This window comes from Canis lupus, chromosome 27 (genome assembly GCF_003254725.2).
Source record: "Canis lupus dingo isolate Sandy chromosome 27, ASM325472v2, whole genome shotgun sequence".
Classification (NCBI taxonomy): Eukaryota; Metazoa; Chordata; class Mammalia; order Carnivora; family Canidae; genus Canis; species Canis lupus.
This window is the reverse complement of record NC_064269.1, coordinates 21,656,163-21,800,341: the sequence shown is the minus strand read 5'-3', so window position 1 is coordinate 21,800,341 and position 144,179 is coordinate 21,656,163. Positions and strand designations below refer to the sequence as shown.

The 144,179-nt window shown below is 37.7% G+C and overlaps 1 protein-coding gene and 1 pseudogene across 1 annotated transcript; one reads left to right on the top strand and one right to left on the bottom strand.

The window, feature by feature from the left end:
* The first annotated feature begins 70,220 nt into the window (after nucleotides 1–70,220).
* On the top strand, nucleotides 70,221–136,341 carry LOC125753873 (translation initiation factor IF-2-like). The gene is made up of 4 exons (XM_049102890.1): nucleotides 70,221–71,070; nucleotides 110,325–110,424; nucleotides 112,331–112,368; nucleotides 136,223–136,341. The coding sequence occupies exons 1-3, from the start codon at nucleotides 70,221–70,223 to the stop codon at nucleotides 112,350–112,352; spliced, it is 972 nt and encodes a 323-aa protein (XP_048958847.1). The 3' UTR covers nucleotides 112,353–112,368; nucleotides 136,223–136,341.
* On the bottom strand, nucleotides 122,158–122,925 carry LOC112665470 (60S ribosomal protein L10a-like; annotated as a pseudogene).
* Nucleotides 136,342–144,179: the final 7,838 nt, after the last annotated feature.

The window sequence follows — 144,179 nt, the reverse complement described above, 5'->3', positions numbered from 1 at the left end:
TTGATTGTGGTAGTGGTTTTTCAACAGTGAATATACTAAAAACCACTGAATTGTCTACTTTAAATGGGCAAATTGTATGATATGTCAACTATAGTGCAACAAAATTGTTAAAAATGTCAATAGAGATTAAGAACAAAAATTTTTAATGATATAGGCAAATTATGTGATAACATTAAGGGAAAAAGCTGAAAGCAAAATAATTTATCCATATATGTCCAACTATATGTAAAGTATATAGCATTTATTTCCTAATTTTCTTATTTTCACTTAGTCTATTAAAGTATTCATTTGCACATTTTCTTCTATTTTTCTGTGTATTTATCTTATATCTCCTTAACTTGGCAATAGGAGCCTGTGACCAAAACTCAATATTGTATTTCTTTCTCGTTTCTCACACAGAACCTGCTAAGGTCATTTATACCTAGTGAATAATAAAAAGCATTGCTAACTTATTAGACAGCTGATTCTAGTATATTAAAATTTTAGACATATGACTCAATACATACATTTAAGAAAAGCATTTCCATCTTCATGATGTGGAGTTTGGAATAAAAATATATTTGCTCTATTGTATTTATTTATTTATTATTATTATTTTTTTTGCTCTATTGTATTTAATTCCAAATGTTTTCATTTATACAATTTGCACCCAGTGTTAGATTGAAAGAAAAGAAATTATTTCGAAGTATCTTTCAACCAATTTCATTCTTTATATTAAAGATGTAGTTGAGGCAATTAGATATCAAAGTAATCTGAGAAAAGGAAAAATTAGATTGAAAATAATCATACTGGTAACAATAACTACATTATAGAGCATTTATTCACATTCCATAATTTATTATTTCATTAAATTATCCCCCAAATCCTGAGATAAGTATTATTCCTATCCCCTTTTTGCAGATAATAAAATAGAAGTTTGCAGAGTTTCAGTAACTTGCCCAAGTTCATAAAGCTTATAAATAACAAAGATTCAAACTGAGGTTTAGTTGATTCCAGAAACTGAGCTTTAAACCACAAAGCCATATATCTTCAATTTGCCAAGAACATGTTGTTTTTGAAAATCACACATTTCAATCACTTCTCTCCTTTTTGGAATTAAGTTTATTAAAGATTTAAAGAAGTTGACAAGTTACACTGAGTATAAAACCAGGAATATTGTCTCTCCCTTTTTTTGCAAATAAAAAAATGAGGTATTTTGGAAAGATGTTTTTCCTAAGCTTCATAACTTTGGTGATTTTGGACTAGAAAAGGTAATTCCACCGCATTTCAATCCCTTAAATAAACTTAGCCACCTTGCTGAGTCACACTAGTCCCTCCTGAAGAGTACTCTCAATATCTGCATTAAAGTTTCAGAACTTCTCAAGCCCTGCTCTTTTGACACCACCTTCCCCCCTTATTTTTTATTCTTATCAAACTCTTTTTCTTTATGAAGACTTTTGCTTGGTAACTCAGTTTTGACTCTAGCACCAACAGAATCTGTTCCCTGGCCCAATGTGCTAACATTTTTGATAAATGATACCTCACTCCCCTCCTACCTCTGAGCTACCTGGACCTCACTTTCATCAAACCATACACACACACACACACACACACACACACACACACACATCTGACAAAAGTAGGCAGGCTATGCTAATGGAAGCAGGCAACACACACTTCTCTCCAGCAATACCTCTCCAGGTCACATTTATAGAGACTTAAGCATTATTTAGGAAGCATAATCTTAGATAGAAGAACCTGAGAGCATTTTCTGACCTCTGGGGAGGGAGTACAGGGAAAATATGGAACAGAAAAGATTCTTAAAAAATCCAGTAAAATTCTGCATATTCATCTTAGAAAAAGCCTCTAGGGAAGAAATCCTTCAACAATTCTGTGTCGTTCAGTTCAAGGTCCAATAATATTTTGTGGAAGGAATAGTTCACAAGAAGGCAATTTCATTTTTTTTAAAGATTTATTTATTTATTTATGATAGACATAGAGAGAGAGAGAGAGAGAGAGAGAGGCAGAGACACAGGCAGAGGGAGAAGCAGGCTCCATGCCAGGAGCCCGACGTGGGACTCGATCCCGGGACTCCAGGATCGCACCCTAGGCCAAAGGCAGGCACTAAACCGCTGAGCCACCCAGGCAATTTCAAGTCAACAAAATCAAACTAAGACACCAGGGAGTGGGACAATGTGAAATAAATGAAACCAGAGGGAATAAAATTTAGGATTTGTTGGCAGCCTCTGTTGAAGAAGAAAGAAGAGAAAGAGGAGAGGGAAAGAAGGAAGGACGGAAGGAATAAAAAGAGGGAAAGGAGGAAAAGGAGGAAGGAGAGGGACGGATAGAAAGAACTGGGGAGGAAAAGAAGGCAGGCAGGGAAGGGAGGGAAGGAAGAGGTGGGGGGAAGGAACTATTCAGTCTGGTGAGAAAGACATGAACTTTTTATTAAAAAATATGTCAGAAACTGAAATTCCATTACTGTTTCTAGCAAACTAGAATGTTCTGTCATTCTCTTTTTGCTCATTTTCTCCTAACTCTTAATCTAACCTCTTCCTTCAGAGTTCATGATAAGTATTTTTCTTTACTATGATATTTGTCATGCATATGTACAGCCTTTGATTCTTCTTGCATAAACGTAAGCAGTTGCATACTGCCTGGTCCATCTCCCTAACCTCTACTATTCACTCTCTACCTCCCAAGTGCTTGGGCTTTCTCTAGCACAGCTACAATCACATCTTCTGCTCTCAATAATCATAAAGTACAAATCTGTCTGGCAGAGAAGGCCAAACATGACTTGGCTTCAACTCATACTTCCAACTGATCTTATTTCTCAGCTCTTGGCTTCTTATTAATAAACTTCAAGGTTTTGATGGCACACAAGCAATAATGCCCTCTGAGTCCCAATCATGGGCACCTATCTAGTTGTCTTTCTATCAGGAGAGTGGTAAAGGAAACAGCAGAAGCAGCTCCTCCCCCAGAGAAACTCACAGCCTAATGAAGGCAAAATTAACCTCAGCAATGAACTTAGAGTTATACTGAAGATGCACTTGCACTTACTCAGATGCTTTCTAAAGAAGATTTGAAGAAGGGCAGAAACTATAATATATAAAGCACTTATGAGGCAACATTAGAATCATATAATGTGTGAGGACTAAGTATAGGTAATACTGCTCATTAAGCTTTGTACTAAAACTGATGGGAAAATCTTCCAAATACATTTGTGTTCATTTACAACCCTCTTTTATCCTGATCTATGCAAGGTGAGACAAATTTACCCTCTTCTTTAAGGAATAGTTGTGAATAGACAAGAAGATGTTGAGAGACAAGATGAGATTCTAATCATGCTAGACTAGGTCATTGCTACTATGAAGTTAGCCTACAATTTCCAAATAGGCTTTCAAAATAATGGAGGGGGGGTGGCAGTGAGGGACCCATCAAGCCAACATCTCTTGATCCTTGAAAGAACTCACTCACCAAAAGCCTTATTACAAGTTACTCAACTAGTGGGTCAAGGAAATTTACTTTGATGAATACAAACAGGCATTTTTTTACAACCACCATTATTTATACATGCAAATACTGTGCAAAATATAGTGCCTAAACTCAGCTGTGATTTAATACAACCTATTTCCATAATGAGTGTTGAAAGGATGGATTAATAGAGCCTTCAATTAGACATGTAGTAATAATCTGGGGGCTTCTTTTTTATGAGTTTTTCTTTTTTTTTAAGATTTTATTTATTTATTCATGAGAGACAGAGAGATAGAGAGGCAGAGACACAGGCAGAGGGAGAAGCAGGTTCCATGCAGAGAGCCCGATATGGGACTCGATCCCGGGTCTCCAGGATCAGGCCCTGGGCCAAAGGCAGACACTTAACCGCCGAGCCACCCAGGCGTCCAATCTGTGGGCTTCTTCAATTATTTGAATTAAAATAAAAATTGAGGATTAAAAATTATAGGGCTCTCCATAGAGTTAACAGTAAACCACCAAAAAAATGTATATATAGCAAACAAATTTTCACTGGTTTGTGTAAACATGGCATTATATTATACATAAAACATAGTAACTCAAGAAAGAAAATATATTAATTTGTTCAGCATTCAAATGTAGATATATGCTTGTAACATAAAGAAATTGATTACTGGTTGGACTTGTTTTGAACTAATAATGAAATAGGAAACCCTCGTGCCAATATAACTTACCCTATCCCCTAAACATTAGGGGGATAGATTTTTCCATTTTGGAGCTAAACCAAGCAAGAAAAATGTTTGCTTTTTGTTTGTTTGCATTTTACATAACTCTAAATCACTTCAAAAGACTTTAATATTAAAAATATGTTTAAATATTTTAAATTGTCATATATATTTAAAAATAATTGTTTGAACTAAAGTCAAACTCATTTGTGTGTGTAAACATTGTCATATCTCACCACATGATTTTTAATTTCTTTTTTAAAAGCAGGCATTTTCTACCTTAGTAATATGAATATAGTTAACAAGCTACCAAAGAAAACTTATAGCTCAAATAGATGGCAATAGAACTGACTGAATTTCATCCCTCTAAATTCTTCTGACAGAGAATGTGCAAGCATGTGGTTTTATTTACAGTTTCTCCTTCCTTATTTACGTTTCCCTATAGATCACTATGACTTAAAAGTATGAGTTCATGTTTTTTTCTGGAAGTTTCTAAGCATAATTACAAAGAGTAGCAGAGAAATCACAGCAATAACAGTGCCGTGGTTTTAGTGACCATTTTTTGAGCCAATGATCACATTCTGCTTGATGTTACTATTATTATGTTTAAACCCCCTCAGGATGTATTTTCTTCATCATTCTATCCTCCATAGCACCTAGCTATGCACTCTATAGATGTTCATTATTTGTTAAGTGACTGATCAAATAAATGAAGATCTAATAACTGGAGTCATACTTCTATTCAGAAGAGAAGAGTGGAACAAACTTACCTGTATGCCTTTCCCAAATGAAATGAAAAACTGGATTGCAATAGAAGTAGTTTGGATTTCATTATGACTAGTCAAGGTCCTTCTCAGTTCACTTTACTCTCAAAATCACAAATTGAAAAGAGACAAAAGTATGAATGTGCCTCTTAAATTTCTTAGAAGCTTTTTATTATTCTGATGAAGAATAAATGACTTACACAATTTAAGGGGTTTTCAGAGTTGACAGTCTTACGGAGGATATTTTTGTTTTATCATTAAAGTACATTCTCTAATCCCTTCTTTACACACACATACACACACAAGTACACACAAATAAGACATTACATCTGAAGAAATTTTGGAGTACCTCCTAATGTAAGCCTGACTCGTTATAGATTGGTGCTTCCTAGGGTTTTGTCTTTGGCCACCTCTCTACTTACTCTGGGATGGAAACCCACTGTGGCACAATATCCATGTGGGCCCACCTTCCTTTTGCCCCCATGAAAAAAAAATCCAATGTGAATTTGAACCTCCTGCCTATTGTGCCATGAGTAACAAAATCCTTTGTCTCTGACCCAGGAGTATTGTGTCCAAGCATTTATGAAACTCTAGCAGCCTAACTTGTTAGCTTGCAAAGTGATTAAAATCTCAGACTCTTCACAGTTTGTGCCACTTAGTCCTTTTCTATTTCCTTCCATCACCTATACACTGAAGTCCAAGTGCTATAGGGCTCAATGATCTGAGTGGACCTGTCCCTCTCATCTCATTATCTACCAATCCCATCTTCATAATAGTTACTCATGATCCACAGCTGATCATAGCTCTCCAGTTAGCATATCCTATTCCGTGTCTTCCCATCTTTCTCATCTTCTCTCTTCTGCCTTCTAATCTAATTAAAATTGCCTTCTAATCTCCCCAACCCACTTCTTCTTTTTCCCCTTTCCCACCTCAAACTTTCTTAGCCTGCCACCTTCTTTTCATAGCATAAACACAGTTTAGGTGTCCATCTGAGAGCATCCATCTGAGAGCGTCCACCCATCTATCCCAACACTAAATTCAGATCCCTTCTCAGAGCACCCTGAGAATAACTCAATCATAGTCCTTGCCATATTTTTGCAAGTGTCCATTTGTGTGCCTGTCTCATGCATCAGACCCTGAGTTGCATGAATAAAGGGACAGTATCTTCTTCATCTTGGTATCCCCAGCACCTCATTTGATGCTGGCACCTGTCGATGCTCAGTAAATACTTGCTGAACTGGTAAGAACTGAAATAAACCAAACCGATTTTATTAACTCTAATGTCCTTAATTCTTACTCAGAGAAGAAAATAATCCTTTTCATTTGTATTTTTAACCTAGGAAAATTGCTTTCCTGCTTCCTTTTTAAATACTATTTTCCCTTTTAGAATATGACTCATTAAGATTTAAGTCTTTCCAGAGGAGGTAAGAATTTAATAAAATGCTCTATAGAGATTTTATATTTCTCCAAATCTAGTTTTATTCTCTAAACTGTATTGGATTAGTCATGTGATTCCTGATATTAGTAACTGAAAAGAAAGTAGCCCAATTCTTTAACACTAAGCATTTAAGGATTATACTGAATAATGCCAGAGAATATGGGTCATGTGAATAGAGTCAGCATTGCCTGAGTGCTCTGACTCCTGGAGAATCCCCCCACTCCCACCCCCAGTTAGGGTATTGCATTATCAGCTCTAGAGCAAATATTTTCTAGTCTTTAGTTAATTGTGTGGGACAATGTGTCAGTCACACTGATTCAAGAGGTGGGGGAGAATGTCATCATTAGATTTTTCAGGACCATCTCATATAAATGTGTCGTGAGTAATCGATCTTTAGAAAGCACACAGAGAGCTCTACCACCAGGCCTTCTGGAACATCCCAAATCCATTGTTAGTAGCATTTAAGTAGTTAATAAATGGTGGAGACCTCTTACCATTCCCTTGAGTACCTTAGGGAAGGATTTATCCTTTTAAAAAATGAGGAAGAAAGTTAAAGAAAAAGAAGGGTGCGGAGGAGAACAGACCATTGTTAGCATACTTGGTTTTCAAAAGTTCCTTTATGTTGTTTCACTGACACACATAAAATAATTACAGGCAACACAGTGCAGTTTCTTTCTTTTTTTTTTTTTTTTTTTGGCAACACAGTTTCTTATCTAGAAGCTAGCACTGGTATGTTGAGGCTTCCAGATAATCCCTGCAAGCTCAAACAAACCCATCCACAATGCAGTACATAGATCAAACACTGTGCCATACACCCAACCAAGGAAAGCTATGTCTAATGAAACTTGGTTAAAATATCCTTGAATATTTTATTGAGTATAATATTTATAAACTCTAGGGAAAAAAGAATTCTCTCACAGCTTCCCATTGAACTTTCCAGATAATATAATCTGTGGTCCCTCTGAACCTAGATTAAGAATTCATTCAATCAGTCAATCTTAGAATTCAATCAATCTTAGAATTGCTGCCATCAAAATACTGTTATTTTTTAAATGGGGTGGTAGAAAAGGGATATGTTCTATCTTCACCTCAATCAATGTTACAAAACCAAAAATATGCCCCCTCCCTAACTCAAAGGCAGAGCCCTAGACTAAGTACAAATCCATATTGCAACAGGACAACTCTTCAAAAAAACTAGCTTGTCTTTTTCTGAATCCTCTGCTTACTACCAGTGGAAAGTGTAATGCATCAAACTACCTAAATATAATCTGCCAATGTGTTAATGAATTAATGACTTGAGAACTACATATTTGGACTTCACATAAGTGGGAGTGACTCCAGGATTTGAAATATCTCGTTGAAACATTTGGTTATGAAAAATAACAGATGATACATACTATAAGAACATATTTCTTATCATCTTACTAATACCGTAGTATTGGACAGAAAGTCTAGAAATGCCTAATCTCTTTTGCTTTCTTATAAAATCTTATGGTTAGTATATCTTTTTTAAGACAGCAGGAAAAAATCTTTAGGTAAGCTTATGGAAAAAATAATTTTATTGTCTATTTCAGAAGATATTGGTAGTGACATATAGATATGCAAAATGTTTTTGTCCATTTCCTAAAATAAAAATTTTATAAAAGTAAAAGTTCAAGATCTTGAAAACTAGTCAATGCACTTAAGATTCTATGCATACAGATGCTCAGTAGGGAAATATGTTCAAAATAGCTAGAAAGTAGCTCTCCAATAATGTTGACAATGCAAGATTATTGCAATATTTGCAAAAGAGAATTGCAACAAAAGAAGACTTGCATATTTAATTCATTAGTTTTAATTTCTTCCTGAATATCAAGGGGATTAAATTCATTTGCATCAGACTTTGGTGCTAATCCTAAGAATTTATTAGCCCCTCTCCAGCATTGTTTCATAAATACTTACTTTTTTCTTTCTAGAAGTTCTGAGATTTTAACCTTATTGGTGCCAGAATATCAGTGTAGAATCACTATATTTTCAGGCTTGGATTCCTGGAGCAGGTACAACCAGGTTTGTTGTGAGTTGTCCCAGGTAGCAGCTGTGCTGACACTTACAATAGGAATGTTCTCCATTTAACTTGGCATGGTCTACTGCCTTAGATATATGAGTAAATAACAGGCAAGGGAGAACAGCCACTCATTCAAATCATCTATTGTATGAAAGTTTGTGCTTGACTGGCTCAAGTATGCTTATTATAATAGATTTTTAGATATTCAGATGGCATCTGGTTACACAAGCATGGTGGTAATTATAAAATCTATAGCCTATCGTGCAGATCACAACCTATTTCCCTGACTACCATCTTCTTTGTTCTAAGAAGGATGACCATTTTAAGATAAAAATTCTGGGTCTGTAGGATGCATGATATAAAAAGTTGTTTTCATGGTTGTTTATCAATTCTACTATCTTAGAGACACTAATTTTCTGACTCATCACAGCTTTTTATTTTTCCCTTTAAAAGAGTTCTACCATATTGTACATTAAGTTTTTGGTATGTTGATGTTTTTCACGGTTTTACTTTACAGCTCCATTTTACATTTAAATTCCTATGATGGTTGCATCCTTGAGTTGTAGCTTTGCATGACAACATTTACCCCAGTGCAGATAAGAAGCACACGCATTTCAGCACTTCTGAGGAAGTCCTGAGAAGCAAGGTTCCACTCATTCCAAAGGTGGGGTTTTAATGACAATGCTAATCCCAAAGCAAGGATTTCAATTGCAAATGACCTTATAGAGACCTAGAAAAATATTCTATTTATAGTCCATGCTGCAGATAAAACAATTTAGTGTTTATTTGTATTTCTTATGACAAGGAAATACAAATCTAAATTAGCTCCTTATTATAAGAAAAACAGTAGCTGTCTATAATCAAGGAAGGACCATATGTCTTAATTCAAACCCGAAAAATTGAAATTGATAACTCTTAAATAAAAAATTCCAGCTGCTGGGGATCCCTGGGTGGCTCAGCGGTTTAGCGCCTGCCTTCAGCCCGGGGCATGATCCTGGAATCCCGGAATCAAGTCCCACATCAGGCTCTCTGCATGGAGCCTGCTTCTCTCTCTCTGCCTGTGTCTCCACCTCTCTCTCTGTCTCTGTCTCTCATGAATAAATAAATTAAATCTTAAAAAAAAAAAAAAAAAAAAAAGGAAGGCAGGAAGTCAGTATCCTGAACTTTACAAAAAAAAAAAATTCCAGCTGCTGCCCATCCTTTTTAAAATGTCTTCACATAACTGGTATGATTTAAGATTGGCTCACTTCTTTCCAGTTTGCCAGAAATGTTCAAAAGTAGCAATAATATTTGCTTTCTTAATGCAAAGGACTCCATCCAGGTCTTGTCAGCAAATCATCAAATCTATTTATCCAGATTTATCTGCCTAGATCCTTGCTTCTAAATGCATTTAAGGCTAAGCCACTGATAGTTTTGACATATTTTATGTTTGCATATTAGATTATCCTGCTGTGCTGTTAAAAATCCATCTTCAGGGGTGACTGGGTGGCTCAGTTCATTGAGCAACAGACTCTTGATTTTGGCTCAGGTCATAAGATCAAAGCCCAGTTTTGGGCTCCCCACTTAGTTGGGAGTCGGCTTGAGGTTTCTCTCTCTCACCCTCTGTCCTTGCCCCACTCCCACTCTCTCTTTCTCAAAAATAAATAAATAAATATTTTTAAAAATCCATCTTCAGTGAAATGAGATTAGATGATTTCTAATCTTTTATGTTCAAACTTTCTATGTTGTTGAATTCTCCAAGGAAATGGGTACCGTTTATAATGGCAGTATATTTTATGGTTTACAAGCCTTGAAATCTGAACTTCTTTCTTAATCATGTCTATAGTAATGGCTAAGGCCTTTTACTTTCATTTACATAGGAAACATAGTTGGCATTGCGACCCGACAAAGGACAAGTTCAGATGGGAACAAACAAATTAAAAGAGAATACTAGCAACATCCTATGAAGTAGAAACGTACTAATTCCCTGTTGTCATTAAATTGAAGGTGATATGAACTAATGAAAGCAGCAAATCTAGGTGTGACATGAATATGGAGATTCAAAACATACAAAGGGGAAAATAAGAAGTTCTTCAGCCAAGGTTGCAATCTGATGAGATATCACCATTTTTAAAAGAAGCTGAACTTCCAAAGAAACACACAATCTCACTGGTGTTTTCACGAAAAGTTGTATTGGGAAAAAAGGAAAGACAGCTGTCAATATCCTAGCAATAACAGAGGTGCCTGTGTTATATACACAGGAGATTTGACTGAAGAGAAGCATGAGTAAGAGAATAGAGGTTTGAATGTCTCTCTGTATTAGTAAGAAATTTAACTGATTCACTAACCAGGGTTTTTTTTTTTTTAATTATTTTCAGTTTTATTATAAATTTAAATATATATGAGATATATTCTCCTAGATATACACCAAATTCTTCATGGTGACTATTTCTAGGAAGTGACATTTTGGGGATATACTGTATTGTTTATTTTTTATGTGCATGTATTTTATGCAATAAAATGTATGCCTCTTTTCTTTGAAATTCATACATAGAAACTATGATATACCCTGTAGTTTAAAAAGACAAAAACAAAGACAAACCTATCCTGGCCATCCATAATAAGAATTCATTTATCCTGAGCTAAAACCCTTTGACAAGTTTAATAACTAAAACTTATTAGCTTTAGTTATTTTGTGGATTTTTTTTCTCTAAACAAATTATTTTAAAGTAAAATTCTAACATAATATGGGCAGGCAATACATTGTTTCTAATGTTGCTGCCCCTTTTTATCAATAAAAATGCAGCCCAGTACTAAACTCAATCACAGTCTGCCAGGGGATACACCATCATAATACAGGATTTACCAATTTTCCCAAAAGCTTGCTATAGGCAGGAACCTCAGGGATTTCTTTCACTTTCCATATTTGCATTTCCCAGTAGGACACAAGTGACAGAAAATATATGTATATGGACAGAGTCCAAAGGACCCACAATTCACAATATTTGGGGTACAGGGTAAGCCAGAAATTAAAGTTGCTGTAAGCAATAGCTTCTATCTTGGCACTTCCTGTCACCCCTCAAAAATAATCATTCTATTTTGGTGCCAATCTTACCCCTGGTCATTTCATATACACCTCATATAAACTGTATCTAAAATGTAATTCACTTGATTCTCACTCTTTGTGAAATGTTGCAGGTAGGATTATCCAGGAAATATTCTAAAAGTGAAGTTTGCACACAGGATGTTATAAGGTGTGTTCTTGGGGGTCGACATCTATACAGATGTGAAGGAAGTAGGACTGGACAAAAGAAGCAATTGGGTTGCACTGAAGTTCTATCAGAGCTTCATCCATCCTGTGGCGACTTCTGCAGCTGGAATGGCCCTGCCAAATTGTCCCAAATTGGAGCAAGATCAAAAGGCAGTCCCCAGAGGGGACCAGTCTTTAGATGCAGGCAGGGGTAGCACATTGGGAAAAATGGCTCTTTCTAGCCCAGCAGAGTCATCAGTTATAAGAAGTCTGCCATTTTACTCCCAGCAGCTAGAGGAGTTAGTGCTTCTATCCTGAAGGGTGGATCTGAGCAGTGCTCCACAGGGTCCAGAACATCAACTATACTAACCTCTTTTTATAACAGCAGTTATCAGAGTAAGTCATTTAACTGAGACTCTTCTGTTTGGTTCATTTGTACACTCTTAATGTGATACCATGCATAAATATTCTCTAGCTCATTCATTAATTCTTTCAACTTGTTTCAATCCAACAATGATGTGTTGAGTACCTACAATACGTAAAGTACTGCTTAGCTCTGGTGATACAGAAATGGATAAAGCATACTGTAGAAGAACGATAATCATGTTATAAAATATTTATTGAGCTTTTACTATGTGCTAGATTCTATTAATCTCATTTAAATCTCTAACAACTTTATAAACTAAATTCTATTTTTCTCCCCATTTTTCAGTTGAAAGGACTTATGAATTGAGGGGTTTAGTAACTTTTCTAAGGCCACTAGGCTAAAATGGTTTGGAACAGGGTGTAGACCCCAACAAAATGGCTCCAGAACCAGAGCCCTTAACCCCCAGGCCTGGAGAGTTGGAGAAAACATCTTGAAGGATGTGATATGGAGAACAATTTGGGTGATGATTAGGATTATGGAGTTGAATGAGGCTTAAATAGCACTCTAGGCAGAGATCTACTACTGACAAAGAAGTGAGGTGGAACCACAAGTAACACAAGTTTACTAGAGTATAAAAGTGCAAAGCAGGGAGTGGCAGAAAATAAACTAGAGATGGAGGTGGGGCCAGGTTGCAGTGAGCCTATATGCCATGCTAAAGAATGTTCACTTAATCCTGGTCAATGGAAAGCCATTTGATAGCTTAAATAAGGAAGAAGAAACTGAGATTTGAGCTTCAAAAGATCTCTCTACCTGGTGGAGGATTTAGGGTACAATGCCATGCTGAGGATAGGTAAATTAGTTGTGGAGGAAGGAGAGGAGACACTAGCATGGCTGGCAGCTGACTGGGTCCTTGGTGTTGTTGCTAACACAAGAAATTCAGAAGGAAACTTTAAAAAAAAAAAAAAGATTTTGTTTATTTATTCATGAAGAGACACAGATAGAGAGGCAGAGGCCAAGGGAGAGGGAGAAACAGGATTGCTGCAGGGAACCCAATGTGGGACTTGATCCCAGAGCTCCAGGATCACACCCTGAGCAGGAAGCAGACATGCAACTGCTGAGCCACCCAGGAGTCCCCAGAAGACAACTTTAGAGGATAAGGCAGACTGTGATAAGGAAAGGCCAGAGGGTAAATGTTTAATTCAGGTTTACACTGTGTTTAAAGAGATTACAGAACATATATGTCCTCTGGGCAGTTGTATATTTCAATCTGAAGTGCAGATGAGAGGTGAGGGCTGGATATAATTTGGAGACTGATTAGAATGTGAGTGATAGTTAAAATCATAGGGTTAAGATGCCATTATAGAAGTTTTCTACATTAAGTGTTGAAAATAAGAGCAATAGACTGAGTACCAAACCTTAGGAAAGGATAAGCAAAGAAGAGTTTACAAAGGAAGACAACGGGCTAGAGAGAGAAGTACCCAGTAACAGAGAGAGAGAGAGAAGAGAGAGCATCTTACGAGAGCTTTACAATGAAGAGTAGTCCCTAGTGTTAAAGGCATGGATAAATCAGATCATTCCAGTGCTGCAAAGTGTTATTGGGGTTTGGCAATATGCAAGTCATTGCTGACTTTGCCAAGAGCACCTCTTGGAAGTGAAGATGGTAGGAATCCTCTTACCCTGAGTTGGCGGGGTGAATGGGAAGAAAGTAAAAGGGTGGAGAAAATGGTGCTGAGAATTCATTCAATAAGACTGAAAGGAAATGAACACAAAATGCGGAGCCAGTATGAGAAGGACATTGCTTTAAAAAAAAAAAATTCTTAGACAGTTAATAAATGATACTAGGGAGACAGAAATGCTGAGATCTGGTCCCTACCTTAGAAACACAAAAAGCCAGAGTAAAATGTGATGAGAGTGGGAACAGCAGTATGAACAAAAAAAAAAATCACAGGAAAAGGAAAAAGGCCTGGACTCTGCTTAGAGTTCAAGGCAAGGGAATAAGTGAATTGGCAGAAGATCAACAGATGATCAACAGAAAATTGAACAGCTGTGGAACAGCATGGAGAAATATAAAAGACAAGACAGGCACCTTGGCTGAAATGAATGTTCAGCGGGGCTGAGTGCAAGAGACTGGGGGAGGTGAGATAATGCTAGAAAGGTAAGACTGAGTTCAAATCACAAAGGGCTTTGTTTACCACATTAAGAGTTAAGCTTTTTCTGCTAAGTGATGGAGGAGCTTACTGAAGAGCTTTAAGCTAAGTAATAGGAAAAATTGTGTTTTATACACTGGTAAGAGAGAAGGTAGCGTGGAGGGAGCAAATCAGGAGTTAGGGAGACAAGTTATGAGACCACTGTCATTTATGACAAGGGGGTGGTTAACACAGCAATGATGGGAATGAAGAGGAGAGACAGATCTGAAAGAAAATTAGAGACAGAATTCATAGAATATGATTATACTGAAGGGGGGTGGGAAGGAAAGGAATAGTAAAAGATCATTCCAGAATTCTGAATTAGTGGCTGGATAAATACCATTAGAATGAACTGAAACATAGAACCTATAGCAGTATTGTAAAGTTTAGGGATTCATGAGTGGCTCATTCAGTTAAAGTGTCTGCCCTCAGCTCAGGTCATAATCCCAGGGTCCTGGGATCAAGCCCCATGTTGGGCTCCCTGCTCAGTAGGGAGCCTGTTATTCCCTCTGCCTCTGCTGTTCCTCCTGCTTGTGCTCTCTCTCTGGCTCGCTGTCTCCCAAATAAATAAATAAAGTTTTTGAAAAAAAAATAGTTTACAAAATATAATGACTTTGATCCTGAGAAGCCCATGTGGCATCCAAGAGTGCAAACATCCAAGTACCCAGTATAATATGCATGTGTGGAGTCAGAGAATGGATAGGATTTGGGGGTAGAAATTCAATAGATGGTAGATAGAAGAATGAACACACAGAGAGGAGAAGCACCTGAGGACAACATCCTGGAAAATATACATAAAAGAGGCAACAGAAAAAGTGGTAAATGTTTGGACCAGCCATTGTGGGAAATAGGAGGGAGAAAAGGCCAGGGAAAAGTATAGGGATTATTACGTGGCATTGAGCTTGACCTACAATGGGAAATTTACTTTTGTAGGGGTTCTATCTACAGGGCTTGTATGAATTTATATAGCAATGTTAGGTGACCCTAAAAGAATAGGTGATTTGAACTTGGTAGGAAGTTTTCTAGGTATATATATAAGTCAGAAGGAAGCAATGTCAAAAAATTTGAAGGTACAAATCTTTTGTTGTTAAAAATTATAAAAGTAGAAGATGGAGGGAAGATGGCAGAAGAATGGGGACCTGTGTTTCATCTGGTCCCTTGGATTCAGCTACATAACTATCAAATCATTCTGAACACCTGTGAATTCAACCTGCACTCTAAGAATGGAATTGCTGCGATTCTACCAAAAGAAAAGTGAACACTTTCTGCAAGGTAGGAGGTGCAGAGAAGTGAATCCGAGTTGATATATGGACAGATCAACTGCAAGGGAATGGGGGGGGGGGGGCGCTCCATAACCTGGCTACCAGAAAGTGATATAGCAGTGGAGATCAAAATCAGAACTTTTAGAAGTCTGCTCCTGTGAGAGAAGTCCCTACCTGAAAGGTGTTCAGGTGGCAAAGCAGAGCAGAATCCTAGGTGGGACAGTATGGTTGCAGGATCCCCAGGGACACAGAAAGAATGGGGGTGGCCGAGTGTAACAGAGTTCCCAAGCATTAGAGAGGGGAAGCTGGCCGCAATTAGTGAGCCCTGGAGTGGCCTCTCAGCTAAGTGTTGCCATAAACCTTGAATTCTAGCACAACTGGGCAACCACTCTCCAAGCAGGGACCTAGCAAGTGACAATGGCTGTGGGATTCAGCTCCTTCCCCCAGGAGGAGTGGAGAGGATGTGCCCATGGTCAGGGAAAAGCTCCCCAAGCAAGGGCCCAGCAACTAATGGGCCACGTGAGACCCCCACACACAGGTATGGGTTTGCACCACAGAAGCCTGTGAATTTGGCACAGGCTTTGACTGCCTTTCCCTCAGGGTGTACTGAAGAGTGGGGACCTCAGTTGTTCAGCTCTGGGGCTGGTGTTGCCATTTTTTTACTTTTTTTCACCTTCTAACACAGTGCAAAAAGCCCCCAGGGAACAAAAGCCACATAAAGCAACGCAAAGCTGGAACCCTGGCAAGGGCAGGGCAAGTCCACCCAGGCAAAGAAACCTGAGAATCAGTGTAACAGACCTCTCCTTGAGAAGACCAGCAGGATCCTCAGGGAATACCAAGTTTACAGATCACTCAGAACCAAAAAACTCCTATACTAGGGGAAAATAGTATATAGAATTAGAGTTTTTTTCCCATAAGTCTTCAGCCTTTCTGTTTAAAATTTTCTTTTTTGGGGATCCCTGGGTGGCTCAGCGGTTTAGTGCCTGCCTTCAGTCCAGGGTGTAATCCTGGAGTCCCAGGACCGAGTCCCATGTCAGGCTCCTTGCATGGAGCCTGCTTCTCCCTCTGCCTGTGTCTCTGCCTCTCTCTCTCTCTCTATCTCTCTCTCTGTGTCTCTTATGAATAAATAAAATCTTTAAAAAATTTTTTCTTTTTCTTCTTTTATTCCCTTTTCTTATTTTATCAACTCTTTTTTTTTTAAAAAAAAGATTTATTTATTTATTTATTCAGAAAGAGAGAGAGAGAGAGGCAGAGACACATGCAGAGGGGGAGAAGCAGGCTCCATGCTGGAAGCCTGATGCGGGACTCGATCCCGGGTCCCCAGGATCACACCCCGGGCTGCAGGCGGTGCTAAACTGCTGCGCCACCGGGGCTGCCCTTATCAACTCTTTTTAAGTCTTTTTTAAAATTTTCATTTCATAGATCTATTCTTCCTTTTTTGTTTCCTTTCACTGTATTCAATTTTATTTTTGTATATATATATAACTTATGCTTTCTGCAATTTTGGTATTTAGTGTCTTCTAACTAACAGACTAAATACACTCAGGACCAAGTGGATCACCTGTCTTGTCCATTTGTGTGATTATATTCTCTCTTTCTTCCCTTTTTCCCCCCTTTTTCTTTACTTTTCTGGTTTCTGACTTCTTCAGCTTTGTCTAGGGTGTATTTGGCTTGGGTTGCAGTTGATATTTTTTATTTTGTTCTCTTGTTCATTCTTCTCTGTGCAAATGATGAGAAAGAGGAATTCACAACAAAAGAAAGAAGCAGAGATATGGATATAAGTAAAATGTCAGAACTGGAATTCAGCATAACAATTATAAAATTACTAGCTGGGCTTGAAAAAAGCATAAAAGACACTATAGAATCTCTTAGTGTAGAAATAAAGTCTAATCAGGCCAAAATTAAAAATGCTTTAACTGAGATGCAGTCTAAAATGGATGCACCAACAGATAGGGTAAATGAGGCAGAAGAGAGTCAGTAACATAGAAGATCAGATGATGGAAAGGAAGAAAGCTGAGGAAAAGAGAGAAAAACAATTAAGAGACCATGAGGGGAGGCTTTGAGAAATCAGTGACACCATAAAGCAAAACAACATTAGAATCATTTGGGTTCCAGAGGAAGAAAAGAGAGAGAAAGAGAGGGATGAAAGGTATTTTGAGCAAATCATACCTGAGAACTTCCCTAATCTTGGGAAAGAAACAGGCATTCAATTCCAGGAGGTAGACAGGACCCCCCCCCCCCATATCGATAAAAACAGATCAGCACCCCAAAATATAGTAGTGAAGCTTGCAAATTTCAGAGATAAAGAAAAATCCTGAAAGCAGCTCAAGATAAAGACTCCTTAACCTACAAGGGTAGGAACATTAGACTGGCAATAGATCTATCCACAGACACTTGGCAGGTGGGAAAGAGCTGGCATGATATATTCAGGATACTAAATGAGAAAAAATATGCAGCCAAGAATAATTTATCCACCAAGGCTATCATTCAGAATAGAAGGAAAGGTAAAGAGCTTCCAGGACAACAAAACTAAAAGAATATGTGATCACTAATCCAACCCTGCAAAAAATATTAAAGGGAGAAGTCCCCTGGAAGGAGAGTCCAAAAGTAATGTAGACCAGAAAGAAACAGACAATCTACAGAAACAGGGACTTTACAGGTAATACAATGACACTAAATTCATATCTTTCAATAGTTACTCTGAATATAAATGGGCTAAATGCTCCAATCAAAAGACACAGGGTATCAAATTAGGTAAAGAAGCAAGAGCCATGCTGTCTACAAAAGACTCATTTTAGACCCAAAGACACCTCCATTTTGAAAGTGAGGGGTGGAGAACCATTTATTATGCTAATGGACATCAAAAGAAAGCTGGGGTAGCAATCTTTATTTCAGACAAATTAGATTTTAAACCAGACTACAGTAAGGGATGAAGAGTGACACTGTATCATACTTAAAGGGTCCATCCAACAAGATCTAACAATTATAAATATTTATGCTTCTAATTTGGCAGCAGTCGAATATATAAATCAATTAATAACAAAAATTAAAGAAACACATTTATAATAATACAATAATAGTAGGGGACTTCAGCATACCACTCACAGCAATGGACAGATCATCTAAGTAGAAGATCAACAAAGAAACCAGGGCTTTGAATGACACACTGGATCAGATAGATTTCACAGATCTATAGAGAGCATTCCATCCTAAGCAACAGAATGCAAATCTTCTCAAGTCCACATGGAACATTATCCAGAATAGATCACATACTGGGTCACAAATCAGATCTCAACAAGTACCAAAAGACTGGGATTATTCCTTGCATATTTTCAGAACACAATACTTTAAAACTTGAACTCAATCATAAGAGGAAGTTTGGAAGGAACTCAAATACTTGGAGATTAAAAAGCATCCTACTGAAGAATGAATGGGTCACCAGGAAATTAAAGAAGAAGTAAAAAAAATTCATGGAAACAAATGAAAACACAACAGTTCAAAACCTTTGGGACAGCAAAGGTAGCTGTAAGAGGGAAATACCTTGTAATACAAGCCTTTCTCAAAAAAAAAAAAAAAATAGAAAAGTCTCAAATAAACAAGGTAACCTTAATCCTAAAGGAGCTGGAGAAAGAACAGAAAATAAAGCCTAAACTAAGCAGGAGAAGAGAAATTATAAAGACTAGAGCAGAAATCAATGAAATAAAAACCAAAAATCAGAACAGATCAATGGAACTAAAAGTTAGTTTTTTGAAAGAATTAACAAGATTCATAAATCCCTAGCCAGATTTATTAAGAAGAAAAGAGAAAGGACCCAAATTAATAAAATCATGAATAAAAGGGGAAAGATCATGACCAATACCAAGGAAAAATACAATTTTAACCAACTATATGTCAACAAATTTAGGGAATCTGGAAAAAATGGATGCATTCCTAGAAATGTATCAACTACCAAAACCGAAACAGGAAGAAATAGAAAACCTGAACAGATCCATAACCAGCAAGGAAATTGAAGCAGTAATAAAAAATCTCCCAACAAACAAGAGTCCAGGGCTGGATGAAATCCAGGAGGGATTCTACCAAACATTTAAGATGAATTAAGACCTATTCTTCTGAAGCTGTTTCAAAAATAGAAATGGAAAGAAAATTTCCAAACTCATTCCATAAGGCCAGCATGACCTTGATCTCAAAACCAGACAAAGACCCCACCTAAAAGGAGAATTATAGACCAATATCCCTGATGAACATGAATGCCAAAATTCTCACCAAAATACTAACCAATGGTATCCAATAGTACATTAGATGGATTACTCACCACGACCAAGTGGGATTTATTCCTGGGCTGCAAGAGTGGTTCAACATCCCTAAATCAATCAGTGTGACACACTACATTAATAAAATAAAGGATAAGAACCATATGATCCTTTCAATAGATGCAGAAAAAGCATTTAACAAAGTACAGCATCCTTCCTTAATTAAAATATTCATAGTGTAGGCAGAGAGGGAACATACCTCAATATCATAAAAGCCATATACAAAAAGCCCACAGTGAATATCATTCTCAATGGGGAAAAATTGAAAGCTTTCCCCCTGAGGTCAGGAACACGGCAGGGATGTCCACTCTCACCACTGTTGTTCAACACAGTACTAGAAGTCCTAGCCTCAACAATCAGAAAACAGGAAGAAATAAAAGTGATTCAAATTGGCAAAGAAGAAGTCAAACTCTCATTCTTTGCAGATGACATGATACTCTATATGGAAAACCCAAAAGACTCCACCTCAAAATTGCTAGAACTCATACATGAGTTCAGCAAAGTGGCAGGATATCAAATCAGTGCACAGAAATCAGTTGCATTTCTATATACTAACAATGAGACAGAAGAAAGAAATTAAAGAGTCGATCCCATTTACAATTGTACCAAAACCCATTAAATCTCTAGGAATAAATAAGAGGAAAAGGATCTGTACTCTCAAGATTACAGAACAGCTCTGAACAAAATTGGGGAAGACACCAAAAAAAAAAAAAAAAAGGAAAAATATTCCATGCTCACGGATTGGAAGAACAAATATTGTTAAAATGTCTATGCTACCCAGAGCAATCTACACATTCACACAACCCTTATCAAAATACCATCAACATTTTTCACAGAGCTGTAATAAACAATCCTAAAATTTGTATGGAACCAGAAAAGGCCCCAAATAGCCAGAAGAATGTTGAAAAAGAAAACCAAAGCTGGTGGCTTCACAATGCCAGACTTCAAACTATATTACAAAGCTGTAATCATCAAGACAGGATGGCACCAACACAAAAACAGACATATGGATCAATGGAACAGAAAAGAGAACCCAGAAACAGACCCTCAACTGTATGGTTAACTAATCTCAACAAAGCAGGAAAGAATATCCAAGGAAAAAGGACAGTCTCTTCAACAAATAGTGCTGGGAAAATTGAACAGCCACAGGCAGAAGAACAAAACTGGACCACTTCCTTATACCATACACAACATGGATGAAAGACCTAAATGTGAGAAAGGAATCCATTAAAATCCTAAAACACAGGCAGCAACCTCTTTGACCTCAGCCGCAGCTACCTCTTTGACCTCAGCCACAGCAACTTCTTGCTACACATGTCTCCAAAGGCAAGGGAAACAGAATCAAAAATGAACTACTGGAACTTCCCCAAGATAAAACACTTTTGCACAGCATATGAAACAGTCAATAAAACTAAAAAGCAACCTGCAAAATAGGAGAAGATATTTCAGATAAAGGTCTACTATCCAAGATCTATAAAGAATGTATCAAATTCAACATTCAAAAAACAAAGAATCCAGTCAAGAAATGGACCAAAGATATGAACAGACATTTGTCCTAAGAAGACATACAAATGGCCAACAGACACATGAAAAAAATGCTCCATATCCCTTGGCATCAGGGAAATACAAATCAAAACCACAATGAAATACCACTTCACACAAGTCAGAATGGCTAAAGTTAACAAGACAGTAAATAACAGATGTTAGCAAGGATGCAGAGAAAGGGGAATCCTTGGGCAGCCCGGGTGGCTCAGTGGTTTAGCGCCGCCTTGGGTCCAGGGCCTGATCCTGGAGACCCGGGATTGAGTCCCACGTCAGGCTCCCTGCACAGAGCCTACTTTTCCCTCTGCCTGTGTCTGTGCCTTCTCTCTCTCTCTCTCGCTCTCTCTCTCTCTCTGTGTCTCTCATGAATAAATAAATAAAATTTAAAAAAAAGCGGGGGGGAACCCTCTTAGGCTTTTTGTAGGAATGCAAGCTGGTGCAGCCACTCTGGAAAAAAATATGGAGGTTCCTCAAGCAGTTAAAAATAGAGCTACTTATGACCCAGCAAGTGCATTACTAGGTATTTACCTCAAAAATACAAATGTATTGCTTTGAAGCGGCATCTGAACCCCAATGTTTAGCAGTAATGTCCACAATAGCCAAACTGTGGAAAGAGCTGAGATGTCCATCGACAGATAAATGGATAAAGAAGATGTGTATACACATACACACACAATGGAACATTAGCCATTAGAAATGATGAATACTTATCATTTAATTGATGTGGATGGAACTGGAGGATATTATGCTGAAAGAAATAAGTCAATCAGAGAAAGACAATTATCATATGGTTTTACTCATTTATGGAATATAATAAACAGAGCAGAGGATCATAAGGGAAGGGAGGGAAAACTGAACGAGAAGTCATTAGAGAGGGAGAAAAACCATGAAAAAATCTTAACTATAGGAAACAAACTGAGGGTTGCTGGAGGGAGGGGGTAATTGGGTGATGGGCATCAAGGAGGGCACAAGGTGTGATGCACACTGGGTGCTATATGCAACTGATGAATTATTGAACACTACATCTAAAACTAATGATGTACTATATGTTGGCTAATTGAATTTAAATATAAAAATGATAAAAGTACATTTTGGAAAATAGGAAAAAATCTTCACATTTCCATCATCTACATAGCTAATATCTTGATCGGTTTATCAACTTTTACATAATATACATAATTACAACCATAGTCATCTATCCTTTTATTTTAAATAAACATTATAGGGGATCCCTGGGTGGCTCAGCGGTTTAGCTCCTGCCTTTGGCCCAGGGTGCGATCCTGGAGTCCCGGGATCCAGTCCCACGTCGGGCTCCCAGCATGGAGCCTGCTTCTCCCTCCTCCTGTGTCTCTGCTTCTCTCTCTCTCTCTCTCTCTCTATGTCTATTATGAATAAATAAATAAGTAAATCTTTAAAAAATAAATAAATAAACATTATAATGTAGGCATTTTCCATGTTGCAGCATCGCTATTATAATTAATCAGTGGATTGTTAATAAGTGTTTCAAATTCCAGTTTTGGGATACTCCAAATCACAGATCAAGATCTTCATTTCTGTGAAATGAAGAAGAGGATCATAAAACATCCACTAAATTACCAGGAATAAAAAGGAACATGACTCACTTTTAGTCTTACCATTAGAGACCCATGGTATTCTGATGTATATCTCTTACATATACATCTCTTATTTTGATGTAGCAAACATTACTCCTCCCCTTGATCAACTGTGTTCCTCAACCATTTGAAATTAGGGATACTAACATAAATTTGTTTAGAGTACCGGTCAAGGTCTGTATCTAGTAAGTGCAAGAATTACATTAGATGGGTCTTCAGCCACCCCCAGAAACCAGGGCTTCCCTTTAGAAGTATACTAAAAAGATATTCTATATATTCTTACCCTAGATACATGATAAGAAAGTTATAAAATTTCATGGGTTCTCATTTTTCTACTCTTTTGTATTCTCCTAGGTTAGAAAAGATTTTTTTAGGTCTGCTGAAAGACTGGATGATTTAGTGGAGTGAGAATTTATTTTACTTTTTTGCAGAACCCCTGAAGTCTTCTCTGGCAAGAATGGATCCAAAGACACATGAAGAAAAATTCTCATTGTTCAAGTTAGAATTAAAGATGTACTAAAATTGGCAAAAATCAAAATATACACTCAGAATCTTGAGCCTGTGTTTATGATGGTGAGTGCTGTGTTAATGAGTCTTTAAAAACATGGTCTTGATCTGTGATCTGGAGTATCCAAAAATTAAAGTTAATTATAATTGTAATTATATAAAAATTATATCATATAAAAGCTATGTTACATAATTGAAAATGCTTCCATTATAATATTGAACTGTAATGTTAAATTAAAATAATAAATGATTATATGTAAACTATGGTTGTAATTATGTATATCACATGGAAAGCAATACACCAATCCAGACATGAGTTGTGTAGATGGTGGGAATGTGAGGATTCTCCCCCTCTATCTTCCAAAATATAGTTATACTGTTCTTACAAAAAGAAAATCCATCTATGCTTGACCCAGCTAGGAAATAGGTAAAGTAGCATATTCAATAGATATGATTCTATATCATGGGAGCTTTTAAATTTTTTCCACTAATGACCTTCATTCAGCTCTGCTCTACTTTGAAAAACCAAGCCCTAAAGCTTGCCTCTCACTATCTGGAACAGCTAAGTGCCTGAAACCTGAAATCTCGTATTCCATCCCTAGATGTCAGCAGCCTATCTTTCTAGCTTTTTCATGTCTTTACCGCGATACTTGCTTTTCAACTCATCAAGAGCTACTATTCTTTCAGTATCACTTTATTCTTAGAAGACCCCATTTCTCCTGCCTTGACATCTCCAGATCTTTGATTCATCAATTCCATCCCGGATGACTGATATTCTTCTCATATTTCTTTGTTTAAATTCCAAAGTATTGATTTCCCCTTACAGATGCATTATATTGGAAGAACACCTAATTCAGGAGACTGAACCCCACCCAGGAGGCAACTTTGACCACTACAGCAGACATTGGCGATGGCCTTCTCAATATCCTTCTTCTTTACTAAGAAGAAGATGCATAGTACTATGCATACTATATGCATAGCCAAAGATTACTCTCTTAAAAATAGAGGTAACTATTTTTAGAGGTAAATGAGATATACTCAGTAGTCATCTGGGTAGGTGTTCCAGAAAGCTCTTTAAAGGAAGTTGACTCTTGGAAGGTGTGCTCCTTTGGGCTTTTCTCCTTCCTTTCTTTTTCACACTTTTAGCTGAGATGTGATGGCTGAAGCTTCAGCAGAAATTTTACAACCATGAAGAAACATTAAAAATGTATCTGTACACTAAGGATAGTGAAACAGAAACCAAGAAGGAGCCTGGGGGCATTGACAATATTGTATAATTATGACATAGACTTTTTTATGTGAAAGAAAACAAACCTCTACTTTTAAAAAGTCACCATTATTGGATAATTGTTACTAATTTGACAATTCCTAATAAATACACCATTCATTCATGCACTACCATGTATTTGCTGGCTGGCTGTTTGAGTTCAACATTATTTTAGAAGTTTGGGTAAAAACAGGAAAAGTATAAGAATACCCTAAATACTCCAAAAAATTAGAGTAAAAATATATCCCTCTTTCTTCTATTTAAGGAAAGACAGACATATCTTAAACATTAAGATAACTTCACAGCAATATAGCATATTTTTCAAGTACATTAAAAAGTATAGGCTATAAGCACTGATGGTTATCAAAGATGACAGAGGTGATCCATGAGTTGTAGTGATTGAGAAAAAGGTGATGAGGCTTGAGTTGAACTTGAAAGAAAAAAAAAAAAAAGGATGGAGGGTAAGGTTAAAGCATTTCTCCTCATGCTGTGAGGAAAATCATGAGCAATGGATCAAAAAAGAAAATAAAAACATAAGGTCAGGAGGTACTAAGGACCAGTGTGGCTAGCTGGACTGATTTTGTTGTAAACCCCCTTAGGTAAGACAGTCAGCTTCTCTCTCTGTTCTGGAGCGTTCCCTTTTTCAAAAACACCACATGTTTATGGCATGCTCAGAGATTGCTGGTTGAACTCTATACAACACTATCAGTGGCACACGAGGTTTATGACTACAGAATATTGACCTTTCCTCACAAGGTTTGAATGACAAATTACGTGGGATTAATATTTCATAGCCCTTGGTTTCCATGTCTTAAATTGTTAGCCAATGGCCACAGTGTTTGTGCTAAATGAAGGCACTATTCATGTTATACTGTATGGGGCCCTCCCTGACGTGGTGGGAACTGCCTGCCCATGGCTTCCTTCTGTTCAGTCACTGTGACTTACTGGTTTTGTCCTATTGTGGTGCAGTAGCTAATGTATCACATTGTCAGTAAAGGCTTTGCTGTAATCTTTTACCAAACAATGTCATAACCAGAATACACTCCTCTTTCTATGATCACAGTTCAGACAGCTATACTGGCTATTCAGTCACTGAAGTTACCTGGAGACAATATTTAACCATCTTTGTACCACTGGTATGAGAAAGAAAATCACTGACTGCAGTAAAAACCAATACATTTCTATTTTCTTCCTTTTCTCTCCAGTACAGATTCTGACATGCCTCTAAGCCTCCAGTTAACTGACCCTTTTCCTCATTACTTTCTTTTCTCATGACTCAGTTCCTGTTTCTTTGAGTCCTTAATAATATTAAACGGTGTTTCTCAGATTTCTTCTACAGCCATTTAGGATTTCAGCATAAAGCTAATCTTTCAGTAACTCAATGCCTTGACTAATGGCCTTAACCTGCACAAACACTCTTAACCTGTTTTTATTTTGACAACCTGACTTCATTTTCTAAAGCCTGCTGCTGTTTAAGAAAAAATATCACAGACTGTCTTCTAGGCATGTCAGAAACCAAATTTATATAACCTGAGCGGGAAAGTCCCTTGGGAGGCTTTTGGGAGATGAGAGAGAACAGACCTTTATCCATTTCTGCTTCAAGATGAGGACTGATGCTCTCATACTTAATTTTGTTTCTGCTCCAGACCTGAAAGTGGGTGGCAAACATCAGGATCCTTCTTTAATTGGAAGGCACTAAAGCTAACCATTTTCACCAAGAGAACAATCATTTAAGCAATGGTGGTCTCTTCAGAAGGCCCCTAGTAAAAACATGAAGGGTCTTGGGCTGCCCGGGTGGCTCAGCGGTTTAGCGCCGCCTTCAGCCCAGGGCGCCTGATCCTGGAGACCCGGGATTTAGTCCCATGTTGGGCTCCTGCATGGAGCCTGCTTCTTGCTCTCTCTCTTCTCTCTCTCTCTCTGTATGTGTGTATGTCTCTCATTAATAAATAAACAAAATCTTAAAAAAAACATGAAGGGTCTTAAGTACCTAGATAAGTTTACCAGCTTCAATGTTAAGTATAAAGGAAAAATCCTATAAATGATATTTAAAGGCAAACCTTTTTGACTTTGGACTCTCACATTATGCAATTGTACACTGCATATTTCTATTCAAGATCTTAAAACAAATGAGAAGTTAACTATTCTGCTGCAGTTGAAACTCATACCAGCTGTGAGAGAAAATTCTCCACTTCCTACCAGGAAGATTAGAGGCTGTTTCTAAGAAGGCAAAAACTAGTTATTAATGTTTTCTAGTTAAATAAAGACTTTGCATTATTGGGGATGTGTAAGCAATTAGCTCCTGCCATTACACACAAGATACATAAAGTGGATTGTAGGAGAAGTGTAGAAGTGTGGGTAGGCGCATAAGTAGAGCTCTATTTAGCCACACCTAAACTCAGTTTCCTGCCTTTTAGGGAAACATCTATCCCAAGACATCCCAAATAAGATGCAAGATACTTTAAACCTCTTTTCACAGAGAGTCAGTGTGGATTGGAGATCTAGACAGAGTGCTTCAAATACTTGCTCTAGCACTTACTGACTGTAGATCATGAGCAATTCACGAAAACTCTTTGAGCAACAATTTCCCATTCTGTAAAACAGTATGAATAATACCTACTGTGCAGAGTTACTGGGATGTTTAGCAATAACATATATAAAGCAGCTAGCATATAGAAGGCTTTAAGTACCTGGTAAATATTGGTATAAACATAACAAATCTCCATGTTTCTCTCAAAACACACAAGTGCACACACATGCACAGTGGGGTTAAAGGGGTGGGGGTAGAAGAGAAGGGGGGTGATTCTACGTTGTTGAGAAAGAGGAGGCCTATAGAAGTATGCTTTAATTACTTTATCATTTCACCATCTAGGAATAATATAAAGCTCACCTGAGCTATATATAGGCTTTATATCAAGAGTCAGCTTCCACTCAGAGAAATATATTATTTTAATTTCCCAGAGAATGGGCAAGAAATTTTCTTGAAGGGAGAGGGAAAGGGAAAGGTTGCCCATCATATCCTCTCTGAGAGGTTGACCAGGTCTTATCTACCTGGATGAGCCACTCCTGCAAATTTTTGCAAGAACTTTGGTAATCCAGCCATGGAAAGGAGTAGGAAATGTGAAGGAGAAAAAGGGTGAACTTTTTCTCCCTCATTCCTGATTACCACTCCCAACTGTGTGTGCGTGTGTGTCTGTGTAAATAATGTCATTTTCCATAACAATATCTGCCTTTTCAAGGTAGAGAAACAAAGCAAGTACCTCCTTTTTTTTTTTGTTTAAAGATGGAGCTTGATTTTATTTTTTTAAAGATTTTATTTATTTATTTATTCATGAGAGACACACAGAGAGAGGTAGAGACACAGACAGAGGGAGAAGCAGGCTCCATGCAGGGAGCCCGACGTGGGACTCGATCCCGGGACTCCAGAATCACACCCTGGGCCAAAGGCAGGCGTTAAACTGCTGAGCCACCCAGGGATCCCCAAGTATCTCCTTTTTAAAAATACTATCTACAGCGCCTGCCATTTCACCATGACTCTCAGAGTAGATACAGGGTGAGCTGCCCAGATTCCCCAGCAGGCTAAGCCTCTTGTCCTCTCTGCTGCTGGGAGAATTGCCTGCTGACAACTCAGAGCTGACTCTTTCCCCAGGAATTGCCCTCAAAGGGAGCTGCCTTGTTCTTGTATGGCAGCTACTTGACATGGGGGTACAAACACCCTGAACCCTTGCCTCAGTTGAGGAAGGGCCATTCCAGCTCTGGAACTCTACAAGGGATCTGCTGAGACCTCTGTTGAAGCTGTATCATGATTCAAATCTCCTGTCTCCTCTGAGTAGATACTGGTTCTTCCCTATTTCCCTCACTCCCTTATGGTGTTCCTGAGAGCTCTCCCCAATTAACTTCCTACATGCAAATCTCTATCTCAGAGCCTATGTCAATGAAATTCAGCCTACAACAGTGGCCTTCAACAATAATGGGCAGAATCTGGTAAAAACATGCTGCTGGCAAAATTCATGGCAGTCTACTAATCATGTGCATAGCTTCCAGGGAGTGGGCATGCTGGGAGTATCTATTCACTAAAGGCTGACTGGAGACTGCATTTATCATAGAAGCAACCTAATGGAGGAATTAAACACCTGGGCTTTCAAGCCAACTGCTTAGCAGAAATCTCACCTTTGCCACTTGATGGTTATATAACCTTGGAAAAGGCTTTAATCTCTGTGTAACTTAGCATCTGTCTTCCTTTATAAATTGAATCTGTAATAGTACCTACCATATAGATAGTACCTACTTAATAAAAGTGTTGGGAGGATTAACTGCATCAACATTGTAAAGAGCTTAAATTAGTCCTGGCCCATAGTATACACTCAGTAAAACATAAAATTTAAAACATTTGGATAATCCATGTGTGTATCTGTATTTAGGAACATTCAGGTTATCAGAGCATTTGTATCCATTGCATACTTTTTTGTTTTATTTATTTAAGTAATCTCTACATCCAACATGGGGCTCAAACTCATGACCCCAAGATCAAGAGTTGCACGTTCTTCCAATTAAGTCAGCCAGGCACGCTTCCATTGCATATTTTTATTTCCATTCCTTAAGAGAGTAAATTCCTTGAGAGCAAAGATAATGTACTAAATTAAATAAATACTAATACACAACTCATTCATTTATACACATCTATGTATATGTAAATGCACATGTGTATACATAGAGTTTGAGTATGTGTCTAGCTGCCTCTCTAAAACTCTATTTGTGTAAGGATACCACATAGAATCAGAGATGTAATGACCCTGGGCAGAGGAGCTAAAAAGGACAGAGGCAGTGATCTCTCCATTGTGCCCTCCATTGATCTGCACTCTTCCCTTGTGTTCTGATCCCTTACTTTGAGAAGGCTTCCCTAGCAAACTAAGGAGCACATAGAGGACAGGACCTAGGTCTTGGCCTGAACAGCTCTGGCTCATATCTAAAGATGTACTATGGAGGGGCACCTGGGTGGCTCAGTCGGTTGAGCATCCAACTCTTGATTTTGGCTCAGGTCATGATCTCAGGGTACTAGATCAAGCCTGGAATTGGGCTCTAAGCTCAGTGGGGAGTCTGCTTGAGGATTTCTCTCCCTCTCTCTCTCTGCCCCTCCCCCTCACTTGCATTTTCTCTCTCTCTCTCACCCCCCCCCCCAAATAAATAAATCTTTAAAAAGAAAAAAAACGTATTATGGAGACAAAGGGTTAATCTGCATATTTGGTGCTTGCAATTGTGATGATTTGTAAGACAGTAACTTTGATATGTTATATTCATTAAATGATTGAAACAGATTGAAGACAGGACTATAGAGAATCCAAGGGGAACCTGAGCTTACATGAGTGCTTTAGGATGTGAAAGAGAAATTTGGACCCAGCTCTTGAAAAACTGATTGGATGTTTGCCAAGCATTTCTTCACTGTGTACTTCTAGACTACATGTGCATAGAAAGCAGAAGGGAATGATAAAATGCCAGTCATTGTCCACTTCAAACAATTCAAAATGCATCCCAAGGCAAGCCTGGGAAATAGCAATGGCATGAGCATTGTTATCAAATACAAGGAACAGTAATAATAATGAACATTAGGAGAGTGGTTTACAGATTACAAAGTATTTTCAAAAGCAGGATTTTCCATCTTCATGATGGAAAACCACCAGAGAAGCAGACATGTTGTTATTGTCGATATTACTACTATCTGCAAATGAAGGGACTTAAATTGGTTCGGAAAACTTCCCCAGGTTACACGTCTAAGCCAGGACTCACGTGCAGTGGTCACTCCAAGCCCTGGACACACTCTCCTACCCAAAGATGCTCATCTCAAATAGTACCTCAGTTTGATGCTCTTTGCTGAGCTATGTCATCATAGATCACTGAGTATGTAATATAAGAGGTGAAGTAAAAAGGATGAACCACTTACTTCACACAGATATATTATTTCTCCCATCCAAAACAAGGCCACTCACTCAGTATCATAGATTTTTTTATGGGTGTGTGTGAACAACCAAATCTGAGATTCTTTCGAGACCACCTGACTTAACTCACTGAACTGGAACGCATTTTAGTGTGTACCTGTAGAACATTCATGCTCTTATACTTAATAAATTCAGCCTTTGTTTCCTAAGAGACCAAAACCACTCTGAGACCAAGTTACTCCCTCAAGAACTTTTTAAGAAGTACACAGACCTCTTAGTGTATGAGGGTGAAGGAGTTTGAAGTAAGGCTAGGGCTATTGAATACTGACCCCTTATAATTCTGAGCAGAAAAAGAAGAATTTTATCACTTGTAATTGTCATCATGAATTCAATCTCCTTGTGTCCCACCGTATCCCATGAACATTCACTATCTTTACTATCTGACCTAAGCATGGTTCTATCTGAAGCAGCCATGACAACAATTTTCAAGTATATTTTTTAGGTAAAATCATAAATGCACAAGCTGCTGAAAAAAAAGATGAAAGGAAATCTAGAAAGGCTTGTTATGCTTACCTAAATGTTGCATTCAGGTGTATAAGGCCTCAACCAAAGAAAAATTATGGCTATCATATTCCATGAGGGAAATGTGGGTTAAATATTCTTTGTTTATTTAATATTCTACTTAGTTTTCTTGATCCTATAAAGCTATTTTCATTTCTTAAACTTATTACTAAAGCCCACAGAGAGGATCAAACCTGAATTTGTTATTAGAATATACTCAAAGCTTAGATGTGTGATATATGATTCGGGGAAGCATATATTTGACTGCTGCTATGTAGATCTCACATTTGTTCCAGTTTGATTTGTGAGAAGCTATTCTTAAGTTGTTCTACTTATTAGCTATTCTGATCTCTAGGGTGTTCATTTATGGCATGCCAGAGGGGAACATAATATTAGGAGCAGATTTTTCTTAGAGCAAAGTGGGAAATCTGCATGAACTTTTTAAACAGAACTTTGAATGTACTCCAATCTGGAACACATAATTATTTCATGCTGACTAAAATCAAGAAGTAAATATGTGACTATACTCACAGATGTAATTACAAATTACAACCTGTGCTTCATCACTGCCTTCTACTCAAAGATACTCTTTGTTGGATTTCTTAAAATGATGACTCCTTATTTCTGTAATTTAATGGAATCTTGAGAATAATGTAACTATGTCATTTCTAGACAATTTGTGGTGCTTGGTGACATTTGTTGGAACCTGAGGAACATTTCTAATGACATTAAAATACATTCACAAGCATACATAAAAATGTTTTTATCTTCTTTTTCTCTTTATTTAATATTCCTTTTAAAAACAGGAGAATAGGAATAGTCTATACTAACTCCTGATTTCCTTTTCAGAAGTGTTATTGAAACTCATCATTTTATGAATATAGTTTGAATTATTTTTACATAAATGTGTGATAACTTATGTTTGTCAGAAAGAAGCCCATTTGCCACTTTCCTGTCCATTAACTCTGCCTCTGAGATATTGCTTTAGATTTTCCCTATGTACCTGGCATCCTTCCATCTAGAAAAAATGTTGTATCATTTGTAAATTTGAAGTTTTGACTCATCTATAAAAATTTTAAGTAAACCCAATTCTAGTACTGATCCCAGGTAATCCTACTCTTTACACTTCTATATTATTTAATAATTTATTAAATAATTTAATAATTAAATTATTTAATTATTATTAATTTAATTTATTTATTATAAAATTATTATTTATTTAATTTAATTAAATAATTAAATTAATAATTTAATAAATAATTTATTTAATAAATCTTATTTAATAAATAAGAAAATACTTATTTATTCTTCTTTTGTTTGACATCTCCAAGCTAGTCTTTTATTCATGTAAGAATTTGTTCTTCAATCCCCTGATAACTTTTTAAAAATCTTCCTTAAAATCTTGCCCTGACCAAATGTTTATTTGTATCCTTAGAGGAAAATAAACCTTTCCTCCAATAAATTATGTTTCTTGGACATTTAATGAGTCTCTATTCAATCTTGGTTTCCAACAGTTTTTCAGGTATAGAAATGCACTCTAGGATGTAGTTTCCATTTCTGTGGCCCTTCCATTACGGAAGTCTGTCAAGAATGTTCTAGCATAGCACTACAAGTGCTCTACAACCTTTTCTCCTTATCCTTTAATATCCAAATCAAATTTTATCTCCTCTGTTAAGTTTTCTATGACTCACCTTATTCCTATCATCCTGCTTGCATGAACAAAACCAAGTCTGTTTGGGAATCAGTGACTAGGAATACTTCTCTTCAAAGTCCAGAGGGAGAAAACTGGTTGGATGAGTTCAAAGAGACATTTTAAGGCAAATAGGTAGAACAGTAGGAAAGTCTTTGTTAAGCAGCCTTAGCCATCTTATTGCACAGTGGCTTTGGATCCAGCTAAATGAATATAAAAGTAATTACTTTTATAGATATTGGGCTATTCATGTATTCCATTTCTTCTTCTTTCTTCTAAAGTGAGCTTTAGTGGTTTGAGTCTCAAGGAGTTCGTCAATTTCACATATGTTGTTCATTATATGCCTTTATCATTCTTTAAATGCTGGTGCTAATGGAAACCAAATTAAAGATAAGACTTATCAAATGTATAAGAAACATAATCTAATTTGTTGGATCTGTAGTGAAGTTCCCTTTTTCATTTGTAATATTGGTTCTAGTGTTCTCTCCCCTTTTTTTCCCCGCTCATCTGGATAAAGTTTTATCAGTATTATTATTCTTTTAAAAGAAACAGTTTTTAATTTCATTGATTTTTTTCTTTTGTTTTTCTCTTTACTCTTTCAGTCATTTCTGCTCTTATCATCATTATTTCCTCCTCTTGCTTATCTTGAACTAAATTTGCTCTTCAAGTTTTTTAAGATCATTGATTTGAGACCTTTCTTCTTGTCTAATATAACCATTTAATGTAATAAATTTGTTTCTGGGCATTGCTTTGGCTGCATCCCACACATTTTTATGTTGTATATTCATTTTCACTCAGTTCAAAATATTTTCTAAATTTTCTTGTGATTTCTTCTGTCATCCACAGATTATTTAGAATGTGTTCTTTAGATTCCAAATATCTGGGGATTTTCCAGATAATTTTTTATTGATTTTTTTTGTTCAATTCCTGCTCTCCATCTGGTCCTGAGTTTGAAGCTAGGACTCTGATCTCTGTCTGGGCTGTGATGATGGGTCCCTATTAGGATTTAATCCCTGAAATGTGCCCTCCAGCTTCATACCCTGAACCTCTTGCCCTTTGGTAGTCTTCATGGGACTCATCTGGATGTGTCTGATTCTCTGTCTTCTACCTGATGTGATAGAGGGATCATAAACAACAGTAAATCTGATAGGAAATCAAATGCAGATCAATCAAAAGTCTACCAAAGTGCATTAAAGGTTTCACAGAATTTAGATAAGTAATATAAACAGAGTGAACTCCAAAAATAGTAACTGAGGAATAGGGCACTGGATAAGGACCCTTGAAATATATGTAAATAACATATTTTTATAAAAATCTAAATGTAATTACTTCTTTATTGAAAAAGAATATACTAGAAAAAATTTCAATTAATCTCAAATGAAGAGTACGTGAAGAAAAACAGCTGAAATATATAGGATCCAATGTCTATCTACACTCCTTATAAAGTCTTCAGACAGACATCTTACATAATGAAGCACAAACAAACCAATTCATAAACACTTCTCTTAATTTGAAGAAAGTCATGATTGATATTCATGGAATCCAGGCCCTATTAAAATATATCCTCTTTACAGAATGGAGCAAATTACAACAATCAAGGGAGATGCTTAAAGAGGCAATTAAAACACGAGTATGTTACTTAATCTGATTACAGGCAAAGTTGGGGCTTACCCTAGGTTGGCCCCTTCTGCTTCCTAAATCATAATTCCCCTTCAAAGAAAGCCTGAACAAAGAAAATAGAACAGCTCTGCCTAATAAATTCGGTTATAGCTATAGGTACAAACAAAAAGAGTAGCTTCTGAGCTGAATTTTATCTACTCAGAAAGCACAGAATCTTTACTCATTTGTGAAAGTAACATTTATTTTTAATACTGTGCATTTATTAATATAGTTATAGTACTAACTGTGTTTATAGGGTTTAAGCTATCATAGTTCGTATCTGCAAAATTTGATGAAAAGTACTACAAAGATGCCAGATATTTTCATCAAGACTGTTACAGTCATTGATTTTTTAAATCAGCAAATTCATTTGTGATGCTGCCGAAGGCAACCAATCAATTTTCCTATTGTTTTAAGTTATTTGTCATTTTGGGAAATGAAAAATAATTTTCTGGTAAAAAATTAAAACATAGAATTTGTTTTTTTGGATAAATGTTGTGACGCTGTCTGGTATCATTAATTAAAAGAGGATTGACTAAATTTTGCTAAAAGTCTTTGGACATCAGATTTTAAAAATGTTTTATAATCATAAAATATATCCTAGACATAAAACCAGATTCTAATCTATAATCAACATGACATAGGAAACTTGGCTGAACCAGAAAAAAGAAAAGGCAAGCAGAAGGGGAAAAGAAAACAAATGGAAGGTTTGAGGGTGAGGTTTTAACTCTTAGAAAAGATAAAAACTAGTCGAATAATCAAAACTTGTGGTTATTTATTATAAGCATAGCAGAGAGATTGAATAAAAAAAAAAAAAATCTTGCCTCACTGGCCATCTGCCCACACTCTCTGTACTGCTGCTGCTCTGAGGAAAAATAAATACATCCTGGGTTCAACCCAGAAACACTGGATTTAGTATTATTAACATTCTCACTAATGTGCCTTAGTCAATCTTTCTGCAGTCTAGAAAAATATGATAAATAAAAGTCAGATGATAGCCTATAAATTGATCAGAAAGTTTGATGTCATATTTATCATTTTGGGGTTTTTGTTGTTGTTATTTGATTTGGTTTGGTCCCATTCTACAATCTTAACATCTAGAATTCCATTTCAATCTCAACACTATACTGTCCCAGCTTTTAAAATGAAGCCTGAAATGTCACTTAGAACAGTGGCTGGTGAAGAAAACAATAAGAAAGTTTGTTTTATTTGACAAGGACTTACAATGATATTATTGTCCACACATGTCTGTCTATAAATACTGTTGTACATTTTGCAGCTCTTTCCCCTCAAGTATAATCTAGGTTTGGAATTAGTTGATCAACTCGTTACCATGGATACTGAAAAATCTGGCAAAGTGACCTAAATGTAGATTGTGGGTAAAACTGCACAGTTATCTGTTGCTGTAGCTGATGCCAGTGCTCTGTCCTCATTAGGAAGAAGGCAAAGGGGCTCAATGTCCCCAAAGATCCTCACCCCCATCTGTCCTACTCTTACCTTTTACCTTGTTTAGCTCCTCAAGCTCTTTTGAGGTTCTGAACTCACAGGTTCTGCTGTCTACTTGCACAGGAATCTAATGATACTACCACTGGTCCCAACTATTTGTCTCTGGGATACTGATGTCTGATGTCTAGAGATTTACTCGTTTCTCTATCTAAAATAAGTTTGGAAAATGTTTTCTTTTGTTTAAGCTTTAAAAAATGCTTTATCCAGAAAAGTAGGAGGAAAACAGTGAATTTAAAAACAAAACTTCAAATTCTTGTTCTACCCTTAACTCACTATGGACCTTGAGTAAGTAACTTCACTTTTAATTACTCATTCAACCAACATTTGCTGAGGGACTACTATGTCAAACATGCTTAGGAAACAGGTATGCAAAAGACAAAGAGGAAATAATTCTTGTTCTCCAAGACTCATAATGGAAAAGAGAAGATGGACATCTATATCAATGCTCACAAAGCTGGGTGACACAAATCATGATAAAGGGAAATTAAGGAGTTCTTAGAGGTCATCTCACCCAGACTGGGAAGATCAGGGTGGTCTTCTAGGAGAAGAAGAATCTAAGGTTAGGCCTGAAGGATGAGTAGGAAACAACCAGTCCAAAAAGAAAGAAGGAGATAGAGGGAGTGCAAAAGGAGGAAAGAGTACAATGATAATGGCCCTAAAAAGAAAGAAATACTATCCTGGCATTCTACTTGACCCACCATGAAAAACTGTCATAATATAAATGCTACTAATTAGCTTTTAAAGTCAAACTGTATATAAAAGTATGTCAATGGTTTCAGCACAGAATAGTTAATATCATTAAATGTGAACATTATTTAAATATATAAAAGAAAATTATCTAGCCTATGACCTAGTAATCCCACTCACAGGCTTACACAAATGAAAATATATGTCCAACAGAAACTAGAACAAAGATGTCATTAGCAACTTTATTCATATTAGCTCAAGCTGGAAACAATCAAATGCCTATTAATAGTGAAATGAGTAAACAAATTGTTTATATTTATACAGTGCAATACTATTCAGTGATAAAAAGAAATAAACTATTGATACAGACAACATGGATGAATCTCAGACATTTTACTGAGAGAAAAAGTCAGACACATGCACAAAAGACAATACCATAATTACATTTATGTGAAGTTCTAGAAGAAAATCTACTCTGTGGTAAAAAAGACTGGATAAGTTTTTGCTTCTTGAAAAGGCAAGTGACTGGCTAGGAAGGAGCACAGGGGTGTTGAAAATAATAGAGATGTGGGTTACACAGGTATATGCACTGATTAAAACTCATTGAATTGCAGTTCCCTTTCTGTGAGGGGATGGCACCTGAATGTGAGGACCCTGTGCTTATCTTATTCCACAAAGGCGACCAACAGGTGTCAAATTGTACTAAGTGCCCCAGAAGTCAACCTGGAGACTGGTCCAACAGGCTCCACATCTGAAGGTTGAGAGGAGGCCACGGCCATCCGAACGTGGTTCGGGAGACAGACAGATCATGGACCCTGTGATGAACAAGGAGCCAAGGTCACAAAGGGAGCCAAGAGATGGGCTGGCACATGGCGAGTGCATGGGGAAGGCAGGTCCCCACAGCAATTGGCTTAGAAAGCAAGGGGGCTGAATTTTGTGAGTTCTTGCAATAAGCAGGGCTTAAAGCTTGGAGTTTTAAAGGTCAAAACGCTAGGCTGAGATAGAGCCCTGAGGGCATCATACTGTTCCTGGAGAGAAGGCAGGGCAAACAGCCCACAGACACACAGCATGGAAAGAGCAATCTGACTAGCACCTAGGGCACACAGTGGGGAGGTTATTTGCTCATCTCAGAGTGTGTCTCAGAGAGGCAACATTCACAGAGATCCCTCTGGGAACAAAAGAATTAGAAGGCACCATTTGCCTCACCTGCCCTCAGTGTAAGTACAGGGCCACCTGTGGCAACCAGCTCAGCGCTGACACTGGCTATCTAGCTTGCTTACACTAATCCCTACACCCCTTTCAATTCCAGCACAACTGCCCTTCCCAGTTACACTTGCCTCAGTCCAATTATGGTGACTGCCCACCCCCCAAAAGATCAGTACAGATCCCTGCCAGCATGGCATCTCCTGACCCAGGAATTTTGCAGGGCCTTGGTTCCAGCAGCAGCAGCAGCAGCAATGGGTCTCATTTCACAAGCAGACCAGAGCCACCTAGTTTTAGGCCAGGGACTAAACACCACCCACAACAGGCAAAGAGAGCCTCTGCGGATGACCAGCCTGAAGGATAAAGTGGCCCTTCGAAATAACAGAGCACATGCAGCACACATTGCAAACACTCCCTGAAGTGCTAGGCCCTGGGGAACAGGGGAAACTATAGGATCTCTTATTCATAGGCCATTAAGAGATGTAGTTGACTTTCCTAACACAGAGAAACAGGTACAGGGACTTAGGCAAAATGAGAAGACAGAGGAATTTGCCTCAAATGAAAAAAACAGGACAAGGCCACAGCCAGAGATCTAAGCAAAACAGTAACATGCCTGATGGAGTATTTAAAGTAATGATCAGAAGGATACTCACCGGACTTGAGAAAAAGAGTGGAAGACATTTGTGAGACCCTTACTAAAGAGGTAAAAAAGAACCAATTAGAGATGAAGAGTGCAATAAATAAGATTAAAAGCACATTTGATACAATGAACACCAGTCTGGAAGAAGCAGAGGCACGATTTAATGGCCTAGAAGACAGAGTAATGGAAAGTAATCAAGATGAATAAAAGAGAGAAAAAAAGAATTATGTAAAAAGAGAAAAGATCTAGGGAACTTGGCGACTCCATCAAATATAATAACATTCGTATTATAGGAATCCCAGGAGGAGAGAGAAAGGGAGAAAAGTAAAGAATGGGTTTGAACTTAAGTGACCATCAACTTAATATAGACATGCAGAAGATGTTATATATAAACCTAAAGGTAATTACAAATCAGAACCACTAATAAATATGCAAAAAAAATAAAGAGAAAGAAATCCAAATATATCAATAAAGCAAAATAGCTAACATGAAAGAGAGAAAGACAAGAAAATCAAAGAAAATCTTCAGAGACTACCACAAAACAGGTAATAAAATGTCAATAAATAGATAGCTATCAATAATTACTTTGAATGTAAATGGACTAAATGCTCTAATCAAAAGACATAGGGTGATAGAATGGATAAAAGAATAACACCTATTACACTGCCTACAAGAGACTCATTTTAGACCAAAAGACACCTGCAGATTGAAAGTGAGGGGATAGAGAAACACTTATCATACAAGTTGATGTAAAAAAAAAAAAAGCCAGAGTAGCAGTACTTATATCAGATAAAATAGACTTTAAAACAAAGACTGAAAAAAAAGGAAAAAATAAAAAACTAACTAGAGACAAAGAAGGACACTATATAATCATAAAGGGACCAGTCCAACAAAAGATATAACAATTATCAAATTTATGCACCCAGCATGGGAGCACTCAAATACAGTTAATAACAAAGATAAACAAACTAATCAGTAATAATATAATAATAGTAGGGAACTTTAACACTCCATGTACATCAATGGTCAGATCATCCTAACAGAAAACCAATAAGAAAACAGTGGCTTTGAATGATACTGGACTAGATGGATTTAACAGATACATTCAGAACACTTCATCCTAAAACAGCAGAATACACATTCTTTTCAAGTGCAGATAGGACATTCTCCAGAATAGATCACATATTAGGCTGCAAAACAAGCCTCAACAAATTCAAGAAGACAGAAGTCATACCACGCATCTTTTCTGACCAAAACACATGAAACTAGAAGTCAGTTAAAAGAAAGAATTCAGAAAGACCACAAATACATAGAAGTTAAATAGCATGCTACTAAAGATGGGTCAACCAAGAAACAGAAGTAATTTAAAAAATACATGGGAACAAATGAAAATGAAACCACAATGGTCCAAAACCTTTGGGATGCAGCCATAGCAGTTCTACAAGGGAAGTTTATAGCAATATAAGCCTATCTCAAGAAGCAAGAAATATATCAAATAAACAATCTAACCTTATATCTAAAGGAGCTAGAAAAAGACCAACAAAAGAAGCCTAAAGTCAGCAGAAGGAAGAAAATAATAAATATTAGAGCAGAAATAAGTGATATAGAAACTAAAAGGAAACGATAGAACAGATTAACGAAACCAGGAACTGGTTCTCTGAAAAGATCATTAAAATTGATATACCTCTAGCCAGATGTATCATATAAACAAAATCAGAAAGGAGAAATAATAACCAACATCACATAAATACAATTATGAAATTATGAAAAATTATATCCAAACAACCTGAACAACCTAAAAGAAATGGATAAATTCCTAGAAACATATAACTTACCAAGACTGAAAGAGGAAGAAATAGAAAATTTGAACAGACTAACTACCAGCAGAAATTGATTTAGTAATCAAAAAATCACAACAAACAAAAGCCCAGGACCAGATGGCTTCATAGGCAAATTCTACAAAACATTTAAAGAAGTGTTAATACCTCTTCTTGAACTACTCCAAATATAGAAAAGAAAGGAAAACATTCAAATTCATTCTATGAGGCCAGAATTATCCTAATACCAAGACTAGATAAAGATACCACAATAAAGATACCAATATTTCTGATGAACATAGATGCAAAAATCTAAACAATATACTAGAAAACCAAATCCAAGAATACATTAAAAAAAATCATTCCCATTACTCAGCCATTAGAAACGACAAATACCCACCATTTGCTTCAACGTGGATGGAACTGGAGGGTATTATGCTGAGTGAAGTAAGTCAATCGGAGAAGGACAAACATTATATGGTCTCATTCAATTGGGGGAATATAAATAATAGTGAAAGGGAATATAAGGGAAGGGAGAAGAAATGTGTGGGAAATATCAGAAAGGGAGACAGAACATAAAGACTCTTAACTCTGGGAAACAAACTAGGAGTGGTGGAAGGGGAGGAGGGTGGGGGGTGGGGGTGAATGGGTGACGGGCACTGATGGGGGGCACTTGACGGGATGAGCACTGGGTGTTATCTGTATGTTGGCAAATTGAACACCAATAAAAAATAAATTTATTATAAAAAAATAATTCCCCATAATCAAGTAGGATTTATTCCTGGGTTGAAAGTGTGGTTTGATATTTGCAAATCAATCAGCATGATACATCACATCAATAAGAGAAAGGATAAGAACCATATGATCATTTCAATAGACACAGAAAAAGCACGTGACAAAGTACAACATCCATTCATAATAAAATCTCTCAACCAAGTAGGTTTATTTATTTATTTATTTATTTATTTATTTATTTAACCAAGTAGGTTTAAAGGGAATATACCTCAACATAGTAAAGGCTACATATGAAAAAAATCACAGCTAACATCATCCTTAAAGGGGTAAAACTGAGAGATTTCCCCATAAAGTAAGAAACAAGACAAAGATGTTCAGTCTTACCACTTTTATTCAACATAATTCTGGAAGTCCTAGCCGCAGCATTCAGACAACAACAACAAAAAAAAAAGTAAGACATCCCAATTGGGAAGGAAGAAGTAAAACTTTCATTATTTGTAGATGACATGATACTCTAATATAGAAAACCCAAAAGAACTCCATCAAAAAAACTGCTAGAACTGATAAATGAATTCAGTGAAGTCAGAGGATACAAAATCAATGTGCAGAGATCTGTTGCATTTCTATACAATAATAATGAAGCAGCAGAAAGAGAAATTAAGAAAATGATCCCATTTACAATTGTACCAAAAATAATCAGATATCTAGGAATAAAGTTAAACCAAAGAAGTGAAAAACCTCTATTCTAAAAACTGTAAAAAAAAATAAAAAATAAAAAATAAATAAAAACTATAAAACACTGATGAAAAAAATTGAAGATGACACACAAAAAATGGAAAGACATTCCATTCTCATGGATTGGAAGAACATTATTGTTAAAATGTCTATATAGCCCAAAGCAATCTACACATTTAATGCAATCTCATCAAAATACCAACAGCATTTTCCACAGAACTAGTAGAACAATCTTAAAATTTGTATGGAACCACGAAAGACTCTGAATAGTTAAAGCAACCTTGAGAAAGAAAAGCAAAGCTGGAAACACCACAATCCTGGATGTCAAGTTACATTACAAAGCTGTAGTAGTCAAAACCATATGGTACTAGTATGAAAATAGACACATAGATCAATAGAACAGAATAGAAAACTCAGAAATAAACCCACAATTATACGGTCAATTAACCTTTGACAAAGCAGAAAAGAATATCCAATAGGAAAAAGTCTCTTCAACAAATGGCGTTGGGGGGATCCCTGGGTGGCGCAGCGGTTTAGCGCCTGCCTTTGGCCCAGGGCACGATCCTGGAGACCCCGGATTGAATCCCATGTCAGGCTTCCGGTGCATGGAGCCTGCTTCTCCCTCTGCCTATGTCTCTGCCTTTCTCTCTCTCTCTCTGTGTGACTATCATAAATAAATAAAAATTAAAAAAAAAAAAAAAAAAAAGACTTTACTGGCATTCCTTGGAAGGATGTGTCCTTTAAAAAAAAAAAAAAAAAAAAAAAACAAATGGCGTTGGGGAAAACTGGACAGCAACATGCAGAAGAAAGAAACTGGACATGTCTTACATATACACAAAAATAAACTCAAAATGGATTAAAGACCTAAATGTGAGACCTGAAACCATCAAAATCCTAGAAGAGAGCACAGGTGGTAACTTCTCGGACATGGGCCATACTAACTTTTTTCCAGATAGGTCCCAAGGCAAGGAAAACAAAAGCAAAAATAAACTATTGGGAGTATATCAAAATGAGAAGTTCTTGCATCATGAATGAAACAATCAATAGAACTAAAAGGCAACTTGTGGAATAGGTGAAGATATCTGCAAATGACATATCCAATAAAGATTTAGTATCCAAAATATATAAAGAACTTCTAAAATTCAATACCAGTAATAATAATAATAATCCAATTTAAAAATGGGCAGAAGATACCAACAAACAATTCTCCATAAAATAGATCTAGATGGCTAACAGACACATGAAAAAATGTTCATCATCACTTACCATTAGGGAAATGCAAATCAAAACTATAATGCCATTATTACCTCACATGTGTCAGAATGGCTAAAATCTATAATACAAGAAACAACAGATGTTGGTGAGGATGTGGAAAGAAAGGAACTTTGTGCACTATTGGTGGGAATGCAAACTGGTGAAGCCACTGTGGAAAATAGTATGGAGTTTCCTCAAAAAGTTAAAAATAGAACTACCCTAAGATCCAGCAATGGCATTATTGGGTATTTACCCAAAGGATACAAAAGCACTAATTCAAAGGGATACATGCACCCTGATGTTTATAGTAATATTATTTACAATAGCCAAGACATGGAAGCAGATCATGTGTCCCTCAATTAATGAATGGATAAAGAGATCACACACATACACACACACAGTGGAATATGACTTAGCCATAAAGAAGAATGAAATCTTGCTATTTGCAAGGATATGGTTGGAGCTAGAGAAATACATCAGAGAAAGACAAATATCATATGGTCTCACTCACATGTGAAATTTAAGAAACAAAACAAAAGAGCATAGGGGAAAAAAGAGAGAGAGAGAGAGAGACAAATCAAGAAACAGACTCTTAATTACAGAGAACAAACTAATGATTACAGAGGGAAGATGGGCAGGGAGATGGGTAAAATAGGTAATGAAGTGCATTAAGGAGTGCATTTTGTCATGGAGAGAGAGGTGATGTATGGAATTGTTGAATCACTATATTGTATATCTGAAACTAATATAAGATTATATATTAACTGGATTTAAAATAAAAACTTTTAAAAAGAACAAAGAACAAATGAAAACTTCTTGAATTGCACACTCAAGATTTGTGTTTTCATTCTATATTTTTAATCTAAAAACTGAAAACAAATATACACTTTATTTAGTAGGTTTGCTTTTTTTTCCCACCAGTATAAGTTAGCCATTCTGACGCTACCTCCTATGTTCTAGGCTTGAGCAAAATTCTAGGGTTTTGAAAATAATCGGAGCCAGTTTCTCACTGTTGAGGATTGGGTAACAAATACAGAAAGAAAGAAAACTAAAACTATGTCATTCAATGAAAGAAAACTGCTGTCCGATATGGTAGATATTAGTCACATGTGACTTTTGAACCCTTAAAATATGGCTAGCCCAAATTAAGGATGTGCTGTCAACATCAAATACACACTAGATTAGAAAGTCTTAGTACAAAAAAATGTAAAATATCTTACTAATAACTTCTTATGTTGAGTATAATGTTGAAATGGTAAAATGTGTTGATATAATGGGTTAAACAGTACATTATTAATATCAATTTCAATTGTTTCTTTTTATTTTTATAACATGGCAACTAGAAAGTTTATGGTTACATATGTGGTTCATATTTGTATAAACTGGACAGTACTGAAATATACTGTAGCTTGTGTGCTGGACTGGAATTGAAGCTATCATATTCTAATATGTGACCTCAGAATTCTATCATCTATCTATCTATCTATCTATCTATCTATCTATCTATCATCTATCTATTTTTTCTTCTCTGAAAGGGCCTGGAAACAATGATATACCAGTAGCAATAAGCATACCTAGCACCCAAATCTTGGTACCATCATTCTCCATTAAAAGGAAATATAGGGGCAGCCGGGGTAGCTCAGCAATTTAGCGCCGCCTTCGGCCCAGGGTGTGATCCTGGAGACCAGGGATGGAATCCCAGGTCGGGCTCCCTGCATGGATCCTGCTTCTCCCTCTGCCTGTGTCTCTGCTTCTCTTTCTCTCTGTGTGTCTCTCATGAATAAACAAATAAAATCTTTAAAATCAATCAATCAATCAATCAATAAATGGAAATACAGTTGCTTGGAGAAGTGGCTGATCTCAGAGCTGGGGGAGAGAAAGTACAGGTTAAGCCTGGAACATCTTATTACACAATAAAGTAAAGAATTGGTATAAAAATGATAGGGTATATAAAAATGACACAACAGAATCACTGGGGATCCCACTAGCCAAATCTAAGATAATCTGAGCATCAATATAAATGATGATAGCAATGGATAATCTATTGAATAAGAATCCATGAGTCCATGTTCATTATAAATACATACATAAATACATATATAAATAATTCCTTTTACTATATGTCACCTAATAAATATAGAAAAAATAGAGGTAGAAAATTATCAATGGATAATAAAACCAGTGGGTAAAAGTTTGATGAGAAACAGCATTATTTACCTATTTCAAAGTATCTTCCCACATATTAATTATAAAGGGGTAGACTTCTTTAGTTTAGAAGAATAATTTAAGAACTTTGCAATTGAAAAAATTATCACAACAAACTAGAAACGAATTATGTTACCTTGGTGTTTTTAAATAGCCCTAAGAAGGGACGCTTGGGTGGCTCAGTGGTTGAGCATCTGTCTTTGAGTCAGGACATGATCCCAAGGTCCAGGATCGAATTCCACATCAGGCTCCTGCAGAGAGCCTGCTTCTCCCTCTGCCTATGTCTCTGCGCCCCCCGCCCCCGGTCTCTCATGAATAAATAAATAAAATCTTTTTAATAAAATAAAAATAAATAGCCCTGAGAAGATTCAACTTTCCCTTCCTAATCCCAATTTGATGAGTGAAAATTAACCTAATCTAAATTTGGTTTTTGAATGAACATTAGAGTCATTTGAGTTTTCTTTTTTAAGATTTTATTTATTCATTCATGAGTGATACAGAGAGAGAGAGGCAGAGACAGAGGCAGAGGGAGACGCAGGCTCCACGCAGGGAGCCCGATGTGGAACTCGATCCTAGGACTCCAAGATCACGCCCTGGGCCAAAGGCAGATGCTCAACCACTGAGCCACCCAGGCGTTTCCATTTGAATTTTTTTTTAATGAAATCTTTGTAAGATATAGAGGCAGGAAGCCTTCACATCCAGAGGAACATGGCACTAGTGGACACAATTAAAAATATCATTTACAAAACTAATTAGCAAATTTGGGCAGGAAGCAAATAAAAAAGAACAATAGAGGAAGTTACATAGTCATTTTTCACAGTTACACTTGTTATTGTCATGCCTTACATTGATATAATTTTAGTAGTGTCAAAAATCTTTTGTAAACCTTGCACTGATACTTCCTAAAATACTTCATGTAATTTTAGAAGCCATAATACGTCATGTAGGTAAAGAGTTTTATAAGAATGGGCAAAAGTAGGAAATTATCTATAAAATTAAGTATTCTATTCTTAAATAAACTCAACAACAGAAAAGTATAGCTTATTGCCTAAACAGCTTACACACTAAAGAAGCAATAATACTATTACCCACACACATTGGAATCAGAACAATTTAAAGCAAGAGAAAAGAAGTCAGTAACTTTATGGTACGGAGCCCCAAAATTTAAAATCCAATTATATGCCACTTGCTGTACAATTAAAAACAAGAGGATCGATCAAGTGAATTTACTTTCCTATTTGTTTTAAGATAACCTCTTTTCAAAAGATTTGAGTTGCTTTCAACAGAGGGCATACAGAATATGTTACTCAAAATGGAATTTAAAAACTTTCCATGTTAGATCCCTAGCAGGTTTGGATATGAGAGGAAGTTGCCTGTTTTCCAGAGCTTTCTGAAAAAGCAAAAGAATGTTCATGGAAATGAAAACCAAAAATCTAGTAGTTGACTCCAAGGGAGCTTAAAAATACAAAAGCTTCTTAATGAAAGGGTTAAGTGCTATCATAAGGACTGTAGGTAGGAGTAAAATTAAATAAATAAGTTGGAAAGAAAAACTGGCAGACACTAGGAATCTTTGAAATTCAATAAACATTTATCTTTAGGATCAAAAGAATCCCAAATCCTTCATTGTCCAAAACTTGTTGGCCTTCACTGAAACACTTCATAAGGACTATGAAGTAAGGTATTTCACAGATTCCCTAAACTTCAGAAGACCAAGAAACAAGTCATTCTGATCTTTTGGTAAACATAGTATCGTCTGCCACAAAAACATAATCATCAGATTTATTTGATTATCAAAGCTTTGAGAGCTGCAAATAATTTGCTGTGTTGTTTTAGTGTATTTGCTAAATGTATTGAAAGAGATGCTACTACATTTTGTGGGGAGGGAGCAAATGTGAATGTTTGAATAGACTGGTCCTGTTTTTTAGTTTCTTTTTTCCTTTCTGAAGGTGTCCAAATTTTAACTTGAGCCATTTACCAACAGAATAACTAATGGAGAGACACCTGGGTGGCTCAGCGGTTGAGTGGCTGCCTTTGGCTCAAGGCATGATCCCAGAGTCCCAGGATCGAGTCCCACACCAGGCTCCTTGCGTGGAGCCTGCTTCTCTCTCTTCCTGTCTCTGTCTCTGTCTCTGTCTCTCTCATGAATAAATAAATAAAATCTTTAAAAAAGAATAACTAATGGGCATAGGTATACAGAAAATGTGTGTGGAAAGTAGCAATACTGGCTACAGAAACAACAGCATGAAAGTGTTTTCAATAAAATCAACTGAAGGTATCTACAGTGACTATTTTAAAAATACCATTATCTTTTTAAAAAATTTTTAACACAATTTAAAACGTTATAAAAGAAAAAGAAAATTCAGACCAACTTGGAGATAGTGTAAACATGCCAACTCTGAGCATTGTCAGAGTTGCCATGATAGTTTCAAATGTGTTGAGCATCCTGGCAGCCAGGACAATGAGCGCACAAAATTATAAAGCTGTATTATTGGAATAAGAAAATATCCTAGTTTCTCAAAAAAGTAAAGGCTTTTCTTGATTTAAAATTCAAAAACTATTTCTCATGTGAAGAAATGAATAATACTATAATACAGCATGTACAAACTTCAATTGGATTTCTATTACTAATATCAAAAGATTGTCTATGGCTTATGACACTAAAGTATTGCTCAATGAAAGCAGTCCTAGGAGGGTTAAGGAAAGGTTACTAAGCATATAGCCTCCCTGTGCTCTAGGAAGAATGCATTAAGTTCTCTAAAGTACATCTAAGCGAATATGTTTTTCCACTTGATTATATCATATCATATAAACATAGTCAATGGGAAGAAAATTTATTGATTAGTTTGTTGCATGAACATAGAAACAAAGTCTCTGAAAATTGGAGAGCTTTTAAAGATCTCTTAGTCCAATAATAAATTAAAGCAGCTAATGTCATAAAAGGCATCTCTGATAATCAGTATAGGAACTTGGCTGGCACACCATGATGGACACTTGGATTACTCTCTCAAAAGTCCATCTGCTCTACTGCTGTAGACAGCTCTTTTTTACATAATGCTGAAAACTCCTGGACTGTAATATCTACCATATTTTACAGTCTGCCCTCCAGATCAACAGAGCAATCTTTCAAATGTCAGAAGATACTTATGATTTGCTACTTCTGCCTCACCTTCCCTAAGCTAAACATCTTCAGTTTATGCTATTTGTTCATTCAAAATGATAACAATATTACTTAAAAGTCATGTAACACTTTTTTTCAGTGCTTCCTATACATGATCTCATTTTACCTTTATAATACATCTCTGAATGCTGTATATCAGGTATATCACACATGAGAAAACCAGCTTGCCCAAAGATCGTATTACCAGTTTATGCCAGAATATAGACTAGAAGCTTCATCTCTTCACTCTCTTCCTAGATCTGAATTTAAATGAGCATTTATATAAACATTCACTAACCACAGTAAATATTTAGGATAAAAAATTTTTTGAATCCATTTTCCTAATATTAAGAAAATAATTAGGAAGATACATTTATGGTAAACAATGCCTAAAAAGTCACAAATTTTTTCAAGTGGCAAGAATTTTAATGGGTGTTTAGAACTTCAAGTAGATTAAGTGTTTCTCTTCTGTTTCCAGCTAAAAAAATTTGAACAACTATAGGCTTGAGTTCAGGTTAAACTTTCTGATCATATTTCAAATATAAGATAATATACCAATATAAACCCTCTGGTCTGCCAAAGAAAAAGTAGAATCCTTAGAGTAATTTTAAAAACGTGTGGAAGTTCTAGGATTTTTTTTATACTTCAGTCATCTCAGATACTGTTTCCCTGCTGGTTTCCCAATAGTCATCTTCATCCACTCAAATCTGTTGAGTTCCTGAGCATCTGCTGATTCCTCCTCTGTGTTCACAGCAAGGAATGTCAGAATTCAAACATTTTTCCTTTAAACAGCAACAATAAAAACTCATTGCATACATAAAATTTCACCTGTTGGGATAAAATCCATTAGGCCTTAGAACTGAATAGAAGGCACTCGATTTAAATACACAGAAGCAGCAGTCGTTAACAGTATATAATTAAAGCAACAGCTTTAAAATGTGCCTTCAAGGGCATTTCAACAAAGTCTGATTTAAAGAACTTTACTGTGCTAGGGAGGTGCTCTACTAAGCCCAAGTACATTGAAAAGTCAAGTGTTGAGGGCTCTCCATGAGGGACACCCTGCCCATTATCTGTGGTATGGAAGTGTGTACCTATGACAGAACTCTTGAGTGCGATCTAGTATTGTTGTGACGGGGCAGAAGCAGAGCCAGAAAGGCTATCAATCTCTGTGGGAACTAGAGCCCAAGCCTCTGATGATGTGATGAGCTGGGGACTTGTGGCAGGTAGGACTACTGAAAGTAGAAGCCTGACTACACAGTCTGTTTGAGTAGAATAATCCTGCTTTTTTAGTTTCTTATTTCCTTTCCGAATGTCAATTTGAGCCATTTACCCAAGGGACAAACTAATGGACATAGGCATATAGAAAATGAAAACTAGTAATTATGCCCTCTAACTACAAAATGGTCACAATCAAATCAAAGGAGAGCAGACTGGGAAGCCAAGTACAAAATTTAGGTCAAAGAAACCTCTCCTTGAGATACCGACCCAGCCACCAGCCAGGCCCAATTCCAATTGTTTAGTCTTGCAGACAACGGCCAGTTGTTGAGCACCAGTGATTCGAGTTACCATCTTACCAAAATACAGGATGTGGCTCCTTCATCTTGCATCTTGCTAGGATTCTTAGTAAAGAATACCATTCCCCACTCCCCAGTCTTTGGTGTGTTTTCTTTCTAGAAGCAACAGAATCACTGGCAGGTAACAGGCTCTAGAGTGAAACATTCTACTTTTAACCTAGATTTTCCTACTTTTAAGGAGGAGGCTATGCCAGGCTTCAATGGCTGTGTTTTTCTCCTTTCATGTCTTCTCTTCCTCGCTGGAAGTTTTTTTTTTTTTTTTTAAGATTTTATTTATTTATTCATGAGAGACAGAGAGACGGGGGGGGGGGGCGGGGGGGGGGGAGAGAGAGAGAGAGGCAGAGACACAGGGAGAAGGAGAAGCAGGCTCCATGCAGGGAGCCCGATGTGGGACTTGATCCTGGGTCTCCAGGATCATACCCTGGGCCGAAGGTGGCGCTAAACTGCTGAGCCACCTGGGCTGCCCTGGCTGGAAGTTTTATAAGAAAAGGCCCCCCCGGAGGAAACATGTCCATCTGGACTGGACTGCTGGATAAGCCTGCCTATTTCTGAGCTGCAGTATTAGGAAAATCCACAGTTGCTGCACTCCTAAGCCACATTATCCCTTCCAGCCTTAATCAGTAATAAGTATGGTATTCTGATCTCCGTCTGTCCTATTCCTTGTAAGTGGCTTACAATTAAGAACCACTTTTTAACTGCGTTGACCTTGGAAAGTTATTTTACTATAGTTGTCATTATCCACTCATATTTGTCAAGTTTTGGGGCATCTTCTGGCCCTCTTTTGGATGTTATCATTATTTTGTTAACCTGGTAGACTGTGAATGTAAAGTGCCTAGCACAGGGCTTTGCATTCAATTAAAGTTTACCTTCTGCTACTATGTTAATTTTAATCTAGTCATCACCACATCTTCTAAATTCCATCTTCCCTTTAACTTCCTCCAATAAATTATCTTCTGTCTTTCCTCAGTCTTCAACACTTTCTTATGTCTCTAGACATTGCCCTAAATCAACCTAAATTTTGTTCTTAAAATGTAGTCCCAGGACCAGCAGCATCAGCATCTTCTGGAAATTTGTTGGAAATGGAAACTCAGGCTCCATTTCAGATTTACTGAAGCAGAAACCCTGAGGGTGGAGCCCAGCAATTTGTGATTTAACAAGCTGTTCAGGTGATTCTGATGCACATTCAAGTTTAAGAACCAGATGCCTATATCATTACGTTTCTGTTCAGCTCTATAGCTTATCTCTGCCCCGTTACTTTTCTTTTTGTGCTTTAGTCTCCTTTGTAATTACCAACCATTTTGTTTAGTTATCATTATCAATTGTTTCACACCTGAAAGCCCCCATCACCATCCAAAAAGGGAAAAAAGGTCAACTATTTTGCTTTTAAATGATTTAAAATTAGGATCTACAAGTCTCATACATATTTTTTGTTCACTCCTAATTATTATATCTGATTTATTGAAAAGTCAGGCAACTCAGTATGTTTTAATTTAGTTTACCAGGTGTTCATTTTCACAGCCATTATATAACATAAGCCCACTCACAAATCTGTAAGTCTTTGCTCTGTGTTGTTTTTAATAGGTAAACAGAAAAATCTCGTATTACAAGAAACTACAGGTACCATGGGAAAAAAAAAATTGGTTTTCACAGTACTGGTTTCCCAACAACTTGAAAAGCATCAAGCAATTCAATTATCCTAAAATTGCCATCCAATTTGTTTCTCTGTGGGAGAACTACTATTCTTATGTCATGAAGACCAGAAAATTATCTGCTTTTTTGGAATATGAGTCTTTCTATTTTTGCTGAATCTTTGAAAGAATATTTAGGGACAGTAGGGAGGGGGGGAAGGGTTGGGACCAGAGGGAAAGGGAAGAGGTGAAATGGGAGCTGACGAAAAAAGTGTTTGTCATTTCAAATGACCTCCAAATATCACTATTTGTTAAATATACTTTGAAATTATTCTCTGGTAAATTTAATCTAATGCTTACATCCTTCAAATAATTGATTGGTTCAAGTAATTATTAACTTCCCTCCTACCAGTCCTCAAATGCTTATGTAATTAATTTTCAATCAACAAAATTTGTAGACGTGCATGATTTTATAATAAATTAGTATTAATGTGTAACATTTTGAGGAAATGTCATTCTTATGCCATTTATTATGAGGCATTTTTTTGGGAAGCAAGTCATTCACTTAAACTGTAATGAAAAGCATTTAGTATTTATTATTAGTGTGTAGGAGGCTTGTTCTCAAGGGAGTATTTCACAGCTATTATTCATTCAATCTTAGTTTCCCTGGGAGGGAAGGAAAAGGAGACCAGTGAGCCAAAAGTCAATGAGTTGAGTCATTGTTCAGCTCCATTCCAAAGGACTACTCTGTTTCAACCCCAGGTTCAAGTTAAGATTCTCTGGCTAAGGATTGTCTTTGTGATCTAGTCCCATTGGCAACAGCTCAGACATCACTTGTCTGGTCTCTGATCACCCTCCTGGGAAGGCCCTGAGATGCATCCATGGAACAAGAAACCTTCCTTCATAAGGAACAAGGGACTTCCTATGTAAAGTAGACATTCCTAGAGTTCCATCTTCAGATTTCTTCTGAGATCCCCAAAGTACCCACAATGGCCAGGTGTTCTATTTTATTTTCAATACTCCAAGATCTTAAATTTGGTCATAGTGATGATAGGGGTCTCATGATTTATCTTCATTGATTTCTCTCTTTTGTACTACCTTCTTACAGGAATGGCACTTTGGTCTTAACTTGTCTCAAGTCTTTTTTCTAATCCTAGCTGATCAAGTTCCTTCTGGTTTTCTCTGCTCTACCAACCAGTCTGGACTACATAACAAGTTACTTCAACACTATTTTCTTGAGTACTCATTCCACTCCTTAACTTCTTGAATCTTCCACATTAATACCAGTCCTTGATCTTCTCAACTTTTTTTTTTTTTCCATCTCCATTGTCTAAGCTGCTGAACTTTGGGGAAAGATGACAAAACCATTATCAAGTAGTTTTCTCAACAGTCCTTTCAGACCCTCCAGTGGACTTTGTACAGCTTCATGCAAGATAGTTACTTGTATATCCTGAAATGCCCCATGATAATCCCATCTCCCTAATTCTATGAAGGTGATCTTGCCACTTCTCATGACACCCTTTTCTGCCTCCCCCTGCAAATTTTCTTTGTGCTTCCACTCTTTTCTTTCTTTGTTATTGCTTCAGTGGAAGTTTTGCCCTTTCTGTATTCAACTCCATTATCAGTTCCACTTTTCCTCCATTCCTTTTGCTGGCATTTGCTCAGCTGTCTCTGTCTCTTTTCATCTCTCTCCTGGTTGCTTTTGTTAGGCCTACAAACACTCTCAGTACTTTCCTATGAATAACAATGAACAAGCAAGCAAACAAAACTAACTCCCTGGGTTTTACAATCTCTTCAGATTGTTATCTTCTTGGTTTCCTTTCCAGGGTAAATCTGTTTGCTCCTGGACCTCCTGAAAACTTCTTTCTCAGAGGCCACCAATGACTTCTAATCAGCAAATTCAATGAACTGTTTTATTATTCACTTTATCTTATTCTTTCTAACATGTCTGTTCTTACCAACTAATCTTGAGCTCACGCCATTGCTTGGCTGGAGACATACCACATACTAACTGTGCCTTCCTTGCTTCCTTCAAGGATTCCAATTCCAATTCCTTCCTCTCCCAACTTGTCAAAAATTATCTTCCATCAGATTCATTCTCTAGACCCCTTTAATTTCTTCCCTGATTTCATCAACTCCCAAATTTTAAACTATTGCTTCTTGTAGATCATTCCAAAATCTAAATTCCAACTGCCACTGGACATTTCTACCTTGGACCTTTTAGAGAAAGGGTTGGTAAAACTGTTTCCACAAGGGATAGATAGTAAATATGTCAGCCTCTGCAGGCCATATTGTCTCTGTTATAACTACTAAACTCTGCTGTTGTAGTATGAAATCAGCTACAACACATAAATGAATATGACTGTTTCAATAAAACTTTATTTATAGACACTGATAAATTTCATATAATTTTAATGTATTACAAAATGTCAGTCTTCTTTGGATTTAAACAAATTAAAAATGGAAAAGTCATTCTTAGCTCTTAAAAAGACAGGTAGCAGGATGGATTTGGCCCTCTGGCTGTATTCTGTTGACTCCTGTTTTAGAGGCATTCCCACTGCCACACGTTTCCCAGCCATTTACTACTCTTTCCCATTGTGATAGTGTTTCTTCTTTATTTTAAAATAAAAATAAAGACATGCTTAAAGAGTTTTAATGCTGTACAATATCTGGCAGGTACAGACTTCCTTTAGAGTGGGTTTGGGGAAAACAAATATGGATACAGCATTCTTATTTCAGAAAAGGAAGTTGAGGTCCAGCTTGGATTGTCATAAAGTAGTACTAAAGCCACCATTAGAACTCAATTCTCCAGATTTTTTGGACCAAGCCTCTATATAAATTGTCACACAGTAGTCAATTGCCTATAATGTGTGGTTTATATCTTTCAATACAGAAAGAAATAGAAAACTTATCAAAATTCTTTTCAGATCTATAATCCATACTATACTATACCCCACACCCCATAAGCATGTTCTTTTTCTGTCAGTCTGATGGCTCATTATGATGCTTCTACCCAGCTTAGGCAGCCAGGAACTGCTGGAAGAGAGGTAACAATGTTTACTAAAGTGAAGTTCCACAGATGCCAGTGTAAGGTTGAAGTAGAAAATGTTGTAAGTGTAAGGAAGATCTAGATAACAACTATCATAATTTTGATACCGGCAGAGAGAGTTAAAGCTCAGTTTTGTATTTTAAAAAAAAAAATGTATTTGCTATCAGAAAGAGAGAATGGATGATGCTCCTATAGCTAATGCCTATTTTATTCTCTTCCATGTATTTTCTCAGAACTCATTTGGGGTTCTGAGTTCTACTAAGAATGTTGTAATATTCACTCAGTTTTTGAGTTTTATGAGAACATAGATTCTTCTGTAATTTCTTTTCCTACCTATTCAATTTTAGGATTGAGAGAAATGAATTCACCCTTACATCATTCAGAGGCTACATTTTGTTTTTTAGCCATAGGCCAATTTGGCACTATTTATTTTAACTTTCATATTTCCTATTATTTTGTTAATATCTATTCTGGAGGAAGAACTTTACAAAAAAACCTAAGTTATAAATACTATTTTGCTTTGTGAGGAAAACAGCAAACCAACAAATGCACACACACACCCATACACACACACTCAGCAAAGCACCGTTAGGTAGAAAACCAATTGGGGATATAAAAAAGCAAACCATGAACAGGTATTAGTGATTTTTCCCTCTGTCCAATTTATACATTTTTTTGGAAATTCAAGAATGTTAACCGTGCTTTATGCTTTTATTCATTATTGTATTATAGGGTGACTCCTGAAGAATCTTGTTTCTTTGGAGTACATTTGATCATAAGCAGAATTTGGCCCTAATTAAAATGAGATTATCACAGGATACTATATCAAAGAAATGTGCTTCTGAAATGGGTATTCTTTTACTTATTTTCCTTTAATGGATATAATGAAGGCCAGAACATATTACCCCTTTCAAATAACTATTCTTTGGAAAATATATCTGCCTTTGGTAAACAGATTTTTATGTCTGAATGGAAGATTAAGTTAGCTTTATTAATTTCTTAATGTATACAGAAACTCGTTATCAGAATCAAAGGAAAACAACTGAAAACATCTAGAGCATTGTTTTCTGAAGGAAATTAATTTTTGCTTATATAGTTAGAATATTCTCAATATTGGCTTTTGGGCAGAACTGGAGACGAGTGCCACAGCAGGTACATGCAAGAAAATAACCAAGGTTTACATAATGATTCCCAAAATAAGGAACAGTTTTTTCTACTAAGAGTCCCATAATCTCAACCACTGATTTATAAAGTCCCTTAGGTGAGAGGTTGGATCACTCAGGGCATTCACCTGTGTCCCCCATGTGATTTAATAAAGTTGATACATCAGTAGACTCATGAACACGAACATTCATTTTGGATAGCGGCACAGGTGCCCCTGTTCCAGGTAGCAATAATGCCCAAGCTCATTCTATTTTGGATGACAGCTTTTCTCATTAGAGACATTTCAATGTTCAATAAAGATGTGTTTTGCTGGCTAAAAAAAAAAAAAAAAAAAAAAAAAAAAAAAAAAAAGGAAAGAAAAAAGAATATTCTCTGTATTGAGGTAAAATACTTTACAACAGACATCTTGCAAAATAATTTCTGTAGTAGTATTATAGAGTAGGCTAAAGCTACTAAAAGAAAGAACCCCCCCCCAAAAAAAGAAAGAAAACCCCCAAGTTCAGTGGTTCAAAGAACAATGAAGTTTATTTGTCTCCCAGTTCATAGTGCGAGACAAGCATTCCAGCTTGGTGGGCAACTCTGATCCAGTCAGTTGTTGGGAGACCCAGGCTGGCAGCAGCTCAGCCATCAACAGTTGGCATGCAGGGCTGCTCTGGTTGTCACCATTCCAGCTGGCTAGACAGGGGAAAGTGCGGGAGGCTCCAGCCAGGGATATCGTCTCAAGCAGATAAAGTAAGTTCCTTAAATCACTTGTACTCATATTCCATTGACAAGTATCCAGTCGCACAGCTACACAGCTACAAGGGAGACTGGGAAATACAGTCTCTCCGTGTACCAGGAAGAAGGGAAGAACAGAAGCAGCAGGCAACTGCAGTCTCCATATACCGATTGTGAAAAATGATAAAATACCAATAACGTACACTGCAAGGTCTCCAGAATGTTATACAAACACAAAAAGAATATAGGAAACACCTTATTTTTTTTTTCTATTATGAGAATATTCAACAAGGTGAAAACCAAGGCAGGTCTCTTTCATTTTATGTTACCACATCAAAAAGATTTTTGTTATCAAACACACAGAGGAAATACCCAACTTAAAATAAATCATGTTCTAAAAGCTGGGAATGCATTTTCTCATAGAAACAATGCTCTAAAAATGGCCAGGTTCCAAAATTATTTCAAAAGGGCTCATTTACCTCCTGTGGTATATCTGCAATGAAAAGTAGTGGAAGACAATACTGTCCTGTAGCACTCAAAATGGAACTATTAGTTAGAAATAATTTTTAAAAATATTTTTAATATGGAAATTAAGGTTAAGTAGAGAAGGATATGATGTAGACTGGGAAACGGAAAATGAATACTTTCATGTAAAGCCAAAGTGAACTTTCAAAAGTATTCCAACAGTGGCTCTTTAGGTTTTTCCTCCTTCAAGGTTTATCACAAGCAAAATGAATGTGCTTATCAGCTATGCATTACATGTGGACTTTTAGAACAAGATGGGAGAGATAAAATACTAAACACAGATTTAGTAGGAGGAGAGTGTTCTGTAAAATAATCAGGTAAGAGCTGGGAGGCAGAAGGGAAGGCAGGAAAAGTCTCATGTGGTCTTGTCTCTACATCTACAAATATACACCAGGAAAGATATAAGTAGAGGAAAAGACCAAGTTGAGGGTGGGAAGAGGATCTGAAGACTGACATGTGCAGAGCCTCCTGGGGGAAGGATGAAAACAATTTGGGACTGGGTTTTCTCTGGTCCAACCACCAGGAATTTACTTACTGCCTAGAAGGTCTCAGGCTCAGAGAGACAGCGTACAAGCTACTATGCATAAAGAAGGAATGTTCATAGGCTGAGAGGAATTTAGGGAGTAACTGGCTTCTATTTCATTTCTCTTTAATTGGCGCAAGCAAGGTTTGTGATTTAAAATTAAGAATGAAAACCTATCCAAATGCAGATCAGAAGAATCTCATGACAGAAAAGACACATCTGAACAGGGCTCCTACAAATATACCCAGTATAAGCCTCCTTCTACCTTTCAAGTACACGTTTGTTTTGTTTTGTTTTGTTTTGTTTCTAGCTGTTCTATTCCAGTACAGCTTAATAGTCCCCCTACTACTTATAACATGACTTCTGAAGATGCTGGATCGTAAGTAAAAAGGCAATTTTAGGCAGCTTGATCTAGGGGTAGGTTCTGTATCTTAAATGCAGCAGAGGGCCGTTCTCTGTGAGCCTGACTGCTTAAAGCCCATTGATTGCAGAATTCACCAAGAGATACTGGTTTCTCTCACTTGACAACTGCATGTACTATAATCAGAAAGACATGACACTGGGCTCCTCTAAAAAGCCCAAGCCTCAAATTGCTTTTGAAGCAGTATTTGGTCTAACCGTGGCACCAACAACAATGAACCATCACCACGGGCATCAAGAGCCCAGCCTTTAAAGCCTGAACACGGAACAAAGATTTCTTTAACTTCTGCAAATGAAAGCACCCTTTGAAAATAAACAAATTCTCAAATTGGTCGCAAACTATTTAATCAAATGTTTTTTTGTAGTTTCAGAGAATACTAATACAATTCTAAGCATGTTGGCACAATTTTGCTCACAAATTTCTCTTATTCCAGCTTGCTGCTGTGTTAACTATTTTACAGAGAGATAAAAGTTGATGAAACAAGGGATAGAAATGATGTGAGGTTTCAATACAAATGTTTGTTTGTATTCTGTCTGGAGTCTTAACTTTGAGCCTAATTAGCTGCATTATCTTGAGCAGGTCCCTAGACATCTCTGGATTTGATTCCTCAACTGGAAATTGAAGGGATTGGATGAGATGAGCTCTAAAATCCCTTCCAGCTCGACAGGCTGTAATTCAAATTTTTTCAGCTTCAGTTGTGCCATGACAGGGGATTTTATTGGCAGTCTTGAATTACTTGAAGATGGAGCATACTGCTTCATGCCTATGCAATACTGCCCTGAACAGATATCTCACAGCTGCTCTGCTTCCTCCTGTTGGAGGCTTTTTGGATGGGGGTGAGACTGTGAAGTTCTGTGCCCAGCTCTAAAGAGTTTTTGAAAAGCTGCCATGTGACTCTTAAGAAGATTTTCGTATACAACCTGACTACCCAAAGCCAACTTTACAAAGCAACAAACAGGCATTCACAGTCAACACCAAGAAAAGCCTTCCCCGCTCAGCCCCTGCCTTGCCACACAGAACTCTCATTCAAAACAATAATGTCAAGTCCAGGCTCAGATTTCAAATAAAAGACTGATTTTTAAAAATAAAAGCAATGACATTTCAGAGGCCTGGTTTTCCAGTATTTTCATTTGGAGTAATAAGTTCTGAGTGAGTATATTTATCAGTAGGATGGACCAAAACCAAAATGAACAAATATAGGAAAAAAACTTTTCTTTCTAATACTCACCCACCTGGGAGCTAAGAACTGCAGCTCTACTGGTTCTCATTTCTGAATCACTACCAGGCCATCGAGTTCCCTCTTCCCTGGTCTTGAGAGGCTGGGTTTCTGGTCTCCAACCTGAGTCATTGTCCTAACATAAGACATCATTCAGGAGGGAGCATCTCACTGAATGATCAGGTCTCCAACCCAAAACTTCCGGTTTTTGTAGAAGGATTAAGGATAATTGTAAACTTGAACTACAGCCGATTCTAGGTCACACACAATTCAACTACTCTATTGGTAACTATTAATTATTGTCATCCCTTTTTACACATGCAGAAACTGAGACCCAAACAGATTAAGTAAATTGCCCCCAATCAGTACCACCATACTGTCGCTAATGCTAATCCACACACTGTCAGTTTGCCTGGAGCCATCTACAGTGCTCTCTCTTGCCTTCAAGAGTGGGGTTAGGAGGAGAAAGAAGAGTTAAAACTGACAAACAGCATTAAAGACTTAAATATATTTCATTCTCAAATATTCTATCCTTTTTTATAACTGTCCTCACTCAGGCTCAAGTCTCTGAAGTCAGCTCTGAAAAGTGTATTAATTTAACTAACAAAGACTCACTCAGGTGCCTCTTACAGATGTAGTAACTACTGAACTGACTGGCGGAGAGTAGGTTTGAAAGTAGAGAAAAGAACTCCAAGATGCTGCCCATGCCCTAGGAAGATCATAACCCAGTACATGAAGCCTTTCAAACCTCTTCCAAACCTGTTACTTCCCAATGCACTTCTTTCCTGCCTATATTAAATTAGGGAATCATCTATCTATAGTCTTCCTATAGTCTCAATCTTAGAAATTTGAATTTTAATCATTCATGTGAATTCTGCACTGCCTCTAAAATATATCCTAAGGATGTCCTTGAGCTCTCACAGTAAAATAGTTATGTGCAAAGTAGTTCTTCCTCCAAATCACCACTTCCTTTCCAACTTCAGCCTTCTAGAAAGACAGTAATTAAAATCACCTGCCTTTAATGACTATGCCATCAGGTCTCCATTGGTTTCCTTTTGCTGCACAGCACCCAGTCATGGGTGTTGATTGCCAAGGTCTGGAATTTTAACTCCCATGTCATCTTGCTTGTTTTGCTTTTTTTACTTTGATTCTTTTTTTTTTTCTAATAACCCTCTCACTTGCTCCTTTATAAAATGACCAGGCAGGACTAGGAACCCTTATCTACAAAGACCCCCACAGTACAATCATGATTACTCTTTTATTACAAGAGAAGGAAGACTGGCATGCTATTCCCTGTTTGATTAATTTCTGACATTTGGGTTCTAGGACATAGTTTTTGTTTTAACCAACACTTCCTTAGGGAACATAAGGTGCTAAAATTAAAACACGAAAACAAAAAATGCCTCTGCCCTGAGGAAAGGAAAAAGATTTCCTTTTCTTGATTTACTTTCCGAAACTAACCCAAAGCTGAATTGATTATCTATTTCCGTCTAGAATCACTGGAGTATTGTGCAGTTTTTCTTCAGTTTGACATGTTGTCATGACCCCTATTAGTACATAGACTTCCCAGTTTTGAGGGCAACAAGTAACATGAGGCTATTTCTTCTTAGAGTATCCACTCCTTGTTTGTTTGTTATAAAGCTCTACTGATTCACAGAATGACTTTTTAAGAAAACCAATGCTCACAAATTTATATATAAATTGAATGCTTAGAGTGAAGTCACAGAATAAAGTAAGAAATACAGGGATCCCTGGGTGGCGCAGCGGTTTGGCGCTTGCCTTTGGCCCGGGGCACGATCCTGGAGACCCAGGATCGAATCCCACGTCGGGCTCCCGGTGCATGGAGCCTGCTTCTCCCTCTGCCTGTGTCTCTGCCTCTCTCTCTCTCTGATGACTATCATAAATAAATAAAAATTAAAAAAAAATTTAAGAAATACATAATAGAATTACATTTACTTGGTATTATGTTCCTGGTGCAAATCTATTTTAAAGCCTAAGATTTTTTTTCTGGATTTTTTAGTTGGATTTTGAATTGCTATTTAGGTCATTACTAGAAGCGGGAGCAAGCCTAGTCTCCTTTCTTTCAATGGTTTCAATTATTTATGATTCATAGATTCAGAATGTTAGATCTACATGTGACACTGGAGGTAATTTTGTAAGCCCTTGGTATAAGAACAATGAGCTCCCAGCTGGAAATGCAGCCTTCTTGCAACAAATACACGTGGGGGGGGACACATGGGGGTACAGAAGAGGGAAAGTGGACTCCCACTAGGCAGCCAGATCTGTCCATCAATGCTGGAGTTCAAAAAAACCACTGGCAGGTCATACCTCCATCTTACAGAGGTCGAGAAAAGCAAAGGGACTTCCCCAGGGTCACAGAGCCGACTTAAGCAGTAGAAGTAGCACTCACTGGGCCATTTCCTAGAATGGTCCTTTTACCCAGGAAAAGACACATACAACCAGGAATGTCCTTTATTTTTTTTTTTAAAGATTTTATGTATTTATTCATGAAGGACACACACACAGAGGCAGAGACACAGGCAGAGGGAGAAGCAGGCTCCATGCAGGGAGCCCGACGTGGGACTCAATCCCAGGTCTCCAGGATCACACCCTGGGCTGAAGGTGGTACTAAACCACCGAGCCACCTGGGCTGCCCAAGAATGTCCTTTCAAATGCACATAGTGGGACACCTGGGTGGCTCAGTGTGTGCCATGGGCTCAGGTCACAAATCCGGGGTCTTCTGATGGAGTCCCATATCAGGCTCTCCACAGGGAGCCTGCTTCTCCCTCTGCTTATGTCTCTGCCTCTCTCTCTGTCTCTCATGAATAAATAAAATCTTAAAAAAAATAAAAGAAATAAAATGCACATAGTTAACTGTGAGCTACTTTCTCAATTTGCTTATATACTGACCTGAAAACTTATCCATCCTTCTAAAATATATTAATTTATTTTACTATGTGAACAGTTTATAATGAGGCTTTGATGCTGCTGGGCCTGCCCACTCCTCACTCCCCACCCAGCACCTTCATCACAGGTGAAAGGAACCTGCTTAACCCAGACCTTAATTTGTGATTCCATTGTGATCTTTTCACTTTAAACTTGTGCCACTTCTATGCTCTATTCTCTCAGCCTTTTTGATTCTTGCCCTACTCTTTAACTACATACTGTACTGGTAAAGACTACAGATTTGGGAGCCCCACTTCCTGGATTTGTTTTTTCTTTTTTTTTAATTCCTGGATTTGAATCCTAGCTCTACTACTATCTAATAATGGAATCTTGGGTAATGTACTTAATCTCTCTCTGCTTTGACTTCCTAATCTATGAAATGGGTCAAATAATAGTACTTACCTGATAAAGTTGTTGTATTTAAAAAGTTAATGTATGAGAAGCATTTAGGACAATGCCTGGCACAAAGAATACTGAGACAGAAAATTATAATTACTGGCTTTGCTGGAAGTATCTTCTCACCTAAGAGCCTGCAGATAATAACAACACTTACATGACCAGGTACTGTGCTGAATGGTGTACACACATTATTCTAATTAATCATAATAACTCTTTTTGTGACACTACTATTATCCTCTCCTCTCCCACCTCTCATTTGTTTTGAGATAAGAAAACTAACATCTGAGAGCTTGAATAATGTGCCCATGGTCACCCAGGTAGTAAAAGAAGCAGAGTCAGGACTTGAACCAAGATCTGTCTTGGTATCTTTCCAAAATCTCTGAGAAAAGGACCTTAGAGTTCTTTTAAAGTTCTTTCATTTAAATGGGTTGACTTACCTCCCACACAGGTCAGAAAGACTGGGATCTCCAGAGGGAAGGAAAGGGTCTCTCTTTGAAAATGTTTGGCATAGGATGAGGATACCATCAATGTCAGGCCCACCTACCCCCTACCTTCCACTGTGCCATATAGTACTCACATGGACTGTACTGCCAGAGGCCACACACAACCCACTGTTTATTGAGTACAATATTAGGGAATACTGTTCTGATTCAAGCCAAAGCAGTACTGTTTACAATTTCAATATCAGTAGTTCTTGGAGTTGTTTATTTCTACCCAGCTTCAGGGTATAAGGAAGCCTTATACCCAGTTTAGAAAAAAAAATTATGGTTTTCCTCTCTTCCATCAGAGCCTATATATAGCCAGTATCTTGCCACTCCTGTCCCAAACTGGCCTATTCTCAGTTGTCAACTTTTCTTCCTTTAGTCTTTATGTATCTCCCCTGGGGATAAAGGGCCAGGAGAGGGAAGAGAAGGAAAATCCTTGAGTTTGCCAAAGGAACACTATGCACTGCCTTGTCCCTGCTCCTGTAACACCTGCCCACTCCTATATCCTCTAGAGTTATGTACCTTCTTTACTCTGCATCCCAGAGCCTTCACTAAGAACCTCCCAGGGCAGCCTCTGGGTGCTCCCATGAAATGCAAGTGAATCAACTACATGACCTGTTTTTCCCAAAGACCCACCCATAGCACCCATGTTGGGCTTGGATTATTGGGCTAAATCTAGCAAAGGGAAGAGCATGTGAAGAATTTTTACTCTATTCCTTCTCCCCACACCCACCATCCTATTTAGCTGTCAAACTCTAAAAAAAATGTCAGAGAAGGGGCACCTGAGTGACTCAGTGGTTGAGTGTCTGCCTTTGGCTCAGGTCGTGGTCCAAGGGTCCTGGGATCAAGTCCCAAATCAGGTTCCCCACAGGGATCCTGCTTCTCCCTCTGCCTATGTCTCTGCCTCTCTCTGTGTCTCTCACAAATAAATAAATAAAATCTTTAAAAAAAGGTCAGAGAAGCTGAAGCTGAATGTTTGTTATATAAGGAATGGTTGAAAAACAGTTTGAAGAAAGATAAGGAGGGCTCTAGAGGAGGTCAAGGGAGACAGAAATCCTGGTGAGCAGCAATGGGATTGACACAGGAAAGATAAGCAGGCAGGTATGTTTCTAGGACCAATGGAAGAAAAGAAAGGGGGAGATTGGCAAGTTGGCTTCAGATATAAGCCTTAACCAAGAGTCCCTTAGTACCATTCCAGCCTCTCTGGATCGATCCTAAATTTTCCTAACATACTCAGTTCCTTCCCTGCTGGGCACCTTGCCTCAGTTCCTGAAGCCACCTCCAGCTACCACTGCTTGGCACAAAGGGTAGGTGAGAGGAGAGCACATGCCAGAAAAGGGGATATGTTCTTTACATCTCTAGTTGTACTCCGTAAGTTTTTCCTTTAGAAACAAGTTCATACATGTTGTTTGATCTCTGTAGAGCTTTTAGTATGCTTCAGTTGCTATACGACCGTTAGGGTTGTTCTGGGTCTCTAACCCATATATGATGTGCAGTGGATATTGCTGGTACCCTGCCCATATCCCCTTCTTGGCCTGGTACCTGCATCCCTAGCTGCTCAGTGCTGGCTGTAAACTGCAGCCGCCCTCCTCTCAGAGATTATCTTTGCCACTGGGGGAACAGAAAGTGCCTTGCCTTGGGGGTTACCACCAATCCTGTGCCAATGAGTGAATGATAATGGGGATGCGAAAGGCCAGCCTCCTTGACCAACTGTGATGCAATTCCTGCTTTAGAATTCCCCACAGAATCAGGCTGGAGCTGGTGTCCCGCTGAGAACCATGTCCTTACTTAGCTTTATTCCCCACTGAACTATGCAACCTCCCCTCCCCTTCTTCTGAGGCATGCTCCCAATGTCACTTATACCAGAATCCCTGTCTCAGACTACTTCCAGGGAACTCTACCTCAGACACATGTTCATTCCATATATTTATTAGAGGTCCTTTATTGTCACCAGAGTAATACATCTCTAGAGAAACCAAAAATGAAACAAGAATCAACTTAACAGGACCTTACAGCAAATTTGGACATACAACCCAACTTGATTTATAATATTCCTAGGCCTATACTTAATATCTGCTCTCTTGCAGATACTAACAGACTTCATTCTATCAAATCCAAAATGAAGACTTATTTATTCATACATATATTCATATTCATTTTTCTTACCACAGAACATGACTTAATATACTTATTTTTAAAATTAGCTATGTAGCATTTATCATTAACCAATTCATGTGCTATAACTCTTAAAAATGGATGGATGATTCTAAATAATTTTATAATAATTATTCTTGCTATGATCATATAAATCTTAGATTTTTAATCACTCTTTGAGTTTTTTTTTCCCTCCCAGGAACTATAAATTCTGCTATTGTGGATGATTTGGTCCCTGATAAGCATGTTCTGGTTAATCTAGCAGTGTTATAAAACAGATCAAATTTCTAGCTTCCAATTAATAAACATATAATTAAATACATGAAGGCAAAGCAAAAGATAATTTAATCTTTCTGCTATGATTCAGAAGTCACTTCAGGGTCATCACTATAAGCTTCAATTATAGTATTTCAGAAGTATAGGGAGATTGGTGGACAGCATTCAGGTTGGAAGAATGCCAGGCAGACCAGATTTTATTTCATGTATTTACAAAAATGCAACTTCATAACACCAGGTACCACATTCACTGTTTTTCCCCAATACACTGATCCTAATATAGCCTCTTGTGGAGAGTCCCCTATAATTAATCTCAGCTGATTAAATCCATTTTTCTAGTCTATAATAAAAAAAAATCAAGACTCTTCATTTTCATGGGATTATCGTCTGAGAAAACTTCTACCTAAATAGGACTTTTAAATCTCGTTTCTGAATATATTTGCATGTAGTCCTTTTGGTAGAGCCTGTTGTAGTTCCCATTTATAATTAATGCTTATTTTCATTACATACTGTACTTCATTGTTTAACAAAATAGACTGATCATCACCCTCCTACCCCATCAAACTATTGGAGGGTCTTTTAAGGGGTTGTTTATGACTTGGCAACTAAACTTCTTTTTTTTTTTTTAAGAAGAAACTATCATGACACTAAAAATTGCTACAGATCTGAGAACTGTTTGTTTCTAAAAAGCCCTTTTATGATGATCAAACAAATCACAAGATTTATAGATCTTTATCTTATTTCAGTATGCATGCAAGGTATTCATTAGGAATGGGAAAGAATACCATATTTACTTGCTTTCCACACACATCTACTGAAGAGAGAACTTTTTTCCTTTTCATTCCAAATATTAGTAACAGTGATTAGAAGGCTTGGTAAGATAGGCTGAATAACTCTAAGTGTCCCCATCCATACAAATTTTAGAATATGACTTCAGGCTTCTGGGTAGTCTTTAGGTCACAAGATTGTGACTGTGACTCCAGCTATCACAACTATATTCCAGGGAACAACAGGGCTTATAGGTCAGTCCTGCTAGTACCCCACCACCAGATGCACAAGTTAGGAGTCCCAGACAACACCGCCCATCCACCTACCATGGCCTATACTAAGTAATTCCTATCTGCAAGGAAGGTTGTGAAATGAAATTTTTCATTGGGCACAAAATCAGATTTCTGTTACTAAAAGAGGTTCTGAAGAAAGGAAATGGGATAGGCAACTACCATTATCTGCTTTTCTTTTTTAGCATATGTTTTCTTAGATGAACTATGAGCTCATAAAAAACTGAGATTATGTCATATTAATTTCTGTAATCTCAGATCCTAGCACAATAACATAGTTTATTGTTTTTTAAAAATGTTTATTAATTAAAGACAAGATCAAAGACAAGTATAACAGATGACAAATGGGCATTAATTTATTCCATTTATTGACATTCATTCGTTTTATTGTTATTTCAACTAATATTAATTGAGTTCCCAGTCTGATCCAAGCTCTGTATCAGGTATGGGGTATACAGTGTAAGTACAATATTTATGTTGGCCTTATAAAGCAGGTGGAGGGAAGGTTAGGGAAGGATAGGGATTGGCTCTAAACGTATATAAGCAATTTCAAGGTAACATGGTAAGAGAATGAGAAGTGATCCTGAGCTATCATTTAAGGGTAATGAAGCTGTAAGTAGTGTGGGTGATGCACAGAATGGGAAAGAAGTAGAGAAAAAGAAGGTAAGATAGGAGGGCTAGGTAATAAAGAAACTTAAAACTTATAGTCATAAATTCATAATTTATTCCTGCCAGCACACATACCTGTTTGTTGTGAGAAAATGTTTGTTTCTCCCTCAGACTTCCTCATAAAAGGATTTCCCAACACTTTGTCTTTGATGGATCTGACCCACTGATAAGCTTCTTGGCTAGCCTAAACTGTAGTCATAACTGTGTTCCATGGACCTTATCCAAGCATGAAGCAACCATCTTCCCAGCATCCCATCTTACAGGATGATGTTCCCTGGTGGACCAATTTGGGAAATGTTGGTCCAGACACATATTTCTCAAACTTGGCAATATGACTCCACTGGACACCATAAAAAAAGAATTGCGGGGGATTTCCAGAGAAAGGGACTGATCTCTCAGAAACTGCGGATGTGAACCTGGTTTTCTTAGTGTGTTAATGGCTTGGGTTTCAGTTACATGAGTCACCAGGGGGATATAGGTTTCGCTGGACTAATGGTGCACCATTTCAGCATCTTACTGTCAAGTAAGTTATCTCTATGATGATTTGACTAGTAATTAAAACACTGTCTTCTCTCCCCACAAGTAATGCAATTCAGTTTATAACATAGATAGCTAGAAATGTATCTACATCAGTTCCTATTTTCTTTGCCTACCTTAGAGAAAAAGATAGCCCTAACCATGAAGCAGAGATCACAGGAAGAGAGAGACATTTGAAGATGGTATGCTATTGGCCTTAAAGAAGGAGGAAGAGGCTACAAGCCAGGGAAAGCAGGTAGCATAGAAGCTAGTAAAAGCAAAGAAATGGATTCTCCCCTACAGACTCCAGATGGGACACAGCCCACACCTTGATTTTAGAATTTCTGACTTCCAGAATTGTAAGATAACACATTCTTGGTTTTAGCCACTGAGTTTGTGGTAACTTTTTTATAGTTAGCAATGGGAAAGTTTTAACACATAGTAATATATCTCTAGATGCTGTTCTCCCCCACCCCCTCATTCCCACAGCTCTCCACACAAGTCTCTCTCTTGGGATTCTCTTTTTTCTGAAACTGCCCTCTCAAACTTTTCCTGAAAATCTAATCTGACTATGTCACAAGGCTTGAAGTGCATGAATACTCACTGATTCTAGTTAGGTTACTTTCTGGGAATATAATTAGAAACCAGAAATAAGGGTTGTTTACAAGTCCTGTCAAGGACATTTGGTGTGATCTCAGGAAGGCTTAACAGAGATGTGATTATAGCTAAGAAAGCTTCAAACAAATTGCACTACACACTGAAGAAAGAATGCATTAACCATGTGGGGTTGAGGTAGAGAAGAGATTTTTCTGAGTTTATTCAGGACTGGACAGAGGTAAATTCACCAACTTTGGCAGCCATCAGTAAGACACACTCTGGTTTGGAGGTGAGGGTACTTCACCCAGTACCTGGATCCCAGCAAGTGCTTATCCTAAAGAGTGGTCATGGTTATACCACCATAGTAAGTTTCATCCTGATTTAAATGCTAGTCACATGAAAGCTGGTTGTCATGAGTCAATCCACTCTGTCCACCTCTGGATGGATGATAAAATTGAGGTCAAGACCTTGCTGGTGACCAACAGAAACTATATTAAGGTTCTTCTACCGCCCCTGCCCCCTCAGAAAGTTAAAGGATATGTCCTTTGGTAAGATCCTGAATCCCAGTTTAACAAGAGCCACACTCCTGCCAGCTATCACTCACCTCTGTTTCAAGACCTCCACAAAAGAGGGATGATTATCAACAAAAGCAGCAGCATCAACAAAAAAGGGAGGAGAGTCCTAAGTAGGAAGGGGAGGTCAAAATTGGCAAATGCCACAAAGGGCACGACAAAATGGGGATTAAATTTTTCCATTAGATTTGGCAATTAGGCGGGGTGACTGATGTTGTTCAGCGGAGTGAAAGGTTGACAGGGGAATGAGAGCTTAGGAAATGTTAACATTAAGGCTGGAAATGTCCTCTGAGCAGAGGATCCATGCTCTACAGAATCACCTTAACTAAAACTCCCTCAGGTTTTGCATTTGAATCATTAGAGAACTCTTCTTGCCCTCGAATCCTCCAAAAACGTTGATCAGCCAAATTCGAGTCTTACTGTATCCTTCTCTCTCCTCAGTTCACCTCCAACTTAAAGGAACTAATGAGCTGTGCCATAACTAAAGGTCAAAACACAAGAGGAAGAAACAAAAAGGCCTACAAACACAAACCCAAAACAAAACAAATCAGGCCCTCAGTAAGATGAGCTGTAACAAGTTGTACTTCAAATTTAATACCCTTGTTTTGATCTAAAAAATAAAAAAATAAAAAAAAAATAAAAAAAAAGAAGAAGAAGACTGTCTGGAGAATTAAAAGGGGCATTTTATAATTGGAAGGCTTCCCCGTATCTCATCCATTATCTTCACTCCATCTCCCTCCAAATTAATAGCTGTTGCTGAGTTGTGAGCACGTGCGAGCACAAGCCTGGACCAAAGACTGAATTTTGTCCAGTGGCTGGAGTGACCGCGTGCTGTGAAAAGGAAGAAGAGGAGGAGGAAACGGTGGAATAGGGGGACCCACATACACATCTGCATTTCCTAATGAAATTCCTCATGAAAGCACTGGTTTTCCTCCTCCACTATTTGCTGTATTTAATGGGGGCGGGGGGGAGGGGGAGGCAGTTTTCTGAATCCGAGCCCAGCTCTTTCTAAACTCGGGTTACTCACGTCTGATTCATTCGCTGTGTTTCTCGTCTCCTGCCTCTGTCACTGCCTGCTGCTGAGGAGGGGGCCGCTGAATCACTGCCACTCCAGATGAAAAGCAATTCAAAACCCGGTTCTTGGGGGGATGGAAAGGCTTTTTTTTTTTTTCTCTCTCTCTCTCTCTCTCTCTTTCTTTTTCTTTTTCTTTATTAAGCGTCTGCAGAAAAAGCCTCCTACTCTCCGGGATGACCGCAGAGGGCAGTTCTACGAGTCTCACCCCGGGCTGTGGAAGATTTTGCTCCTGTGAGTCAGTAGGCGCCGGTCGCCTCAGCACTTCTGGTCCACAGGCCTCGGCGGCCCGGGCCGTGGCGCGCGCCGAGCGGCGGAGGGGCCGCGTGCCAGGGGGCGCCGGCCGGGGGGAGCTCGGCCGCGCCGCGCCGCGTCCCCCCCGCCGCTTTCAAAGCTCCCACAATGCAGCGCTGGCGTCCCAGTTCCGTTACAATGTCTCTCAGGGCGCCGGCGAACCGGCGAGGCGCGGGCGGAGAAGCCGCGGAGCCGCGGCTGTAACCCGAGCGCCCGGCCGAGGGGGGCGCCCCCGCGCCGCTCCTCTCGCGCGCTCTGCCCGCGGCCCGGCGAAGGGGCGGAGCCGCCCGGCCGCCCAGCCCGGCCCGGCCCCCAGCCCGGCCCCCAGCCCAGAGGCACCGGCCGCGGGAACGAGCCGGCCGCCGACTCCGCCGTCCGGCGCAGCGCCCGCCGCCCCGCTCCTCGCCGAGCCTCGCCTGACGGGCCGCGGCGGCGGCGGCGGCGGCCCCCGCGGGCGGCGCAGCCGCTGCCCGCGCGCTAGCACTCGGCGGCAGCCACACCGCGGGCGTCCGCGCTCACCTAGCGCCGGCCGGGAGGTGCGCGAGGAGGGCGCGCCGGCAGCCGGGGCCTCCCGCCAGCGCGGGGCGCGCGGCCGGCCGAGCGCGGCGGAGGGAGGCGCGGCCGGGACGGGCGCTGGGCGGCCGCCGAGCCTCGGCCGCCGCCGCGTCCCCAGCGCCCCGGCCGGGCGGCCCCGCCGGGCGGCCTGCGGGGGCGGCGCAGTTGCGAAACTGAGTAAGTATTAACTTTACTCGGCCGCCGCGGTTTCTGGGCAGCGTCCGGGACCCGTCCCTGCACCTCCCGGAGCCTCGGGGCTCCCGGCTCCCCGCCCCGTCAGCCTTCGGTCTCCACCTCGGGTCTCCCCGCGGGCCCGCAGGTCCGCCCGCTTCACCTTCTCCCCGGCGTCGTGTCGGCCTTTGCGCGTCCTCCCCGCCGCACACGCGCCTCCGAGCGAGAAGTACAGGCTCGCGCCCTGCGGCTCCGTTTCCTCCCAGTGTCCTTGGCAGGCGAGTTTGGAGGCCACTTTTGTTGGCCCGGGGAATGTATAGCATTTAGTATATATATATATATATATATTTTTTTTTAATTTATATATATATATATTTATGTATTCCTCCCCCCCCCCCCCATGGAAATCGGGTGCTCGCTTGGCGGCCGGCCGTTTGGTGAACGCTTCAGCTCACTTTCCTCTCCGCAAACACGTTTTTTGGCATTTTGGGTCTTCAAATTTTGCTTGAACGCTTCACCATCCTCGGTCCCTGTGCTCCCCCTTGCCGCCAACCGGTCAGGGGAGGGGGCGTCCGCAAGAGTCTGCAACATTCCGTGTCGCAGCCTAGAAACTTTGCGAGGGTGCATCGCAGAAAGCTTACTAGGGCTTCAAGCCGAAGGAACGTGAGCCTGGAATGTGGGTCCTTGTGCGGCACCGGAGCGTCCAAGCCGAGTACCTGGGTTCGTAGTCGAGTGTTGCGTTGTTATTTTAGCATCACAGGGCCGCCTGGTGTTGCGAACCCACTACTTTTTTTCAAGCATCGAATGGCATCTTGTGCAGTGCAAGCGTTGAATGTAATTACGGGTCAGTGTTGCCCGTGATCTTTAGGGATTTAGAAGGGGAGATAGATGCCGGGCACATAGCTGTGTTATAGACCCATCAGGTTAGCTGTGTCAGTACATCAAAGCCTTAAAAAAAAAAAAAAAAAAAAAAATTCTTCCATCCTGGTAACAGCGAGGAGGAACATTTACGGATTTTCCAGTGTGATGTGGCTCAGCAGTTTCTCATTAGATCTGTCGTGTCACCAGAAAGGACCTTTAAATGTGACCAGATTTCTGCTTTGCTGCCGATTGGATTAACCATTCATTATGGTAGAAGGCCTCAGGTAGTTGTTTTTTGTTGTTTTTGTTTTTGTTTTTGTTTTTTTAGAGTCTTTCATCTTTTAGTTGCCAGGAGTTGGCCATCCTGTTATGAAGGAATAAAAAATGGGAAGCTTTCTAAATGGATTTTCAGCATCCTGTCTTTTGCCTGGGTGAGGCAGGAATGAATGCCAGCTAGACCTCTGCAGGGAGGAGTGCCAGGTGGATGCAAGAATCAGGACGAAGGACGCAGTAGTACTATCATTTTGGAGGGTGGTTTGTGTGTTTATCCTTTAGTGGACATATTAATGCTACTTTTTATTTATCTCCATGGCAGACTGTCCCCAAACCATGAAAATTACATATGACCATACCCCACCTTAAGAAGACTAAATGTAATCTGATTATTCTGTTGCAGGATCAGACCCTACCAAAATATAATTTGTAATGTAGGTGATAAAACCTTTCCAAAATCTCCCCTTTCCTCATTTTCTCCCCTTTCAAGAGTCTCAAGCTGGAACTTTCAATAATAGACACAATTGTTAGTAATGCATTAAGTTCTTTCTAGGTTCATTAATCAAGCCTAATTTCTGGGCTTCAGTAGCTGAGGGAGACATCAGCCCAGAGAGGGAGAAAATCATGAGACTCTGCAGATAGGAAAGGCATTTCAGTTTGCTAAAGTGTCATCATGCTGCAGGGAAAAGCTTTTAAAAAGAAGAGAGAATGTTTAGGTTGCTTTTAGTGTGCATATTTACTGAATTTGGTATTTTGCTGAGATATTTGAGAATTGCATATATTAAATTCTACACAGTTGTGGTATCATTTCTTTTTGCCTAACATTCTGTTCTTTGAAGGTTTTGATTTTTTAATGGGAATCTCAGCACTTGGCCCTTGCAGTCTTCTGTACTGGGTAGCTTGCATTAATTTTTGACTTGAATGCCTTAGCCATTTTTGAGAAACAGTTTTTCAGAATTTCTTGCTCAATTGATCTCTCTTATGTTGATGTGTCTATGGCTTGAGAGTAGAAACAGTGTTTGCTGCTGGCTATTTGTTGCTCTTATGGTTCATTCCTGGCATAGTGACTTTGCTCCTTTATTGTAAAACCTTAAGGTCCTAGATACCTTCCTGGTGTTCGAAACATTGCTGATACAAGTGGAGTGGGGATAGGAATGGGATAGGAAAACATTATGCATCATAAATCTGAGAATTTGGATTTTAAAAAAATAATGTATCACCTGTTTGCTCTCCTTGGGTGCTAGCTTGCTCCAACTCTAAATAGATTGCAAAATGCAAAATGTAGATACAGTTTCCAAGACCTGTGTATAGTGGAAGGAATGCTTACTCCACAGTCAGCCAACCAGACTTGGGTGGCTAATGTGACTTTGTCACTTTGAACTGAGTGAAGTTCGGCATGCTACTTCAACATGATGATCTACAGTTTCTTTTTTGTCAGATGGGGATACTGCTGCTAAAGGGGATGCTGTGATACGTAGAATATCTAATATAGTGCCTGGTACATCATAGCCAATAAATGGCATCATCTCACACTCCTCCAGAACTGAGCTCTTGATTACCCAACCTCTCCAGTTTCTTCTCTGATTTTCATCTCATCTATCCAGCAGGTGGCTCAGGCCAGAAGGCTGGAGTTTATCCTTAATTCTCTTCTCTTCTGTCACCTCTTCCAAACCGCTCCCCTCCCCCAACCAGCTTGTCACAAAGTCCTGATCTACTTTTATGGAAAAATCTCTTTCAAATCTGTCTGATTTTCAGCCTCCACTATGCTTACATTCTGCTTGAAGCCTCTATTATCTTTTCCCGTTGCCTTCTGCACATACTCTGTACCACTTCTGGTCCCTTTTCCAACCAGCAACCTAAAAAGAAAAAAAAAAAAAAAAGTCACTTGATGTTTAAAGTCTTCAAAACTTTTGGGAAACACATTTATTTCTCCAGATAAAATATGAAATCTTCAATAAGGTCCTGCATGATTTGGCCACTGCCCATCATCTTCATTCTTTGCCAACCACATTGTCCAGTTCTCCAGCAGACTCAACTCAGGGCTCTAGCTCATGCTATTAGTTTATTTTAGGACAATGTCCTTGAGCTATTTGTCATCCTTGGGTAAAAATTCAAATATTCTCTTTATAAATGTCTTATCACCCTTATCATCATGTAATTTAGAATTCCTTTATTTTTCTCCCTCAAAGCTCAATCATCTTTCCTTCTTAATCTTAGTATAACATTAAACATCTTTCCTTCTTAATGTTTGTATATTATTTAACTACTTAATGTTTCTCTTTTGCCCTCCAGGGCAGAAATAATGCTTGGTTTATTCACTAGTCCATACTCCATGCCTGGTTCATTTAGTTAGGTGTTCAATAAGTGGTTCTTATTATAATGAGTAAGATAATAATATTGGTTTTGTATTTGTATCTTGATTGCCTTCTTTATCACTGTTCAATCTGCTTTTCATAACAGAAAAGCCAGACTGGTTCTCTCCTGTTTTTCTTCCTTTCTGGTGTGTTATGTATAACATGAAACAGCCTTTGCAGATAACAGGTAAAATTAATGCATTTGGGCTCTGTGGAAAATTCATAGTAATAAATTGAGACACCTTTTAATTAGTGTTACCCTTATGATTTTCTTTTGTAGATAATCCTTTTTCTGAGTACATCATTAAAGTAATTATGCTTTTTTTTCATCAGCACAGGATTACTGAAAAAAAAATCTTACTATGTCATATTATTTTTACATGTCATATGATAATACATTAGTCAGCAGCTGTTGATAACTCAGCGCCACACTTCAAAGGAAGGTAGAGAAAAGTAGTAGAAAATTGAGAGTTCTAAGGATGTTTAGTACTGTCCAGTTGTTGATGTGACTTACATAAATAACTAGATATCATTTGAATATTTAGTTAAGGTTGCAGAGTAGTTGTTTAAAAATTGGAACCACCCAGACGTCTGGATATTCTTTTTCTTTCTCTCACTAAAGCATTCTTTCTTTTAGCCAAAAAAATCTCATGACTTTCCAAGGCCAAGGAAGGCTTAAAGCTTTGAGTATTTTTGTCATGTGGTTGCTCCTTACACATTATTAGTTTGATGTACTATTGCTCTGAAGTATTTATGTTCTTAATATTTCTAGGCTCTAATTCTTACATAATCACCCACATTTTCTTTTGACTTGTTTCTTAGGATTTGAGTTTCCTTTTAGAGTTTTCCCTTGCATCCTTAGAGTATAATCCCAATTCCTTTCTAGTTTTGTATTTTGTAGGTCAGAGGTATACAGAGAATTTAGAAGTTGATTCTACTTTTTTCATGATTTATTTGTTTGCACTTAACGTCTGGGTTTCTCTAGAATGTATTGCCTTATAAATGGTCTGGACTCTCAGTTTTGTCAGCAAGGAGCTGGATGCCCTTGGGTCAGGAGAGCAGGGAAGATTAAAAAACCATTTTTTAAAAATTTTTATTTATTTATGATAGTCACACAGAGAGAGAGAGAGAGGCAGAGACATAGGCAGAGGGAGAAGCAGGCTCCATGCACCGGGAGCCCGACGTGGGACTTGATCCCGGGACTCCAGGATCGCACCCTGGGCCAAAAGCAGGTGCTAAACTGCTGCGCCACCCAGGGTTCCCTAAAAAACCATTTTTAAGTCCCATATTATGTGCCAAGCTCTGGGCTAAGTGGTCTCGCAGAAGAAGAGTAAGTAGTTTACCTGATCAAAATCATAAAAAGGAACCTTTAGCTTTTCATACATTTGTTTCTTTATTCAGGGAAATTGTTTTTGTTCCCCCATTTCTACACTCTTTATTTTCTAGTTAGGAAGGCATGGCAAGACAGACAAGCCCTCTCTAGCCCAACCCATTACCTTACCTTTTTATTTATTTAGACCTGATTTTACTTGTATAAAAATATTGGAAGTGGGGCCAGACAGGGGCACGCCCTTTGATTTGTCTTTGAGGTAGGTCTCTGTGCTCTAGGACATTTGCACCATGAGTAGCTACTACTGTGGAGTAGAAAAAATTTATTGTTTAAAACCCCAATTGCTTTTTTCCCTGATGTATACACGCCTACTTGGTTACTTTGGGTGACCTTGAACAAGTTGCCTGGGGCTTTATAGCACCAATAATATCTATTACCTATTTATTTCACAGCCTCGCTATAGGATTTAGAAGACTTATTTTTGGCAATATATATATATATATTTTTTGCCACATTCAAATATATCCCAAAGCTCATTACAATTAACTCCAGTGCTGTCCAAGTTTTATGTATTAAGAAAAATATTTTTTTACTCAGTAGCATGTGTTTTAACTCTTTGTTTTGATAAGAAATCAGATATGAGTACAGGTTGTAACAAGAGGAGGGTTGTAATAATTTCCTACCAGGTTTTATTCATGTGGGTGATACATTTTGTCACTTGTTAACTGTCATTGGCCTCTGGCTAAATCATGTTTAATTTTTAATTATAGTAATTTATTATTGGAGAATCACTTCAAGTTAAATTATTTTTTAGACAGAAGTACATACACTTAAAAAATTAGGATTCTCTCAATGGAGAGGTATTGGACAGAAAAGTAAAATAAATATTACTCTAATTTTTGCTTAAGTATTTGAATAGATATTTAATCTCTGAAGCCCTACATAGAAATACTATTGAAAGATAGGTTGGGAATAATTTGCAGTGTTTAAGGTAGAATTTGGTCATTTCTGGGGCAAGTTCCTTTTTTTTTTTTTTTTTTTTTGGAGCAAGTTCTAATACTTGATGCCATTAGATGTCAAGAAACCAAAAAAAAAAAAAAAAAAAAAAAAGATGTCTGGAAACCTAAAGTAGTTTGTGCTGTATTTTTCTTTTTTGTATATAATGATTTTTTTCTTTTCTTTTTTTTAAAATATCTTCACTGAGGAAAGCTGAGGTAAGCAGCTTACTGACATGCAATGAACTGTACACATTTAAGTGTACAATTGGATAAGCTTCAACCTATATATATAAATATGAAATCACAAGATAGTAAATATATGCATCACCTTCCCCAAGTTTCTCCGTTCCCATTTGCAAGCCCTTGCCTGTCCATCATCCCCTCGCCTCAGCAGCTTTGCTTCTGTCTCTGCACAGTAGCTTGCATTCTCCAGAATTTAAATGAATGGAATCATGTAGTATATAGTCTTTTTCGGTCTGGCTTCTTTCATTCAGAATAATTGTTTGGAGATGCATGTTGATATATACATGAGAAGAATAGTTTATTTTTTCTCATTACTGAATAACGTTCCATTATATGAATATACAACAATTTATTTATATACATACCTGTGGATGGACATTTGGGTTGTTTCTAATTTTTGTCTGTTCAAAGCTGCTGTGAACATTTGCGTATCATCCTTGTATGGACATATGCTTTGATTAATCTTGGGGAAGAACCTAGGAGTAGAATGGCAGAATCATGGTAGACATGTTTAGCTCTTTCAGAAACTGCCAAACTGCTTTCCAAAGTGATTAGATCATTTTACTTCCTACCAGCAGTTCATAAGCATGCTAGTTCCTTCACACCTTGCCAACACTTAGTATGATTAGTCTTTTTTTTTCATTCTTTTATTAGTCTTTTTAATTATAGTCATTAGTGGTATTTCATTTTTATTTTAATTTGCATTTCCCTAATGACCAATGGTGTTGAGCATCTTTTAATGTATTTTTTACTGTCTTTATATCTTCTTTGGTGAAGTGCCTGTTCAAGACTTTTGTCCACATTTTTACTGGGTTGATTGTTTTCTTATTATTGAATTTTGAGAGTTCTTTATATATTTTGGAGAAGTCCTTCATCAGATATATGCTTTGCAAAGATTTTTTTTCCAGTTTGTGACTTGTCCTTTCATTTTCACAGTGACTTTGAAGATAAGAAATTAAAAAAAAATTTTTTTTTTAAAGATTTTGTTTATTTATTCATGAGAAACACAGAGACAGAGAGGCAGAGACAGAGAAGCAGGCTCCATACAGGGAGCCCGATGTGGGATTCGATCCCAGACTCCAGGATCATGCCCTGAGCCGAAGGCAGACGCTCCACTGCTGAGCCACCCAGGCGTCCCAGATTTTTAAATTTTGATGAAGTCTAGCTTATGGTTTTGTTCTCTTATACATTGTGCTTTTGGTGTCCTTTTTAAGAAAACCTTTGCCTAAGCTAAGGTCACAGAGATTTTCTTCTAGAAATTTTCTGTTTTCTTCTAGAAGTTTTATAGTGTTAGGGTTTATGTTCAAGTCTATGATCTGGTTTAAGTTATCTTTTTAAAATAGACTTTATTTTTTAGAGCAATTTTAGGTTTACAGCAAAACTAAGAGGAAGGTGCAGAGATTTCCCATATACTCCCTGCCTCACACCTGTCTCACCTCCTCCATTATCAGCATTCCCCACCAGAATGGTACATTTGTTGCAGTTGAACCTACACTGACACATCATTATCACCCAAAATCCATGATTTTACATTAGAGTTCCCTCTTGGGTGTTTTAAGTACTATATGTTTGGGCAAATGTATAATGACATGTATTCATCACTGTGGCATCATAGAGTAGCTGCACTGCCCTACAAATCTTCTTGCTCTGTCTTTTTATCCCTCTCTTTCAACTAACACCAGGAAACCATTGATGTTTGTACTGTCTCCATGGTTTTGCCCTTTCCCAAATGTCTTAGAGTTGGAATCATATGGTATGTAGCCTTTTCAGGTTGGCTTTTTTACTTACTAATATGCATTTATGTTTCTTCATGTCTTTTCAAGCTTGATAGCTCATTTTAGCACTGAATAATATACCATTATCTGGATGTACCACTGTCTGTTTATCCATTCACCTACTGAAGGATATGTCTGCTTCCAAGTTTTGGCAATTATGAATAAACCTGCGGTAGGCATCCATTGGCAGGTTTCTGTGTGGACATGTTTTCAACTCCTTTGGGTAAATACAGAGGAGCACAATTACAGGGTCATATGGTAAGAGTCTGTTTAATTTTATAAGAAATTGCCACACTGTCTTCCAAAGCGACTGTACCATTTTGCATTCCCATCAGCAACAAATGAGAGTTACTGTTCCTTTACATCCTTATCAGCATTTGGTGTACTCAGTGTTTTGTATTTTGACCGTTCTAATAGGTGTATAGTATTATCTTATTGCTGTTTTAACTGATATTTCCCTGATGACATTTGATGTGGGGCATCTTTTCATATGCTTTTTTTGCCATGTCTATGTCTTTGGCAAGGTGTCTGTTAATGTGTTTGGTCTGTTGAGTTAATATTTTATATTGAGTAAGTTTTGGATTGAAGTTCATTTTCTGTTCTGCATATGAAAATCTAATTGTTCTACCACCATTTATTAAAAAGACTGTTTTTTTCTTTGTAGAAAATGAGTTGTCGGTTGTATCTCTTTTTATTTTATCAATTGACATTCATGGTGACATTTAGTTTGTGTCATCAGCCAGATGACACAAACTAAAGGAAAAGCAACTAAATCCTATACTTAAGAATGAATGTGTTTTGGTCGTGTTTAATAAAATTTCTAGTTTCCTTACTGTAGCCTTTATGTAAACCTTTCCGAGTGCCTGCTTCAGTTAAAAGCCTGACTAGAGGGCAGCCTGGGTGGCTCAGTGGTTTAGCTCTGCCTTCAGCCGGGGGTGTGATCCTAGAGACCTGGGATCGAGTCCCACGTCAGGCTGCCTGCATGGAGCCTGCTTCTCCCTCTGCCTATGTCTCTGCCTCTCTCTCTCTGTGTCTCTCATGAATAAATAAATAAATCTTAAAAAAAAAAAAAAAAAGCCTGACTGGACCTGGGTAGCCTTGGTGTAGTTATAAAGCTCACCCCTTCTCAAATTTCCTTTAAATGGGGTTACTAAATCATCACTCAGGGCTGTTTTGGAATAAAAGTGATGTTTATAGGTGTCCATATATGGGAATGAATGCATATGAAATGTCTCAGTGATGGGTTAGTGCCTTTCCCCTTATCCAACTCTGGTAAACTGTATATACTGGTTCTGTCTGAACTAGGAGTCTGAAAGAGGCTGCAGTGCTCTCTGGGGAGGATAGATACTCCATAATCTGTCCAGACCAATGGTCTCAGAAGAGAACATGGTCATTGTAGATCATCCAAGGGTGGGAGAAGAGCATTTGATAGTTGACATGGATGGTCCTCCTCATCCCTCACAGTCTGGAGTTGGCTATCCCCTAGGCCATTCTCTATTAGTAATCCCTTCTCTCTTGAATCTCAGCCTCATCTTTCCTTATCTCTTTACCCTCAGCCTGGAAAGAATATGCTCAAATCTTTCTTGACATTGCTACTCCTTCTAGCTATCTGCTTTCTTAGCCACATTCTGACAGGAGTTTGTGTTTAATGCTTCTGTATTACCTACCAACTCACTCCCCAGCTAACTATCATTTTTTGGAAACATTTCTTGCTACAGAAACCAATTTCTTAATAGCCAAAATCATTGGAAACTTGTTCCCTTTAATATAACAGAAGCTTTTTGTAGTATGTTTACACTATTGAGCCATCTCCCTCTGTCTTCAGACTTCTTGTCAACACTCTCTCTTTGTTCATTCATTCATTCATTCAGAAGTGAACTGCCTGACCTTCCATGCAGGGAACTGTAACAGAGAACAAAACACACAAAACAGCCCTCATAGAAAGTGCACTCTACTGGAGGAAGTTAGATAATGAATGCATAATTTTACATTCTTTATAGGATGATAAATGCATCAGAGGGAAAAAATATAACAAGTTGGAGAAATTGAAAATGCTGGGGATGGGAGTATTTGATATTAGATGGGCGGGAAGTTCTTATTTGTGAGAACATATTTGAGTAGAGACCTTAATGAAGTGAAGGAAATAACTCCACAGCTGTCTGAGGAAGAACAGTCCCCATAGAGGAGACAGTGACTACAGAGGCACTGAAGAAGGTGCATACAATTGTGCCCATATCATAGCTGCCAAATCAGTGAGGCTGGGAATATTGGGAAGGCAGGGGACAGAAGCAGGAGACAAGGTAGAGGAGGTAATGGGGTCCATATACCAGGCACTTATTGGCTCTAACAAGGATCTTGGTTTTTACTCTTTTTGAGAGGACAGGTGAAGATCTTGAACAGAGGAATGAATGAATTAGAGAGAAGCACGGAGTAGGAGGCAAGAACATGAACTGTGGAGCCAGCTACCTAAATTAAATTCCCAGCCCTGCACTTACTGGCTGGCTCTGTGACCTTGTGATAGTTCTATAACTTCTCTGTGCCTCATCGGTAAAGTGGGAATAGGAGTGGTACCTAGTTCACAATGTTGTTATGAAGATGAAATGACTTAATATTTATAAAAAACAGCATGACAGATAGTATTATAAAAATGCTTATTAAATACAATTGGGAAAATTAAAAAGACTCATTTTGTTGCATGTGGAAGGGGCTTGTCAGGGGAAATAAGAATAGAAGTAACCAAAACATGGAAACAACTAAGTGTCAATCAGTTGATGAATGGATAAAGAAAATGGATAAAGAAAAAAATAAAGGAATATGATTTAGCTAGAAGAATGGAAATGTTGCCATTTGCAACAACATGGACAGATCTGGAAAGCATTATGCTTTCAAGTGAAAGGAACAGAGAAAGACAAATACTGTATGATTTCATTTACATGTGCAATCTAAAAATAAAACAAAACACCCAACTCATAGGTACAGAGAACAGATTGGTAGTTCCCAGAGGTGGGAAGTGGAATTGGTTGAAATGGGTTGAAATGAAGGGAGTCAGAAGGTACAAACTTGTGCTTCTAAGGTATATATGTCCAGGAAATGTAATATACAGCATGGTGACTTAGGAAGGAAGGGGGACGCCTGGGTTGCTCAGTGGTTGAGCATTTGCCTTCAGCTTAGGTCGTGATCCCAGGGTCCTGGGATTGAGTCCCGTTATCAGGCTCCCCACAAGAAGCCTGCTTCTCCCTCTGCCTGTGTCTCTCATGAATAAATAAATAAAAATCTTAAAAAAAAAAAAAAAGGAAAAGAGAAGAAAAGAAGTAGGAAGACCAATTAGAAGATGATTGCAAGGGCAGCCCGGGTGGTTCAGCGGTTTAGCGCCGCCTTCAGCCCAGGGCCTTATCCTGGAGACCTGGGATCGAGTCCCACATCGGGCTCCCTGCATGGAGCCTGCTTCTCCCTCTGCCTGTGTCTCTGCCTCTCTCTCTCTCTCTCTCTCTGTGTGTGTTTCTCTCATGAATAAATAAATCTTTTTTTTTTTTTTTTTTTTTTTTAAAAGGAGAAGATGGTGATTGCAGTAATTCACTCAAGGGACTGCTTAGTTGAGGTGCTAGTAGGGAGACTGGTCATATTATGGATGTATTTTGGAAATGAGGATGACTTACTGAGAAATAGATCTGCTTTTCCTCCCATCTCGGATCTTTCTGGCTCAGTCTTCTTTGCTGCTTCCTTTTTTCCCTATTGACCAGTGGTTCTCAAACAGGGTAGTAGTATTTGGAAATATGTGGGGACCTTTCTTGGTTGTCACAGAGACTAGGCTATGGGTATTTCTTGTGTTCAGTGGGCAGAGGCTGGGCTGGAGTGCTCAGCATTCAGCATGGTAAAGACATGTCCTGTGCAATTCGCCATGTAGCATCCTTGTTGAGAAGCGCTGCTTTAGAACTTTTTCCCACCTGCCTTCCTGTCCCTAGGCCTAAGATTTCTTAACCTGTGATCCTGTGTGGGTAGCGGGGGGCCTATAAGCTGCCTGGTATTTTTTCCAAAATGTTCATTTTTTATACATTTTGTTGGGGGGTAGGGAAGTGATGAGAATTTTCATCAGGTTCTCAAAAGGGTCCATATCCTAAGAATGTAAGAATTCTTGTTCTGAGTGGTCTCATTGTTTTTATTCTAGCTGTTTTAGTGATGGACTTTCAAATCTGTTTCTGTAGCATTTTATACTCGGACTGCTAGACCCTTCTCTACTGAACCACATAGCAGTTTCTCAGGATCAACATAGCAGTTCCTCAGGATCAACATGTCTCCTCACTCCTTTCTGTATTTCTCACCTGGGTACCACCATCCACCTTATTCTTAATCTTGCCTTTCCTGTGTCACCACTTCACATTGACTAATTCTTCTGTTCTTCTGATTTTACCTCCTGGATAGCGGAGGAAATTTTTCTCATTTCACCTTCATTCACTACTATAATTTAGCATCTCTCATTTAGATTGTTGCCACATCACTGGTCTTTCCACCTGAGACCCATCTTCCACATATCAGCAGATGAGCACTGATACAGAAATCTTACTGTGTCACTGATTTGTTAAAAACTCAGCTCTGTTAATGCCTTCAGGGTTGAGTTCAGACTCTTGTTATAGCATACAGGACTTCTGAAATCTGGCATTAGTCCTCTGTCCTGGACTGGCCAGGTGGCCACCCTGCCTCCCTGCTTGGCCTCCCTCCAGCTCTTCTCCCTCACCTGTCCTTTGTGCTAGACCATAACAGGATTACATTATAAGCTGTTTGATGCATTAATGCTGAAACATCTAAATATGCTGTTTGATCACATGAAAAAAATGGTTCAATCTCTCTCTTTCCCATACTCTGTAGGTTTAAAACCCAGCCTGGCTGTCCTCTCTTCCTGAAGGAAGTGCTCACTCCCTTAGAAGTCCATCTTGCTTTCTTTCTGTACCATATGTATGCATATTTCTCTTCTTTCTTTGCGTTGTAATTTCAGAAATTCTCTATTTCAAACAGATGAGCTTCTGAGAGGCTCATTTGTTCACAGGTTCAAAGTGACTAAGAAGACTTTAAGCCTGCAGTCCCCCGGTGCAGTTCAAGGAGTGTAAGTTGGTTCTTTGAAGCTTTATAACCAGTTATGCCCTTGCTGTTGGATGTACAGTGGGGCATCCTTTTTTTTTTTTTTAAAGTGGAGCAGCTTTGTCTACATTAAAAATCTCTTGAGGCAGATGGCTCCTTCATGGTCTCTTTGGAGCCCTGGGGAGCCCCTTAGTAGCCCTTGGAATCCAACTTCACTCCTTACCTCTTGAATTACAGGAGCCTCAGTGGGCTCAGTCTTGGCTGTGTTCACCCTTTCTGTTCTAGAACAATTTCCTGGCCTCCTGAACTAACATTGAGCCAAGTTTCCACCTTTAGCAGTGATCATCTTGTACATTCAAAATGGAAAAACTTCTGAAAATCTGTCTTCTCTATTCTGACTGATTATTACTGCTAGGTTATAATAGGCATAGGTTAGCCTTTTTCACCCTCAGCCCCATTGATCCTTTGCCCTTCATCATTCTTCCCAGTCCTCATTCCATATGTAAAAGGGGAAAAAAAAGAAAAATATTTTTCACCACTCTCAACTATTTTTATTGTTTTACTTTTGTTTCTATCATACTTTTGTGTCATTAGACATGTCATTAGATTATCCATAATCAGATAATGATAGGGTTAATAATGTTTGTAAAATACTTCAAAAAATATTTTAAATATAGCAAACACATTCATCTGCAGACTAATGAATATGAAGGCACCCACCCAAGGCAGAGTTTTCAGTTTGGCTCTGGGGCTAACATCATGGGAGTTGTGATTTGAAAGCTCAGGAGTAGGGAGGTCAGGATGTGTTTCATGCCACATTTCCTGCTGATTGTGGGTCTCCTTGAAAGTAAGTAAGATCCATATTTAATTATCTGCCAAGTAACTATAAGCTCTTTGATGGCAGGAACTTGTCTGATTCTCCCTAGATTCTCGGATCATGGCACTGTTAGTTGTTGAATGAGCTCACTATGCTAGCTAGTATTTACACTCTCAAAGGGAACCATGCTAAACTGCCTATAAACATTTAGTTGTGTAGACTAAACAAAAAATTTAAAATGCTGAAGACTAAAACATTCATGTTACATGGATGATTAAGGTGATACTGAAATTTGGGTTGGTAGGAATGGATATTTTATTTGACTTTTGAAAACACTTCAACAAATAGTACTTACTGTACTCAAGAGTGAGGTTTTGTAGAAGATACAGGGAGAGGTGATATAATCTGTGGAAGCCTATTATTGAGAATTGAGGCTGTATTACATACATAATTGCATATGGCAGAGTATTTTATGTATACACATACATATCCAAACTACATACTTCATTGAATTTTCACACACTGAACTTACCCATGTAACAAGTGCCCAGATTGAAAAGTAGAATAGGGCAGCCCGGGTGGCTCAGCGGTTTAGCACTGCCTTCAGTCCAGGGTGTGATCCTGGAGACCCGGTATTGAGTCCCATGTCAGGCTCCCTGCATGGAGCCTGCTTCTCCCTCTGCCTGTGTCTCTGCCTCTCTGTGTCTCTCATGAATAAATAAATAAAATCTTAAAAAAAAAAGAAAAGTAGAACATTATCATCATTCCCACAGGCCCCCTTGTGCTCTTAATTTTCAGTGGCATTACATAGTTTTAACCGGTTTTGTTCCTTATATAAATGGAATCCTACAACATGTACTCTTTTGTGTCTTAATTTTTCACACTCAACATGTATGATTCACCCATATAGTATATAGTTCTGTAAATTGTTCATTACTATTTATTATGGATAACTTTTCATCTTGTTCTTTTCTGTTTTCCAGGATTTTTTGTAATGAGCATATATTTAATAATCAGAAAAAGGTTGTGTTTGTTTTTTTAAAGATGCAAAGTCAAGTTTGTTTGTGCTTAGGTAGATTTAGTTACCCAGTTCAACTAGACCATAGGACATGTGGAGGAGAATTGAGAAAACAAGTTGTGACTGTTCAGAAACAGATGTGGTGCAGTGCAGTGTGAACTCAGTATCAAGAGAAGCACTTTTTTTTTTTTTTTACATTTTATTTATTCATGAGAGACAGAGAGAGACAGAGACATAGGCAGAGGGAGCAGCCGGCTCCCCACAGGGAGCCCGATGTGGGACTTGATCCCAGGACCCCGGGATCACGCCCTGAACCGAAGGCAGAGGCTCAACCACTGAGCCACCCAGGCATTGCAAGAGAACCAGATTCTGTTTTGTCATTTAGTAGCCCTCAGGCTGTGGACACCTCCTTGAATTCTTTGATCCTCAATTTGCTCATCCTTTGGTCAATTAGGTGTGATGATATCTTCCTTAGAAACTAGGCATAAGGATGCTCTTGAGATAATGAGTCTGTGAGTCTGCTAGATGGTGAGGTCCTTCATTGGAAAATTACAATTAGAGAGGATAGATGTGCAGGGAGGGAACTCATGTCCAGTTGCCATTACTTTTCTCTATGAAGTGAGGGCCGAGGGTCATCTGTAAGTGAAAGCACACAGGTTTGAGGTGGTGGTGTGTGCAAAAGCAAAGCAGCTTTGGGGCAGGCAACCCCAATGCGCTCAAGGAACTAAGGAGTCCAGGGGGAATGCAGGAAAAGCGCAGCAGTGTTGAGGGCCCAGCTGAGATTAGAACATATATGTGAATACAGCATGTGTGAGTTTTCCCTCCAGAAGATTGTTTTATTTGGGCTTTATTGAGGTGATTTTTCAGCAGAGGATGAAGGAAGTAAAAACAAAAAGGAAGGAGGAGGAAAGCCCACTGACACGTGAGAAATGTCTCATCTACAAAGAGAACATTGTTTAAAGGAAGCCTCTGATTTGAAATGTGTTCTAGAAGTCCACAGTGATTTGGAACTTAGAATATCTTTTTCAAAAGGTATTTACACTAAAACGAAGATCTAAGATTTTAGTCTAGCCCACAAAGGTCTACAAAATAGGCAGGGAACTTATATTAATATTATGTTTTCTAGCACTGAAAATCCTAAAATCACTAGAAGTTTTAACTATCTTAGAGCCTTCAAATAGAATAGGGCTTGAGGTTGTCAGCTTGGAACTGTATTCATGGATGGTATCGTTTCTGTGAGAGTAATACTCATGCAGTGAAAACTTCTGGGAATGCATTCTGAATTTGTCTGCCTCCTCCTAATATAGGAATAGGTGAGCACTAGGTTCTGAACCCATTACTGGCAGGTTAGCTATTTGTAGATAAATGATGTCTGTTTAATGGGCGGTGCCTTAACTCATCTTTGATCCATTCACATAGTATCTATTGAGTTGTCTACAGGCTGGATATGCAAAAACAAAGAGAACCAGTCTTATCTTCCAGATAATTTGTATCTGGGCCAGGCATTTAAAGAAATAATTTTTGGAATGTAATCATGGATAAAATGGAGATGTAGGTTTTTGGGGTGAGATTGGAAGTGAGTGTTTCTGTAAAGATTTTCCTAAGTCTTTGAAGAAATCAGGGAAGATTTAAGGAAATTCATTCTCCAGCTAAAATGTGAGGATGAAAGGCATTTTCTGGGAGGATACTCCATACATATAGAATGATAGACACCCCTTAGGAACAATACCTAAGGGAGAACATGGTCTGTTGGAGAACTACAAATAGTTTTGATATCTCTAAAGTTAGGTGTGTACAATGGAGTTGGGAAATAGCAGGAGCTGAGGTTAGGAAATCACCACCACCACCACCACCACCACCCACCTCGCCCCAGGGTTTGGGGAAGGATATCACATTGTCCTAAAGGTTGTTTTGGTCTCTGTTGATAGCATGATTGGTTATGAGAAACACAGTTTTTCTGTTCCTGTCCTGAATTAAGATTTCTATTTATTTAGATTTTACATTAGGAGGAAATTTTGAGATTGCTTTAGAAATAACTGGGGTTTTAGAGTACTGCTCACTGTCTTCTAGTATAGTGTATTCAGATCACTTTGTTTATATCAACAAACATTTATGAAGCACATGTTATATGGAAGGAATTATACTTTTTGCAGATGGTATTCTGAGGATTGGAAATGGCTCCTCTCTTTCAAGAAGCTTACAGTCTAGTTAGCAAAACTTGAACTTTCAAAAACCCTATTATGTAAATAAAGATAATAGCAAAAAAGGAAAGAGGATAGACTTGCTACTTAAAAACTATAGGAGGCAGAGAAATCAAAAGGAAAGAGGATAGACTTGCTACTTAAAAACTATAGGAGGCAGAGAAATCAATTTAGTAAGACTGTGTTATTTATTTATTTATTTATTTTTTTTTTTTAAGATTTTATTTATTTATTCATGATAGAGAGAGAGAGAGGCAGAGGGAGAAGCAGGCTCCATGCAGGGAGCCCGATGTGGGACTCGATCCCGGGACTCCAGGATCGCACCCTGGGTCAAAGGCAGGTGCCAAACTGCTGCGCCACCCAGGGATCCCTATTTATTTAATTAATTTATTTTTAAGACTGTACTTCAATCAAGGACTAAAAGACCAAAAGAAATAGGACTGGTAGACAATGGTGTAAAGGTGAGGCAAGGTGATTAGAGAACTGGAAAAAGGCCATCTCAGCCAAAGGACCGTGGTGGGGGGCTAGCCCAGAGGCACTGATGTGTACACTATGTTTGGGAGTTAGCACAGTGTCTAGAGTCACTCAATCTGGAGTATATTACTGGGACTAGAAAGAAATGGGACTGAATATGTGGCTGGGGCCAGGTGTTAGGGTCTTATATGCTGCACTAAGGAATTTGAGCTTTATTCAAGGCAGTAAGCTTTTAAGAACAAGTCTTCTTCTGATCTTCCTCTCCAACTCAGGCTGCCTCTGTCTTTTTTTTTTTTTTTTTTTTTATTCATGAGAGACACAGAGGCAGAGACAGGCAGAGGGAGAAGCAGGCTCCATGCAGGGAGCTTGACGCGGGACTCGATCCTGGGTATCCAGGATCACGCCCTGGGCTGAAGGCGGCACTAAACCGCTAAGCCACCCGGGCTGCCCTGCCTCTGCCTTTAGTTCTCCTTCCCATTTGCTATGTTCAGAATAAGCCCAGTATAATACAAGCCTAGTATTAATACCATGTGACAGGAACTTTCCTGGTTTTGTACTGATTACCAAGGAAATTGTGATTTTGGTCTTGAATCTTCGGATGTTTTCACAGTCAGCAGCCTAATCTCTTGGTGTTGGTTCTTCTTACCTTAGATTTTTGTGGCTCACTATTCAGTTTTTCAACTATTTTTGTGTCTATTATATAATTTGATTCTTAACAGTTTTTGGAAATAATCAGCTCAGACAGCTTATAGTTTGAGAAATCAGCTCAAAAAGCCTAAATGAATAGCCCAAGATCATTCAGTACTCTTGGGAGAGTTCAAGATGAAATTAGAAACAGTGACTTTCTGACCGTGTTTGGTCCAGGATTCGTTCCATGAAGTCATTATGCCATGGCCTTCCACTTGAGTGATTCTGACTACCAGTGAAGGTATGCCAGCCGTGTTGTTATGACATCCATGAGATGCTTGCATGGTTTCATCCCTGTTGGGTATGATATTTTGAAATGGCTAAGATTATGCGTTACATCTGAAATCATTACACGAAAAGAAACTGGCTTATTTGGGAGTTTGCTTATAATCATCTTGTTTTTTTTTTTTTTTTCTCTTAAAGGAACAGCCTAACCTCTTAGTAATAAGCCTTTCTCATTAAACTAATCAATTTTTAAAGAAATTTCTTTCTTTTTTTTTCTTTCTTTCCTTCTTTCTGAGAGAGACAGAGAGAGCGAGAGAGAGAGACTGTAGAGGAGAGAGCCCAAACAGTGGGGTTTGGGTGGGGGAGCAAAGGGAATATGAGAAGCAGCCCCATGACTGGCTAGGCTCTATCCCAGGACTCATGAGATCATGACCTGAGCTAAAGGCAGCCACTTAACTGACTGAGCCACCAACGTGTCTTTCATTCAACTAATTATTTTGATTTCTGGAAATAATCCACTAAGTCATTGGGGTTTTTATTCTTAATCTCACATATTTAGCAGGAAATTGTTTTCCATTTTTCAAATATTCAGCAAGATGACAAAGTTAAGTATATACTAATTTTATGAATCATTTTTAAGCCATATGACTTACAAAGTTAAGTGCTTAAAATATTTGTAAGCACTTTACAACTTAAAATATTTGTAAAATCAAAAAAAATGAGGATTTTGCTTTACGATTCTGATTTGATTTTGCCAAGAGCAACAGAGTTGGCCTTTTAAAAGTCATAATTGAGGCTATCTAGGTTGTAAGGCAGCCATAGTATTGGCAAAGATACTAGCTTTGGTAGTTTAGGACCACTGACATCAAATACTAAACTTATAGAATTCCTATAGAGAGAGGGTGGTGTTGGCACTGGGAAAGACTTGGGAAGTCATACCATATTCAGAAAAGCAGTCATGGAGGAACAACAGTGGAAGGTCACATAGTAGTAGGATGTGGGACTCGGTCTTGAGACACTCCTCCTTGGCTCCTTGTCAGTAGGATCAAGCTTAAACTCCTCAACCTAGGCCTTTGGTCTTTGAGGAGTATGGGAGATCAAGACTTTTCCCAAGTCTGATAACAAAGGCACAGAACACGGACAAAAGTAAGGACTTATCAGCAAGGACTTATCAGCACTGAGTGAATGTAATTTGATGGCATTATAGTAATGACAATAAGTTTCAGATCTATATCAGAAATGAAGATGGAACTTCTAACATTCTGTTAAAAAAACAAAACAAAACAAAAAACCATACAGTAGAGTCTGGTTGAATATGCAGAGGCTTCTGAGCTTCTGATTGAGAGAGCTGATCTGGAACACTTTGTTCAATTCTAAGGTCAAATCAAGTTATTTTTAAGCTCCTAAATGATTGGCACTGGCCTAAATATAATACCCTTACGGACCTGGAAGTCAAACTGGCCAACCTCACCTATCTAATAAGAGCATGTACAGTGGCAGTCACAAAACCTCTGTTCCCTCATTTCTATCTTTATTATTTTCTTATTTAATGCTATATTTATTATGTACTACATATAATCATATTAATAATGATATTGTTAATAAATAACAAATATTGCTTATCTTTTTTCCAGTCCAAAATGTTTTAGACTTTAGACAGAAACCTGTATGTGTGTGTGTGTCTCTTTGGTGGGGAGGGGTTCCGGAGCAGCAGAATGAGGCAGGCACATAGATAAAACTAACATTCAAGAAAGAGGCAAGACCAATATTTTTTTAACTTCAAAGTATAGTCAAAATATTGTAATAATATTGTACATGATTATGGTACCTTATAGTTTTCAGATCATTTTTATCTCTTTTAAATCATTTGATGGTTATGGCAAATCTGTAAGAATGGTACACTAAACATCATTCACATTGTCCATGCAAAGTGAAGTCATAGACTACACTGTCTAATGTAACAGATATTTACACCTTCCACAGTCAGTTTGGTCCTGCCCAACCTTCTGGCTGTCTTATTTGGGAGATTAGGTTGATAATGGTATCTACCAAAGAGCTTGAAGCAGGTGAGGACTACCTGGCCTCGGTACTGGGTTGTAATGAAAGCACATTTTGATTAAACTACACATACAGATAATTTTTAAATAAACATTCAGTTGCATTAAATTGTTGATACAGCCTGGTTTGTATGCTTGGTGAAGGTTCTGATCTTTATGTTTTTAGGTGTTCTGATACACCTTTTAAGGAATATATACTTGAAGCCGACAATAGCATGGCAGAGGAGAGATTCTTAGTCTTTTACTTGTCATGAGGGGTTCTAGGCTTCAACAAGTTCTTATAGTTTACTTAAGGGTGGAAGTAGCTCTAAAACTTCTAACAAGCCACACATACTTGAATCCTTTAATTTCACCAATGTGATTCTATTTCTAACATTCATCAGGCTAATTATAATTAGCAAGCTGCTGATTATACTGAAGAAAACCCATCCGGTAGGTAATGAGCATTGTCCCCAAAGCATTTGTCTCTTGTAACCACCTCTGAAGTATGGGCTTCCTGATGGGAGCCCACCAGATCCACCCTGGACAGTGGATTCCCACTACTGTCAAAGTTATTGCCTAACCTAAACAGTGTTACAGGTTACAGGCTTTATGCTGAAATGGTTCAAAAAGTAAGTTGCAGATATCAAAATACATCTAGGCTGTTGAGATATCTAGGCAGGTTACACTATTATTTGTATATTCTGTTTAATAAAATAAAGAAGTGTGCCTGTTATCAGGCACATTAATTTGATTATAGAAGTCTTAACAAAGGGGCACCTGGGTGGCTTAGTGGTTGAGCATCTGCCTTTGGCTCAGGGTATGATCCCCAGATCCTGGGATCGAGTCCCACATCAGCCTCCTCACCGGGAGCCTGCTTCTCCATCTGCTTCTCTCTGGGTCTCTCATGAATGAATAAAATCTTTTTAAAAAGTCAACAAAATGTGGAAAATAAGTTTGTGGTGATGTTATTTTTGCCCTAAATATTAATGGAGCATGAATAGGGCATGTGTGCATTGTATCTGATTAGTGACTGTGTGTGTGTGTGTGTGTGTATACATCAACTTTATATAGCCCAAAGACTGAGTGAATCTCAGGTGTAGTTTTTGTTTTTGTTTTTGTTTTTAAGGTTTATTTATTTATTTTAGAGAGTATGAGTGAGCACATGAGCAGAGGGAGGGACAGAGGAGAGGAACAGAGAGACTCTCAAGCAGACTGTACACTGAGTGTGGAGCTCCAATCAGGTCTTGGTTTCACAACCCCGAGATCATGACCTGAGCTGAGATGAAGAGTCAAATGCTCAGCTGACTGAGTCACCCAGGTGTCCCTCAAGCATAGTATTGTTAGAAGAAATGAGGGCTAAAATTTTAAAGATTTCTACTACTGAGGTAAGGCTAGGGTTTTGACACCCACCCATACATACAAAAAACAAGCTATAGCCTGGTGAATGCTGTGTGCAAATATTTACACACTGAAGCATGTGGTAGATGCATTTTGGTAGTTAAACTTCATATAGATGGTTTTTTGGATAGGTTGGAATATATTACCTATGGAATAAATGTGAGGAAGTGGTATGCATATTTTTTCTAATTTTAATTTAAATTTAACCTATCTATGGTTTAAAACTATCCCCCAAAGATAAGAGCATATTGAATTTGACATTCTGCTTTCCCACATGTGGTAATATGTGAAAACCAATTAATAGACAAGCGTGTGCTAGAAGAGTAAAAGTGTAGAGTAAGAATCAAATAGTGAGCAGCTACAAAAGCTGGACTAGGCAGGAAGAGAAGCCAGACAGAAAAAGTGAGAGCATTGCCCTCCCTGAAAGCAAAGGTGCAAAGCCTTAAAAGCAAAGAGATATCCAGCAGTATTGAAGCTGAAGATGGAAGTCAAGTAGAATAAGGACTTGACTTTTGGCAATAAGGAGGTCATGGATGATCTCAAGAAAAGTAAAGTAAGCATTGAGTTGAAGAGTGTGAGGAAATGTAGGCTGATTTTTAAATAATCATAATAATTTTATTTATAATATCTGAATGCTCATAATGTGCCAGGTCCTGAGCACTTTACTCATATTAACTCATTTAAATTTCACAACCACCTCATGGAGTCTATACTTTTTATCCCCCATTTTACCTGTGCAAAAACTGAGGCACAGAATTATTTACCCAGACTTAAATGGATAAGAAGAGTGGGGCTGAGATAGGATTCTAACACAAAGTTGGCCTCACCATTATTTATTTTAACTGCCATTGCATGCTGAAGCTTTGCCATAGAGGAGAGTTTAGGAGCTTTTGTATTCTTTGTACTGTGTTAGGTGAAGGGGACACAGAGACAGTTTCTACCCTTGAGGAATTTTTACAAGAGAGGTAAGGAAGATGGATCAACAACACATGCAATGGTTTCATTTCTGTAGTAGAAGTGTGTAGCAGGTAGAGTCAGGACACAAGAAGACTGGCCAGTTTTTGCTTGTTGGAGGAAGGAGGGAGGAATCAGGAAAGGTCTCTTGAAGAAGGAGACTCTTAAACTGAGGTTCACAGTGACAAAATTTAGTGTGGTGATTTAAAAAATTTAAGTACAAGAAGCTGAATTTCATCATTAGGTCTACTTCTTCATTTTCATCAAATTTTCTAAGTATTCTTCCCCCATGGTTAAAAAGTGATTTAAATAAATATGCTGTGTCTTGAAAAGTCTGCAGCATGTTTGTCCTAACAAGGTATTTAGCCCACAAATGTGAATGTTTTGTTGTTACTTATTTTGGCTGGGTGGGTCATTATTCTGTAATACTCATAATACAATTATATGAAGCATTCTCTTTAGAGAAAGAAAAGACTTTCCTCACATATGCTGTTTTAAGAATTTTAAAAAGGACACACAATATACACGACAAAAAGATACATAGCATCTTTGGTTTATTTATTTATTTATTTATTTATTTATTTATTTATTTATTTATTTTAATAATAAATTTATTTTTTATTGGTGTTCAATTTGCCAACATACAGAATAACACCCAGTGCTCATCCTGTTAAGTGCCCACCTCAGTGCCCACCACCCAGTCACCTCCCCCCTTCCACCACCCCTAGTTCGTTTCCCAGAGTTAGGAGTCTTCCATGTTCTGTCTCCCTTTCTGATATTTCCCACTTATTTTTTCTCCTTTTCCCTTTATTCCCTTTCACTATTATTTATATTCCCCAAATGAATGAGACTATATAATGTTTGTCCTTCTCCAATTGATCTTTGGTTTAAAGAGAGTATTTGGGATGCTCAGTGGTTGAGTATCTCCCAGGGTCCTGGTATAAAGTCTTGCATCAGGCTCCCCACAGGGAGCCTGTTTCTCCCTCTACCTATGTCTCTGCCTCTCTCTCTCTCTCTGTCTCTCATTAATAAATAAATAAAATCTTTTTTTTAAGAGAGTATTTAATTTAAAAAAATGTAGTAACTACCATGCTTTTTGTGTGGGGTGGGAAAGATCTTTATGTAAGAAAGATATCATTTCCGTGCCTTCATTAAAAGCACCTTAGAAGAAATGAAGTTGTCGCCTAAATGAGGAGAACAAGGAAATCAGCAAAGAAGGATTTCTGGAAATTTGCAGGATCTGAGTAACTTTCCTTCTATGCCATAGGTGCCCTCTTTCCATTAAGTGATTACATGATGTAGCTGAGTTTATTATTTCTTACTGATGTATAGTGTTTTTGTTGTTGTTTTACCTATTTTTAAAAGCAAGCTAATTATAACTTCTTTAAACTCAATAAATTCCATAAAACAAGGTTGTTTTATTGCATTGGTTCATTATTGATTTTGTTTTGGAGTTTGTTGCCCAAGTAATAGTAAGAATCATGAACTGAGTGAATATTATAGGTGCAGGGCTATGCTCAGTCCTTTACCCACATTTTTGTTTAATCTTACAACTCTGCAAGGTAAATTTGCTCATTTTACAAATGAGAAAATAGGTTTGGAGAGATTTTTTTAAACTACAGAAAGTTAACTAAGCATCCAGTAGGAAGAACTGATCTGAGAAAAATGAGGCCAACGGAAGGAGAAAAAGCAGAGATGAGGGAAGGCATGGAAGTGAGCAAAAAAAAAGAATGAGAGATCAGAGAGATGAATCCGTCAGCAGACTGACCTGGTGTGGTAGTGGAGGCTCTTGTTCTAGAACCCCTGAGGCTGTGGGTATACAGTGCCCTTCTGTGTATATGAAGTGTCTCTTTTTTCAAATGCTTTATGGCAGGGTTTGCAAACTCATTACCACGGTCAGGCAAACGGCATTAAGAGGTGAAGTGGGGTTGGTATAAAGGATAAGTGGTTAAAACTGTGGCAAGTTAGGGTATATATATATATGCCCTACTTAAAGGAAGTGGTCCCCACTCAGCTCTAGCTGATTACTGCCTTTAGGAAATGTGGATGGACCAGTGTTTGGCGTTATCTTCTATTTTTTTTTTTTTTTCAGAGAAGCCATGTATCTGGGTATTTTGGGTGATTTCCGACCTTTTAAAAGCATCAAAACACCGTGTTGGCCAAATAGAACACTTAGTGAAAGGTGCATTTGTGCTTTAAATTGTTTTCTTGTTAGCTGGTGAGAGTAGTAGGGTAGGGGTAGTACTGAGTTCTTAGGTTTGTGAGAAAGGATTTCTTGGTTATCTAAGTAACCTCAGCTAGCTCCTGAGCAGACCTAGCCGAGGCAAGAGCAGTAGTTATAAATGCTCTAATTTTAATTTTTTCATCACAAGGGATGTACATGTCAGATTTTTTAGATAGTCTCATTTTAAGAATAATTTAAATTTAAGCTAATTTTTAAAAAATTCGTGGGACAAGATATTCCAATTCAGTGAATTTTTTTAGATAACTTAAATTCCTTTAAAACTTCCATTTTAAGAATTAAGGATATCAAACTGCTTATTTTAACAAACTCTATTAAACATAACATTTGAGAGGGAAGCATTGAAGGACATTATTAGCATACTATCCCATAAATTTAGATTTTGCAGAAAATTGGCAATGGATGTATACTTTTATGAGCAGTTTAAGGAGCTAGTAAAGCATTTGCTTTATGAGGAAAGAGTTACATTGCTAGGGTGACACATGTCCTGATTTACTAGATCAGTCCTGGTTCACCTCTGTTGTTCTGGTATAACAAAAGGACCTTTTGTCCAGGATGATAAATTATATTGTTTTTTTGTTTTTTTTTTTTTAATTTTTATTTATTTATTCATGATAGTCACAGAGAGAGAGAGAGAGAGGCAGAGACACAGGCAGAGGGAGAAGCAGGCTCCATGCACCGGGGGCCCGATGTGGGATTCGATCCCGGGTCTCCAGGATCGCGCCCCGGGCCAAAGGCAGGCGCCAAACCGCTGCGCCACCCAGGGATCCCGATAAATTATATTGTTACCTTATATAATGTTAATATGTTTTTAGTTGCTGGTCCCTTTCTCACAGAGGTGGAATGAACCAGGTATGCTAAATGACCTTGTTGCTTCTCTTAAAATTAATCACTGAAGCAAAGGCTAAACCAGTCTTCACCTCAGTGTGACTCTCTCAGCCCTCCCTGCAGGATCTTTGCTATTGCTATCATGGTTTTACCCGTCAGCAACATTTAAGCCATGATTGATTATTTCTGTAACATCGTTTTAATGCCATCCTTCCTGTTAACTTTAACCTACTCTTATATCTGTATCAAATTTAATTTGTGGTATGTGTAAGGGAGGCATAGCAATCCCCATTTGAAGGATCTATACTAAAAATTATCCATAATCATCCTTTAATAACACTTAGGTAAAGGTAATAAAACACTGATTTTATAAAAGCGCATTTCTGGGCAAACATCTTTTATTGCATGAAATTGAACATACTGGGTGTTACTATCCTGATGTATCCATTTTTTTCAGAAATGGATTTCAGTATAATTAATTATACATGAGTGATATCATGTTCCACATCTTTTTCAACTTGGAATAAAAAATCGAAGTCATGTTAATCGAGTTTGCGAATGAAAAAGTTTGAAGATGTAGATAAAATGTAAAAATGACAGATTGAGAATTCAGAATGATTTTAATGGCTTCAAACAATGGCTGAACCCTAAAAAAACTAAATTTTATGGGTCAGAATATGAATTTCTACATTTAGGTTAAAAATAATAGTTACGTAAGTGCAAGAATGAGGAAACTTATCTCAACATAGCTCATATGAAAAAGAACAGGAAGTAATGGCTGTTTAAAAGATTAATGCAACCTTTCATTTCTGGTGGTGTGTGAGACTAGATACGCTAAACTACTTTTCTACCACAAACTAAAATAAAATGCTAGATAAGTGACATAAATGTGCCTTTAAAAATGATGAGGGGAAAACATGGGCTGGAAAATGAAAGCGAGGACAGTCCTGGTGGCTCAGCGGTTTGGTGCCTGCCTTCAGCCCAGGATGTGATCCTGGAGACCCTGGATCTAGTCCCACGTCAGGCTCCCTGCATGGAGCCTACTTCTCTCTCTGCCTTTGTTTCTGCCTCTCTCTCTCTCTCTCTCTGTGTCTCTCATGAATAAATAAATAAAAAATTTTTAAAAAAATTTTTTAAAAAAAGGAAAATGAAAGCAAGAACTCAGTGAGGTGAGTGAAACGGACAATATGAGATCACTTGTCGAATCCAGAAAATGTGAGCTTTGATTTACTTGGTCTCCTGTTGCTCTGAAGACAGGAGACAAAGCCCACAGCCTATGTTAGGAGAAAAAAAAAATTAATAGATGTGTCCGCATCAGTCTGGACCCCCTAAAGGTTGCTTTCATAATGTAGTGTTGAACTAGAACTAACTTTTCCCCTGATGATCTCCCAGTCCCCAGCAACTGTAAGGAAAACTGCCTAATATTTCATAACCAATAACTAGCATTCGTGCAGGTTTGCAGTCCTAATTTAGACCTACCTGAGTGGTTCAAAAAAGACAGATATATAGTTGTAAAGTGGTTTTAGCATATTAGCTCAGGGCAGAAGCAAGTACAGATTCCTCCTGGGGGAATCTTTCTTTAACCTAGGCCTCAAAGAGTTCGAAAAATACAATCCAAAGAAATTTTAACTTACAATCAAAATTATAAAACAATTAAACAAGGCATCAGTGAATCAAACCAGCCAGAGTAGTAGATGATAGAACTAGACGTGTAGTGATTGTAGATACCATTATCAGACAGAGAATATAAAGTAACCTTGTTTTAAAGAAATGAGAATGTTAAAAATGTGAGTGAATAGCAAACGAAAAGAAAAATGGCAAAGGAGGTCTGAAAGAACTAAGTCGAGCTTTGAGAAATTAAATATATAATTAGAACTTAAAAGTCAGCACACAGGCTTACTGGTAAATTAGACACAGCCAAAGAAAGAATTATTGAATTGGTGGACTGTTCTGAGCTTTCTGACTGTGACCTACAGTAAGAAATTCCTTTATTGACATGTGGATACATGTGATACATGTGTATAATTTAAGTCAGAGTTTCAAGAAATTGATTGTAACCTCTTAAGGGTAATGTTCTCTATTATTTTTCCTTTCTAATTTGCTCCTTTTCATTTAAAAACAAAAGTTGAAGCAACCCAGGCAATTTCATAAACTGCAATGGGTCATGACCACAGTTTCTAAGAGAATTGATTTTAATGAAGGTGAAAATACATGTACCGTACAACCCAGGATGTATGTATCCATCAGTGTTAGAGTACTTTATGTGGCCCACCCCAGAAAACCTGGAAGAAAACAAAACATCAGTTGCAGAAAATATAACTATGATGTGGTTTATATATATAGTGGGTTATTATAGGACTAGGGTAATAACTGAACATGATGAACACTGGTAAATACAGCATGGGTACAACCCCATTAGAGTGGATGCTGCCTAGCAACGGCCAGCCTTAGCCCATACCTGTGCTTGTGACTAATCCAAGCACCAACATAATGCTGAATAGAAAAAGCAAGGTGCAAAAGATTGTATGTAATGTGAATCCATTTATATGAAGTTGGGAAATTTGGGCAAACTAAATAGTGTATCATTTATATATGAATGATTATTTTTCTAAAGGCAAGAGTACACATAGAATTTAGGAAAGTTTTAACCTCGAGGTGGGACATGAAGGAGTGGGTTAAGAATCAAAAGGAGAAAAAAAAAAAGAATCAAAAGGAGTTTCAGAGATATTAGTAATTTACTTTTCTTTTTTAACCTGGTTGTCGGTATACACGTTTATTCCCTTGGAATTTTTATACTTTATTCAGCATTTAACGAAAATAATAAAAAAGTCAACGCAGAGCCAACACAGGTAATAAATCTTTTATGGTGATCAGACCATCTTTAGAAAGTCATTTTTGGGGCGCCTGGGTGGCTCAGCGGTTAAATGCCTGCCCTTCAGCCCAGGGCGTGATCCTGGAGTCCCGGGATCGAGTCCCACATCAGGCTCCCTGCATGGAGCCTGCCTCTCTCTCTGCCTATGTCTCTGCTTCTCTCTTGTGTCTCTCATGAATAAATAAGTAAAAATCTTAAAAAAAAAAAAAGTCATTTTTATTTTGAGTGCCAAGTTTTATAGATGTTAACAAATTGGAATATGTCCAGAGGAAAATATCCAGGGTGATCATATAAACCTCGTCTTGAGCCTTTTATTTCTCAGATGTAGAACTTGTGAATTATGAGCACAGGACAGTTTTGATTTCCCCAGCCTTGTTGGCTAGTGGATGTGGGAAGTGAACTCTGCTCTGCTCAAAGTCCCAGGGTTGCATTTTTGTCGCACCATGCAGAAATGAGTTCTAAAAAATTTCTACAATTATTCTGTAGTTTATGCCAAAGGTTTTGTTTTTTTCCATCAAATGCTGTAACTGTAGGCCTTATGTAGTATGTTGTAATATATCAAAGAACAGCTCAGAAACAGGATCTTTCAGTGCTGGATTCAGACCAGCCTGTACTTTCCATAGCTCCTGATGAAGGCATCTTTAAATTCGGTAGTATCCATCAAAGGGAGACACATCCAGGTAATTTTGTTTGGTGCCTTTTGGAGGAAAACAGACTTAGTCCTAACATTGCTGTCTTTGGCTGTGCAGGGAACCAGTTTGGGCCTTAGTTGGACATAGACATGGAAAGCTGGGCAGATATAGGCTGACCTTTATCTACGTAATGATCACTTGAGGTAAAGGTATAAATTAGCAATTACTGAGGATCTGGAATGTGCCAGCTGTTATTAGGCACTTTTTTTTTAAGACTTTATTTTTTTAGAGAGCAGTCTTAGGTTCACAGCAAAATTAAGGGGAAGTCACTGAGATTTCCCATATATCCCACACATGCATAACCTTCCTCATTATCCACATTCCCCACTGGAGTGGTACATTTGTTAAAATTAATCTACATCGACACGTCATTATCACCCAAAGTCCATAGTTTACACTGTTGTTTACTTTTGATGTCATACATTCTATGTGTTTGGACAAATGTGTGATTGGTATCTACCATTAGAGTATAGAGTTGTACTACCCTAAAGATTCTCTGTGTTCTATTTTGTTTCTCTCTCAACCCATGGCAACCACTAATCTTAACTGTTGCCATAGTTTGCCTTTTCTTGAATGAATGTCATAGTGTTAAAATCGTATGGTATGTAGTCTCTTCAGATTGGCTTCTGTCTCAGTTATATGCATTTATCTTTCCTCCATGTCTTTTCATGGTTGCTAACTCATTTTTAACTCTGAATAATATTCCATTGTCCGATTGTACCAAGTTTATTTATTCACCTGCTGAAGGACATCTTAATTGCTTCCAAGTTTTGTGAGCTATAAATAAAGTTGCTGTAAATATCTACATGCAGGCTTCCATGTGGATATGTTTTTAACTCTTGTTTGGATAAATACCAAGGTGTATAATCGCTGGATCCTGTAGAAGGAGTATGTTTACTAGACACCAAACTGTCTTCCAAAGTGACTATCAATTTGCATTCTCACCTGCAGTGAACGGAGAGTTCCTGTTCCATTTGGTGTTCCAGATTTTGGGCATTCTAATAGGTGTGTTTTAGTATTTCGTTGTTTTACTTTGCATTTCCATAATGATACATGATGTAGAGCATCTTTCTTTCCCCTTGGGCCTTGTCACATAAAAATACTCTGTTGGGAAGGAAGTGGTCTTACCTCTGTCTTTTGGATGTGAAATTCAGGGAGCTGTGTCTAAAATCAGTACGTGAAGGAGAGAAGTCCTTCCTATCAGAGCAAGCTGCGAAGTCCTGGCTAGAGGCAGTGTTGTGGAGTGTGTAGGAGCATAGACTATAGTAGACAGGGCCAGGTTCATATACAGAATCTGCCATTTGCTAGCAGGATGAGCTGAGTTGTAAGTTATTAGCCTTATCAGGAAATGAGGAAAATATTTATTTCTTAGGATTGTTATGAGAAGTAAATGAATTAATATGCATAAAGTACTTAAAACAGTGGCTTGGCACATAGATAGTGGTATAAAATGAAGTGTTTAGAGACTTTTTTTTTTCTGGCTGTAGTTCTAGCAAGCAATTCTCCTGGTCTCTGTGACCCTGTAGCAGAGCCTGCCCTCAGTCTTAATAGAGGTAAGATAGTTATGTCCAGTCTGGTTTTCCCAGCATCCCAAGTTGGGATCTGCCCCATCCAGAGGTCAGAGTGGCCTTGATGATTTACATTCATCAGTTCATATTCTTCCAGGATCCTTCATGTTCCAGGGATATAGAGATGTTGATCATGATGCATTTATTAAAAACCATAGCAGATGTACTTATTCCCAAGAGCTTTGCTGTGCAGATGAGGAATTGAAGCTCAGGGAGGTTATGAGTGTCCCAAATGCGTTGTCATAGCAGAGCTCAGATTAGGGTGTTTGCTGCACTACTGCCAGAACATGTGGAGGACAAGGCCAATTTTACTTTTCTCTTTCTGGAGCCTTGATTTCATAGTGTGGATGACCTCACGTTTCTTGGGTCATCTAGACCATTGAGATAGTGGTTCTGTGTGCCTTTTGGGGCCTGTGATGTGTAGGCTGTTGCCAGCTTCCATATCATGCCAATGTTGCTTGCCTCTTCTGTCTGCACATCTGTTGACTGTTCCTCTTAACCCAGTTTCTCTCTGAATTGTGCAGGCATTAGACTTCCATTGGCTTTCTCCATGTGTTTCCCTCACATCTGACCTATCATTTCCCTCAGTCATTGGCTTTTCACAACCTTGATCGAGTTCCTGTTTATTTCTCCCCTTCTCCTCTTTTGCTACTTCTCTTTGCTTTAATCATTTTCCCTTTTTTAATCCTGTTTTCTCCCTTATTTATTCTTACACACTGGTTTTTATGTGTTTCTGCTATTTTTCCTATATTTGGGATCCAGAGTGGACTCTTGATTTTTAGAGTCATTGCTAGACCATGAATAGTATGAACTGACCAAAATCTGTGATACATCATGTGAACTACACAGTCTTGCCTCTTAACTTCCTTTTGATTAACCTGGAGCCAAATTGAGCATTTATTAGCACAGCATTACAGTCAGTATCATAAGGTCTTAGCAAGAGAAAAGAAGACACCAAATCTGGAGGCTATAATTCCAGAAATGATCCAAGGACTTGCCATCCTTAAGGCACGAAGGCAGGAAATGATAAGGCCTCAGAAATAGGAAAAGTATAATAATTACGAGCGCCTGGCTTAAATAGCATTTAAACATAAAGATACTCTTTTCTTCAACTTAAGAAGTAGCTTTATTGCTTGTGCTCTTCTTTGAACTGAAATGAAGACATTTATTCAAGATTAACATACATTATGAAACGGCTCAATTTAGGAAATTAGAAAATTAAAACATACTTGAGGATGCTGAAATGTTATAGTAACTATCAGTTTCAATAGCAGGATATTCTTTGCTTTCTATGTTTTTTGTTCTTTTTTAAAAAAACTATATGCTAAAAGTTTTCTGTCAATTCCCATTTTAAAAGAATGAGGAGAACCCTGGGTGGCTCAGCGGTTTAGCGCCTGCCTTTGGCCCTTGGCGTGATTCTGGAGTCCCGGGATCGGGTCCTACATCGGGCTCCTACGTGGAGCCTGCTTCTCCCTCTGCCTGTGTCTCTACCTCTCTCTCTTGCATGAATAAATAAATAGAATCTTAAAAAAAAAGAATAAAAATCATTGTCACTTGAAATTTTTTAGTGTTATTTTAAAAATGAATCCATCACATTTGAACATACCCTTCTTTATCTAGGATTTTAAAAAATTAATTCTGAGACCAATAGAAGGAAAACGGGAGGAAGTTTAAAACATCCCCATGGACAACCTGATCAGAACTATGAGATCTTTAAAAGCAATCTTGGGATTTTTCTTGTTGTCTGATAGCAGTATTGAACAGATGGTAAATTGACAGAAATAAAACTGGATAATCAAATCTGATAGGCCAAGAAGAGGTTAAGTAGAGAAATCTGTGGTATTTTTAAAATTTCCAGGGTGATTGGGGAGTGGTGGCTGAAATCAATATTTGGGATTTCATTTGTGTTAATACAAAAAACAAAGCCACAAGTTTGCTTTTTAATTAAATTCTTTTTCTTCCATTTAAAAAGTAGTTTACCTACCTCCCAACAATCAGTCCTTGTAGGAAGAGGAGGAAAAGAGAAATTTGTATCAGCTAGCTGCCTGCATGCCACCTCAGGAAATAGCATGTCAAATTCCTGCTTTATCAAGACCCTCCTGCTGGCCTTCCTCCCATTCTCATTTAGTTAGTGTGCCAGACTCTATGCTAGGTGCTGGGATTATAAAGAAGAAATGAGACAGGATTCATGGTACAGTAGGGGAGTGAGTCTAACAACACAAAACATTCTGGAAATCTCAGGTCCTTTTAGTATGTTTCAAGAAACTATCTGCTGAAGGATGGTCACAGGTTCACCAGTGTCATTACCTTTGTAGTTCCTTTATATCAAAGACCAGTTAAATTATTTGAAAATTTTCCTGGTCTTAAAAAGCAGCTCTTTCACGGGTATACCAATGTCTACAAAATTCTCCTGAAAAAGTCACTGTGCCTCTAAAAGAGCCTTGTACTTTCTAAGCAGTAGTAAAGACAGCTTTGCAGAAGGGGCACACTTACTTTTCTGTTCTTCAGGTCTTTTTCCCTCCTAACATTTCCATCAGTTTGATGTTTTCTCTTTAAACACTGGGTCATGTATGCAGTCCTGATCACTGGACCACACCAAGATAATGCTGTTGTTTCTAAAGGCTTACTCAATGTAACTGTTTAAAATGTCCCAGTGTCATATTTGTGTGTTGCATGTTTTACAGGGAAATATAGCTTCTATTAACACGGTTATGTTTGTTCTTTAACCTATATGCATTTAACAGTGGTTTTTTTGGCCAATTCAAATTGGAGTAATAGATCTTCAGTAAAAACACCTAGATAATTTGATGAATGCTTACCAAAACTCTGCAGTTGATCTGGAAACAACTCTGGTGTTAGCTAGGGGTAGAAGACCCTATCCAAGCAACCCTTGGATAGCTTGTCTAAAAGTTTATGATACACATTTTTCAAACTTCTCTAAGCAAAAGTAATTGCTCGGTTATTTAAAAAATAATTGATTTTGTCCTCCACCTTTGTCACTCTTCCGATTTCCTGTGTGACATTTAATAACAAATTATAAGATAAACAAGGATGCATTTCAGTTCCTACAGTTTATGGATCAGTTTATTAGGCCAGAAGGGGAAGGTACAGTAGAGAATGTGAACACTTACCAAGAGCAGCATGGGTCATGTGAACTAATCTGGGATGGAAGTATTGTAGAGAAAAGCAGGATCTTTCAAATCAAGAACTCCTGAGTTTGAATCAGGACTCTACTATTTACTAGCCACATGATCCTGGAAAGGTATCAAATCTTTCTGAGATCTTCGTGTCTTCCTCTGCAAAATGGGGCTGTCAGATTGTATTAATACAAAAACTTAAGCTACATTTCTTACTAACATTGCATATTTCTTTTAGTACAACTGAATCATATTCACAAATGTAGGATAGCTGTGAGTTTTGGTGTCAAAGAAGAAAAAAAACTTTGAATGTTCTTACCCTTTCTTTTATTAGAAAAACTAAAAATTCAGGAGAATTTCAAATTTGTATAATATTTATGGTTTTAACTTGTTTTGTGTATACAAAGAGGTATCACTTAGGAAAATGTGCTATAGCATTCTATTTATAATTGAATATTTATAGTTGAATATATTTTAATATTGAGGGGGATTTTCTCTTTTTTTTGATAAAAAGAAACATGCTTTTTAAAAAACTTTTCAGGCATCTTGAAGTCACAGAGTAAAGAGTAGCTTCCTCCAAAACATTTAGGCTTTTTCTCATATGACCTATAAGATTTGAACAACTAGAGCATTAAGATCTTTTCTGATTCCTGCTGTTATAAAAATGCCACTTGTCCATTGATTATCCATCTGGTGGGCCTAGTTTAGAGGAAGGGAATATACCCAACAATTAATCAGCAGTCACTAAGAGATACCTACAAGCAAATGAAGGGCTTAGATGCCTTATTTCACTTTAGAAAGAAAAAAAGAAAAAAGAAAAGAAGGAAAGAAGAAAAAAAGAGAGGCAACATCTCTTGAAAACTGGAATTTATTTTACTCTGAAGTTATTCTTATTCTATTTTGGTTTTGTTCAATGTATAGGAATTTGCATCAGTAACTTCTATTTTGTATCATTATAAACTAAGTTAAATAAAGGCTGTAGATAGATAGATATATATATTAGTTATCTCTTGCTGCATTATAAATTGCCCTGAGCCTAGGCCTAGAATATATTTAACCTAAGGACATAAAACAATAAATGTTTTGTTTTGTTTTATCTCACCTAGTTTCTTTGGATCAGGAATCCAGGAATGTCATAGAAGGGTGGCTCTGGCTCAGAATCTTACATAAGATTGAAGTCCAGATGTCATCCCATGTTACAAGTAGTCTATATGAAAGCTTGACTGGGGCTGGAAAATCCACCTCCAAGGTGATTTGCTCACATGCCTGGCAAATTTGAACTGGTTGTTGTCAGGATGCCTGTTTCTTACCATGTGGATCTCTCCTTAGGGCTATTTGACCATCTGTGTAACACGAACAGAGAGAGTAGGATGGAAGCTGCATTGTCTTATGACCTAGCCTGGAAGTCATACATCATTTCCATGATAATCCCTCTGGCTGTACAAGTTAACTCTGCTCATAGTGGGAAGAGAATACACAAAGGTGTGAAGACCAGGAAGCAAGGATCTTTGGGAACGATCTTGGAGGCTGGCTACCAAACTAGAATGTCTAATCTAATACGTGCAAGGGCCCAGTGAATGTTCAAATAACCTAAATTTTAATTTTATCAAAAATAATATAATTATTGGAGTATAGAGGTTTTCAATTTTTACATCTTTTACACCAAATGACACATGTTGGTATACGTTGATTATTGGTACATTTCAGTTGCTTCCATAATAGAGATCTGTTTTTCAGACATATGGTCATAGGAGAATTCTGGGTAAAAGAAATCATTTAATTTGGTAGGACTTCCACTGATGATAAGCTTAGCATCACTGAATAACCTGTTGCCATTCCATAAAACTCTGAATTCATCAAGCCCTCAACAGACATTTACTGAGCACCTTTTATGTGCTAGGCAACGTGAATATAGACAGCAATACAAAATTTCTCTACCCTCAAGGAAAGGCAAATATTTCATTATAATTATGCCAAGTATTATAACAGAGTTACATCTGGAGATGATGAGGTCAGTATTCAAGAACATGGGCTCTGAGGTCATTTTGCCTGAGTTCAATTCTGGCTCCCTTGTTTATTAGCTATATGATCTCGGACCACTTATTTAACCTTTCTATTCTTTAGTTTTCATTTCTGATTATTCCCTTTTTATAGCTTACCTTCCTTATAGCATTGTGGGGATTTTGGAAACAGTACCAGAGAGTCCTCTTAGCCCACCACTTGAGAATTCTTAGGATCATTTTGGATGAGGGAAGGTTTCCTGGGGTTGGAAGACATTTGGTTGTCTCTTGGAAGGTAAATTGGAGTTTGATCAGCACAGAAAGTTGGTGGAACCCAGGCATGATATGCCAGCATAAACTAGAGCTAGAGCAGTGGGGTTGGGGCTGGAGCATGTCATGTGGTAACTTCAAGGGAATGACTAGAAATGAGTTTAGACAGTAGCCTGTAAGGATGTGAAGAGTCTCAGGTACATTGTAAATTTTCTGAGATTATCTCAGTTTAAATCACAAATCTCTTACTGCCTTCATGACCACTCACAGTTGCTAGATCTTATGTCCATATTTGTGGTTAGGAAAATACTGTCACCACAGTTACAGGCAAAACAAAAGAAATTCGAACTTTTTTTGCGGAAGCTTTTAAAAACAGTAGAATGATAGGATTTGGTCTTTTTGTGTGTGTTTCTGTTTAAGTGGTTTGGGTAATGGGTTGAATAGTTAGGATGGTTATAGTAATCAGTAGAGAGAGGATTAAAGCCTCACAGGAGACTTAGAGAGGTGAGTACAAGTATACAAGGGTCTGACACCCTTGCTTCTTGTCAGTTTTGGCATTTATCACAGGCATCCCAAGCACATTCCCAGGACACTTCCATCCCATTCCAAAGAACCTTGATTCATCCAGAACTTTGCAATTATAAAAATCTAAAAAGAGATTTTAATGTTAGCATATATGTATCATTTCTTATTTTATTTTTTTAAGATTTTATTTATTTATTCATGAGAGACACAGAGAAAGAGAGGGAGAAGCAGGCTCCATGCAGGGAGTCTGATGGGGGACTTGATCCCGGGTCCCAGGATCATGTCCTGTGCTAAAGGTGGTGCTAAAGCGCTGAGACACCCGGGCTGCCCAAGTATCATTTTTTAATTACACATGAGGAAATAGGAACAATAATCTTCTTAGCCTTTAAATGTTTGGCTCTAGTATTGATAACCTTATTTTATGGATAAAAGAAGATAATGATTATATCAGTTTTAGAAACTCCTTCTTAAGTGCCCACTTTCCACTTTCAAAAGATTTTTTCAAAACAAAACTGAAAAGAAAGATGAGGCTTTAAAGAAGAAAAGATGGGTAAGAAGTGAAATTTTTTATTTAAGTAAATAAGAATCCCTTTTCCAAACAGGCTAGATTCCAGATAGCTTCTAGGCCCATGGGTGAGAATTAGGCTGCTTAGTCTATTTAGCCATTCTCACATGGTTTTTAATTCATCTTCCAGTGCTCTCTTCCAACAGGGCTGACTCTTCTTGCTTTTTGGATGATATGCTCCATGGACAGACTCTTTTATTTTACCAAGACACATGAGCCTTAAATATGTGTCTTTCTTTTAGCTTCTTTAGGAGGTAGATAGGTCTAGTTGAACTCTAACCCATCTGACATAAAATGATGAAACAGGAATTCTGTAATATCTAGTTCGCTTAAAGCTTATTTATTTTCATGAGAAATACATATTTTTTAAGATTTTATTTATTTTTTCATGGGAGACACAGAGAGAGAGAGAGAGAGAGAGAGAGAGAGAGAGAGAGGCAGAGACATAGGCAGAGGGAGAAGCGGGCTCCATGCCGGGAGCCTGATGTAGGACTCGATCCTGGGACTCCAGGACCACACCCTGGGCTGAAGGCAGGCGCTAAACCGCTGAGCCACCCAGGGATCCCCTTCATGAGAAATTTTAATGTGAATGCTGCTCTCTCTCTCTTTTACAACTTGGAGCATGCACTAATGTATCTTTGCACTGCAGCAATAACACTATGTAAAAAATAATCCAGAAATGGATATTTTTATACAACTATTAAGTTATATGAAATATTAGTCTGTATTTTGCACTGCAGCAATAACACTATGTAAAAAATAATCCAGAAATGGATATTTTTATACAACTATTAAGTTATATGAAATATTAGTCTGTTAACCAGACTGAGAGACACTGTCTCCATTCAGAGGTATAGTAGCCTTATAGGGGAAGCCCAGCTATGGAAGGGGAAATTTTGAGGTAACTTACCCCTTCCTCAGTTGTGTTTGAAATTTATATGTTTTCTGATACCTTGCATCAGATTTGGGTTCTTTCTGAACTGTATACTTTAATTTGATATTTCATACTAAGATTTTAAGGATTTTAAGTTTTTTGATGCTTTTTTCTATTGATAATAAAAGCGTCTTGGTGTGCAAAAAAAAAGTAGATGATAGAAGATAGTCTTGTTACTAAAGTAAACCTTTCTATAAATAAATGCAGAAACATCTGTTAAGGGCATAGTCTGAATGGGGCAGACATCTGAATTGCGTCAATTCCCGCCTTGCGGCCAAGATTTCTTTCTTAGGCTTTCTTTATAACTAATGGCAGAGTTTCACATTCTCACAGCATTAGGCAATAGAATGGTCAAGAGAACTGGTGCCAAGTTATGCTCTTTCTGGGGTTAGCTAGTGGTAATAATTTTTACTCACCAAAGAAAAGTGTGGCATGTTTTGGTTTTTATTTTTGAAGACTGAAAACCTGAGATCTCTCCTTCAACGTCACTTTTAGGCCCTGACTTTAGGCAGTTTTCCAAACGTCTAACTGCTCAACTGCTTTCAAGAAATTACTGTGGTCTTGCAGGAAGCTTTGGTCAGGAGAAAAAGAAGGCACATAGTCTTTCCTAGAACACCATGGGCCCATCAAACAAACTTTTTCAGAAACAACTGAGATTCCTTTTTTTTCAATGGCACAAAAATGCTAATTGAAACCAAACAGAAAACAAACCCACCCCACAAGTATGGCAGTTCAGATGACTGAGGGGAAGGTCAGAGAGGGGAGGAGAAATTCTTCTTGGGAAAACTTTTGAAGCTAAAGCTTATGTATTTTGCTCTTTGATGATTATAAGTTAAAGTGGGGTGGTTTAGCATTTTTAAGATAAAAATTAGCCAGGACTGTAAGAGAACACTGTGTACCTTTTCAGGTGCCTGTATAGCTCTTCCTAGAATACCTGTCTGGTGCTCTACTCTTCCTCAAGACTACCTCAACACTCCTCCCACTTGGGGACTCCAGCATGTGGTAAGGTGAGTCTGAAAATTTGTACTCCTTGCATATATCCTAGAAGAGTATCACTTAAAGTGACATTTTAAAAACAACTTTTGAAAATTTTGGAAAACTTTCAAAGGTTGTATTCACCGGTCAACTCTTAAGAATCACCATTTATAAAAAAAAAAAAAAAAAAAAAAAGAATCACCATTTATAAGGCCTATATTTAGATAAGGCTAAAGTTTAATTAGCAATAGTATCCTTTGCCAGTGTAATATAAACCTTAGGTTCAAATTTGGGTTGACACTAATAGCATTATGAAACATGCTTTATATTTCAAATCTGAAGTCTGAAGCAAATCTTTGCAAATTAATATGTCACCACTCTTAGGTGTCCTGAGCATTACTCTACTTGTACTTTAAATTGGCAGCCTTTTTAAAAAAAATTAATTAGCTTATTTATTTATTTAAAGTGTAAGTTTTAATTCCAGTTGGTATACAGTGTTACATTCATTTCTGGGTGCAATACAGCAATTCAACACTTTCATACATCATCCTGTGCTTTTCAGAACAAGCACACTCCTTAATCCCTATCACCTATTTAAACCATCCCTACACCCCTCTCCTCTGGTAACCATCAGTTTGTTCTCTATAATTAAGAGTGTGTTTCTTGCTTTGTCCCTCTCTCTTATTTTATCCCCTTTGTGTATTTTGTTTCTTCAGTCCTACATATGAGTGAAATCATAGGGTATTTATTTTTCTAGGACTGCTTATTTCACTTAGCACTATACTCTGTAGCTCCATCCATGCCATTGCAAATTGGCAAGATTTCATTCTTTTTTGTGACTAAATAATATTCTAAATATTCTAGTGTGTGTGTGTGTGTATTTATATATATTTATACTGCTTTGTGTATATTTTATGTATGTATATATATAAATTTATATATAAAATTATATAAATACAGATAAAGAAGGCATGAGGTATATGCCGTATCCATTCATCAATCATTGGATAGCAGCATCTTTTAAAGCAGAAAAGTATTTCTAAGTAAAGGTTAGAAGGTCTTGATAAGTCTGAAATAGCTTTTAGTTTGAGCTTCCATACCATAAGTAGTGCAATTGACTTCATTAGGTAAAGGAGGTCACAAAGTCTCTTGAGGTGGGAATATACAAAAAAATTAATTTTCACTTTTTGTATGCTTGATGTGTATTCTCTCTTGAACATTAAAATGACTCCTTGGTCTCGGAAAATAATTTGACCTTGTTTGTAGCATGTGAATCACTTGTGAATAAACTGTTCACATTTTACAGGTGAATAAACTCTTACGGGCACCAACCAGCACACCGTCTTGTAAATTCCTTAGTCCTTCATTTGCAAAACTTATGTGCTTACATTTTTGCCTCAATGATGATTTTTGAAGGTCTTACATAAATAAATTCCCTCTTGAAATAAAAAGTGTAACCATAGAGCCTTGTGGTAATTACTAAACTATGTGGAGGGAAATGGATTCCTAAAACCACAAGTCTATATCCTCACTGGTTCAAGACTCTGTTGCATTGCTTGTGGCATTAGCAAAAATACATGGATTGAAAGCAGAAGTCTGATTCTAATAGAGCAATTCTGTTATATCTGTGTAAGAGCTGAAAAATTCTAGTTAAGCCCTGCTATTTGTACTATAGTCTAAAGAAGAAAAGTAAGGAACAAATGTATTATGTAGTCCCACTTACTATAGTTCTCTCCATAATTGTGTCATCACTGAAATTTTAGATTTAGCTTTCATCACTGGTAAAGCTATTCTGTAAATTTTTCTTTTCATTACATTATTTTCTATTTAGGAGGGTTTAAGTAAAAGTTACACCAAGAGGAATTGTGGGTTCAGATTTAATGTTTAGAGATTGTACACACTTGGGTTTGAATGTTTCAATTTTTTTGTTTCTTTTAGAACAAACACTGAACACTGCTAGTTTTCTCCTCATACAGGTAGGAGATGTGGGAGTTGCCTAGAGTTTGTTGCTAACAGAGTTAATTTTTTGCTGTTTCTTCTCAAATGTTTAGTATACTAAAAATTATCAGCCTTTGATTCTTGACTTCAAGTGCAAAGAGACTCCCTTAGCATACTACCTTGCTTTCCTTTTTTAAATGAAGTTTTGTCTGTTTTAAATAAATGAACAGTTCCTGGGTGTGGTATAGCCATACATAAAACTGTTTTGCTCTTGCTAGTTACTGAACTAACCCGTTTTAGTCATTGAAAGAGAGGGTATGTGAGTTCCCTAAAGTTTTTTGAAATGAAGCATCTAATTTTAGGCATGTTAACTTTGATGCAACAAAACTAGCTTTGAATTCTCAGTATTGCTACACTGTGAAAGTACCTTAATTTTATTATTTTTTTTTTATGAAGCAACTTTAAGTGTTTAATGTCTTACAATCAGAATATTTCTACTAAATTTCTCCACAATGATGCAGTTTTTCCTGAGCCATTATTCTTTTAGGGAATGATAGAGAATAATTCACATTTTACTTATTACAAGGCATCTTTTTTTTATGTTTGTAAATTTGAGGCTATGTGGGAACTTTCAAGCTCCATTTTATGTAAAAAAAATTACATAAAACAAAATAAGATTTTACATATTATTTATTTACTTCTATTCACAATAGGACTGCATTCTTCTCCCATCCCCGTTTTCTGGTGCCTTCCTGTAAGAGGCATTTAATAGAGGGGAAAAAATGATAAACAGGACTAAGCTCTATAATCTTTTTTCCAAACTGCCTTGTAAGTAATTTCCCATAGTTTCTGTAATGAAGCTTATGATGGTTGTATCTTGTGCTTCAGGTAGTGGGAAGTAGTTTCAAAATACTCTCAACATTTTATATTTTAAGCTGTGTGTGTGTGTATGTTCGTGTTTTCAGGTTAGGTTTTCTGCCCCATGTAGATTTGTGGGATTTATTTCTTATATGTTTATGCTTAGTTTTAATGGTTTAGATGGGAGCATTTCTAAATAAAACTTACAAAGAAATATTTGTTATTATAGGTAATTCATGCACACAGATTTTAGGAGACTCGAAATGATCTCTTGGCAAAAAAACTTAGTAGAAGAGGGGACAGTTTCTGTAATTTAAGTTGTCATAGTAACCTGCATCAAACCCATACTTGGAATCCAGGCCTGAAGAATTTCAGTGACAATAAACATTCCAGTTGCATTCATCTTTTTTTTTTTCCCCTCTGAGAAAGGAGTCATCGTGATCTAATTATTTCATTTCTGTTTTTAGCAGATGAGTAGCAGCTTGTATTTTTTAGCACTTTGAAATTTCCCTGGTAGAGTAAAAATGAAAAGTTAGCTGTTTATATTTGAAACTGGCATTTTCTGATAATGTATCTCAAATTAACTATTTCAGATGAAAAGATAGGTTCAGTCTAATGGTTACTTAATAAAATATGAAAAAAAGGAATTTGATAAGGATTTGAACACATTGCCATACACATTTGTTAACATGCAAGTTTTTATACTATGAGTATTGGAATCTGATTTACATGGAACTCTGATTTGGGAATGTTAGGATTTTCCTAATATCAAATTGTTAATATATTTATTTTATGGCATCTTTTACTTAAATGAATGTATTTAAGTAAAAAGGATGAGGTATCATTTAAATTAGAGTAAGTTTACTTTGAGAAATTTATATCGGCATTATTTTTAGATTATGCTCTCTTTCACAAAGGACAGTAGAATGTTGTTTCTAATAACAAAACTTTTAGGGTTTGCTTCACTCTTGCTTTCTGCAAGATACTGATTACTAATCAAGGTAATTTGGAGTTAAAAACATTTCTACTTAAACAAGAAATATTAAGAGAAATAAGGAGATAAAGGTATGTGTCCATTCATTTTAGGAAACTTGGAAAACAAATTGGAAGAGTTTGTGTCTAGTCTAACAATATACATAAAAGACAAAATTAGCAGTTATTGGATATAACTTCTGTAGATACAAATGGTAATACTTTTGTAGACACTTTTCTACATATGTATGAGACTCTTAATCAAATGGATAATTTTTTTAGAAAATATAAATCAACAAAATTTGAAGGAAAATATAATCACCTATTATCTCACTGTTTAAAGATCTTTACTATAAATATTTTATGGGAAGTGTCCACAAATTAGGAATCAAGCTGTCGATAACCAAAATACTAATAATGGTGAAACCCTAGAATTTTATCTCCTATTAGAATTAGCATCATACTTGCTGTCATCACTACTTATCTAAATTAACTATGAAATATCCAGCCACTGTATTAAGAACAGAAAAAGAGAGAGAACTATTGGCAAGAACAAAATTATTTGCAGATAATAAAAATGCCCAGAATACTTAAACTAATGTAGTAAAATTCCACTGTAATGTAAATATCATGGTTTACATAGTAGTAATAGTTCAAAAATTAAAAAACAAAGAGTCCATTCCTAGTAGCAATAAAAATTTATGCTGAGGATTAAACTCTGTAAGAAATGTGAATGGCCCATGGGCAGGAAACTCTTAAACTCCATTCTGAAGATGCAGAGACCCAGTGATTCTAGATAGCAAGGCAGTTTATTAATTATTTCCCATGTCTTCATATTTGTATATTTAATGTAATTCTAATCAAAATCTCAGAATTTTTCATAGGTCAGTGATTCTAAATTTCATTTTTATAGAATAAATAAGAGCCAAGAGATGTTTACATAAAGAATAATGGAGAACTTATAATGATACATATTAACTAAAAATAGTATGATGTCAGGGCGCCTGTATGGCTCAGTGGGTTGAGCGTCTGCCTTCAAAGGTCATGATCCTGGAGTCCTGAGATCCAGCCCCGCATCAGGCTCCCTGCTCAGTGGGGAGTCTGCTTCTGTCTCTCCTCCCTGCTCCTGCTCTCTCAAATAAATAAAATCTTAAAAAAAAAAAAAAAGTATAATATTGATAAAATACTTGGAACAGAATAGAAAGTCAAGAATATTGTGTTGGTAAGAATGTCATTACAAATAATGAATAGAAAAATACAATAATAAATATATTAGAAGATAATGTATAATAATCTTGGACTTGGGGAAGGATGGATTAAAATATAAAAGCAAAGGTTGAAAAGAGAAAAATTCATATATATAATTTAAAAAAATTTCACAAATGTCAGGTCACAAATAGGCAACAATCACTTGAGGAAAAATATTTATTATCTCTCCCTGTGATAGATACATAGAGAAAAATAGTTAATACCATATATAGTTAGTTCAAATCAGTAATAATCATTATTTAATTTAAAAATTAGATGATTGTTCTCAGTAAATTGTTTAAAAAAGAATGCAAACAGATATAGACCTAAAGATTTGTTCAGGCTTAGCGCTTAATAAAGGAATGTCATATTTGGTATATCATATCACTAAGGATTCAAAAATGTGCATGAGACATATATAAGTGACCTTTGTGTAAAATGTAACATAGATAATTGTAATTAATAATGTTGGCTGTGAGAGAAGATAGATCAGAATGCTCATATATTGCAACTACAGGGTAGACCGTGTAGCAGCCAGTAATGGAATCTACCTAACTACCTATCTGCTTATTTATAGATAATTTTTTTTTTTTACTATTTAATGAAATGGAAAAATGATAGTAACCTAAAAAGTAACAATGTCAGGATAGATATAAACTATAACCTTGTATTTTTAAGTGTATTTACATAGAAAATAAATAAATGAGGCAATATGCAAAGTGTTAATGATGGTTATATCCAAGTCATAGAGCAAAATAATAAGAATTATTATTATAGATCCTCTAAAACAAATACATTTATAATCAGAAATTTGAAAATAGATTTAGTTTTCTAAAAATCTAAGGTTGATCAAAAGTCTAGGATTTCATTATATATCTTCTTTAAAAAAATTATGGTCAAGACATTTATTGAGATAGGTTATATACAGAATTAAATAACGAGAGAATCATCAGAGTCTCTGGTTAGGGCTGAACAGACTTGTGACTAGCATTCGTATTAGACTGTGGTATATACCTGTGCATCTGGTAATTATGCCTCCTGGGAGTGTGGGGCCCAAGATCCCTGAGAAAAAGAGCAGTGTGTTGCTGTTTAAATCTTAGCCCTTTCCCCCGTGCCTATGTATCAAGTGCCACAGCAATTTAAATGTTCAAATATTGATTGCCAATGATGTTGAATCAAACTTACTGAAGTTTTTATGGATTAAGTGGGAGAATTAAGACAGTTATTTTAATTCTGTAGCCATTTGATTATTTCCCCTTCTCTCCCCGTCCCCATTGACTCTACTGTTTTGTTCACAACAAAATGTAAGACTTAGCAAGGTCATGGGGACTTTTTTTTAAGTTCCTGGGCAAGGAACTTAATAGTTCTTAGGAAGTATACCTAGCGTGAGATGCTGTACCTCTGAAGCCTTAAGTATTAACTTTGTTTAATTTTTTTGTGCTGTACTTCCTGAATACAGCTTTTAACAGTGGACTTGTTTTTTCCAATAATTACGGATTTGCAGGTACCACCTCTCCTTCGTGACTAAGAAAAAACTTTGGCCTTTGGTGCCTAAGGCCCTGAAAAGGTCCTGGCATAGCATTGAACCTGTCTCATCACAAGTCACATATCCATGAGGTGAGCGTGGTGGCCAGTTTCCAGCAACAGGAAGCATGTCGTTAAAGAGTTTCACTTAATGACAGATGAACCACCTTGAAGTTTAAATAAAATTTGATTTAACATTGTCATAATAGTTTTCAGATTTTTTAGATTTGTTTAATTTTCTCCTGAGACCATGCTTGATTCTAAAAGTAGCTTTTCTGACATATCTGATAACTTCTGTTTTTCTGAAATTCTAGAAAAGAGCTTTTTAGCAAAGCATCAGTCCTTATATATTTAAAACAAATGCTCAGGTAGCCCGAGTGGCTCTGCGGTTTAGCCCCGCCTTCAGCCCAGGGTGTGATCCTGGAGGCCTGGGATCGAGTCCCACGTCAGGCTCCTGGCATGGGACCTGCTTCTCCCTCTGCCTGTGTCTCTGCCTCTCTCTCTCTCTCTCTCTCTCTCTCTCTGTGTGTGTCTCTCATGAACAAATAAATAAAATCTTTTAAAAAAATTGCTCATTTAAGAAAAAAGTAATACAATTAAGTTTAAAATGTACACGAAGGTATAAAGTGAAAAACAAGATTACCTTCTTCCTCTTTGTATTTCCTGTACTTAAAGGTAACCGTTTTTAACAGTTTCTTGGATATCGTTGCAGAAAATGTGTACCTACAACATATATTTATACTTTTTTAAACTTACAACAATAGTTGTGTGTGTATGTGTATTACACAAGATTCTTTACAGGTTCACTCCTTTAATCACCAGGATAATCTTAAAGCAGATACGATTATCAAACCGCATGCTGAATTGGTGGGAATTCAGTGAATATTTATTCCATTTGGCTGAATTTGTATATAAAAATAATGATAGTATGTAATTACTTAATATGCATGAGACTATGATTGAGTCTACTCCTGATTGCACCAATGACTATCATTTTCTGTGACCTGGTTTCTGTCCCTATAAATTGAATTGTGCCTATATCTCCTATCCACCTGAATGTGGTAGGGAGAATACAAAAAAAAAAAAAAAAAGAAAAAGGAAAACAGGGCTGGGCAGCCTGGGTAGCTCAGCAGTTTAGAGCCGCCTTCAGCCCAGGGTATGATCCTGGAGACCCGGGATTGAGTCCCACGTCAGATTCCCTGCATGGAGCCTGCTTTTCCCTCTGCCTCTCTCTCTCTCTCTCTCTCTCTCTCTCTGTCTCTGTGTCTCTCATGAATAAATAAATAAAATCTTTGAAAAAAAAAAGACAGGGCCAAAATACAAAATCAATTTTTGTTCTTGTATGCTACTAAGATAATACTGAAGTAGTAATGATACTATAACATTCCTTCTGATTTTACAAAGCCAATTTCTTTTATCTAAAGTGGACCTCATGGAAGTCATAAAAGTAGAATAGGATGGAGTCCATATTTTCTGCCCTTAGGGAATATATAGCCTCACCAAGTAAGAAGGTTCATACCAGATAGGAAACACAGTTTTTATTGCCAGGTGATACTATGTTATAGCAACTCTTGAACTTGCACACTCTCTCTTTCCTCTTTCACTCTTCCTTTCTCCCACATTTCAACCAGAGTATATTCAACTCCTTAGAAATTTAGGGAAACTAGTCTTAAACCTCCAGTTTCAAAGCTTATGAAAGTCTCTTCATGACCTTGCTAAGTCTAGAATCTTTTTGCCTCCAGCAAGCATCCCCTCATCGGTCTTTGACTTGCCTCTCTGGATAGTCTTCATTTTGCCTAGGATTAAACTTTTCTCTCAATGGTTTCTGTGAAAACACAACACACACACACACACACACACACACACACACACACACCATTAAGTAGAAACAACCAAAGACCTGGAACTTAGAGGAAAGAGACTCATATTGCAGGAAGGGCAACTTTGATAAGTCTTTCTAGACTCTGGCTTCATCCTTATCCCTTCCTTCCATGATGTCTCCAGAAGCTGTCAAAAACTGCCATGTATCATCTGGACTCATCAATCAGGGTACAAGTCAGTTTATCCTGTTATTAATTGTGTGAACTTGACTGCTTAGTCTCTAAACTCCAGTTTTCTTACTCAGATGTTAGGTAAGATTAAATTATACACCTGACTCTTAATGTGCTGTGGTTAAAGGTGCTGACCTCCATGCAGTTGAAAATCCACATGTAACTTCTGACTCCCCAAAAACTTTACTAATAGCCTATTGTTGACTGGAAGCCTTATCAATAACAAACAGTTAACAAATATTTTATATGTTATATGTATTATATACTGTGTTCATACAATAAGTAACCTAGAGAAAAGAAAATGTTAAAATCATGAGGAAGAGAAAATACATTTACTGTACTGTATTTATTGAAATAAATACACATGAAAAGTAGACCCACACAGTTCAAACTTCAGGGAGTCAACTGTACATGTAATGGTCTTAGCATGTACGAAGTTCAATATATGCTAATTATTCAATATATGCTAATCATTTTTATTAAAAGAGTGGTGCTTTCCCGAATGCTTCAATTTTGTTACAGACTTGGGCTAGATATACTTTTATATTAGCTGACCTTCATTCTTCCATACTGTGGAAACTATGTAATTGTTCAAAGTAAATACTTTGGAGAGTGAAACATCTTATGCTGGGATAACAATGTGAACAGTTGCTATTCTAGGCAAACAGGATGAGTGGTCACTCAGGGTTATACCCATAGTGCCTTATTTGTGGTTCATGCTTAGGGAACACAGGTCATTAAGTGAGACAGTGAGGATATAGGACAAGTGAGGACACATTCATCTTTTTGAGTTTTAGTTCCTTACTCATTAAATTGAAGTTAACATTAACTAGCTCAAAGGGTGGCTGTAAAGGTTAAATGAAATTGTGATCTCGTAAAACATATTATATATGTGAAAATTAGACACCTGTTAATTCCCCTCTCCGTCTCTGCAAATTTCCTTAGCTGTCCTGATGGATAAGTTTTGTGTATAGCTGTGTTATGGACTTACTTCTCACACCTCCTTAATGTATCTTTATAGTGCATTTGGTTGGACATTGTAGGTGGTAGTCATAACGAACTACACAGGTGTTTGTCAGTTCCTCTCACAGGAGAGTTGGTCTGTATTGCTTCAATTAAGCACTTTTTTAACATCGAAAGGCATGAATTGTAGTGTTCAGGAACCACAACTGCTTTTCCTATAAATTCTCCTCTGGTATGTTTTTCTTCCTTTGTGTTTTCCTATTCTTTTGGATGATGCATAGTCTAAATAGGAAGATTTGTTCTTAAATATTTCAAATATGAATGTTTATGCATTTAATAGACTGTGTGTGTGGGCAGCCCAGGTGGCTCAGCAGTTTAGCACTGTCTTCAGCCCAGGGCCTGTTCCTGGAGACCCAAGATGGAGTCCCACGTCAGGCTCCCTGCATGGAGCCTGCTTCTCCCTCTGCCTGTGTCTCTGCCTCTCTGTCTCTCTGTGTATCTCATGAATAAATAAATAAATAATTAAAAAAAAAAAAAGACTGTGTGAATCAAAGGCCTTTGTTTTGTACATCAGCTACAGAGATGCATTTCTTTCTTAGGAAAAACTATCTAGCTGTAACCTTGAAAATTAATAGAATAATTGGTAATATACATACCAAATTTAATTTTCTTATGATTTATAAATAAATTTTTTATTTTTATTTTTTTTAAAGATTTTACTTATTTATTCATGAGAGACAGAGACAGGGGGGGGGGGGGCAGGCAGAGGCAGAGGCTCCCATGCAGGGAGCCCGACCTGGGACTCAACCCCGGGTCTCCAGGATCAGGCCCCAGGCCAAAGGCAGCACCAAACTGCTGAGCCACCGGGGCTGCCCTAAATAAATTTTTTAAAACACAAAACTGGAGGAAGTAATAGACCTCAAGTTTTGAGTCTTTTGCAAAATGACCACAGCATTTTCACCATTATCTTCCATAGTTCTCTCATTAGCAAATCTGTGTTCAGACCTGGTATTGCCCAGTCTTCAGGCTTACAGAGAGTCTATGGGGGACAGACAGGTAGTAAATGATTTTAGTCCTGTCATAAATTATGCAGTAGTGGAATGAAGGTGTGATGGGAGCATGGGGAAGATTGTGCAGAGGTTAAGAAGGATACCATTTAAGTGCTTAAAGGTGAATAGGTATTTAGGGAGTAGGGAGAAAGTCTTTGAAAATGGACTGGGAAATAGCATATGCAAAGCCTAGAAAGGCACATAAGAAGCATGATTTGTTTGGATCTTAACAAGTACAAGTAGGTGTGAATATGAGTGTGGATGGGAAGGAGAGGACTAATTTAAAAAACAGAATTCTTATTCTAATTGATATAAGCAACTTTTTCTGGGGCTCTGGATTTTATTGTATTGAAAGGATCAAAATTATAAGCAGATAAAGTTCTAGTTGGAGAAGTAGAAGTGTTAATGACTTGGAGCAACCTAAACTTCAGATACCTCTGTAAGGAGAAAAATTACTCACATTCTTTATTCTTGATAGTTTCTCTGTAATCTCAAGAAATTAAATATTTAACATATTCTCATTCTTCAAAAGGATATTGCTACTTTAAGATATTCCCACTTAAAAAATTAGATATATATAGATAACATTAAAAGCTATATATACTGTTTCCAGCCAGGTTGATTTAACATTCCATTCATTTTGTTAACATTTTCTCCTGCGAGCTGTTGGATGGCCACCAAACAATTTTACTGTGCAAATTCTTTGCAAATTTTACCTTGTCAAAATGAATTGTGTGAGGGATGAAATAATTAAAAATTGCTTTTTTTTGTACAGCAAATAATGCTTTCAGAAAAAACATGCTGATATTAACTGCCATTTCTATTCCATTTTGCTTCCAAGAATTGTTTGAATGTATACTCCATTTTTTATTATACGAGAAGTAGAAATATAAATAATGATTTTTACTGTTAACAAAATAGTAATTTCATATAGTAATATTTATATCCTCAGGTGAAAACTAAAATAGTGTCATATGAGTGACTTAGTTCTAGTACCATCTTGCCTGCTTCATTTTGTTTTCTCCCTGTACTACACCATAGCATATGTGTGTGTGTGTGTGTGTGTGTGTGTATATATATATATATATATTTATTTATAGTTTTTATTTTTTACTTGGAAATTACTTTGAACACTCAGATTTGAGCTAGAAGAAACCAAGACTCAGTTAGAAACTGATTTGCTCCTTTGATTGATTGATTGATTGATTGTAGCACTAGGATTTATTAAACTGTGTCTTAGTAAAGGTGCTGGGACAGTCTGCCAATTTTTCTTGAGCAATGACACTAGGAAATTGACAGCTAAGGGGATGTTGTACATGAGCTCATCATCTGTCATCTTCACGTGGCCAACAGCCACTGCCAGACATAGCACCTTCTTCATCTGGCATTTGATGGTGTATTTCACTTCATCCACTTTGGCCACCATGTTCTCATTGTAGGTCAGCAAGGAAGGGAACTTGCCAGCCTTATTCAGGCCTGGACCCAGGATTCATGGGATCTGCTTGATCAGAGATTCCGAAGCCAAAAAAGCATCATACTTCTTGGCCAACTTCCTGACTAGTTTTTTATTCTTGTTGAGTTTCTTCAGCACCTCAACGTCCACGTGGGGAATATCCACTGCCTTGGCCTCATCACAGTGCTGCTGGTCCCCCAAAACACACTTGGAGAACTTGGGGCGGGGGATGGACTTAAGCCTGATGGTACCCAAGAAGTGTTTGTCCTTCTGAGGGTCCTAGTTCTTTAGGCTGATCTGTAGCTCCACTGTCTCCAGAAACTTCCAGTGCTTGTGCTGGTTCTTGTGGAGGACCTTCTGCACCGCCTCGTACAGGGTGTCGTGGGAGACTTTGCTGCTCATGGTAGCCAGAAAAAGAGATTTGATTTGCTCCATTAAGACAGACATCTTCTCTAGGGGAGAAACTCTTCCACTCATCTTTGTGGTCCCAATGCCTAGCCAGTAGATAAAGATCTGTCAAATAGATGGATACATCTCCTACAACCCATAGCTTTTAATTCCTAATCAGTCTGTGTTCTTTGCTGTACACATACAGTTCCCCTGTCTTTTTCTACTGCAAAATGGATTTACATAGCAGCCGCCCTAGGTTTCAAATTATGTGTAATAATTTGATATGCATAGTTGTTGGCTATCATAATCCCATCCCCATCTCACAAGAAAGCCAGGCTCACCAACATGTTAGGACAAGGGGACTATCTGGCCAAGAACCAGTGGATATACCAGAATATTCCTAAGTTTAATTTCCACACTCAAAATGGATGGCACTTTGTGCTTTTCAGTATGTTGTTCATGCTTCTTTTGATTAAACTACAGAATCAAGAGATTCTGTTGCATTAGAGACTATATTTCTAATAGTGTTTCTAAGAAAGAGTAGTTCCACCATCAGGAGTGTTTAGGAAATTTGTGAGAGCATTGTTGGTTATCACAGTGATTGAAAGAATGCTACTGGCATTCAGTGAATGGGTAACAGATATGCCAGGCATCCAGCAGTGCACAGGACAATTCCACACAGTAATATTAAAATGGCACACTGTTTCCCTATTGAAAAACCACAACTGAACATAACTCTTTACATATATACACAACGCATTTTTGCATTGTCTTAATATATAATGAATTTTCCAGGAATGTAACTATTATGGAAATTAGGGAAAATCATATTTAATTCAGTATTTGAAAGAGTGGTTCCCCAGCTTAATAACCATGTCATAGACAGCAGTCCCCCTTGTAGTATTTGAGTCAATATACCTGCATCAATATACCTGCATTTACATACCTGCTTATATAACGGTTGCATTTATGGCATAGGCATACCTCAGAGAGATGGCAGATTTGGTTCCAGACCATTGCAGTAAAGCAAACATCACAATAAAGCAAGTCAAATGAATTTTCTGGTTTCCCAGCGCATGTAAAAGTTATATTTACACCATAGTCTATTAAGTGTGTTATAGCGTTATGTCTAAACAAACAACGTACATACTATAACTTAAAATGCTTTCTTGTTAAAAAATACTAACCTTCATCACAGCTTTCAGTGAGTGGTAATTCTTTTTTTTTTTTAATTTATTTTTTATTGGTGTTCAATTTACTAACATACAGAATAACCCCCAGTGCCCGTCACCCATTCACTGCCACCCCCCACCCTCCTCCCCTTCTACCACCCCTAGTTCGTTTCCCAGAGTTAGGAGTCTTTACGTTCTGTCTCCCTTTCTGATATTTCCCACACATTTCTTCTCCCTTCTCTTATATTCCCTTTCACTATTATTTATATTCCCCAATGAATGAGAACATATAATGTTTGTCCTTCTCCGACTGGCTTACTTCACTCAGCATAATACCCTCCAGTTCCATCCACGTTGAAGCAAATGGTGGGTATTTGTCATTTCTAATAGCTGAGTAATATTCCATTGTATACATAAACCACATCTTCTTTATCCATTCATCTTTCGTTGGACACCGAGGCTCCTTCCACAGTTTGGCTATCGTGGCCATTGCTGCTATAAACATCGGGGTGCAGGTGTCCCGGCGTTTCATTGCATTTGTATCTTTGGGTTAAGTCCCCAACAGTGCAATTGCTGGGTCGTAGGGCAGGTCTATTTTTAACTGTTTGAGGAACCTCCACACAGTTTTCCAGAGTGGCTGCACCAGTTCACATTCCCACCAACAGTGTAAGAGGGTTCCCTTTTCTCCGCATCCTCTCCAACATTTGTTGTTTCCTGCCTTGTTAATTTTCCCCATTCTCACTGGTGTGAGGTGGGATCTCATTGTGGTTTTGATTTGTATTTCCCTGATGGCAAGTGATGCAGAGCATTTTCTCATGTGCATGTTGGCCATGTCTATGTCTTCCTCTGTGAGATTTCTGTTCATGTCTTTTGCCCATTTCATGATTGGATTGTTTGTTTCTTTGGTGTTGAGTTTGATAAGTTCTTTATAGATCTTGGAAACTAGCCCTTTATCTGATATGTCATTTGCAAATATCTTCTCCCATTCTGTAGGTTGTCTTTGAGTTTTGTTGACTGTATCCTTTGCTGTGCAAAAGCTTCTTATCTTGATGAAGTCCCAATAGTTCATTTTTGCTTTTGTTTCTTTTGCCTTCGTGGATGTATCTTGCAAGAAGTTACTGTGGCCGAGTTCAAAAAGGGTGTTGCCTGTGTTCTTCTCTAGGATTTTGATGGAATCTTGTCTCACATTTAGATCTTTCATCCATTTTGAGTTTATCTTTGTGTATGGTGAAAGAGAGTGGTCTAGTTTCATTCTTCTGCATGTGGATGTCCAATTTTCCCAGCACCATTTATTGAAGAGACTGTCTTTCTTCCAATGGATAGTCTTTCCTCCTTTATCGAATATTAGTTGCCCATAAAGTTCAGGGTCCACTTCTGGATTCTCTATTCTGTTCCACTGATCTATGTGTCTGTTTTTGTGCCAGTACCACACTGTCTTGATGACCACAGCTTTGTAGTACAACCTGAAATCTGGCATTGTGATGCCCCCAGATATGGTTTTCTTTTTTAAAATTCCCCTGGCTATTCGGGGTCTTTTCTGATTCCACACAAATCTTAAAATAATTTGTTCTAACTCTCTGAAGAAAGTCCATGGTATTTTGATAGGGATTGCATTAAACGTGTATATTGCCCTGGGTAACATTGACATTTTCACAATATTAATTCTGCCAATCCATGAGCATGGAATATTTTTCCATCTCTTTGTGTCTTCCTCAATTTCTTTCAGAAGTGTTCTATAGTTTTGAGGGTATAGATCCTTTACATCTTTGGTTAGGTTTATTCCTAGGTATCTTATGCTTTTGGGTGCAATTGTAAATGGGATTGACTCCTTAATTTCTTTTTCTTCAGTCTCATTGTTAGTGTATAGAAATGCCACTGACTTCTGGGCATTGATTTTTGTATCCTGCCACGCTACCGAATTGCTGTATGAGTTCTAGCAATCTTGGGGTGGAGACTTTTGGGTTTTCTATGTAGAGTATCATGTCATCAGCGAAGAGGGAGAGTTTGACTTCTTCTTTGCCAATTCGAATGCCTTTAATGTCTTTTTGTTGTCTGATTGCTGAGGCTAGGACTTCCAGTACTATGTTGAACAGCAGTGGTGAGAGTGGACATCCCTGTCTTGTTCCTGATCTTAGGGGAAAGGCTCCCAGTGCTTCCCCATTGAGAATGATATTTGCTGTGGGCTTTTCATAGATGGCTTTTAAGATGTCGAGGAATGTTCCCTCTATCCCTACACTCTGAAGAGTTTTGATCAGGAATGGATGCTGTATTTTGTCAAATGCTTTCTCTGCATCCAATGAGAGGATCATATGGTTCTTGGTTTTTCTCTTGCTGATATGATGAATCACATTGATTGTTTTACGGGTGTTGAACCAGCCTTGTGTCCCAGGGATAAATCCTACTTGGTCATGGTGAATAATTTTTTTAATGTACTGTTGGATCCTATTGGCCAGTATCTTGTTGAGAATTTTTGCATCCATGTTATTCAGGGATTTTGGTCTGTAATTCTCCTTTTTGGTGGGGTCTTTGTCTGGTTTTGGAATTAAGGTGATGCTGGCCTCATAGAACGAATTTGGAAGTACTCCATCTCTTTCTATCTTTCCAAACAGCTTTAGGAGAATAGGTATGGTTTCTTCTTTAAACGTTTGATAAAATTCCCCTGGGAAGCCATCTGGCCCTGGACTCTTGTGTCTTCGGAGGTTTTTGATGACTGCTTCAATTTCCTCCCTGGTTATTGGCCTGTTCAGGTTTTCTATTTCTTCCTGTTCCAGTTTTGGTAGTTTGTGGCTTTCCAGGAATGCGTCCATTTCTTCTAGATTGCCTAATTTATTGGCGTATAGCTGTTCATAATATGTTTTTAAAATCGTTTGTATTTCCTTGGTGTTGGTAGTGATCTCTCCTTTCTCATTCATGATTTTATTAATTTGAGTCTTCTCTCTCTTCTTTTTAATAAGGCTGGCTAATGGTTTATCTATCTTATTAATTCTTTCAAAGAACCAACTCCTGGTTTTGTTGATCTGTTCCACAGTTCTTCTGGTCTCGATTTCGTTGAGTTCTGCTCGAATCTTTATTAACTCCCTTCTTCTCTTGGGTGTAGGATCTATTTGCTGTTTTTTCTCTAGCTCCTTTATGTGTAAGGTTAGCTTTTGTATTTGAGTTCTTTCCTTTTTGAATGGATGCTTGTATTGCGATGTATTTCCCCCTTAGGACTGCTTTTGCTGCATCCCAAAGATTTTGAACGGTTGTATCTTCATTCTCATTAGTTTCCATGAATCTTTTTAATTCTTCCTTAATTTCCTGGTTGACCCTTTTATCTTTTAGCAGGATGGTCCTTAACCTCCACGTGTTTGAGGTCCTTCCAAACTTCTTGTTGTGATTTAGTTCTAATTTCAAGGCATTATGGTCTGAGAATATGCAGGGGACAATCCCAATCTTTTGGTATCGGTTCAGACCCGATTTGTGACCCAATATGTGGTCTATTCTGGAGAAAGTTCCATGTGCGTTTGAGAAGAATGTGTATTCAGTTGAGTTTGGATGTAAAGTTCTGTAGATATCTGTGAAATCCATCTGGTCCAGTGTATCATTTAAAGCTCTCGTTTCTTTGGAGATGTTGTGCTTAGAAGACCTATCGAGTATAGAAAGAGCTAGATTGAAGTCACCAAGTATAAGTGTATTATTATCTAAGTATTTTTTCACTTTGGTTAATGATTGATATATTTGGCAGCTCCCACATTCGGGGCATATATATTGAGGATTGTTAAGTCCTCTTGTTGAATAGATCCTTTAAGTATGATATAGTGTCCCTCTTCATCTCTCACTACAGTCTTTGGGGTAAATTTTAGTTTATCTGATATAAGGATGGCTACCCCTGCTTTCTTTTGAGGACCATTCGAATGGTAAATGGTTCTCCAACCTTTTATTTTCAGGCTGTAGGTGTCCTTCTGTCTAAAATGAGTCTCTTGTAGACAGCAAATAGATGGGTCCTGCTTTTTTATCCAGTCTGAAACCCTGCGCCTTTTGATGGGGTCGTTAAGCCCGTTCACATTCAGAGTTACTATTGAGAGATATGAGTTTAGTGTCATCATGATATCTATTCAGTCCTTGTTTTTGTGGACTGTTCCACTGAACTTCTTCTTAAAGGGGAATTTTAAGAGTCCCCCTTAAAATTTCTTGCAGAGCTGGTTTGGAGGTCACATATTCTTTTAGTTGCTGCCTGTCTTGGAAGCTCTTTATCTCTCCTTCCATTTTGAATGAGAGCCTTGCTGGATAAAGTATTCTTGGTTGCATGTTCTTCTCATTTAGGACCCTGAATATATCCTGCCAGGTCTCTGTGGAGAGGTCTGCTGTTACCCTAATACTCCTCCCCATAAAAGTCAGGGATTTCTTGTCTCTTGCTGCTTTAAGGATCTTCTCTTTATCTTTGGAATTTGCAAGCTTCACTATTAAATGTCGAGGTGTTGAACGGTTTTTATTGATTTTAGGGGGGGATCTCTCTATTTCCTGGATCTGAATGCCTGTTTCCCTTCCCAGATTAGGAAAGTTTTCAGCTAGAATTTGTTCAAATACATATTCTGGCCCTCTGTCCCTTTCGGCGCCCTCGGGAACCCCAATTAAACGTAGGTTTTTCTTTCTCAGGCTGTCGTTTATTTCCCTTAATCTATCCTCATGGTCTTTAATTGTTTGTCTCTTTTTTCCTCAGTTTCCCTCTTTGCTATCAACTTGTCTTCTATGTCACTCACTCGTTCTTCCACCTTGTTAACCCTCGTCGTTAGGACTTCTAGTTTGGATTGCATCTCATTCAATTGATTTTTAATTTCCGCCTGATTAGCTCTAAATTCTGCAGTCATGAAGTCTCTTGAGTCCTTTATGCTTTTTTCTAGAGCCACCAGTAGCTGTATAATAGTGCTTCTGAATTGGCTTTCTGACATTGAATTGTAATCCAGATTTTGTAACTCTGTGGGAGAGAGGACTGTTTCTGATTCTTTCTTTTGAGGTGAGGTTTTCCTTCTAGTCATTTTGCTCAGTGCAGAGTGGCCAAAAGCAAGTTGTATTGGGAAAAAGAGAAAAAGAGAGGAGAGAAAGAAGGAAAGAAAAGAGAAAGAGAAAAAAAAGGGAAGAAAAAAAACGGAAAAAAAGAAAAAGAGAAAGAAAAAGAAAGGAGAAAAAAAGGGGGGGTGGGGGAAGGAAACAAATCAAAAAGCAAAACAAAACAAAACAAAACAAAAGAACCACGGGGGAGTATCTTCTGATTCTGTGTACTTTAAGTCCCTTGGCTTCTCCTGGAAGTTGTCAGTCTAGCTGGTCTTCTGGGGGAGGGGCCTGTTGTGCTGATTTTCAGGTGTTAGCAGTTGGGGGAGCTGCTGTGCCCCTGCCTGGTGCAGGGCTCGGTGGGGGTTGTTTACCCCGTGAGGCCGCAGGAGGAACAGCCCCAGTGGCGGGGCAGCTCTGGAAACCTGGATTCAGCTCCGGCAGGAACTCCGTCTGCAGGGCCTGGAGGCTCCGGGGCGGGGTCGCTGATCTGCTTAGCTCCGGGCAGGAGCGTCCTCGCTGTCCTGGGCCCTCCGGGCCTCTGCCTGTCCCAGGGGAGGCCGGATCCTGGGCTGTGTCCCGGCGCCCTGTGCTCCGGAGCCTGCGCTGGTGGATTCGCGCTCCCGGGCCGCGCAACCCCCTCCGCGTAGCTGCCGCCCGAGCCCCTCCGAGCTGCTCCTGGAACCACGCAGCCCCCTCTCACGGAGCCTCTTCCTCTGTCCAAGCCCCTCCGAGCTGCTCCCGGGGCTGCGCAGCCCCCTCCGCGGAGCCGCCGCCCGAGCCCCTCCAGCTGCTCCGGGTCCCGCCGGGTCCCGCCGTGCGCGCTGCAGCCCTTAGGGGGCTCCGCGCACTCTCCTGGGCGCGCAGTTGCTCTGTTACTGTCTCAGGGAACCCGAGGGCATCCTCGCCCTCCTGGGTCCTGCTCCAACTCCCCACGAGCCCCTTTCCGCCCGGGAAGGTCGGTGCAGCTCCTGTGTCTCCGGGACGGGGCTCTCTTGTCCTGGGGACACTCGCCCCGGCCTCAGCCCGGCTCCTCGCGGGGCCCCTCCCCCTTGGAGGCCTTTGTTTCTTTACTTCTTTTTCCCCCGTCTTCCTACCTTGATAGAAGCGCGAACTCTTCTCACTGTTGCATTCCAGGTGTTCTCTCTTTAATTCTCAGGCCGAATTCATAGATTTTCAGGATGATTGGAAGGTTTTCTAGGTAATTTGGTGGAGACAGGTGATTTGGAGACCCTACTCTTCCGCCATCTTGCTCCTCCCCTCCTCGAGTGGTAATTCTTGATCACAAATCACCATAACAAATACAATAATAATGAAAAAGTTTTAAATATGAGAATTTCTAAAATATGAGATACAAAATGAGCAAATGAAGTTGAAAAAAATAGTGCGAAAAAATTTATTTGTTGCAGGATTGCCACACACTTTCAATTTGTAAAAAAAAAAAAAAAGAAGAAGAAGAAGAAGAAATAGAAGAAGAAGAAAGAAACAAACAAAGGACCTGCAAAGTGCAGTAAAGCAAAAGCACAATAAAATGAGGTGTGCCTGGAAAGGCATAAGCATCTAGCTGCTTTAGTCTGTCTTTCATTTACATATAAGTTCTTGTCTCTCTGTTATAAAATATTTTTCTTTTCTTTCTTTCTTCCTTGTTGAGAATAGCCTGTTTGGGGCTAGAGGAAACACAAGGGTAGAAACAGAAAGACTCATTAGAAGGCTCTTGCGGTTATTCAGGTTAGCAATTATGGTAGGGAAGATAGAGATAGAGCTAACAGGATTTTCTGACAGATTAGATATGGGTTATGAGAGAAAAAAGTCAAGGATAACTGTAGGCATTTGGGCCTGCGCAACTGAAAGGATGCATTCTAGTTGCTTTGAACTGCAATGAAAGCGTATGAGTGCAACAGTTTATGGAGGTAGGAGTTCCTTTTAGACATGTTGAGTTTGAGATATCTACTGGACATAGGAATGGCAATGTTGACTAGGCATATGAATATGAGGCTGAAGTTCAGAGAGGGATCTGAGCTTGAAATACATGGGAATTGTCAAGTATATGGTATTTCAAGAAATGTTCGAGTTGAATGAAATCACCAAGGGAATGAATATAAATAAAAAAAGGGTAAAGGACCTATGATTGAGATTTGGGATTCTCAAAGATTAAAAAAAGCATAGAAAAGAGATTGAGAAAGAATATCAGGGAGGTTGGAGGAAAAGCAAGAGAGAGTGCAGGTGTTCTGGAAGCCAAATGAAGAAATTATATCTGGAGGGGTGAGTGAAAAATTGACTCTTAGATTTAGCAATGAGCTAAACATGATGGATGAGCTTGGTTTGGGTGGAGCAATGGGGGTAAGAGCCTGACAGGAATGAATTCAATAGAGAATGGAAGGTGAGAATATGAAAAGGCAGTTAAGTTATCCTCCCATGGAAGATAGCTGGTAGGGGAAGTAGGATCAAAAGGAAGGTGTTTTTGTTTTAAGATAGGTAATATAGCTACTTATTTATTCTCTGATGCACTATAAAAATCAAAGGAGATAGTGATGATGCTGGAGCTAATATAAGGGGACTGGCATCCTGGTTAGCCATGGTGTACCTATGACTGCACCATTGGTTTTCCAAGCATCTAGTATGCCATAGCTCTGGAATAGCTAATTGATGCATAATACAAATACAAAATAGATTTTGAGGCCCTGGGATCTGAAAGTGTTGTCACTCACCAGAGTTTCTTCCTTTTTTGTTTAGGAAAGTTGATCAGGCACCAGCCAAGGATTTGGGCTTTATTTAGCCAGACGCTAAATTAGAAATTAGTGGGAAATCAGAAGGGAAGGCAGAAGCAATTCATGTTCTGTAGGCAACTGCCTGAGAACAGCTAAAGTTTGTCCTTCTTGTCCACTTGGAACCATCTTAACCATTTTGACTTGTAGGCAGAATGGCACGGGGCCTTTAGAATAAGGAAAGTGAGGTACTTATGAGGGCACAAAATATAAAGAGGCACTCTCTTTAAGAGTCATGCAAATACAATGTCGGCACTTGAGAATGATGCCTCCTTGCATTTTGTACCCTAGGCACCTTGCTTGCTATACACCCCTTAGTTCCCCCAGTCCTGAGAATGGGCACTGCAGTTTAAGGAACAATAGAAATTATCTTTCCCTAATTACTTCTTCTCATATTACCAGTTGGAGGTTAAGGTTAATGTGCTTTGGTCAGTCTCTTATTCCTCTCCTCCCTACATATCTGGTTCTTCAACAACTAACAAATGAAGAAGACTTGGTAAAGAAGAAAAGAAATGCTTCTGGGCTGCAAAATCCTATTGTTGGTGATGAGACAGAGTGGGGAATGACTGGTTGGAGCCTTTGGCCCAGGAACATGAAATTTTGGATACCTAAGAGACTGGAGAGAGGGAAATGGGGGACATAAGGGAGACTGGTTGGGATCAATTCTATGAAGACTAGAATAGAAACTGTCCCTCTCTAGCTTAGTACATTTGTCATTTTTAAGAGTTTTTAAGTGCCCCGGTACCATTTTATCTTTCTATCTTTGGAACCCAAGGGTGATAAGAGGTTATCACTTATCTTGTTAGTGCTAAGAATTGAGTTTCTGGTTCTGCCCAAGTGCAGATCTGAGAAAGATCTTCCAAGGTCATCTGAGGAATTATCCATCTTCATACCTCAGAAACCAAAGGAGGCCTTACAGCACATCTGCAGAACCCAGAGAATTCTCAAGGCTTTGTGTCCTGGAGAATATTGTCAGTTGGTCTTGTGCTTGTCCCCTCTGAGGGAGCCATAGTGATAAAGGTATAATAATCATGGACCATCTTGATCATTCTATCTGAGTTGATCTGAGTTGACAGATTTTCATATGAAGAACATTTAGGACCAAATAAGTAAAATGGTGCCAATGTGCTTGTATGAAAACTGAGTCAGTTGAAGGAATAGTGGAGAGAAATATACAAAGATGGCTGTGAGGAGCTTCTATCAAGAGGAAAATTCTAGAGAGGCAGGCAGCTGACACATTTTGAAGAGAAAGGATGGAGGTGGTTAGAGATATGGTCCGTGATTTTCTTATAATTGAGACATTGCTGATTATGAGACTGAGGAAAAACCCACTGAACTTACAAGTGAGAAAGTTTTCTTTGTTTTAAAGTGGCTCGTGGTAAAAACTGGAATGGCAAAAGTCCCTGACTAATTATGAATGAAATAAAAGGTAACTGATTAATGATCCTATTTTTTAGTTCTAGAGGTAATTCACTGCAAAAGTTATACCCTTATATGTTTCAGCCACATATGAATGAATCTGAGAGCAGTACTAGGAGACAAAAGAAATTTTTATTTCAGTTTCTTCTGCAATGAAGCCTGATGTTGCTTTAGTTTGTGTTAGTTCCATATCTAAGAGTTGAAAGTCATCTGCCCATGGAAAGCAGTCCTCACTGAAAATAGTAGACATTTGACTTTATTCAGTGTTGCATAGTGAGGAGGTCCTTTGAGAATTTCCCCAGAACTTATTTTCCAAAAAATTAATCAAATACTTCCCAGGAGAGCTTTCTTCTTTTTTTCATAAGCAATATTATTTTTGTTAGTAATAGTTAACCTTTCTAGGCCCTTGCTTCTTCTCAACCTCTGGTCGCACAAAGGATGTAATTAAGAAATGGAGACTGACCCATGAACTTCATTTTAAATCTAGTGTCTTTAAATCTTTTGTTTTCATATATGTGGCAAATAGTAGACTTTTTTTAAATGCTTTTTTGAAAGCACTAAGTATAATGTATATTCTGCTTAATTATTTCTTTTATTAGATGGTAGAGTTTATTAGTTCATGGTTTGAGCTCTGGTTGTAAACTGCCTGGATTCAGATCCTGGCCTTATTCCTGAGGTATGTGATCTTTGTAACTTCTCTGTGCGTTGGTTTCCTCTTAAATAAAAAGTAGAGATAATAATAGTGCCTACCTTTTAAGATTATTATGAGAACTAAATAAATTGATACACTTAAAGCACTTAGAACAGTTTCTGGCATATGATAGGTACTTAATAAATATTACACGTGACTTTAACAAAAGCTGCCAGGCATTTAATATTTAAAAAGTGAGAAAACCAAATCTCTGCTGCTTCTTCAAATAGCACTGTAACTGGCAATGAATACTTGAGTGTTGGTTGTGTGAATTGTAGATCAGCCTTTTTATAGTGGATGTAAATAGCTTCCTGTGTTTCTGAAGATGGAGGAATAGAAGTCATCTTCCCGTCTGGCCTCATATCAGTATATCACTCTTGACATACTCTTGACACTGTTTATATATTATTTATATTTCTGCTAATCATATAAGTGAGCTGGGTTTTTAAACATTGGTGGGGACTATGAGTATCCAGATTTGTTTTTCTGTGGGTATTCTGTGTCCATGATGTTTCTTTCCTTCCAGGTGAATTTTAGGAGTGTGTGATTTGTTCCATCTTTGTGTCTGTCCCTCTCCCCAAATTTATAGAATCAAAATAAAGGAAAGCGTATCTCCCCCCCCCCCCCCCAAAATGATGAGATTTCCATATAGGCAGCATCATGTTATTCACAGGGTTCTTTGTTGATATAGGCTCATAGACAGGGAGATGGCTAGTTCTCACTAAAGAGGACAGAATTCTCTTCATGTGGTGTGCCCACAGGACCTCCCTCCCAGTTTCTCTCTCATTGCCAGTAATACAAGTCCATTGTATAAACTCATGGGAAAATGTAGCTTCTCGACTGATAGCCACCTGATGGTATAGCATTTTGGTGTTCATAAAGCACTTTTAAATAAGTGAATTTAGTCTGCTCACAGCAGGCTAATGATAAAATATTTTTTATCAGTATTCTACAGCTGAAAAAAATGAGCCTGCATGAGTTTAAAGGAGTTCAGGGTTATATGGTAAAAATATGCAGTGAACCCACGTCTGCTGACTCCTTAAATCCTGTGTCCTTCCCATTTTATTCCTTTCTCATCAGAATCACTTGGGCTCAATAAAATCATGTAACGGGACCTGAAATAGTATCTGAGGCTGTTCATTAGAAATCATAATCGCAAAATTAGAATTTCAAATACCGTAAGATTTGACACTGAAAAGGTTACTTTTTATAATAAAAGGCCCTACTTTCTTTTTAGATATGTTGTTCATTCTTCCTGATTTTATAACATCAACATTTTCTGACAAACTTTAAATTTTTAAAGATTTTTTTTCATTATATGTGTACTTTGTCATTAAAGTAGATTTCACATTGATAGAAATATTTTTTCTTTCAGTGTGGCTAGTGTTGAATAATAGTAGGCCTAGATTAAGACTCTCTGAAATTCTTAGAGTATAATTACTAGTTCTTATCCTGTACTTGGTAGGTAGGTGAGTGGACCCAGGAAGAATAAAATAGGTCTATTTTTGTAACCATTATTTTTCTAAACCTCATTCTGAGTAAGTGGCACATTTCTGTATTGCAGGGACAAATCTCAGACCTGTAGCATTGGTTTGAAGAATATGAGTGTGGACCTTTGTTACTTCATGCAGTTGTGTTCATGTGCCCCTCCTGAGTTGCCAGTGCCACAGATGCAACCACAGCTGGCTGGTGCCATATGTACAGTGACTTACTGAGTGAAAGCTCACTCACTATAGCAGATTTTAACAGGGAACCGCCTATTTCAAGATCACATTCAGTGATCAGTCACTAATGAATTCTGAAAGATGCAAATTCCTGTAGTAATACTAATAGCTATTTTTTAAAAGTAATTACTGCATGCCAGGTTGTATTTAAGTCTTCATGTTCATTTTAATTTAACTCTGACAAATTTTAAGGATGATTATTCCTACTATAGAGCCAAGAAAACTAGTAATTTGTCTAAAGTCATACAGCCAATAAGTGGTAGGGTCAGGATTTGAATTCAGAGCTGCCTGACCACTAAAATGTGTTCTTAACCAGCAACTTCCACATGAAGGATGATGAAATAAGTCATGTGTGTATACCTGTACCCATGACAGACATAATGAATTGCTCATGGTATGTGTTCATGCTCAGCTGATAATCCTTTTTAGCATTACATTCTTGACATTTGTAGTCAAACAGACTTTTAATAGGCAAGGTAAAAGTGTCTTTATTAACTTTCTCTGAAATTTCAGTGGTGTGTTGAAATTGGACCAATTTGCTTTTGAGAAATAATAAATAAGGTAAACTATTGCTTTGTTTTATAGGAAGAACAAAGATGCAATATTTTTCTATGGAAGTCTTCATTGGTGTGAACAGTTGAATTGAATTCAGGATAAATTCCACTTTAGCATAAAAAAGTCCTCTCCGTGTCAGAAAATTTTAAGGCAAGTTGATTTTCCTGATTTATAATATTTATTTGAAAATGTTCTCAAATGGATAAATGAGATAAAAAACCAATTTTGACAGTGCTAATAGAGTTCATTATAATGAAATTAGATTTTTATACAATCAGCAGAAAATGAATTTAAAATCCATTAGATTTTAATCGTAGATCAAAATACTAATCCTTTAACAATCAAATTTAATACTCTGTGTTATGTCTGTAGTTGCAGAAATAAAAAGTTGTTAGGATTACAGCTTTATTTACTTACTTAACTTGCTACTTATTTATTTATTTATTTGTTTATTTATGATTCTTTTTCCTTTCAGACCTTACTACTACTTCAACTGATGGTAGTATTTTTTTAAAATATCACGTATGATCAAACAGACCTTCCAGTGTGTCTCTTGACCCTTTGATACAAGGGATTCCCCCTCCTCACTGCAGTATTATTGAAGAGCATCGTAACACAGGTTTCAGGGCAGCATGTTTAAGCCAGAGGACCAATAATACCCACTATAATAAATTATCATTCCTGTCTGCCACTTAGTGTTCAGATTTCTAGAAAACAGGCTCTTCGTTATTCTCCTCTGAAACCTGACACAAAACTGAAAAATAGAAAATAACTGAATATCAAAATATATTTCCATAGATAGGCTACCTCACCAGTAGAGACTGAGATATAATTTAATCCAAATTAACATGTGAGGCCCTGGAAAATTCTTTATCTTCTGTATGTATCTTTAAAGTTAAGTAATATTATACTTTAAGTTACTTATTTCCATTTGTAAAGAAATGAAAATTTTCTTATTTTCATAGTGATGTTGTTAGGCGAAGAAAATATATAATAGTGAAAGGCAGACAGTGTATTATTGTAAGAAATGCTGACTTGAATGTGCTTTTTTGAAAAAACAAATGAAATGAAGAGAAATTACTCAGTAGTGTTTCTTTAGTAACTCAACTTTTTCTCAATAACACCATTTCTGGTTTTTCTTTATTGATAAGATCCTAGCTATTCATACTTTAAAAACAGAAGACAGTACTTCTCCATAACACTGTGACCACAGACCCCACTAACTCTGACTAATGGTTATTTTGAAGTGCTGGTGGCCAGTTGAAGTTTATCATTTGTTACCAAATTACTATTATCTTTATTTTCATCCTGTATTTTGCCTGTCAAGTAGTCATATTCTCCAAAATTGGAGAGTCAGAACCTTCAAATAAAGAATTCATTTAACTAGAGGCAAGAAGGGCCTATTTTCCTTTGAAACACTTGGGAAATTCATTCATTTTTGTTTGTTTTAAACTTTAAAATCTGGAAGTTATTTAGGGTTGCCTAAGGGGTTTTTTATTTGTTTGCTTGATTGTTTGGTTGATTGGAGTTTTTGTTTTTGGATTATCTAATGACTCTCCCTGGTTCTAAAGTCTAATTGGTGCCTTTTTGTTACTTCTTTATAGTGTTTCTTTAGATTAAGAATTAGCTTTTCTGTAACGTAAGATTTTAAGATCTCCAAATAATCTTGAACCGTAGCTCACATGGCCTGGATTATTTTTTTAAGATTTTACGTATTTATTTATTCATAAGAGACACAGAGAGAAGGAGAGGCAGAGAGAAAAGGAGGCTCCATGTAGGGAGCGCAATTTGGGACGGATCCCGGGACTCCAGGATCACACCCTGGGCTGAAGACAGGGGCTCAGCTGCTGAGCCACCCAGGCTTCCCATGGCCTGGATTTTTGTTGTAATATTACCTAATGTAATTGCTGTCTGTTCTAGAAAACCACATTTTTCTAATCTGGGAAGAAGAAGGGTTTTTTTACATATATTTTATTGAGGCATAATTGATATATAATATTATTAGTTTCAGGGTACAGCATAATGTTTCTGTATCTGTATGTATTGTGAAAGGATTACCACAGTAAGTTTGGTTAACATCTGTTCCTGTAACATAGTTAAAAAAATTTGTTTTCTTGTGATGAACTTTTAAGATCTACTGCCTTAGCCGCTGTCAAATATGCAATGCAATATTAGTAACTGTCGGCATGATGTTGTACACTACATCCCATAACTTAATTATATTATACCCAGAAGTTTATACCTTTTGACCTCTTTTGCCCATTTCATCCACTCACACCCTACCTCCTACCTCTGGCAGCTACCTGTCTTTTCTGTGTATCTGTGAGCTTGGTTTTTTCCTTGCTGTTGTTTTAAATTCCATATATGAGTGAAATCATACAGTATTTGTCTTTCTTTAATGTATTTCACTTAACATAATGCCCTCAAGGTCCATCCATGTTGCTGCAAATAGCAAGATTTCATTCTTTTTTATGGCTGAACTGTATTCTATTACACATATGTCACATAGGGGGGGTGTGTGTGTGTGTGTGTCACATTTTCTTTATCCATTCATCCATTGATGGAGAGCAGTTAGGTTGTTTCCATATCTGGCCTATCATAAGTAATAACTGCAGTGACACGTAAGTGCATGTATCTTTTTTAGTTAGTGTTTTTGTTTTCTTTGGATAAATATCCAGAAATGGTATTATTGAATCATACGGTAATTACAATTTTAATTTTTTGAGGAACACTTACACTGTTTCCCGTAGTGGCTGCATGAATTTATATTCCTAGCAGCAGTGCACAGGGGTTCCCTTTTCTCCAGATCCTTGCTAACAATTGTTATTTCTTGTCTTTTTAGCCATTCTAACATGTATGAGGTGATAGATAGCTCATTGATTTGTAATACTCTGATGATTGGTGATACTGAGTGTCTTTTCATGTCGGCTATCTGTATGTCTTCTTTTGGCCATCTGTATGTCTTTGGAAGAAGATCTGTGCTATTGAGTTATGCATTTTTAAATATATTTTAGATATTAACCCCTTAACAGATATACGATTGACAGATATTATCTCATATTCAGTAGGTTGCCTTTTCATTTTGCTGATAGTTTGGTTTGCAGAAACTGTTTAGTTTGAGCTAGTCTACTTGTTTGTTTTTGCTGTTTTTGCCTTTATTTTTAGAGTCAGATCTAAAAAAATCATCTGTAGAACCAATGTCAAGGAGCTAATAGCCTATGTTTTCTTGTAGGAGTTTTATGGTTTTAAGTCTTCCAAACAAGCTCCTAATCTATTTTAAGTTATTTTTTGGTGTATGGTGTAGGATATTCTTTTGCATGTGGCTGTCTAGTTTTCCCAACACCATTTATTGAAGGGACTATCCTTTCTCCATTATACAGTCTTGACTCCTTTGTCATAAAATAATTGATGATATATGCACAGGTTTATTTCTGGGCTTTCCATTCTTTTCCATTGATCATCTGTTTTTATGCCAGTACTATATTGTTCTGATTACTGAAGCTTTGTAATATAGTTTGAAATCAGGGAGCCTAATGTCTCCAGCTTTATTCTTTATCAATATTACTTGGGCTATTTGGGGTCCTTTGTGGTTTCATACTAATTTTTAGGATTGTTCTATTTCTGTAGACAATGCCATTGGTATTTTGCTAGGGATTGCATTGAATCAGTAGATCACTGTGGATGATATGGACATTTTTAACATTTTAACAATATTCTTCCAGTCCATGAACATAGAATATCCATGTATTTATGTCTTTAATTTCTTTCATCAATGTCTTACAGTTTTCAGTATACAAATATTTCACCTCCTTGGTTAAATTTATACCTAAGTATTCTTTTTGACTCAATTGTAAATAAGATTGTTTTCTTAATTTCTCTTATAGTTCATTATAGGAGGATATTTTTATTGTCATTATTATCTCTATATAAGAACTTCTAAAGAGAGCTTTATAACTTTTTAAGTTCTGCACAGTTTTTATATTGAATGAGAAAGTTGTTTTAAGTAGTTATAAAGATTAAAATATAAAAATTAACTTTTTTCATAATTTAAATTGCTTATAAGGTTGTTTGGTGGCAGCTGTCTATGTCAGCCCATTTAAAAGTTGTGAAAATATTTTCTTCCCCTTTTTATTTATGCTTTCTCCTTTGTATTTGTCCTATTACATAAATGTTTGTATTTTTTATTTATATTAAGACAATAGATAATGAAATGTTATCTGAGGTTCATCCATCCATCAGTTGAGATCTTTCCTTTTTTCTTTTCATTTCTAGTGATTTGTAAAATTGACTTGATTGTTTATTTCTCTGCTATGCACAAATCAGACAAGTTTTCTTTTTTCACAAAAGCTTTGGATTCACATTTTTAGTATTTTCAACTGGATTTTTTTTCTCCTGTAGATGAATAATAATAAATGAGGAAACATTCTCACTTATTTTTCTCTGGTTTTTCATATGGGAGTGAAAGTCCCTATAGGATTAGGTAAGCAAAATATTTTTTAGCAGAAAAGCTTTTTTCTGTTTTGTTTTGGGTTTTTTTTTTTTTTTTTTTTTTTGGTCTTTTTATTTTCTATCAGTATTGTTGTTAGTGAGCATATTTATTCTGAAGTATACAAAGAAGAATAAGAAAACAGTGCTTTCTGTTGCTGGAAAAATCTTGGCCAAGTCAGGAGAGAGGAACCACATGGTCATTTTAACAGGTGAAGTTTAATATAAAGGACTATAAATATGACAGGGAATAGGAGGTGAGAGATTGATAAAGAGGTAAAGAGAACTCTGTAGAATACAAGAAGAGCAGGTATAACATGAACTTAACAGCCACTTCCCTAAGGCTGAGATAGAGTACCCAAAGAAGGGGCCCCTTGGGACTGACTTCAGAGTTTGTTGCAGAGGACCTGGCTGTGTCTCTCAGTGCAGAAAAGTCAGTGTAGTGTCTTGTTGATGGAACTTACCCGAAATCCACCCCCCTGGAGCTTGCTGAAGATGCATCTTATTAGAGGCACTCCACTATAAAATCACCCAAAGCTGGTGCTGGGGAAGCTGCTGGGTCAGCTGACCTCTCTACAATTGCAGGAGCTGGGCCCTGGGGAAGCCAGGAGGGAACAGAACCCTTCCCTCCTGCCCTCTCTAGTGTGTCTCTCCAGTGCCCTCTCTTGACAAAACTTTACATGCTGCAGTTGTCAAAGAAAATCTGTTTAAGGACTCAGATCCATTTTCAGAGCAGGCCAAAAGGATGAATTTGGAGCTGAGAGGCAATAGTTAATAACCAACATAACCTGCAAGATCATTCATGACAAAAAATTTTTCCTTTCCCATGACTATGACAGTCTGTGAAATAGCCTGATTTCATTTCTACTAAAATGTCTCTAAGAGGCATATGAATTGTTAGGCATATCAGTTTATTTAACTTCTAATGAAATGTATTACTACTTTGTAATTAGTGTATGTCTATTCTCCTGATAAATCCTTAAGAATCTGTGTCACTATAAAAGCTGATTTTTATTTATTATTTTTTAAAAAGTGCTGCTTCATTTCTTCATGCTTCTGACCTATATTCATTAGACTATAAATATCAACATACATGTTACACAGGCGATTGGAAGCCACCTGTGAAGAATTTATTCTTGGTTTAAAACTGTTTTTGAAAATATCTCTAGGAACTTGTTATTCACTTAACAAATACATTTTTTAATTTAAAAAAATTTTTTTAAGATTTTATTCATTCATGAGAGACACAGAGAGAGAGAGAGAGAGAGAGAGGCAGAGACATAGGCAGAGGGAAAAGAAGGCTTCCTGCAGGGAGCCCAGTGTGGGACTCGATCCCAGGATACTGGGATCACTCCTTGAGCTAAAGGCAGATGCTCAAGCACTGAGCCACCCAGGTGTCCCTAATTTTAAAATTCTTGACATTAACATAACTAGATTGAAGTGTTATGACATTCTGCTTTAATATTTCTTATTGACAAACAAAATTCATGAGCTAAAGAAGACTAGACTAAAAAGAAAAGGAGACTCCTGGCTGGCTGTTAGAGGAGCATGAGACTCTTAATCTTGGTCATGAGTTCAAGCCCCGTGTTAGGTGTAGAGATAACTAAAAAAATTTTTAAAAACTTAAAAAAAAAGAACAAGAAAAGTTTATAAAACTAAGTATGGATCCCTGAGTTAGCAGCCAAACAAAGAACATGATTTTAATTTGTTAGATGTATAGAAACTAAACACTTAAAATTATTTAAAACTTGAAAGCACTAGCCAAGAGTTATGTAGGTCCTGTGGGAGAACTAGCAGAAAATATCTATAGGTAAACCTGTGTTGTGCTGGTTGTACCCCACATCACTTCCAGGGAAACAGGGACATTAAATGGATACTGGGTTAAATTAAGAATATTGATCTACCTATCAGAAGAGCCTTTCACCGTATATGGTAAGTTTGATCTGGCCCCATACCTGATGACTCATGTTAACCCCTTTGTAGTCCATTATTTAGAACAACTAGTTTATGTGTGGCTTCAGTAGGTATATCCAGAATTTCTCAGTAAGACTTCTCTCAAGAGTTGAATCCAATTCTGATAAACCTGAAGCTCTCCTCCATCATGGCAAAGTGAGATTATTGTCTTCTACCTGGTTTGATTTGGCCACAGTGGTAAAGTAATGTGGTGTCTTTAAATCAAGTAACATTTACAGGTGGTCTTCTGGGTCATAGATGACATGGAGATGGACTGCACAAAGGGAACTGGAGAGCTAGACTGTGGTAAATGACTCCAGTTTGACCAACATATCTGCTTGACAAAATTGGTTACAGATTACAGAGTACTAGCATTATTCTTTTAAAATAATTTTAATAATATCAAAAAACATCCCACATGAGGTGAGCTTGCTTTTTAAAACTAAGACATAATTATCACAAGTTCAGTGAATAATAATTAGGAGTGAGTTTAGGAATGCTAAACTGATACTTTTAAAAGAAAGTATGGCTATTAAAAATAAGACTTTTTTGGTGTGTAATAAACTGATACAGAAGACATTTCTAAAAGAAAAATTACAAATACAGTTTGAGAAGTTGCAAATTATGAGTAAGTATATATTTCCCAAATTGCCTACCCTAATGGGTTCAGCACTCATCTATATGTAAAGTATGAAATTATATATTAAAGAAAAATGTAGTCTCATTACTTTGTACTCATAACTCTTAGTGTAATAGCTTTGGGTTGCAGCAAAATCCAAACTTTTGCCTCTAGAGTAGACTAAATAATATGTGTTCTTCATGCATAGGCTTATGTAGAAGAGAGAGAGAGAGAGAGAGAGAGAGAGAGTGTGTGTGTGTTACTAAACTGAGTTTAAAAAAAAGATACTTTATATTGTAGAAACATTCCCAAATGTAGGAAAAGATTTATCATTTTATAGAAAAGCAATGAGTTGTTATTCTTTTAAAGGGATGTTTGGATGAGGTAAAAATCTACTACTTACTTTAATACTGCATTTTTAACTTTGATGCTTTAGATAATTCTCCTGTAAGAGGGAATTTCATTTTCTTGATATCCATTGTTTGGTAATGTTTTTTAAATTGTGTCTCTGGAAGTACCTCAGGGCTGAAGCTTAAAATTTTTTTTAAAAGATTTTATTTATTTATTCATGAGAGGCAGAGAGAGAGAGAGAGTCAGAGACACAGGCAGAGGGAGAAGCAGGCTCCATGCAGGGAGCCCAACATGGGACTTGATCCTGGGTCTCCAGGATCATGCCCTAGGCTGTAGGCAGCGCTAAACCGCTGGGCCACCGGGGCTGCCTGAAGCTTAAAATTTGCAACTTTATGGCATTTGTCTGAGATGCAACAGGAAGAAAATGAGCACAAACATCTCATTTGTCACCTTATATAGTAAGAATGAATATTACCTTATATGGCAAAATAAATAAGGATTTTAAATCTTTATACTGGATTATCTGGGAGGACCCTAATGCAATCATATTTATCCTTATAAGAGAAAAGCAGAGGGAGT

Bases quoted from the DNA above. Each gene is read 5' to 3' on its own strand.
- LOC125753873 (XM_049102890.1), top strand. From the start codon at position 70,221: ATGACCGCAGAGGGCAGTTCTACGAGTCTCACCCCGGGCTGTGGAAGA. The intron at 71,071-110,324 runs GTAAGTATTAAC...GTACCTTTTCAG, and splicing joins CGGCGCAGTTGCGAAACTGA to GTGCCTGTATAGCTCTTCCT. The intron at 110,425-112,330 runs GTGAGTCTGAAA...TGTTTCTTTTAG, and splicing joins GGACTCCAGCATGTGGTAAG to AACAAACACTGAACACTGCT.